At 44.0% G+C, this 143,445-nt stretch overlaps 8 protein-coding genes and 1 long non-coding RNA gene across 24 annotated transcripts; 2 read left to right on the forward strand and 7 right to left on the reverse strand.

Moving 5' to 3' along the window:
* Positions 1–4,431: 4,431 nt before the first annotated feature.
* LOC106604650 (myeloid zinc finger 1) lies at positions 4,432–10,475 on the reverse strand. Of its 2 annotated transcripts, none has more exons than XM_014199505.2 (2): positions 10,180–10,475; positions 4,432–6,108 (listed from the first exon to the last, which is right to left on the reverse strand). In XM_014199505.2, the coding sequence occupies exon 2, from the start codon at positions 6,101–6,103 to the stop codon at positions 4,931–4,933; it is 1,173 nt and encodes a 390-aa protein (XP_014054980.1). In that variant the 5' UTR covers positions 6,104–6,108; positions 10,180–10,475; the 3' UTR covers positions 4,432–4,930. The 2 variants fall into 2 exon arrangements, with proteins under 2 accessions (XP_014054980.1, XP_014054979.1); XM_014199504.2 differs by lacking the exon at positions 10,180–10,475 and adding an exon at positions 9,931–10,166.
* A 3,957-nt stretch (positions 10,476–14,432) lies between these two features.
* Positions 14,433–16,733, reverse strand: LOC106604651 (beta-crystallin B1). Its single transcript, XM_014199506.2, has 6 exons — positions 16,658–16,733; positions 16,213–16,307; positions 15,959–16,077; positions 15,645–15,777; positions 15,267–15,409; positions 14,433–15,121 (listed from the first exon to the last, which is right to left on the reverse strand). The coding sequence occupies exons 2-6, from the start codon at positions 16,300–16,302 to the stop codon at positions 14,950–14,952; spliced, it is 657 nt and encodes a 218-aa protein (XP_014054981.1). The 5' UTR covers positions 16,303–16,307; positions 16,658–16,733; the 3' UTR covers positions 14,433–14,949.
* A 1,363-nt stretch (positions 16,734–18,096) lies between these two features.
* LOC106604652 (beta-crystallin A1-2) lies at positions 18,097–20,871 on the forward strand. Of its 2 annotated transcripts, XR_006769856.1 has the most exons (7): positions 18,097–18,231; positions 18,889–18,971; positions 19,105–19,223; positions 19,386–19,527; positions 19,704–19,846; positions 19,982–20,669; positions 20,712–20,871. XR_006769856.1 is itself a non-coding variant. In XM_014199508.2 (6 exons), the coding sequence occupies exons 2-6, from the start codon at positions 18,897–18,899 to the stop codon at positions 20,127–20,129; spliced, it is 627 nt and encodes a 208-aa protein (XP_014054983.1). In that variant the 5' UTR covers positions 18,097–18,231; positions 18,889–18,896; the 3' UTR covers positions 20,130–20,871. The 2 variants fall into 2 exon arrangements, 1 of the variants encoding a protein (XP_014054983.1); XM_014199508.2 differs by having other exon boundaries at positions 19,982–20,871.
* Positions 20,872–21,147: 276 nt separating this feature from the next.
* Positions 21,148–22,735, reverse strand: LOC123743092 (uncharacterized). Its single transcript, XR_006769857.1, has 3 exons — positions 22,427–22,735; positions 22,024–22,254; positions 21,148–21,920 (listed from the first exon to the last, which is right to left on the reverse strand). It is a non-coding gene; the product is annotated as an uncharacterized lncRNA (long non-coding RNA).
* An 85-nt stretch (positions 22,736–22,820) lies between these two features.
* Positions 22,821–24,187, reverse strand: LOC106604653 (BTB/POZ domain-containing protein 18). The gene is made up of 2 exons (XM_014199509.2): positions 23,951–24,187; positions 22,821–23,874 (listed from the first exon to the last, which is right to left on the reverse strand). Exons 1-2 carry the CDS (start codon positions 24,051–24,053, stop codon positions 23,414–23,416), a joined length of 564 nt encoding a protein of 187 aa, XP_014054984.1. The 5' UTR covers positions 24,054–24,187; the 3' UTR covers positions 22,821–23,413.
* A 6,655-nt stretch (positions 24,188–30,842) lies between these two features.
* LOC106604654 (catenin delta-1) lies at positions 30,843–77,663 on the reverse strand. Of its 13 annotated transcripts, XM_014199518.2 has the most exons (23): positions 77,381–77,663; positions 76,345–76,411; positions 52,717–52,863; positions 49,049–49,200; positions 46,886–46,954; positions 43,800–43,922; positions 43,437–43,690; positions 43,013–43,309; positions 42,681–42,915; positions 42,336–42,558; positions 41,641–41,833; positions 41,420–41,537; positions 41,164–41,320; positions 39,980–39,997; positions 39,497–39,565; positions 39,300–39,427; positions 39,015–39,165; positions 38,698–38,890; positions 38,366–38,565; positions 38,199–38,240; positions 38,033–38,109; positions 37,747–37,838; positions 30,843–32,694 (listed from the first exon to the last, which is right to left on the reverse strand). In XM_014199518.2, the coding sequence occupies exons 4-22, from the start codon at positions 49,193–49,195 to the stop codon at positions 37,779–37,781; spliced, it is 2,754 nt and encodes a 917-aa protein (XP_014054993.1). In that variant the 5' UTR covers positions 49,196–49,200; positions 52,717–52,863; positions 76,345–76,411; positions 77,381–77,663; the 3' UTR covers positions 30,843–32,694; positions 37,747–37,778. The 13 variants fall into 13 exon arrangements, with proteins under 13 accessions (XP_014054993.1, XP_045574036.1, XP_045574033.1 ...); XM_045718080.1 differs by lacking the exon at positions 39,980–39,997; XM_045718077.1 differs by having other exon boundaries at positions 38,033–38,106; positions 39,300–39,565.
* A 3,454-nt stretch (positions 77,664–81,117) lies between these two features.
* On the reverse strand, positions 81,118–84,461 carry LOC106604656 (zinc finger protein 252). The gene is made up of 4 exons (XM_014199525.2): positions 84,106–84,461; positions 83,101–83,195; positions 82,913–82,997; positions 81,118–82,817 (listed from the first exon to the last, which is right to left on the reverse strand). The coding sequence occupies exons 1-4, from the start codon at positions 84,392–84,394 to the stop codon at positions 81,970–81,972; spliced, it is 1,317 nt and encodes a 438-aa protein (XP_014055000.1). The 5' UTR covers positions 84,395–84,461; the 3' UTR covers positions 81,118–81,969.
* A 23,452-nt stretch (positions 84,462–107,913) lies between these two features.
* On the reverse strand, positions 107,914–111,324 carry LOC106604657 (smoothelin-like protein 1). The gene is made up of 5 exons (XM_045718085.1): positions 110,953–111,324; positions 109,298–110,106; positions 109,069–109,183; positions 108,829–108,980; positions 107,914–108,590 (listed from the first exon to the last, which is right to left on the reverse strand). Exons 1-5 carry the CDS (start codon positions 111,079–111,081, stop codon positions 108,230–108,232), a joined length of 1,566 nt encoding a protein of 521 aa, XP_045574041.1. The 5' UTR covers positions 111,082–111,324; the 3' UTR covers positions 107,914–108,229.
* Positions 111,325–129,692: 18,368 nt separating this feature from the next.
* LOC106604658 (solute carrier family 43 member 3) lies at positions 129,693–139,311 on the forward strand. 2 transcript variants are annotated; one of them, XM_014199530.2, is made up of 13 exons: positions 129,693–129,776; positions 130,083–130,322; positions 130,637–130,766; positions 132,701–132,747; positions 132,907–132,983; positions 133,212–133,304; positions 133,449–133,588; positions 134,011–134,126; positions 134,296–134,439; positions 135,833–135,940; positions 138,074–138,260; positions 138,577–138,700; positions 138,875–139,311. In XM_014199530.2, the coding sequence occupies exons 2-13, from the start codon at positions 130,136–130,138 to the stop codon at positions 139,001–139,003; spliced, it is 1,482 nt and encodes a 493-aa protein (XP_014055005.1). In that variant the 5' UTR covers positions 129,693–129,776; positions 130,083–130,135; the 3' UTR covers positions 139,004–139,311. The 2 variants fall into 2 exon arrangements, with proteins under 2 accessions (XP_014055005.1, XP_014055006.1); XM_014199531.2 differs by having other exon boundaries at positions 129,724–129,780.
* The last annotated feature ends 4,134 nt before the right edge of the window (positions 139,312–143,445 follow it).

The raw sequence follows: 143,445 nt of genomic DNA on the forward strand, positions 1-143,445 counted from the left end.
TTGAGTCAAGATCTGTTTCTTGCTTTGCTCTTAGGAACAGGGCACCATTGAAATTAGTGATTTCTGGGGTAGCATTAAGTATGGAGATGGAGCAATTGAAGTTGAAGATTCCTGGTGTTTGTGATGCCCGCCGTTTGGTGCTAAGTAGACCTGGTGGTGAGCGTGATGAAACAGAGGAGTCACTGTCGGTCCTGTGTGTGTCAACTGTAGGGGTGCCCACGTTGCTGGAGATCAGATGTGTCCGGTGAGAGAGAGGCAGGTTGAGATGGCTAGAGTCAGAGTAGTGCAGAAGGTGACGAATGCTGAGGCAGTGAAGAAAGTAGAAGAGGATGGGTCAAGGGTGAGGGATCCTGAGAGGATCCCTGTGAGTAGTAGATCTGTGCCAGCACAGAGGGAAATGCCAACAAGCGATATATGCATCAGTATGGTTGGCTTCTTAGCGTTCATAGGTTATCAATTGTACTGCAGAAATGGAACGTAAATCACCGAAAATAGATGTTGCGGTGGCAGCTGCAGAGAGGTATTGGGTATGCAAAATTTGGCATCAGAAGAGTTACAGGGTGTGTTGACTGGTGGTGTCCCGTACTCCCAGGCCATTGGCATGGTGCAGGAGCAGATAGGGTCAAAGTAGTGGAATGGGGTAGTGGGTTTTAATGGTTAGTTGTTTTATATTTGCATATATTTTTTTGTGGGGGTTAGTTTATTTATTTTTCCACTTTCCCCTTTTTGTATCACAAAGTATAATGGATTTATATTATAGTCCAGTTGGAGGCGGTAATGCACCATGTTGGATGCCAACCTCCGTTTTAATCCAAAGAAGAAGAAGCATTTTCATTCAACACTTTACTGGTAATGTCGGTGCCGACGACCAAAGTGTTTTTTATCAAAGAAAGGCAGAGCAGAAACTGTGGTTTCACTCATTTATAGGGGTCTAAACGACTGACGGATGAGAACTTCATTGCTGACGCATACATTACCTAATTTAAATGGCAATGATGCCATCAAAGACACTGGAAGCACAACTGTCAAAGCTACCGTCATAACACAATCGGGCCTCGATAACATGCAAGATTTTGAAAGCCATATGAAAGATTGCATAGACATGTCACGGCGAAATCCTGTTGTGGTTGAATAACAGTGTGGCCCAATTTGTCAGAGAGAGTGCCGAGAAGGAGTCTGGGACGCGGCGACTGGAGGAGAGATGGGCAAACCGAGAGACCTACGGGGAGAATGAACCTGAGAGCCTTCTCGGCTCATTCACAGACCAGTTCAATAACCATAACACTGCAGCTGCGGTACCAAATACAAACCATGTTCCAGGTGATGCTGTGCATGGTACATTTGTAATTTAATTTCTCCACATTTTTCTGTTTGCTTTTACAGAATATAACTTGTGCTTGCTGAATGATACAACATAACATGTTACTGAACTACTTCGCTAACGTTAGCTACTGTAATTACATCTCTCCATTGTAGGGCTAATGCAGGCGGTCCAAGAGAAGAAGCAGAGCGATGAGGAGGACACTCTGGAGTTTGATGAAGAGGTGACAGCTGTATCTTGTTTCGTGAAAGCAGCTGTAAGACTTGGAGTATGAGCTCACTATGGTAAACGTCAAGCTTGACAATCATCTTCAGGGAGGCATGTAAAGGTGTGGCGGCCAGCCAGCGACACTCCAGCCGGGGCACCCTGGAGCTAGCTAATCCCAGAAAGGAGGACCTGGGGCTGGGTGATGATCAGGAGGAGCTGGGGGATGATCAGGAGGAGCAGGGAGAGGAGGTCCTGGAGACCCAGGCAGAAGGGACAACCTAACTGTTCACAGTGCTGCAAGAACTTCAGTAAGGAGTTGGTCCTGCGCCGCCATCTTAGAAGACACATCGTGAGGCCAGGTGTGGAAGGGTATGGCCTCCCACCTGCTGACTCGTAGTGGGGCCAAAGCCTACGCCTGCAATGTGTGTGACCAGCGCTTTACACGCCCTGATTCTCTCAGCAAGCACCGCCGCCAACACAGCATCGTCAAGCCCCACGGTGGCCTCAATGCCCCAACCACTTCTACCGCATCGAGGGGCTCAACAGCCACCTACGCATCCATAGAGAGAGGCAAGAACACGCCCCACCCAAGCCTAAACTGTTCATGTGTACTGACTGCGGTAAGGCTTTTTCCATTCCGGTGCAGCTGGCCGTCCATGAGAGCACACACACTGGGAAGCGAGCCTTCGAGCATCTTCCCCCCTCTATCTGCCACAAACGGCTTCTCCACGTGGAGGTACTGGGCGGTCACCAGATGACACACCAGGTGGACCGGACGTTTCTCTGCCCGCACTGCTCCAAGGGCTTCCGCTGCGCCAAGCACCCACCGCTGCAGCCTCTGTATCATGTATCATCACCTTCCACATGCCCAACGAGCTCCGTCACCGGCTGGAGCGCGCACACCCCTGCCCCTACGGCGGGAAGAGCTTCAAGACGGACTATGAGGTCATGCTGCACTGCCGAATGCACAACGGCGAGTGCCCGTACCCATGTGACATCTGCACTTTGAGTTTCAAGCGGACGCATCTCCTGGCATCCCACAAGCTCACTCACACTGGAGATCGCCATATAAATGTGTGAGCTGTGCCAGCGTAAGTTCTCTCGGCCCACTGGTCTGCAGATCTCTGGAAGTTACACCAGAGTGAGAAGCCATACAGACTACCCTAACCTGGCCCTCCTGGAGGCACACAACCGCACCTCTCACCCTGACCCCCTACAGACCAAGCGGGCTGAGGAACTGATTAAGGGCCGCAGGTGCCCCAAGATTCTACCACGACCAGAGGGGAGAGAGAGAGACCCGTCCACTTCACCTGCCCTACCCAAACAAGGGAAACCCCCAACACAGCAGGCAGAACCTGGTCAGATTTTGTATCGGGGTTCCAATTAAACTGATGGGGGGGGGGTTATCATGATTGTGCTCACCCAACAACCTGACACACTTCCTATCCAGTCACCTGCCACTGCCGTATCCTCCGCCCCCATGACGAGCCAGACCACAGCCACACCAGCAGGACCCCTCAAACTACTGATGCCACTTACACCAAACACACCTACCACCACGTTGCAACACAAGCCACCAAACCTAGACAGAAAGCTACACCACCCAGACCCAGGAGGCTTCGCAAATCTGAGAACAAGAACAAGCCGTCAGTCAAAACCCCAGAGCCACCTCCACAACATGACCTTACTGCTAGGGTCAGCACTAAAGGTCAAGGGTCATCTCAGTCCTAGACAGCAGGGCAGCCAGTGACTGAAACTACTCCTAATTCTGCCACCAAATCCAACCACAAGTCCTTTACCAAAGTTCCGGTCCTGACCTGAGCACAGCCCAATCAGAGAATGAGCCTACGGCTCCAGGAAAGACCACAGCCAACAGCAGAGCCTCTAGTAGACTTGAGGCAAGATCAGGGAGAGGGGTAGAGGAAGAGGGGCAGGTGGGAAGAGAGGGAGAGATTATGTAGCTGTAGTGAGTCTCCTGACTATAGCTCCAAAACCAGTTGTAAAGATGTAGGATCTTAATTTGATCACTTTTGTTGGCAAACTTGTAGTGTATTTAAGGAAATAAAAAGGCAAATGTTTGTAATTTCCACTTTAAAATGTCAGACTTGATTTGCCTTAACGAAAAATGTCAGACCCTACAAAAACTGTCCATTAATTATAATCCACATAATAATTCACATTTCCTGTTGCTGCAGAATTATTTTCCTGCTGTAGCAAACTGGCTCAAATGAAGAAATCCTACATCTGTTATTGTACAGGCTCCCTGAGTGAGGACTGACTGCTTATTTAGGGCGGATCCTCTGCATGTTTTCGTGTTTGGATGGGTATGATCGGTTGGATACGTTTGACAACTCGGGGTTGAAGAAAGGGCAAATATGACAAAACGGGGAGACCAATATTGAACTCTTTTTGTTTTCCGTTGCAAAATGTTTTGCTACGGTATGCACAAATTAATATACGACCCAGCTCCCTACTGATCTACTTTTAGACAATGTAAGACCCTTTACGTGACTGTATCAACGAAAGCATCTCATGTTTGGCTGAAGCTAATGCACTGGTTAGTAATTCATTCAACTTTTCTCTGGTATCTCGATCCTCACTTGGGGTAGTGTAGATCCATAACTCATAAAACCTTTATTCTCTTTCAGTGTATACCTTGTACCAGGAGTGTATAGGCAAGTTACCTTTATCTTGTGGACATGGGAAACAACATTTAGGCCAGGATTCAATGCAAGGGGTGTTATAGCGCAGCCCGCTAGACAGAAGCCGACAATGTGCCTTTTAAAAGGCACTTATGAAAAACACTGCATCTCAGCTCAAGTGTAAACTGCACTTTAAAGTCACTTATAGTGCACTGTGCAGTGAATCCAGGCCTTAGACTTAAGAAACACACAAATACACAGTTCTTGATCCATGATTGTTTACTTTAACAGTGAAGTACAGATCATCACATTCACAAAGCACTTCTCTCCGTCTCCACTCATAAAGGCACTCACGGAGAAAGCTCTCTTCGGGAGGACAAACTTTAAATGAAATTCAGTTATCCATTTCCATTTGTCATTTTACTGAGTCTTGCGAAAATAAAATGGCTGAAAATATATATATTTTTAGGTATTGATAGGAAGTAGAATACAAATATAGACTAGATCATCTCTTCATCTATTATATCAATTTTTCTACAGTTTCTCAGTTCATACGCACTGTTTTTCATAATGTCAATATTTTCTCTCGATTCATGAAACTTCCCACCCCCTAATGCTGCGAAAAATACCTTCAGTAAGGAATCACCGAACTCTCCCAGCGAGCTCTCTTGTCACCGGCTGTTAAGTCGCTATCCATATTTGATAGTTTGATCGCTGGAAACTGGGCTGTAATTGTAGGCCCCTTTTTCATTTATAAATGTCATGTTTTTCTTGTTGCAGAGCAGGCTCCAGATCTGATGTGGCGGTCCAGACCTCCTTTCTCTATGTACGTCTTCCCACAGTCTTCACATTCGGACTTGGGCATACTGCCGTGGATGTGGGCCCTGTGCCTGCTGAGATTCCCCCTCTCTGAGAACCCCCTGCCGCAGTCTGGACAGAGGTGGGGCCTTTCCCCCGAGTGGATCAGCATGTGTTTACGCATGTTCCCACTGTCGTTGAAGCGTTTGTCGCATCTGGGGCAGGGAAATGGCTTCTCACCGCTATGAGTGCGAACGTGCCTCTCCCGGTCACGGCGGGACATGAAGGCCTTCCCGCACTCCTGGCAGGAAAAATTTTTGGGCTTCTTTTTGGGTTCTGGAAACGAGGAAACACCACCTCTACCTCCCTCTCTACCTCTTTTGCCTCGACCTCGTGACGATGATGTTATTTTCCTGTGCCACAGTGGGGACGCCTCTCGAAGAGCGGGTATGTCAGCGTCTGGGTCGTCCTGGAGGGTCTGGGGGTCGGCAGGGGCCCAGGTGGGGTCCTCTTCCCCCTCCTTGTCGTCTGACTCCAAGTCGGAGCCCAGGATGGAAGAAAGAGAGCGGCTGGCGGACTCAAAGCCCCGTCGACGCTGGGACTCACCTAGGGCCTCGTCGTCCTCTACGGGGGCTAGCCAGTCTCCAGGGCCCTGGTCCTCCTGTACCTCTGGTTCCGTCTCACCTTCCTCCTTACTCACAGGACTGGAGCCTGCAGCTGCCGAGGGCTGAGAGGGGGCCTGAAGCTTAGGGAGACCGGAATTCTTTGGATGGAACACTCCTCCAGACTTCTTCAGCTCTGCTTTCTCCTCCTCTTGGGCTGTACATGATTGGCTGGTTGGATCGTGAAGCTCAAGTTTCATTGGTTTAGAGTCAGGAATCTCCTTGTCTTCGCTCTCCTGTTTGGTAAGTAATAAAAGGGGTGTGACTGTGGTCTCATACTCCTCCTCTTTGATGTGCGTTGGCCTCTGAGGCTCAGGGTTCGTAACAAATAATTCTGTCCGCTCCTGTTTGACACATGAGGTAGGGATGGATTCCTGACCTCTGGAGACCAGTTTGACCTCGGAATGTTCAGTTTTGGGCAGAACTCTTTGGGGTGACCCTGGTCCGTGTGAGCTGTCCATCTCCCAGGCCATCACCACTAGGACAAAACAAATGGTATTAGAACACATGACATAAGCATCTTGTTTACATTTCATAACCACAATCAGCTGTAAAAATGTTTTATTTATTTAACCTTTATTCAATGGTGGAGTTCAGTTTGTTTCGCATGGCCAGATTACCAGGCTGGGTGGAGATTTCACTTAAAGGCCAATGGAATGGTCTAAAATGTGCAACTCCGCCCACACGGGACAGGGCCTGCAAAACAAACTCTACCTTTGTAGAAAACCCGTGGTAGCACCAAGTATGTATATAAACCAGTGGAGGCTGCCCATATTAATAGCCGGAACAGAGCAAATGGAATGGCATCAAACACCTGGAAACCATGTGTTTTATATATTTGATACTATTCCACTAATTCCGCTCCAGTCATTATCACAAGCCAGTTCTCCCCAATTAAAGTGCCACCAACCTCCTGTGATATAAACCAGTGTTGGGTTCAAGACCACCTAAAACCAAGACCGGAGCGAATCAAGACCGAGTCAAGACCGAGACTTGGAGGGGGACGAGAGGTCCGAGACAGAGTCAAGACCAGAAAAATGTGAGTTCAATTCAAGACCATGACAGTAATTTTGTCAAAGGCATCTGCCATTCAACATTTTGGAGTGACAGTTGAATCAACCAATTACATTGTATTGTAATGGGTGGGATGATTTAACAAAACATATGGAAACTTCTGCCTTTCGGAAGGCCAACAGGTCACTGTGCAATAGCGAGCAGTAGTTTTACCACGGTCTAGCTAGCTAGCTTTTGTTGTAGGATAGTTTGCAGCGGCTGCAGCAGGTGTTATCGAAGAGAATGTTGTTGCTAATTTGTTAGCTTCCCCCTTTAAAATAATAACTTTCAACATGAAGTTAAGTTTGAAATGATCATCTGGTGAGTGGAACTGTTTTTTATTGCAGCGCGCTTGCTGTTGTTAGCCATCTCTTTGAAAATAACTTGTGTGTGAAACATTGTTGCATTTAAACTTTAGATCACAGGTTACTTTGTGTGCTGAACATGAAAAGTTTTTTGCAATGATAAGTAATAGTTGTACATTTCTATTGGGAAATGCTGAGCCTAAAGGTTTTGTTTTTGTATTCTTATGATTGGGACCTACTGGCTTAATATGTCAGAGTGAATGGACTGGTGTCTTTCCATCGGCCCTATGCAGTGGTGCCTAAAGAAGTGGGTCCTGTGTGACGGAATTGCGCCACTTTGTTAAAAATCTAAAATCACACTTTAAATAAATGAAAAACGACACAAATGTGATGTTCTAAGTCCACAACAATGCTGAAACCACATCAGGAGACAATTTTATTTTTTAGGTCTGGGGGAAGAAAAAAAAATACATTGTTGGAGGGTGTAGTTGCACTTTAATTCAATTGAGCAAAACAAATGCTTTCCCCATTGATACAAATCAGCATTAAATCATTCTGTCAGGTAGACAAGTCAACATTTAATTGGGAAGGTTTTTTGGAGCCTTTATAAATGTTCATGCAAACAGGCATGATGACTGAATTGCACATCGTAAATAGCCTACTAACGAAGACTAAGGACCAAACCTTTTCAATACCTGGTTTGCATACCCATTGTTGCCTTAGTTAGCATTTACTGCTAAATATCATGAATTGAAATGTCTTTCCTACCCTACCGGCTACCAATGTAATTCTTCTGTGAGCTGCTCCATGCAACAACCAGTTGAGGGCTGCGCGCTCTTGCTGCCTGCAGATTATATTCTGCTGAAACTAGGATATGTGTAATGCGCGCATGTGCATATATTTCACGTGCTTTGCAATTGTGTAGGCAACTTTGTGCATGATTTCCTTATTGTACTACATAATTAATACTCTGTACACCTCCACTACACTACTTTGATATGCAACCGAAGGGATTAAGAAGTGAGTTTAGGCAATGCCCACTGAAAACCCCTTACAAAATAAGATTGCCGTTTTGAAACTGCAGTCAACTGTGGTATTTTGGACGCAGTAATTGCAGAATAACCGCAGTTATACTGCACTCCGACTGCAATATTTTTTCATAAGTGACAAAGTTGGTATAGGTCATATACCTGCATATAGCCTCCACGACATCATTGGCCCTTTGTGTTTTACAAAAGTGCACTCTCCTACATGAGTGTGCTGGTATTATGGTTGCTGTCCTTTCAGTATCAACAGCCTGTCACACTGAAGGCCTAGGGGTCCAATAGGTTCATCACTGAGCAAACATGTCTACTATAGATTGTCTCCCTGTCTCCCCTTACTAATAGTAAGCATGCAACTTAGTCAACAATTTACCCCACTCTTCCCTACCAGAGAGTCAAGGAAATTCAAACAAACTTTGAGGATATTTTTCAATGAAAGTACAGTAATGTTACAAGTAAAGTAGGAATCCCAGGTTTCAATAGGCAACAAGATATTGTTTCAAGAAAGGAGTATATATATTTGGCCTGGCAAAGCGTTTTTATGCGCTGACTGAATGGAAGCTGTTAATGATGGGCTTTTTACTCCGCTGGTCTGAAATTACAGGTCCTCACTGTCCGAGACCGGGTAAAAATGTATCTGACAACTAAACAAGACCAAGACACTCAATGTGTACTACTACAACACTGATTTAAACCCTGGACTGCTGATTAAATGTATTGTCCAATGAGAGGCTTTGAAGACACTGGTCGGCCATATTGTCACTCCCAGAAGGAGCAGCCCTCCATCGGAATGAATGGAACTCTACAGTATTTCAATTCAAATGTTTCAAGGACAAAATTACATGTATACTGAACAAAAAATATAAACACAACATGCAACAATTTCAAAGATTTTACAGAGTTACAGTTCATATGAGGAAATCAGTCAATTGATTAGGCTCTAATCTATGGATTTCGCATGACTAGGAATACAGATATCCATCTGTTGGTCACAGATACCTTGCAATTGTGTTTGTTGTCCGTAGCCTATACCTACCCATACCACAACCCCACCACCACCATGGGGAAGCAAACCGGTCGCCCACAGGACTCCATAAACATGGTCTGTGGTTGTAAGGCCAGTTGGAGGTACTGCCAAATTCTCTAAAATTATGTTAGAGGTGGCTTATGGTAGAGAAATGAACATTAAATTATTTGGCAACAGCTCTGGTGGACATTCCTGTAGTCAGCATGACAATTGCACACTCCCTCAAAACTTGAGACATCTGTAACAAAACTGCAGATTTTAGAATGGCCTTTTATTGTCCCCAGCACAAGGTGCACCTGTGTAATGATCATGCTGTTTAATCAGCTTCTTGATATGCCACACCTGTCAGGTGGATGGATTATCTTGGCAAAGGATAAATGCTCACCAACAGGGATGTAAACAAATTTGTGCATAACATTTGAGAGAAATAAGCTTTTTGTGCATGTAGAACATTTCTGGGATCTTTTATTTCAGCTCATGCAACCAACACTTTACATGTTGCGTTTTATATTTTTGTTCAGTGTATTTAAGTATTTTGTGTTGTTGTAGTGGGGACATTAACATTAGTAATCAATAAAAAATGTGCTCATATAAAATAATTTACAATTCTGCATTAAGGTGTCTGTAATATAATAAACGTGGCGAAAACGAATGTAGACGTTAATAAATGTATTTATATAGCTTCCAAAATATATGTTTAACAATTGTGAGGATGTGCGAAGATGGAGGCACGCACGTCGGCTTCAACACAGCGCCCCCAATCAGTCTTTTATATAAATATTTTTGCGAAGATGGAGGCACGCACATTGGCTTGAACACAGCGCCCCCAATCAATATTCTAGTGTATATATAAATATTTGGGTAAGACTCACATGGTTCTGGCTTCAGGTGGACTAGTTGTGAATTATGGAAAACGCACTTTCTCCAAGAGGGCGGGTCTTTTAACAACATCCACATTGCGTGGAACTGTGCGGAAAAGTGCTAAAGTTGTAAACTACTATTATCGCGCATGTACTTAATTTACTAATATGACCGAAAGCCATAACCGTTGTATATTTGTCATAATGTCGCTAAGCTAAATGTTTAGAAACTGCTAGTAAAATAGTTTATTCTCGACTCACCGCATCGTCAATTGACCTTGTTTTGATCAGCTGGAAGATAGTCTGTTGACTTGTTAGTTGTTGGCTAGCAAGATTGCAAAACAAGTCCACACGAGAGGCATCAAGCGTAAACAAAACTGACCAGATCCTCATGACGAAACCACCTGTCAAAGTTAATTGTTATTGTTTTCAGTGAATGGTTAGCTATCAAATTCCAGGATTTCTGAACCTTCCGAAGGCATGAACATTCCGGAAACGATACTGTTTGGTGGGTGGACACGAACCAGAGAGGAAGAAGCCCAACTCCGCAAAAAAACAGTCTCCCTCCAGCAGGTAGCGTTGTTTCGCCCACCAAGCAAGGAGTTTTTGTGTGGAGTGTCGAATTCGGCAACAACAACAAAATAATGGCTTATTTTCTACTTGAGGTTTATTTGATCGGAATAGAAGATAGTAGTGCTTAAGTTGCTACGAGTGTACTGATATAAATAGGACAAGTGCATCCCGGCAACTGAGAAAAAAAACTATTTCGGAGTTGTCTCGAGATGGTTATGCATATTCATGTGATGAGGCTAGTAGCGTAGCATCGCTCTCTATTGAATTCAAACGTTCGACATGGAACAACCCTCATCGAATATTAAAAAATGTTTACAATAATGAGATGTATCCACCAATCCTAAGAAAGGATAGGTGGGAGCTAGACAACCCGCTGTGCCCCTTTGTTGACAACATCTCCCATTGTTAGGGCAGAGAGACATGTATCTTATCAGTATATCCAGAATATTTGCTGGGCCTTCTTCATCTTTGGTATCATGGCGTTCGCTCACTTTGTTTGTGCATGCCGCCACCTACTGTACGGTAGTGTGTGTGGTCGATCATGTTACATTTTGTGATACAACAATTTAAAAGGAAGGGGGAAAGGAAGAAATTGCACCACCAACTAACCCTATGCCTATATATCACTATTTTAATAAATAATACGAAGAGCCCCACCTATTTTGAGCATGTTATTTTGGCATTAATACGTGTCACATATCAGTTTGCCAACAATGTAAATGTAAAAATGTAAAAAAACATTTGAGTTAATAAAGACCATACAAACAGCCAAGTGTTGGCTGGAGTGGTGTAAAGCTCTCTGCCATTGGACTCTGGAGCAGTGGAAACGCATTATCTGGAGTGATGCTTCACCATCTGGCAGTCCAACGGACAAATCTGGGTTTGGCAGATGCCAGGAGAATGCTACCTGCCCCAATGCATAGTGCCAACTGTAAAGTTTGTTGGAGGAATAATGGTCTGGGGATGTTTTTCATGGTTCAGGCTAGGCCCCTTAGTTCCAGTGATGATAAATCTTATCGCTACAGCATACAGTGACATTCAAAACATTCTGTGCTTCCAACTTTGTGGCAATAGTTTGGGTAAGGCCCTTTCCTGTTTCAGCATGACAATGTCCCTGTGCACAAAGCGAGGTCCATAGGGAAATGGTTTGTCGAGATCTGTGGGGAAGAACTTGCCTGGCCTGCAAAGAGCCCTGATCTCAACCCCATCGAAAACCTTTGGGTTGAATTGGAATGTTGACTGCGAGCCAGCCCTAATCGCCCAACATCAGTGCCCGACCTCACTAATGCTCCTTTGGCTGAATGGAAGCCAGTCCCCGCAGCAATGTTCCAACATCTAGTGCAGGGGTAGGCTAACTTTTTGGCTCGAGGGCCACATCGGGATTTTGAAGTTCAACAGAGGGCCACATTTTTGGGGGACCAATTGTTTGTTAAAATCAATTTGCGGAGGGCCTCCCAAGTCTAAGGCACTGCATCACTGTGCCACTACAGATTCTGGGTTCGAGTCCAGGCTCTGTCGCAGCCGGCCGTGACCAGGAGTCCCATGGGGCGGCGCACAATTGGCCCAGCACCGTCCGGGTTAGGGGAGGGTTTAGCCGGCAGGGATGTCCCTGTCCCATCGCGCACTAGCGACCCCTGTGGTGGGCCGGGCACATGCATGCTGACACGGTCGCCAGGTGTACGGCGTTTCCTCCGACACATTGGTGCGGCTTACTTCCGGGTTAAGTGGGCATTGTGTCAAGAAGCAGTGCGGCTTGGTTGGGTTGTGTTTTGGAGGACGCACGGCTCTCAACCTTCGCCTCTAGAGATCCCGCGTGGCTCAGTTGGTAGAGCATGGTGTTTGCAACGCCAGCGTTGTGGGTTCGATTCCCACGGGGGACCAGTATGGGGGCAAAAAATGTATGAAATGTATGCATTCACTACTGTAAGTCGCTCTGGATAAGAGCGTCTGCTAAATGACTAAAATTTAAAAAATGTCCTTGGAGGCACACTGGAGGTCTAGCGCTTAGGGCTGGCACAACCCGTCCTGGCTCGATGTTGACTATAGCCCGGCAAGGGCAGAGCGCTGGTACAGGGACGAACTGGGCTGTGCTGGTGAATGAGGGGTACCGTGCGTAGAGCAGGTGCGGATAACCTGGGTCGAAGAGATGCACTGGAGACCAGATACGTTGAGCCGGTGCACTTCTCCCTGGCTGCCGGCCAACTCTAGCACGGCAAAGGTGAGGAGCTTGCACCGAGCGCACCGGGCTGTGAGTACGCACTGGCGACACAGTGCGTATCACCGCATAACACGGTGCTTGCTCGGTCACTCGCTCCCCACGGGGAGTTGGCTCAGGTCTTAACATATTGTTAAGATGTATTGTAACAATAAAGGACTTAATATACATTACCGTTCAAAAGTTTGGGGTCACTTAGAAATGTTCTTGTTTTTTAAAGAAAAGCAACTTTTTTTGCTCATTAAAATAACAACAAATTGATCAAAAATACAGTGTAGACATTGTTAATGTTGTAAATGACTATTGTAGCTGGAAACGGCAGATTTTTTTAATGGAATATCTACATAGGCGTACAGAGGCCCATTATCAGCAACCATCACTCCTGTGTTCCAATGGCACGTTGTGTTAGCGATCATTTTAAAAGGCTAATTGATCATTAGAAAACCTTTTTGCAATTATGTAGCACCGCTCAAAACTGTTGTTCTGATTAAAGAAGAAATAAAACTGGCCATCTTTATACTAGTTGAGTATCTGGAGCATCAGCATTTGTGGGTTCGATTACAGGTCCAAAATGGCCAGAAACAAATAACTTTTTTCTGAAACTCGTCAGTCTATTCTTGTTCTGAGTAATAAAGGCTATGCCATGCCAGAAATTGCTAAGAAACTGAAGATCTCGTACAACGCTGTGTACTACTCCTTCACAGAACAGCGCAAACTAGCTCTAACCAGAATAGAAAGAGGAGTGGGAGGCCCTGGTGCACAACTGAGCAAGAGGACAAGTAAATTAGAGTGTCTAGAAACAGACACCTCCCAAACAGTGGTGGTTCTAGCTTGTATGGTTCCCTGGGTGAACATCCCTTCATCGCCCCCAGTGTACCCTGTGCCTGCTCCGCTCACTCTCCCTCCAGTGCGCCACCATAGCCAAGTACGTCCTGTGCTTGCTCCGCGCACCCTCCCTCCAGTGCGCCACCATAGCCCAGTACGTCCTGTGCCTGCTCCTCGCACTCCTTTGGTCCGATGAGTACACATTTTTGGTTCCAACCGTTGTGCCTTAGTGAGATGCAGAGTAGGTGAACGAATGATCTCCGCATGTGTTGTTCCCACCGTGAAGCATGGAGGAGATGGTGTGGGGGTGCTTTGCTGGTGACACGGTCAGTGATTTATTTAGAATTCAAGGCTCACTTAACCAGCATTGCTAGCAAAGCATTCTGCAGCGATATGCCATCCCACCTGGTTTGCGCTTAGTGGGACTATCATGTTTTTCAACAGGACAATGACCCAAAACACATCTCCAGGCTGTGTAAGGGCTATTTGACCAAGAAGGAAAGTAATGGCGTGCTGCATTAGATGACCTGGCCTTCACAACCCAATTGAGATGGTTTGGGATGAGTTGGACAACAGAGTGAAAGAAAAGCAGCCAACAAGTGCTCAGCATATGTGAGAACTCCTTCAAGATGGTTGGAAAAGCATTCCTCATGGAGCTGGTTGAGAGAATGCCAAGAGTGTCCAAAGCTGTCATCAAGGCAAAGGGTGGCTTTGGAAATGATCTGCAGTGCTCAGCTCTTACTTCATATTCTCCTATTGGTATGTGCATTTTAATTACTTTTTCATCAACATTGACTAATCTGTACTGATATGATTTTCATGTTATGACCTGTTATAGCACTTTTATTCATACAGTGTCATCTTGGTCATGAGAGTTATCGGTCACAATGCAAAGACAACGTTTTGAAATCAAGATTTTCATTTTTATTGAAAAGTTGGCCAGGATTCTGTACAGCAGAGAGGGTGTGCGATACACAGGGTTAGGAAGTGGGGGGTGGATATTGAAACTTCTTTTCCCATGGTGCATCATACCCTGAGCCGAGAATCATGTGTAAAACAGCAAGATATTTCTCGTTCCCTCTTTGGTGCTGCAATGGACTGCAGGGGAAAGGAATGGGGGACGAAAAAGGAAGGGGGGGCGAAGGAGGGAAAAGCTAAGGTCGGACCACAGGAGAGAAAGAGAAGAGTAGAGAGAGAGTGATGGAGGGGTTGTCTGTCAGGTGTTCTGTAGCCAGGTGGTCCTTCAATTGAGGTTTCAAAGAGTGGGGGATATTTAACGTCACCCCTCTCCCTTGCTGTTTCAGATGGTAAGCTTCAGCCAGGGGTGCGGCAAGGCCTCAGACATCTCTCCCCCTCTCTCTCTTCCTCCGCCCCTCTCCCTCTCTTCCACTCTTTCTCTTTCTCTCCTTCCCTGAGCCTCACTTGCTGGCCATGGTGTAGCATCCCTGCTGGTGCCACTGCATGTCGCGGATACGCCTCACCGACTGGAACTGGGGGTGACGGGCGCCAAACTCGTTGAAGTGTTTGAAGTCGCCCTTCTCCAGAAGGTACTGGGAGCCACGGTATCCGGGGAACTGGTAGCCCACCCAGCTGAGGGGAAAAAGGAGAAAGTCACTACGTATGTCACTAAAATATCAGCCGTTCTCCTACAATCTTTTCATTCTAGATCTATGTATTCTTAGTTGTGAGTTTAAACTCTGTCGATTCCTTTTTCCATTTCCATAGCAACACTTACGTTCCGCAGCTGACCATTATGCTGCCGACCCTGTCGGTGAAGCCGTAGGAGAACAGAGACGGAACGTCATCGTCCATGATCTCCATCTTACGGCCCTTGAATTCCCCAACCTCGTACAGGCAGATCTTGTGCTTCTCGGGGTCCTGAGAGAGAGAGAGAGAGAGAGAGAGGAGGGGAAAAGAGAGAGGTGTGTGAGAATGAGGGAGGTGTTCAGAAGGAGAGAAATGTACAGGAGAGAGACACAAATGGAGAGAGAGTAAAGAAAGAGTGAGAGGTCAGGGGGTAGGAAGTCACAAAGAGAGAGGATGTGTATAAGTGAGAAAAATGAGAGAACAGATGACAGAGAGAGATGGTGAAAGGCGAGAGGAGTGTCCCCACCATGCGGACGGGCCTGAAGGACAGCAGGTAGTCGTTTTTCTGGCAGTTGCTCCAAGAGTCCCAACGGGGGAACTCTCCCTTCTCCAGAATGTAGTGTTCGCCACAGAAGTTCATCTGCTCGAAGCCCACAAAGCTATACAGGATAGAAAGACAGTGTTACTTTATTATACAGCTGTGTTGACGTATCTAATTAGGATTTTTTTTTAACTGTAAATGATACTGCTACGTCTACCATTATCCCACAAAGCTACAGGGATAGCAGGACATTAATAGAAACTAATATATAGTTTAAAAAACTGGAGAGGTTGACTTACGGTCCACACTCAACGCGGAGGGAGCGGACGCGGTCCATGCCCATCTCACACACGTTCATGCACTCGTTGCTGATCTCGACCATGCGACCCTGGAAGTTCTCCTGGTCGAACACAAACATCTGAGGGGCAAACAGAGAAAGTGAAACAGACATAAGTACATCCTCAACACAGATGGTGTCTGGCTGTATCAGTGATCCAATGATATTCCATTAGATTGGAGCCAGGAGAAGTCCTGTTAGTTGGGGACTACTTGCCTTGTAGGCCATCATGCCCATCTCAGACTTCTTGCTCTGAGCAGCCTTCCCGTCGGTCTGGGAAGCAGCCTTGGACTTATCACTGGACATGATGACTGGAAGAGAGAGAGGGATGAGAATGAAACAGTCTCAAAACAGTCAAGAAGACACATCCAATGTGTTGGGAATACAACAAAATTTATGGAATAGGCAATAAGGGATGAAGATGAAGTGAATGTATGCTATCAGGGGAAGAGGGATATTTGTGGCTGTGGATGCAGTCTACATGTTTAATATAGTGATGTATAATATGAATGTGACATGTATTATTATAGCGACTTCTAATTGGTGATTTCATAGTCAAACTGCTGCTGAACAGCTGCTACTCCTCTTTCTTCCCCTGCTCCTCTTTACCTGTGTATGCAGGTGCCAGCATGTGTATCGTGTGTGTGTCTGCTGCTCTTACCTGTGTGTGTGATCTGCCTCACTCAGAGAGTGTTTGTGGCTCAGAGCGCGCCCCGCCCTTTTATACGCTGGCGCCCAGAGGAGGAGGATTAGAGACAGAGAAACAAACCTGCTGAGGTCAGAACCACGAGACAATAGAACCACCGCATCATCAGAGAGGGACAGTCAGAGAGGGGGGCCGGCCACAGGGACCAATGAGATCCATAGTTCATTGAGAAGGATTGGAGGGGGGTTGATAGTGGAATACTGTACATGATGATAGGGTCTAACCACAAACAGATACAGTATCTGAGAGATAGAGACATAACACTGTACCAGTATCTGTGATAAGCAACTGATTATGTTTTTCGCACTCTGGTATAACCTGTGACAAAGACCTGTACATATATTGTGTTCATGATCATAATAATATTGATTCTATGTAATTTTGAGGAGCACATTTCCCACGCTCAATGTGCATAAGGTAGAAAACTAAAGAAAAACAGCAACGATACATCAAAAGTAGAAAAAATGATCACAATACATAAAACCATTACCTACTAATGTAAAATATATTGTTTTTAAGTGATCAAACATTAAAAGGTAGCTTGAATAGGTAGGAGGATATTTACTGAATAGGCTCACTATTTACATGAGAGGACATGTGAATTGTGCTAATCATCTGCTCATAACCAGTAGCAACTTCTATTACAAACAGAACATTTCTGGTCATGTCTTCTCTCTGAGTCTCATCTCATCACCATTGGTTTTGAAACAGTTGAATGGGAGCTCAAGCCTGAAGCAAGTCATTTATCATACTTTTTAATTGATGCATTATTGGATCTCACATTATCCAACGACAGTGTTTTGATTAAGAGAGTGTTAAGTCTATAAGGTGTCACTATGATTTCGATGAGGTGTGAGGAGTGAAGTTGTGTGGTGCAATTTTTTGGGGGGGACTCAAGGATGGATGTGTGGCATGATTCAGGTGTGTGTGCGACCCATGGAATCTGTGAAAGGGGGCAAAACATCTCTGTGTTGTCCTATGTGTTTAGTGACTAATGAGATACTATTACATATAGATGTGAAACACTTTCTCATTCTCAAACGTTTCTATCCTGTCCATATTCAATTATAAACATATTTGTATATTGACTTTTTCTCTCTACCCAAACGGTGCCTGTGCCCCTTTAATCTCCACATTCTCCACCTCTATCCCGGGCTTTGTGACTGCCACACACCGGACTGCTGACCAGCACGAACTGACCGGGCCGCTATTGTTCATCTCCCATTCAGGGCAAACCCCGATCGATGTGCACAGAGAGGACTGACGTTCCATAGTATATGCTGAGCTGGCGTGTCGCGCAGTTTCGATGGAATGACCGGAAAGAACAGGAGCGCGCAGTTGGCCAGTGTTCTAGGTGGGAAAAAGTAATTGTGCGCGTACCAAAGCCCTGCGCCATGGACGCGCTCCAAGGGGCGCGCTTCTCGTTAGTCCATATAAAACTGAAGCGCCAGGTTCTCTCAAAGCTCTACGCGAGATAGCGTTAGGCGCGTGTCACTACCCGAGCTCATCACGAATAAGTGCCAAACTAGGTAAGGTGCCAACTCCGTAACGCATTTAATGCAAATTATAGGGACAGTCAGTCAGATAGGTCATAACAGGCATATTCAAGACGCGTTTACACATTCATTTAAAACTCACCAAAAAGCACTAACCCTGAAACAACACGTTAACCTGCAGTGCACATTGCATATATTGGCTACATAATGTATAGACTCGTTTAACTGATCCGTGTCTCCATATTGCCTATTCTGGTGTAGCCTACAAACTTGGATGGACAATAAACGATGTGATGTTTTACCGTTAGTTCACAATAATCTCGATTTGTTGCGTATTATTTGTTTTATATGATTGGCTATGACAGGGAGCGAGCTTGTTAGATAACATATCGTGTAGCTTTATCATAGATTAATTGATCGGCATTAGTATGAATTCAGCTCATTAGAGACTGTTCCAAATAGTGTATAGTGGATAGAAGTGTTAAAGGGGAAACATTTTAGAGAGGTTGTTTCTCGAGGCATGTTCACTTGAAAACCAGTGTGAAGCCTTGATTATAGAATAACATAGAATGTAATATAATATAATAGAATGTTACTCTGTCTGTGTGGATTGTTGGCGTTGAGGTGACTTATAGAATGTAGGAGAGTTGAGGAGATTGTGTAATGGAACGTTTGACCCCTGCCTCTTAGGTGTAAAGATGTACAGAACCACTAGATCACCAATGATGCAATCCCTTGTCAACTCGGGAATGGGCGTGGCTCCTTTCTTCAAGGTAACACACCTTAGATGAGCCTCATACAGGAGCACAGACCTTTGCATAAGTGGGATGGGCTCTGTCACTTTAAATGTCCCTCTGATCATCTTCCATTTCTTCTCCCTCTCCCCACTCATCTCTCTCTCTGTAGGTGACTGTGTTCGAGCAGGAGCACTTCCAGGGCAAGTGCCAGGAGTTCACCTCGGAGTGCTGCAACATCCACGAGTGTGGCCTTGACATCATCCGCTCCATCAGAGTGGAGAGTGGAGCGTGAGTTTCACACTGTGTGTTTACGCCATCCGTTTAGTGTGAATGTGTATTCATGGCTAGAGGAATCCAGGTGTGTAATCTGTCGGTCTGTGTGGATGAGTGAGTTATTTTGTTTATAGTGGCTGGTTCAATGTGTAAAATGTCTCTCTCATCCCCCTGTAGCTGGGTGGGCTTTGAGCACCATGACTTCCAGGGCCAGCAGTTTATCCTGGAGAGAGGAGAGTACCCCCACTGGGACGCCTACAGCGGCTCCCTGTCCTACCACGTGGAGCGCCTCATGTCCCTGCGTCCCATCTACTGTGCTGTGAGTACTACAGTGTGGGAGATAGAGAAAGAGGAGATGTGAAAGAGAATCAATGCATTTTTTTTTTTTATGTCTGCCAAACAGATACATTCTATTAAAGCCTTCCTTGAGAAACTCCCAAATTCTTGGAATATGGTCATATTTATGTGTGTGTGTATGTGTAACCTTTCTCTCAGTCCCACATGAGCAGTCGTATGATGATCTTTGAGAGAGAGAACTTCATGGGCCAAAGTGTGGAGCTGTGTGATGACTACCCCTCCCTGCAGGCTATGGGCTGGTCCATGCCCGAGGTCGGCTCCATGCACGTGCAGTGTGGCGCGTAAGTTAACGTCTATTATTCACTACACACACACACGCTACGTGTTAGCAAACAGCTGTGTTTTAATACTTTGCGCACACGCTTGATATACTAAACCTCAGTGTTAAATGAATATCCCCTATCGCTATCCCCCAGCTTTGTGTGCTACCAGTACCCCGGCTACAGGGGCCAGCAGTACATCATGGAGTGTGAGAGACACAGTGGAGACTACCAGCACTGGAAGAACTGGGGCTCCCACTCCCAGACCCCCCAGATCCAGTCTATCCGCCGTATCCAGCATTAAGAGGGGCTAGAGGCTGAGAGGCCCACGGACAGCAATCCCCAGCCCAGACGCTGCTCTACCCCTTCCCCCCCCCCCCCACCGGGAAGACCCCTAACTACCGACTCACCACATAACACTGACACACACAGCCGCTCCAAGGTACGATGAGACTATATCGCACCGGTAAAGCACAGGAACACACACACTGACATGACTGACATAACACACTGTTTATTTTTATCAGGGTAGAGCACCCGCACATAGACACACACCTGGGCTGTACTACCTGAACCCTGAACCCCTGTCCAGGTCACCTGGGCTGTACTACCTGAACCCTGAACCCCTGTCCAGGTCACCTGGGCTGTACTACCTGAACCCTGAACCCCTGTCCAGGTCACCTGGGCTGTACTATCTGAACCCCGAACCCCTGTCCAGGTCACCTGGGCTGTACTACCTGAACCCTGAACCCCTGTCCAGGTCACCTGGGCTGTACTACCTGAACCCTGAACCCCTGTCCAGGTCACCTGGGCTGTACTACCTGAACCCCGAACCCCTGTCCAGGTCACCTGGGCTGTACTATCTGAACCCCGAACCCCTGTCCAGGTCACCTGGGCTGAGCAGGGAGCCACACATCCTGCTCGAATCAGAGGTCAACGCATCAGCAGACACCAGTTTCAAGATGGCCACCACCGTAGTGCAGCTCTAATGTGATGTGTGCAGGAGGTTGAACCAAAGGTTAACTAATAAACTCATGTTCACTTCAGTCGCTCGGGCCTGTCATATCATTATACGGTGTGTGTGTAGGATAATCTATAATAAATACCACATGGGATTCAACATAGCAGCGTCTCAAGATGTGCTATTTGGGTCTAATGTAATAGGGCTTGTACACTGCATGTCAAACCCTCTGATAAACATAGATATAACTGAAAAACGACTTCAAATAAACCTGTTGCTTTTTTACAAAAAATGAATAGCCTTGCTGTATCCACTCAGATTACTGTCACCACTTAAAGACACTACAACACCATGATAAACATCTCGGCTATTTAGGCTGCACTTAAAATAGATTCACACAAGGACACGTGTTAAGAACATCTTTAATCTGGTTTTTAAACAGAAAACAGTCAAACACCTGGGGAGAACAGTAATAATGACAAACGTGATGACAACCACCATGACGTGATTCCATTCTAGAACAATCTGAAGCAGAATCGGAAGATGTAGGCCTGTGATGATTGACACGCAACCAATGAAAGTCGTCAATTCTTGTGAAACTGAACTAACAGCAGTGTAAAACCTGATTTGTTGGCAACTCGCAATGAAACATTTGCTATATGAATGAACCCAAACTCCTCTGCACAAGAGGCAAATATAGCTGCTGTTTTTTCTACATGGGTCATTGAAAACTTTAACACAATGATGTTGTAAAGGTCTGGGCAGTGAGATGTAGACTTAAACAGAGCACAACTGACCCACAGCGTAAAACACATTCATAATTGACGATCTAAGTGCTGAAAACTAGAACTCAAGCACAGAGCTCTAAAGACAAGGTGAGGTAGAAAAAAGGTACAACAAAAACCTCCACATTTTTTTAAACATCCATTTGTCCTCTTGTTTAACAATTGGTAACTTGGAGGAACTCAACCACACAATCATGCTTCTCCATCAAGCAGAAATCTGTACGTTCCTTGTCGTTATGCCACGGCTGTCTATGTGGCAGCCCCCAATTGATTCTGTACTGTGAGATGGTCCACACACAGCAGTTTGTCCATACCCCAGTCTCCTAGCAGGGGGAAGATGTTGGTCACACTAGGGAAACAGGGATAGGAGGGACATGGTTATAGTTAGCGTAAAAGCAAAGAAAACTCAGATTAGAGTTGAGTGTGATAATCTGACCGATAATGAAGGATACCGTGTGTATTCACTCAGTCAGAGCAGAGATGACATTTTTCCAATAAAAGGGGCGTGGTCCAATACTCCTCCAATGACATCAAGACGGAGTTGGGGGGTTGGATGGTGATGTTGTTTCGTAGGTCAGAGCCTGGTAGAGTTGCATGAGTAGGGCAGGGAAGGGGAAGGGTAGGGCAGGGAAGGGGAGGGGTTTGACCTAACTTCTCTGCTTCTTAATCACTGGGAAGCCATCCTGAAGGAGAGGACTTTACTGTGACTAAATGTAACTTAGCACACAATACACTATTATTACAATTTACAGCATGGGCAAGTGAAGAATGCACAAACACAGTTATAAAATCTAATAGATATGTCATGACAGAGGTGTGTGTGACTGTATGTGAAGGCAGACAGATGTCACTCACTGGGACAAGCTGCTGCCCTGCATTCTGTTGGCCCCTCCCTCACTTTCTGCCTCGCCGCGAGGCTCCACCCCTCTCCTCCTCCACACCGGTGATCACCCACTCCTCACTCCGCCCTCGCCTCTTCAGACAGATCTTGATTGGCTGCATCAGCTCCCTGGGCTTCAGGTAGAGTTTACTGCTGATCATGCCCCGCTCCTCCCCACCCCCCACTTCCACAGTCTTGCTCTCTGGGACACCTCCATCACCGCCTGCTCAACCTCAGACCTTCTTCACGGCTCCTCTCACTCTACCACCTCCTCCTCTCTGCCTCCTGGCTCTCCTCTTAGTTCCCCCCCCTTGAATCCTCCCACCCGCCTCCTCCGGCCCCGCCTCCCTCTCAGGTTCTCTTCCTGTGGTTGGGAGGGATCGAGGAAGTAACTGATGAATCCAGCGATGTTTCCCTCGAAGCGCTCAAACCCTTCTGCCTCTCCCTCCCCCCCGGTAGCCCCATCCCCCATGTCTGGGGGTCAGAGGTGAAGGGGTGGCGCCCCTCGGTCACATGCTCTGGGCCAGACACAGACAGGGTCACGGATGAAATGGATAGAGGGATGAGAGGGGTGGGGGGAGGAAATAAATGGGTGCAGATTCCCCAGAAGGCATGAAGATGGTAGGATGGGGATTGTTAGGGGTGTGATTATCAGCTGGGGGACAGTGAGGGATGTAGGGGATATTAAGGGGGAACGGTACAGGGAGGGGAACAGGGACAACAGAACCAGAGGCCTCCGTTCCCTGGAAAGGGATGACATCATCAACATGGGACGCACTGAGGAAAACTGGCCCAGCTGAACCAGTGAGTGAGGTCACGAGATCAAAGTCCACAGTGGAACAGATGGGCCCAGTGGAAAAGCCACTGTTAGAATCACCAGTGTCTGTCTCATTCCCCTTCAACTCACAAGCCTGAGTCCCGGAGTCTTTTTCACACAGTCGGTTTCATCCTCTCTCTGAGACTCATGGTGAGTGCTTCTCCTCCTCTCTTTGCTCTCCTCCCATCTTTCTCTCTGTCCGAGCTTCACTGCTCTGCAGGGCGTCCGTTTGCACCCCCACGTCCCTTTGTGATACCCACTCCATCAGTCTCTTCTCCTCCGCCGAGCTTGGACCCGTTCTTCTCGTTGACTGCTGGACCACATCTTCTACCTCCCTTTCTTTCTTGTCATCCCTCTTTCCAACCTCCACCAGTCCTTGGATGCCCAGCCTAGTAGCAGCAGAAATCACCTTCTGCCTCTCCCCCTCTCCCACCATCTCCCCAGAATACAGCAGACCCACCAGCCTCATCAGGGTGCATGCCCCAAAAGCCTGGAAATCCAGTAGGTGGCTCTGCCCAGAGGGAGGTGCCGGTGAGGTGGACAGGGCACATGACAGCTGGGGGCTTAGGGCGGACAGGATGCAACTGTGGGCCGGTACTGACACCCCTGATAGAGGGAGAGAGAGAGATGGATGATCCGGATGGTGTGCATGTTTACATTATAAGTGTGTGTGTCTCCATACCCTCTGCTCGGAGCACCGTGTCACAGAACTGTCTGCACCTCTGCTGCCTTTGAAGCTCTGCCAGGACTAAGGCCTCGAACCCTGGCCTCTGATACCGCCACATTCCCACATCCACTAAAAGAGAGAGAGAGGAGAGTCGATGGAAGGATGAATGGAAGAAGGGTGGGATATAGGTTGTGAGATGAAAGGATGATGTACTACAATAGGCCTATTCAACTGAATTTGTTAATTAGGCTACATCAGATGACGCATTTGGCAATCAGCTGTTAAAAAAAAAAAAAAAAAGCATTTCTCTGAGTTCAAATTAAAGGCATAATAACTTAATAAAAGTTTAAAACCTAGGCCACAATCACATTTTCTGTTATGGGAAAATATTAAGGCATTGGTCAGATGGCTAACTAGTTACAATCCCAGCCAAATTAGAACGTTAACTGGCTAGCTGTGCACCATCTACCAAGACTCGGGCTCAAGCAATGAGTATATAGATATTATTTGAAGTGGTGAAAATAGTTTGTTGAAGTGCACCCTCCATTAGCATGATATAAATAACGGATGCTTAGCCGTGTGATTAGCTAACTAGTAAACGTAAATTAAAAGACAACATGTTGCAACAAGCGGCTAACGTTAGCCAGGTTAGCTAAAGTTAGTTTACAGAAATAAAATAATGCATCACTTTACTCACCTTTATCCAGTCATTCGATATGTCCTTTTTCTCAAATAAAATTAAACCTCAAAGCATCGACAATGCTAAGTGCATAAAAGTTTTAAAACAATCTGTTTAAAAAAATAAATAAAAAAATCTTCTGTATTTAACTCTTAATTGACCGAAGGCTCCTTGTCACCGACAATTTGCAGAGGTCACTGATTTGACGCTAAATAGCAGGGTTGCCATGTTATGAGTTCATATACACCGGAGGGGTGTGTGTAGTACTGTTTTGTTGTTGTTATAATGTAGAATATAGTCTGTATACATACAAGAAGTACACTAATAGACAATGATAACATATGCTAGGGGGTACAACAAATTACAGATTATACAAAGACCTTAAAAGAAACACACATATTGATTGTTTTAACAGCTTTTTTATTCGAAGAATGTTGAATGGTCTTAATGTACTGCTCGAATTCCTTATAGAAAACATGGAAGAGGGTTTTTTTATTAGTGAATTTACATTTATGAATATGACATTTTGCCATTAGCACAATTAGATTTGTGGTAAAATTGTTTTTCTTCATCTTTATTATGGTTACGGAAACCGGAGCAGCACATTCTCCCATAAAAAAAACAACAACAAAAGTCATCAAGAATATTAATAACGATTATAAAACTGTGAATATCTTTCCATAATGGTTTTACATGTAGACAATGCCAAAATAAAATCGAAACTGTTTCTGGATGCTCAACACAAAAAGTACAGTTAATGTCTTTTTTGAGTTTCTACAGGTAATGACTCGCAGGGTTATACTTATGGATCATTCTGAAAGAGACCTCTTTGACCTTGTTAACAAGCAAGTATTTGTGTGGTAACAACCAGACTTTTTTCCAACAGATATTAGTGACCAATGTATTCCAATAACTTGTGACATAAGGAATGGATACAATATCCCTTTGAAATAAAGCAGGTATAGATCTGCTGTTCTGAGGGAGCAAGGAGAAACATAATTTCCCCATTGGAGAATCAACTGGATTAAGCGAGGGTAGGTCAAGAAGGTGAGGTCTGGCTACACCTCTAAATAACATGAGAGTTCCAGATGGAATAGCATCAAAGACTATGGCGAACTCTTGGTGTTACAGGGATATTGTTACGGAGATAAAAATTCCTCATAATTGAGTAACAATCCTTCTGCATTAAAATGTTGACTCACCAGCAGGATATGATTATTAAACCAGTTCTTAAAAATAAAGACTTGTTTCTGAACAAAATGTCCTTATTGTTCCAAATGAAATACCTATGCGGGGGAAATTTATGTTTATATATTAACGACCACGCTAAGAATACTTGTCGATGAAAAGCAGATAATGTTGCAGGAATCTTATCAATGTTATAGTTACAAAGTAACATAAAATTGAGGCCACCAAAACGGGAGAAGATATGAGGGATGAAATTCCAAATTGAAGTTGGATTCTTTAAAACATGTTTAGCCCAATTTATCTTAAGTATTATTCAAAGTAGGAAAATCAAAAAAATTGACACCACCATATATGAGTTCATAACGACAGATTTCCTAATATAATGTGTACGATTTTTCCAGATGAAGTTGAAAAGCACCTGGTCAACCGCTTTACCTATTTTGTTGTCAAGATGTAGGGACTGGGCTGCATAAGTAAGTCTGGAGATACCTTCAGTTTTAGAAAGCAATACTCAACCTTTCAAGGATAAATCCCTCTGCACCCAATGGTTCAGCTTCTTTTAGTTTTTTTTCAATAATAGGTATGAAATGTAATGAGCATCTTTCCTGTTGATCCTTAGATATGGTAATCCCAAGGTATGTTACTTTTTCCTTGACTGGAATATTGCATATAGAGGCTATCAAACAGCCTTTAACAGCAAACAATTCACACTTATTAGGGTTTAGGCAAAGACCAGATGCTTTGGAAAATATATTTATCACATGGAGTGTGTAGTACTGTTGAGTATGCTGCAGCTCAGCGGAGTCACGGCAGTCAGGATTAACAGCACGCGCACATCATGACAAGTGATGTGAGCTAGCTAGCTTCATAATTCTCACTCAAAAGTATTATTTGAGTGGTTCTTTGTATCCTGATTGCCCCCAGTCCTACCAATCATTACAGCAAGGGAGAGACATCCATTACATCCAACAGTTTGAGAGGATCCATCAATGTGCTTTCTCTGAGTATGTAGCTAGCTAGCTATAACAATGGCCTGAAAGTTGAAGTCAGACAAGGGAGGAAGCAACGTGGTGAGTGAGGACAGAGGAACGAACAGATTTAACAGATTTAAATTGTAGGTATTGCAGATGAAAAATGCGAGCCCACCACGCCGACCTTATTTCTCATTCACAAACGGAGAAACAAGAGAAATGCTGCCCCATTTTCTAATGCAAGAACATTGTTTGAGAGAATAACAGTTAAACAATCATCGTTACAGATCGCTGCACATTTTGCATGCAGCTCCAGCATTGCACCTGGAGATCACCTGGGATGCGTTGAAGACATCGCAAAGAAAGGAATCAATTTCCACAGAACAAAATGCACAGCGATCATGAATGAAGTTATAGGGCCAGCAGTGCACGAGGAACTAATAAATACAATTGTGAATGAGTCTTACTCGTTGATTATTGATGAAAGTACTGACGTCACAACCAAGAAGCAACTGCAACTTCTATGGGGATCACCAACATGTACCTCCTTTGGCCCCTCACTGGCTGGAACCCTGTTTCTGAGTGTCCCCTAAAGTCCAAGAAATGGCTTCAACCTGGTAGTGGGGCTCCTGGTTGGCCTAACCCAGCACTTTGGGGGTGAGCAGAACACCTCATATCTGTCTGTTCCTCTACTCTCTGTAGAGCAACATATGGGTAATGGCAGCAGCAGCACCAACTTGTGTGGGGATCACTTCATACTAGATGGATGGCTACTACCAAATTAGCACTACTGTTTTGGTGTACTTATCTCTACACATTAATTTACATTTATTATGAAATAAAATCAAAAAAGCAAACTGTTGGGGATTTTTGTTTTTCATAAAGGAATACAATTATTTTAGAGCAATGTATTAACACTATTTCACAATAGTGGGGTGGCAGCGTAGCCTAGTGGTTAGAGCGTTGGACTAGTAACCGAAAGGTTGCAAGTTCAAATCCCCGAGCTGACAAGGTACAAATCTGTCATTCTGCCTCTGAACAAGGCAGTTAACCCACTGTTCCTAGGCTGCCATTGAAAATAAAAATGTGTTCTTAGCTGACTTTCCTAGTTAAATAAAGGTACAAATAAAACGATTAACATTGTGCTAACACCATATCACATGAATATTTTCTGAAAAAAACATACCTCTTAACCATTTATCAATAGTTCAGATTAAATCATTTAATGTGAGGAACGAATAAAAAGGGAAAAATGCAGAGAAAGAATTTCACCATAAGTATTGAGATTGCACATTTATCCAATAGTTGTCTCCATAATGACAAACTCCTCTATAGCTGCTGAAAAAAAAAGTTGGGCAAGTTTTCAGGCCTTTTGGGTGGGGATTTGAGTGGTCATTGGGCAACAAATTTTAGCTTGACCTGGCAACACTGCTAAATGGGTTGCCACAAATGCACCTGTAGAGAAAATCCATACGTTCTGAATATTCTCTATTTGTGTAGTGGACTGTAAACTGTACAGACGAGTACATTTTTTTTAAACCAAAACTTTATTCCCCCTCAATTTGCATTTTTCTCCCAAATGACGAGTATTGTATTAATCTTAAACAATTAACTGTGTAGATCTAGGCCAGGCCTACTGGAATTGAAATCATTAAATACATTCACCGTCACTGACAGACGCTAATATACACGGCTAATAAATCTAGATTAAGACATTAGAGCATTGTAGTCTAATTATAGCCTAGTAATGGTCCAGACTCCAGGTTCTCATAATCTGCACATTATATATACATAGCCCAAGGGGCTGTTGAATAGAACAGACATAGGGACACAATTGAGTCAAAGACAGAAGCCTCTGGGAGTCACGTGCAGATCTAATCATGATCTGATTATGAACTTCACCACAAATTCCACAGGGAGATTGTAAAAACCTTTGATCCTCCTTCAAATAGAATCCTATGGCACAGGCAGAATCCATCCGAATTCCACGACTCAAGTTCAAAGGGTTCCATTCCCAGTGTATTCCAAAGCGTTAGTGAAAAGGACTGGGTTTGAGGGTGAGGTATCCTTGTGCGGTTTGGGCCTAGGCCAACGTTCCTCGAATTTCTCAAAGAAGAGTGGATCGGTGAATGGCCCAGAGTAGATAATGTGCTGGATTAGGTAGATGATTGCCACGACCATTGCACTGATCAGAAAGAACGGTATGAGCGGCCGCAGGTGATCCCACACAACCCCCACCTCATATACCAACGATCCCAACCCACCTTGGTTACCAGTGTGAGTGGTGCGGCGAGACGAGTCTGGGAACGTGGTGGGTGAACCATCCTGCATGTTGGAAGACGGGGGAGAGAGGTGATCCATAGTGGAGTAGCAGAATGAAGAGTGATGTAAAACTTGTTCAATATTGAAGTTATTTTTAGCCTGTGTTGTCTCCAGTTAGGCTAATCATCCATGGAAAAAATAAATGCAAAGAACATTCTGTAGTTCCAGTCTCTAATCTCTTGCACCACACACTTCCTGTGCTCAGTAGCTGTTGCTCTCTCACACAGACAGTAGGTACCCCCAGTGCTTGTCAATAGTCCATGGCTGGTAAGGTTTTGCCCTTTGCTCCAAGTTTGACTTGAAGACTTGAATCTTCATGGGTCTGAAGTCAACATGTTTAAATCCTCACTAACATTCCATCTGGAACAGTTGGTGTTCACTCTTTCTCAATCTGTTCTTTAGTTTTCCTTCTCCTGCCCTGCTGTGTGGATTCTGGAGAAACATGACACTGCGCATGATTGAGAGAGCAAATGAAGGAGAGTGGCATCTTTAAATAGCTCTAGTACCAAGTGACAGGAGAGTGTGTGCAACAGGGGAGCAAGGAGAGAGATAATCTGCTGTATTAAGTGCCCTCAAATTTAGGGAGAGACATCGGCTGCATGCATACCGTACACACACTAATAACACTTACTTGTTCGCTCTCGTACGCTCATACAGGGGCAGACTTAGTGATTTGGAGGCCCTAGGGTGAAGAATAATTTTAGGACCCTTGTAGGTAATATCTAAAAAATATTTGATAAAAACATAGATTTTGGCCTAACTGCTAGTCAAAAGGAAGTGTTTAGAAGTGTCCTATACCCGAGAGATATAAGCTCAGAAAAATATTTAACCATGGAATCAGCTGTATACCTTTGACGGGGAAATGCCCTATTCACTTCCATTCATTTTTCGGCCCTGTACCGGGTTACCTTCAGACGAGCCCCGTGACACTTGTTGGGGTCATACGGCAAAACGTGTGTTTCAATTTCTAGGCCAAACCATTCGGACGCTAGACGTTTTCGTGATGTCTCCTGGTCTGACAAACATTGCTGTAGCGCTGACATCGGCAGATGCAATGGATTGAGACGCAGCCCATGTTAAAAAAAAAACATCTCTATTTTAAACAGATTAAGGGACTCGAGCTGAGAAATGTTCTATGCCCAGCTCATGAGGCCCCTGCCTCCTCCGCCTAATGGTAAGTCTGCCAGTGCACTCACACACACACACTTGAGGCTTCATGATCCATCCTACAGCTGTAGTTTAATTGCATAAGCTGCAAGGCAAAGCGATGTCTGGAATACTGACAAGGGTTTACAAGGGGACATTGAGACACTTTAAAGTGCTCATGTTCATTGGTCACACCCAGCCTGGTATCGTCTCACAGCGTGAGACATGAGTCAAAGAAGGCTGAGCACATTGAACACTCACATTTCATCTGTGGTCAAAATGTTCCCCAGGGTCACGTTAGCCTGTTGGAACACATACAGCAATGTCTAGGACTTACTGGCCAAGGTGTAGACTCAAAAACAAATTCAGAGGGCTAGAAACACCCTTCAGGCATCTCAAATGTAGTAGATGCATACTAACTGCGAGTGGGGCACAAGACTGACCCCTAGCTCAAGCCTTCATGGTTATAAAGGCGTGAATGTGTGCGTTTGAGTTAGGGAGTCTGGTTACCCAGACTAACTAAGCTGTACCCCTTTAATTAGACGTGTTTATCCCAAGTACACATCTCTAGCTGTCACACATGCACACAAATCTTATCAAATCTGGTCTGAGAAAAGATCTTTATTTTATAAAACAGTATTGCCAGTTACATATTCTTAGTGAAAAAGAAACTTTTCAGAGCCAAGGCAGGTATGTTCATCATCATTGTACATGAATAGGCAATAATAACGAGAAATTATCCATGTGGAATTGGTCTCTTGCCATTCAAAGAAAGTGGTAAAAGCAGAATAAAAAGAATAACAGGTTGCATATGCTTCACCCACCACTCCCAACAACCATTCCCAAATCAGAAAACAAAATATTAAAAAGCGGGCACAAAATGAAGTCAAAGCAGGAAGAACAGATCTTATACCAAAATGTGCTTTTAGTGTTTTCCCCTTAGCCTGGTCCCGCTGTGTCTACACTCGAGTCACCTCTGAGGAAACCAATTCTCTCAATACATAACTACAAGTGTCATTTATAGAGAAGACCAACCTCATTCTCCTTTTCAACCACTGCTCGTGGTCCATATCAGCGGCACATTGCTCTGTCCGGTGTAACAGTAAGTACCGACTGAACTGCAGTGCGATTAGCGTTATAGGTGGTTCAGAGCATTGCAGAGAACTGTCTTTTATTAAAACAGACACTAATAATGTCTAACATGCAGAATAAAGAATCTTGTGAGTTCTATGCAATACATTTCTAACAACCCATCCTATTGAATAGGCCCCAGGTCTGTAGTGGGGTTCTGTATAGTAGTGTGGGGAATGAGTTCCTAGTGTTGTAGTTTAGTGTTGGGACGTTATCTAGTGTATGGGCAATGTAGGACTAAGAGCTGTGGTGCTTTTTAACAGTGTGAGAACTGTAGTATTCCAGCTACCTGCACAGCAGAAGCTAAATCCACAGCCATAGTTAACATATCAGGAGGGTAAGACAGCAGTCTAACGGTCATATCTTTACATTAGGGGAAACAGACACGTTAAAAAAAAAGGTTATCACTCGACAAAAGATGCAGTTGGTAAATCTGGAAAAAGCCACAATTGAAAAGAACAGACAAATAAAATAAATATTTGCCACAGGAGTAGAAAAACGCATGAGAGCACAAAGTGAAATCCTTTAAAATAAACGGTCATATGGGTTTTGTTCGTTAACGAAGCTCTCACACACACATCCATCTCACACAGATCTCCTGTATGGCACTCACACACACACACAGGCCTTAAACTCTCCCAACTAACCCAAAACCAACCAGACGAAGATAACTAGAAGAGATTAAAATAACTCCTATACAAACATTCTGAATCTATGAGGGCCAAGCCCCATTGGTCCACCAGTCACCTTCCAATCCCAATCTGGGCACAATTTAAATTAAAATCAACCTTGAAAGCAGACACCTCCTCTTACCAATCAAACATGTCCTCTTTTTATATACACATACCCTACAGATATTCAAAAATAAATTCATCTTAGGATGCAGGTGATGGCAGCAATCTGATTCACGACAACGACAAAACGCATGGATGAGTATGAGGACGATAAATCTAACAAACGACAGGGAACGCTCACTGAGCCAAATGTTGGATGCAAGTAACCACAGAAACAGAAATAAACAATGATTGTCAAACAAAGATGATTGCCTTGAAAAAGGGAATATCAATAAAGGGAATATCAATAAAACTTAAGAGATAATATATTTCTGATGCTACTATGATCTGTGTGTGTGTGTGTGTGTGTTGTCAGATTTCTGATTGCAACACAACTGCTTTCTTTGGATGCCAACCCTCATCTTCAGAACCACAGACTTGTGATGAAGGAGCGAAAGAGGGGGATGAGAGCAAGTCTGTGGGTCTCTCCTCAGTAGCAGTGGTAGGGCAGGGGCAGCTCACTCTGGGTGATGCACACGATCAGTTTTTCTGGAGGGAGAAGAGAATGATAAGCAATACATTTGATTAGTGCATGTGTTTATACTTCAAAGAGTAAAACGCAAACGGTACACTCAAGTGGATTCTGTGGTGCAAGTATGTGAGTCTATACACAATATGCCAAAATGAAATTGCCTACGGTATATTGTTAAGGTATATGATACAGCGTAATACACAAGTTCACATAGCATACTATACCAGTGTGAAAGCCTCTTGGGTATTCAATGTTTCCCCTGTATTCATCATTGCGCCAAATAGTATACACTGAGACAAAGTAGCAAAAGTTCCCCCTCCCCCTTTTGCCCTCAGAAAAGCCTCAATTCGTCGGGGCATGGACTCTACAAGGTGTCAAAAGCAGTCCACAGGGATAGTTGCCCATGTTGACTCCAATGCTTCCCATAGTTGTCAAGTTGGCTGGCTGTCCTTTGGGTGGTGGACCATTCTTGATACACACAGGAAACAGTAGAGCGTGAAAAACCCAGCAGTGTTGCAGTTCTTGACACTCAAACCAGTGTGCCTGGAACCTACTACCATACCCTGTTCAAAGGCACTTAAATATTTTGTCTTGCCCATTCACCCATACACAATCCATGTCTCAAGGCTTAAAATCCTTCTTTAACTGGTCTCCTCTCCTTAAACTACACTGGTCGAAGAGGATTTAACAGGTGACATCAATAAGGGATCACAACTCACCCGGTCAGTCTCATGAAAGAGCAGGTGTTCCTAATGTCTTGTACATCAAGTGACACATACATATACACATATCACACACACATCACACACACTCACCAAAAATAAACACATGCTACAATTTCAAAGAATCTGAGTTAGTTCATTAGAAAATCAGTCAATTTAAATAAATTCATTATGTCCTAACCTATGGATTTCACATGACTAAGCAGGGGTGCAGCCAACCAATCAGAATGAGTTTCTCCCCACAAAAGAGCTTTATTACAGACAGAAATACTCAGTTTCATCAGCTGCGGTTGTAAGACTGGTTGGACTTACTGCGAAACTCTAAAATGATTTAGGCAGCTTATGGTAGAGAAATTAACATTAAATTGTGTGAATTGTACGCTCCCTCAACTGGAGACATTTGTGGCATTGTGTTGTGTGACAACACTGCACATTTTAGAGAGGCCTTATTGTCCCCAGCACAAGGTGCACCTGTGTATGGTTTAATCAGCTCTTGATATGCCACACCTGTCAGGTGGATGGATTATCATGGCGAAGGAGAAATGCTCACTAATAGGGACGTAAACATTTGTGCACCAAATTTGAGAGAAATTAATATTTGTGTGTATATGGAAAAATGTTGTGATCTTGTATTTCAGCTTATGAAACCAACACTTTTAATCTTACGTTATATTTTTGTTTGATGTCACTGTAGATATTACACACAAAGAAAAAGTATGTGAACCCTTTGGAATTACCTGGATTTCTGCATAAATTGGTCATCAAATTTGATCAAAGTCACAACAATAGACAGTGTGCTTAAACTAATAACACAAATTATTCTATTTGTCTTGTCTATTGAATACATAATTTAAACATTCACAGTGTAGGTTGGAAAACGTAAACCCCTAGGCTAAAGACTTCTCCAAAAGCTAATTGGAGACGTTGTTTAGAGCTGCCCTGCCCTATAAAAAAAACCTCACAATTGGAGTTTGCTATTCACAAGAAGCATTGGCTGATGTGAACCATGCCTTGATCAAAAGAGATCTCAGAAGACCTAAGATTAAGAATTGTTGACTTGCATAAAGCTGGAAAGGGTTACAAAAGTATCTCTAAAAGCCTTCACGTTCATCAGTCCACGGTAAGACAAATTGTCTGTAAATGGAGAAAGTTCAGCACTGTTGCTACTCTCCATAGGAGTGGCAGTCTTGCAAAGATGACTGCAAGAGCACAGCGCAGAATGCTCAATGAGGTTAATTAACAAAAATCCTAGAGTGTCAGCTAAAGACTTAGAAAAATCTCTGGAACAAGCTAACACCTCTGTTGACGAGTCTACGATACGTAAAACACTAAGCAAGAATAGTGTTCATGGGAGGACACCACGGAAGAAGCCACTGCTGTCCAAAAAAAACATTGCTACATGTCTGAAGTTAACAAAAAAGGGCACCTTGATGTTCCGCAGCGCTACTGGCAAAATATTCTTTGGACAGATGAAACTATAAAGAGCTGTTTGGAAGGAATGCATAACACTAAGTGTGGAGCAGAAAAACAAAAAGCACAGCACACCAACATCAAAACCTCATCCCAACTGTAAATTATGGTGGAGGGAGCATCATGGTTGGGAATGCTTTGCTACTGCAGGGCCTGGACAGCTTGCTATCGTTGACGGAAAAATGAATTCCCAAGTTCATCAAGACATTTTGCAGGAGAACGTTAGGCCATCTGTCCGCCAATTGAAGCTCAACAGAAGTTGGGTGATGCAACAGGACAACGCCCCAAAACACAGAAGTAAATCAACAGAATGGCTTCAACAGAAGAAAATACGCCTTCTAGAGTGGCCCAGTCAGAGTTCTGACCTCAACCCAATTGAGATAGTGTGGCATGACCTCAAGAGAACAGTTCACAGACATACCAAGAATATTGCTGAACTGAAACGGTTTTGTAAAGAGGAATGGTTCAAAAATCATCCTGACCGTTGTTGCAGGTCTGATCTGCAACGACAGAAAACGTCAGGTTGACGTTATTGCTGCCAAAGGAGGGTCAACCAGTTAAATCCAAGGGTTCATACTTTTCCCACCCTGCACTGTGAATGTTTACACGGTGTGTTCAATAAAGACATGAAAACATAAAATTGTTTGTGTGTTAGTTTAAGCAGACTGTCTATTGTTGTGACCTAGATGAAGATCAGATGACCAATTTATGCAGAAATTCAGGTATTTCCAAAGGGTTCACAAACTTTGCCACTGTATGCATGTACAGTTGAAGTCAGAAGTTTACATACACCTTAGCCAAATACATTTAAACTCAGTTTCACAATTCCTGACATTTAATCCTAGTAAAATTGCACCGTCTTAGGCCAGTTAGGATCACCACTTTATTTGAAGAATGTGAAATGTCAGAATAATAGGAGAGAATGATTCATTTCCGCTTTTATTTCTTTCATCACATTCCCAGTGGGTCAGAAGTTTACATCCACTCAATTAGTATTTGGTAGCATTGCCTTTAAATTGTTTAACTTGGGTCAAACGTTTTTGGTAGCCTTCCACAAGCTTCCCAAAATAAGTTGGGTGAATTTTGGCCCATTCCTCCTGACAGAGCTGGTGTAACTGAGTCAGGTCTGTAGCCCTCCTTGCTCGCACACGCTTTTTCAGTTCTGCCCACAAATATTCTATAGGATTGAGGTCAGGGCTTTGTGATGGCCACTCCAAAACCTTGACTTTGTTGTCCTTAAGCCATTTTGCAACAACTTTGGAAGTATGCTTGGGGGTCATTGTCCATTTGGAAGACCCATTTGCGACCAAGCTTGTACTTCCTGACTGATGTCTTGATGTTGCTTCAATATATCCACATAATTTTCCTGCCTCATGATGCCATCTATTTTGTGAACTACACCAGTCCCTCCTGTAGCAAAGCACCCCCACAACATGATGCTGCCACCCCCGTGCTTCACAGTTGGGATGGTGTTCTTCGGCTTGCAAGCCCCCCCCCCTTTTTCCTCCAAACATAACGATGGTCATTATGGCCAAACAGTTCCATTTTTGTTTCATCAGACCAGTGGACATTTATCCAAAAAGTACGATCTTAGTCCCCACATGCAGTTGCAAACCGTAGTCTGTTTTTTTTGTGGCTTCTTCCTTGCTGAGTGGCCTTTCAGGTTATGTCGATATTGGACTTGTTTTACTGTGGATACAGATACTTTTGTACCGTTTCCTCAAGCATCTTCACAAGGTCCTTGGCTGTTGTTCTGTGATTAATTTGCACATTCATCTCTGGGAGACAGAAAGCAGCTGATTTCTTTTGATTTTCCCATAATGTCAAGCAAAGAGGCACTGAGTTTGAAGGTAGGCCTTGAAATACGTCCACAGGTACACCTCCAATTGACTCAAATGATGTCAATTAGCCTATCAGAAGCTTCTAAAGAAATGACATTTTCTGGAATTTTCCAAGCTGTTTCAAGGCACAGTCAACTTAGTGTATGTACACTTCTGACCCACTGGAATTGTGATACAGTGAATTATAAGTGAAATAATCTGTCAGCTAGCAATTGTTGGAAAAATGACTTGTGTCATGCACGAAGTGCATGCCCTAACCTACTTGCCGAAACTATAGTTTGTTAACAAGAAATTTGTGGAGTGGTTGAAAAACGAGTTAATGACTCCAACCTAAGTGTATGTAAACTTCCGACTTCAACTGTGTGTGTGTAATATATATATATATATATATATGGAAACCTGCTCGTCGAATATTTCATTCCAAAATTATGGGCATTAATATGGAGTTGGTCCCCCTTGATGCTGTAACAGCCTGCACCCTTCTGGGAAAGCTTTCCACTAAATGTTGGAACATTGCTGCAGGGACTTGCTTCCATTCAGCCACAAGAGCATTAGGGGAAATCGGGCACTGATGGACGATTAGGCCTGGCTCGCAGTCGGCGTTCCAATTCATCCAAAAGGTGCTCGATGGGGTAGAGGTCAGGGATATTGTTTTGGCATTGCTGGATTACTGACAGGGCACATGCCCATTGGTTTTGTTATGCTTGAGCATAAGAACACAAATGGCCATGGCAAAATTGGAAATAGGAAATTAACTTTCACACAGCAATATTCTCTCTCAGCGCCATGGAACAATGTATACAATTACAGAGAATTACATTTTTCTTGAACTAGGGGAAACACTGATGGTATTGTATACTACTAGAGTATTCATACCGCTGAACTTCAATCAGTTTTCACTGCGCACTATACTGTCTACAAAACCAAGGTACTGAAATAACACAATACTGACACAGTGTTACAGCAGAGATAGGTAATAGGTATCAGAGACAAAGGATGGCGATAGAGTCCATGCAGGACAAGAGGTGAAACGTACCATGCTGTTACATGCAGAGAGGGAGAGGGGGGCTAACCATCGTAGGAGTCCAACAGAGGCAGTGAACCCTTTCTGCCTCCATACACCCCACGCTGAGACAGAACGAGAAAGACAGAAAGAGCGGGAGATTGTGAAAGTGAGAAAGATACCGTGAGTAGAGACGGTGATCGTCAACCAAAAGAAAATAGAGACGTTTTTTAAAAGGTGTGAAGGAGAGAGAACAGGTTAAAAGGCAAGTGTGTTTAAGTTAAAGAAACAATGTGTACAGGGCAGGGGTGTGTCTTACCTGTAAAGTGTCTGTGGCGTTGAGGGAGTTGTCCAGAGTGTGTCTCCTCTCCCTCTGGTCCAGTGTAGAGTAGGCTTCTAAGACATAGGGAGGAAGAGCATAAATCACTGATAAAAATAAAGTATTAGCTGGGCTTAGCTTTGTCAGGGTTTTTATGGATACTCACCAGGCCCTAGGTCATCCAGTGGAATCATGTCCCTCTTCTCCCCTGTCGAAAAAAAAAAAGCCATTACATTCTGTTCGCTTCCCTAAAATTCCTACATTTTATGTCTAGCTTTAACTTCCTGTTAAGGTGCAAGTCTGATGCAAATACAACTCTCTTCCAAGTGTCACCTCTTTCTAGCAGTGGCATAGTAGTGTCCTCGTAGGTCCCATTGGTGCGTGTAGAGGGGCCGTTGGCGGGGGGGTTGAGGTTCACCATGAAGTCGGTCTTCTTCCAGCCGTCCTTCTCCAGGGGGCGCCGCAGATCCTTGTGCCCCCAGACCAGCTGTAACACCTGGCCTGCCCCGCGCACCTCCCGCTCAGACCGCTTACTGCAGGACCAATAGACATACACACCGTTAGACATGTACTGTATGAACACTGACCCATCAGTCACAAACAAACGGCAACAATATAACTTGTTAACGAGCTGTCCAGTTCCACACGCATACACACGCTCTCACCCATCCTTGTTGATGAGTACCAGTCTCTCGATGCCTTGGGAGGCCCTGAGGGTCTTGGCGGCCTCCAGGCTGTTGCCCAGCACCTCAGTGAGCGTGCTCAGTACAGACACCACTGTCTCCTCAGACAGAGGTCGTGCCGACTGGCTCTGGCCACCCGGCAGGTCTGCCACCAGGTGGGGCACAGCGTGCTTACCTATGGGAGGACAATACATCCACTCTTTAGAGCATCTGGGGTAAAAAAATGATCTATCTGCTGATGGAAAAGGTATTTCCTCATGAAGTTGTGATAACACACGATATCTGATACACCAACTTACCGAGCAGCTCGCGGTTGCGGTTGTCGATGGCCAGGTTCCTCAGGGCTCCCGACATGGCTCTGACCACGCGGTCGTTCCCATGAGCCAGCAGCTCTGCCATCATGGGCAGGCCCTTCTCCAGACGCACCGTGGCCCGGATATAGCGACCATACTGAGGGACAGAGAGGGAGGGAGAGGGAGTCATCTGCGACCAACGTCATTGGGGTAATGCTATGGATCAGAACATGATAGGCAAGACGAGGAGATTCAGGGAAAGGGGTGAGAGGTCAGAGGCTGTCCACTCACAGTCCAGCGTCCGGCACACAGGTTCTGTACAGCCCCGGCTGCGGCTTCCAGCACTGAGGGGTTCTGGCTCTCTCTCAGCAGCGACGTGTACACACGCACCACCTCTGGCTGGAACAGCAGCTCATAGCCTGGTAGGAAGAGGGATTTCAGTAACTGGTTCTGTGTCCACTGCGTTTTCGTATGGCGTTTTGACTTACCTTTGGCAGGCATCGTCCTCTTTGGAATATCAACCTGGTCCACACTCCCGTCATCCGCATCCTTCTTACCTGGAGAGAGAGGATGATGAGGAGCGGTCAAAACGATCTAGAGCTCATTCTGATTGAGGTAGATGTAAAAATACATTTTAATGCGCATTTGAATCTGTTCCACCACAGCCCTTTCTAATAGAGGCAGTCTCCTCAGAATGACATGTTATCATGCACTAGTTGAACAGCATGCACTCTGTCACGTCCCATTTACAGTAAAGGCAATGTTAAGACCAGCCAGCGTTAGGAAAAGCCCTTATTTCGCCACAGTACAATAGAACACCAAGAAGGCTGCGTTTACGGCAGCCCAATTCTGATATTTTTGACCAATCACAGCAGATATTTTTCAGCACTGTGATTGGTCAAAAGACCAATTAGTGAAAAACAAGATCAGAATCGGGCAACCTGCATAAACGCAGCTGAAGAGAATCTTACCTTTGGAAAACCACTCATCTAAACAGGACAGGAACACAAGAAGAGGATGGGCGGAGGACAGAGGGAGGGAAGGAGAGAGTGAAAAACTGAAATAGTAACCCAGCCACCAACAAGCACATCAGATTCACAAGAGCAAAACCCAGCCCATGGCACCCAATCATCACATACACAAAGTAGGATTATGTTTCCACTAACCACAGATCTAAGGTCAGTCTAAATCTCGCACCCCTTTTAATGAGTGAGGACTGGGGAGAGGGTGATCTGATCCTAGATCTGGAGTTAAGGGAAACCTTCTACCTCTAGACACAGAGAACTATGACCTTTAACCCATAAGCCCTGCTCTTCGAACATCTCATTCCAAAATCATGGGCATTAATATGGAGTTGGTCCCCCCTTTACTCTTTTGGGAAGGCTTTGCACTAGATGTTGGAACATTACTGCGGGGTCTTGCTTCCGTTCAGCCACAAGATCATTAGTGAGGTCGGGCACTGATGTTGGGCATTCCAATTAATCTCAAAGGTGTTTGATGGAGTTGAGGTCAGGGCTCTGTGTAGACCAGTCAAGTTGTTCCACACAAATCGACAAACCATTTCAGTACGGACCTCGCTTTGTGCACAGGGGCATTGTCATGCTGAAACAGGAAAGGGCCTTCCCCAAACTGTAGCCACAAAGTTGGAAGCACAGAACCATCTAGAATATCGTATGCTGTATCGTTAAGATTTCCCTTCACTGGAACGAAGGGGCCTAGCCCGAACCATGAAAAATAGTGTATTTAAACCCCCATTTTCTTTCATTAAACAGTCTCCATATATACTGCCGTCCATTTTTGAGTGGTACTGGGGGTCTCGAGGCCTGTGGGCGTCCTAGAGCAAAAAACATTTTCATGAGAGTCTCACCTTTAAACTGTTGGACGCTACAGACAGAATTTGACAGATCTTCTGTACCGACTGACTTCAGACGAGTCCCAAGACGCTTGTGGGGGTTTGGATGCTACAGACGATTTTGTGATAAGACCGATTTTCGGGATGTCTCATGGTCTGACAAGCTCTAGCTCTGAGACGCATCCAATGCAACAAAAAAAAACCAGATCTCTCTAGCTTAAACAGATGTGTTTATTATGCTAATAAGATTTCCGGGGGGGGGAGCGGACATCGACCTTTTGGGGTTACAGGCCGGTTACCGACCTTTGCCCTTCCGTGAGCCGAAGCAGCCGGCCTTGTTGGAGCCGGGGGCGGGGCCCTGGTTTAGGGGTGCGGCCTCCTGGTAGCGCTCGCAGCCGGGAACCTCTCGGTGAACCTGATAGGACAGATTCCTCAGCAGACAAACACTGTTCTCCACCAACTGCACAGAGACAGGGAGATGGGAGGTTTTAAAGTGTCATTACTCAAGTATGTAAAATTCATCAGCAATCGATTAGAAGCTACGAGTTGGGTTAAACACCTTGTTGTCCACATCTTTACGGTTGATCTGTGATTGGACAATGTACATCAGCGAGTCCACCAATCCCGCACACTCTCTCAGCTTCCGCCTGGCCTCACTACGTTCTGAGCTCACGTTTCTAGACAAAACAAAAATATATAGATACAATGTTTAGGGTTCAACATCCCCAATACATAGTCCCTTTGTCCATTCATCTCCTGCGGTCCTCTCCCTCCACGTACCTCAGACAGCCAGCTGTGTTGGTGAGGGCCGTCTCCCACTCCAGGTGGCGTGGTTTGAGGCTCTCCTCCCCTCCGTCAATCCCCCTCTCCCAGCCAGAGTGCGGCACCATCACCTCGTCTGAGAGGGCGTGTAACGCGTGGTCCACGATCTCCATCTTCACCGAGTCGTGAGACGATAGGTTCCACAAAGTGCCTGAGGAAGAAGAGGGAGATGCGTCCATCATCTTCATGAATCAGTTCTCTGATTGGGACCAATAATAAGGAATTATAGTAGGAATACTACACGGTAATGTTTTACTGTCCCATAACCAGTACTGTAATAGTTATAACGGTCAGCCCCTCCAGAATTCCATGATTACAATTTTGGGGCAAAATCTAATTCCTGCCTATTATGAGGGCTAATTCCACATAAAAGAAGTCAAATCTCAATTTCAACACAAAACGGAGCCATCACCGTAGTACACAAAGAGTGCTCGTAATTTCAACTCTTCACCGCAAAAATCGCCGTGTATGGTTCAATCAAGCCGCACGTCAAACTTTCCCGTCGGTGCATTTTCACGACAAATTGGTAAAAATTATTACATATTGCCATGCAAAATTACAGAATTGCCGCAGCAAAAGCAAGCATTTTTGCCAGCATAACAGCACACAAAAAATCCCTTTGAAATCTTGGAGGGACTGAACAGTAGTATTACCTGTAATGGTGTCGGTGAGGTCTTGGTCTCTGGCCTTCCTCAGTAGCCGGACTAAGGCTGGGATGCCGTCACAGTTCTTGATGGCGATCTTGTTGTCGTGGTCTGGTCCGTACGAGATGTTCTTGAGCGCCCCGCAGGCCGAGTGGTGTACATCCCTCTTGGGGTTGTCCAGCAACGAGACCAGAGAAGGGATCCCCTTTAAACGACGCACCTCCGATTTCACCTACACAACCAACATGGTCACACACCAAACCCATCCTTAAACACTGACAGCAGTACTTTAACACTTGTAATATCCATCATTTCAATACAAGGTTTGTGTGTGTGTGTGTGTGTGTGTGTTACCTTGTCGTTCTTGAAGGTGAGGTGCTGGAGGAAGGCAGCAGCGTTGGTTTTGACCGGGTCCAGCCTGTAGTTCAACATGGCGATGACCTCAGGAAGCTCCGGCTGTCTCCAGGAAGTGGGCGGACCCTTCCTCAGGGTGCTGTCCAATGACGCCATACTTCCTCTCTCCATGTTGACGCCCCAGGTGTAGGTGTCGACTCCTCCCATGTCCCCTTCCAAAGTGTCCTCACAACTCCTAAGGGACAATTGGACAAATCAGATGCAAATTAATTGGTGTGTGTGTGTTGTATCGGAGTATGGTGTACATACATATCCGAGTGGTGTGTGTCTACCTGAGCCTGCGTCTGTCCAGTCCTCCTGGGCCTGGGCCTAGTCGCGGCATCGTCCCATATCCTGGATGCATGGTGGGAGGAGCCATACTGTACTCCACATCATCATATCCCAGACTCCTCTGGTCATCCTCCATGCCATAGTGGCCCTGGTGGGCGTAGCGCATGCCCGCCAGCTCCAGGGCACTTCCCATGCCCATCACCCCTCGCCCCACCTGGGGCTGGGCTGCGTAGGGGTCCAGCTGCTGTCTACTGGGGGCACGGTACCCAGAGTCAAGGGTCCTGTACCCATCCGCAGGTCTGGAGAGAGACAGAAGATCAATTATACCAAAGATGGGAAATCTTCAAAGGAATACTAGCATTTTTCTTTCTTTACAGTGCTCTTCGGCGTTTTCACAAACTTTAACGACAGTGGCAGTGGTCTGACCTGTAGCGGTCGTCCATGCATGTGCCTCTGCTCAGGCTAGCGTAGGCCTCAGAAGGCGGGGCGCTCCTGTAGTCGTCGTAACCCCCCGCGGGACCGTAGTGGTAGTTCCTGGGGACTGTGGGGTAGTCTCCCCCTCCACCCTGCCTGTAGGAACGGTCCAGAGTGGCACTGTAACCGCCCATGCCCGAGACAGACACTCCCCCGTCAATGGACATCGAATCAGAGGGCAGGACAGTACGTGAGGTGATCACCATCTGCAGAAGAGGAAGTACATCACCATGAGACAGGAAGTTGTAGATAATCGTTTGTCATCCATGGAGGAAATTCTTGTACTGTAACTTATATGTAACTGTGTGTTTATACCGCGTTCCCTGCCCGCCGTCCATTGGTTCCATCGTCTGAGAAGGCGGAATGTACCTCCTGGGAATCACATTCTGGTGTGTAGCTCTCGTCTAGAGCGCCATGCGCTGGGTCCACCATCCTGTACTGTTAACACAGAGCGTCACACACACACACACACACAGAGCGTCACACACACACACAGAGCGTGTCACACACACACACACACACAGAGCGTGTACACACACACACACACAGAGCGTGTCACACACACACACACACACAGAGCGTGTCACACACACACACACACACACACAGAGCGTCACACACACACACACACACACACACACAGCGTCACACACACACACACAGCGTCACACACACACACACAGCGTCACACACACACACACGTCACACACACACACACACAGAGCGTCACACACACACACACACACAGAGCGTCACACACACACACACACACACAGAGCGTCACACACACACACACACACACAGAGCGTCACACACACACACACACACACAGAGCGTCACACACACACACACACACAGAGCGTGTCACACACACACACACACACAGAGCGTCACACACACACACAGAGCGTCACACACACACACACACAGAGCGTCACACACACACACACAGAGCGTGTCACACACACACAGAGCGTCACACACACACACACACAGAGCGTGTCACACACACACAGAGCGTGTCACACACACACACACACAGAGCGTGTCACACACACACAGAGCGTGTCACACACACACAGAGCGTGTCACACACACACAGAGCGTGTCACACACACACAGAGCGTGTCACACACACACAGAGCGTGTCACACACACACAGAGCGTGTCACACACACACAGAGCGTGTCACACACACACAGAGCGTGTCACACACACACAGAGCGTGTCACACACACACAGAGCGTGTCACACACACACAGAGCGTGTCACACACACACAGAGCGTGTCACACACACACAGAGCGTGTCACACACACACAGAGCGTGTCACACACACACAGAGCGTGTCACACACACACAGAGCGTGTCACACACACACAGAGCGTGTCACACACACAGAGCGTGTCACACACACAGAGCGTGTCACACACACAGAGCGTGTCACACACACAGAGCGTGTCACACACACACACACAGAGCGTGTCACACACACACAGAGCGTGTCACACACACACACACACACACAGAGCGTGTCACACACACACACACACACAGAGCGTGTCACACACACACACACACAGAGCGTCACACACAGAGCGTCACACACACAGCGTCACACACACAGCGTCACACACACACAGAGCGTCACACACACACAGAGCGTCACACACACACACACAGAGCGTCACACACACACACACAGAGCGTCACACACACACAGAGCGTCACACACACACACACAGAGCGTCACACACACACACACAGAGCGTCACACACACACACACAGAGCGTCAACACACACAGAGCGTCACACACACACACACACAGAGCGTCACACACACACACACAGAGCGTCACACACACACACACACACACAGAGCGTCACACACACACACACACACACAGAGCGTCACACACACACAGAGCGTCCACACACACACACACACACAGAGCGTCACACACACACACACAGAGCGTCACACACACACACACACACACACACACACAGAGCGTCACACACACACACACACACACAGAGCGTCAACACACACACACACACACACACAGAGCGTCACACACACACACACACAGAGCGTCACACACACACACACACACACAGAGCGTCACACACACACACACACAGAGCGTCACACACACACACACACACACAGAGCGTCACACACACACACACACACACAGAGCGTCACACACACACACACACACAGAGCGTACACACACACACACACACAGAGCGTCACACACACACACACACACAGAGCGTCACACACACACACACACACACACACACACACAGAGCGTCACACACACACAGAGCGTCACACACACACAGAGCGTCACACACACACACAGAGCGTCACACACACACACAGAGCGTCACACACACACACAGAGCGTCACACACACACAGAGCGTCACACACACACACAGAGCGTCACACACACACACAGAGCGTCACACACGCACACAGAGCGTCACACACGCACACAGAGCGTCACACACGCACACAGAGCGTCACACACGCACACAGAGCGTCACACACGCACACAGAGCGTCACACACGCACACAGAGCGTCACACACGCACACAGAGCGTCACACACGCACACAGAGCGTCACACACACACACAGAGCGTCACACACACACACAGAGCGTCACACACACACAGAGCGTCACACACACACACAGAGCGTCACACACACACACAGAGCGTCACACACACACAGAGCGTCACACACACACAGAGCGTCACACACACACAGAGCGTCACACACACACAGAGCGTCACACACACACAGAGCGTCACACACACACAGAGCGTCACACACACACAGAGCGTCACACACACACAGAGCGTCACACACACACAGAGCGTCACACACACACAGAGCGTCACACAAACACACACAGAGCCACACACACACACACACACAGAGCGACACACACACACACACACACAGAGCGCCACACACACACACACAGAGCGACACACACACACACACAGAGCGCACACACACACACACAGAGCGTCACACACACACACACAGAGCGTCACACACACACACACAGAGCGTCACACACACACACAGAGCGTCACACACACACACAGAGCGTCACACACACACACAGAGCGTCACACACACACACAGAGCGTCACACACACACACAGAGCGTCACACACACACACAGAGCGTCACACACACACACACACAGAGCGTCACACACACACACACACACACAGAGCGTCACACACACACACACACAGAGCGTCACACACACACACACACAGAGCGTCACACACACACACACAGAGCGTCACACACACACACAGAGCGTCACACACACACACAGAGCGTCACACACACACAGAGCGTCACACACCTGTGTCCCGTTAATGTATCCCTCGCTCAGTTTCAGTCGTTCTATGTCTGCATCCCCCAGACGCCCGTTCTGAGGAGGAGGAGAGAGAAACCGTCAACCAAGTGAACACTCATATCCACAGGCGTCTTCAGAGACATTATAGAGGATCCAACTGGGTTGTACCAAGAGAACACTCATATCCACAGGCGTCTTCAGAGACATTATAGAGGATCCAACTGGGTTGTACCAAGAGAACACTCATATCCACAGGCGTCTTCAGAGACATTATAGAGGATCCAACTGGGTTGTACCAAGAGAACACTCATATCCACAGGCGTCTTCAGAGACATTATAGAGGATCCAACTGGGTTGTAGTCTAGGCTACAACACCTCGAACACTGCTGGCGTCATGACAACCAAAGAGACCCTGTTCTCTCAATAACCTCAGTCATCGGCCACATTTGAATACTTTGAAAATGTCTCCCCTTCCTTTGAGGTAATCAATGACCCAACCATTGATTCTTTCACCACCATTTCATGTTAGATCACTTCAATGAAGGATGGATGGATGAATGACACAAAAAGAGGTGGGTCCATGGCTGTAGTGCAGACTCACTCCTTTGTTTATAACTAACCCAAGAAAGAGCCCAGTGTTGTTTCCAATGGGAGCAAATTAATCAGTGGGTAAGGAGTTGGGCAGAGCCAAGCACAAGCTAGTGAGATCCTATTGGCTCGTTCTAGCATGCGTTTGCATATTTCTGTTGGACAACAGCTACTCTGAAGTGTGCTTGTGCAGTAACTCAATTCTCCCTCGCACTCAAACTTAGTCAACGGTTTGTAACAGATGCTAGTTGTGGAAACAGAAAACTATAAGTTTCAAAAGAGAAAATTAGCAAAATGCCGGCCAGAATCCATCTTGCTCCATCCCACTGCCGGCCACTGGGCTTTTCCTCACCACCTTATTTGGTAGTGAGTGGAAACTCCAAGAGGATGCTTCATATTTATACATCCGATGAAATATCTGCCTCATTGTTCCATCTGTGCTATAGCTGTGTGTAGTTCCTACTCTGTCCTCAAGGGGTCAGGCCTGTTCATCCACTGTTACAGGAGGAAATGCACATTTCCCTTCACATTCTAAAGCTGTTATCTTAACTAGTTAACAGTAAGTGTGTTAAGCACCAAGTTTTTGTCCAAACGTGGAATTATACTTAAAACTTGGAAGTCAAAGTAGATAAACAAAAGACACCTGAACCGGAAGAGGCAAAACCCACCCAGTGACAGTCATGAAACATTGCATAACACACTGAGACTAAGCATGGTAGAGGAGAATGACCGGAAAACCTTAAACCAATTAGCCCTGCTAGGATGATAAAACTGTTTTTTTTTTAAAGGCAACCCCTTCATCTTCCCAATCAGTCTGCGTTTACTCAGGAAAAAAAGGGGACTTCTCTACATCCCATCACGCCTCTAAATTCATGATAAAGCGTAGCGACTTCACTGCTGTGGACAAACACATGATTACATAACATAGGACATAATTATATTAGGAGTTCTTGAAGCAGATCCTCTTTCAGTTGATACGGTGTCTCGTTTAGAGTGATCTTAGTGGTAGGATGAGGCTGCATGCATGAGAACTGACTGCTGCATTTCTGGTGCAGTTTTGACCACGACATGCTGGGGCAAAGATGAGAATAGCTGTAATTACATGACAGAGGCCTGCAAAGGTATGTAAGGGTGGTATGAAGGTTTTCTGTGAATGTGTGGGGGTGCAGTAAGTGTGGTGGTGAGTGACGGCGTTATGCAGAGGGACGTGATGGAAAACGCATGGCCTGTTAAAGCTGTAGAGATGTAAAACACACACACACACACACACACACACACACACACACACACACACACACACACACACACACACACACACACACACACACACACACACACACACACACACTAGTGTGTTAAAGGATAAGGGCTGAAATGCAACGCACAGGTACCACACAACTCACGGCGCCAGTGGGGGAACGGAGGGATGGATTATGGGATTGGATGCGATGGATGGAGGGTGATAACAGCAATCACTGGATGATGGAGGGATGGATTGAAGGAAAGATGGGGGATGACTGGTCTTTTCGCCTGCATCTAGAAACGGCCCTGGGGAGACGTGGATGGGGGCTGGGCTGTTACCTGTGTGTGGGGGAGGGGGCCGGACGGGGGGCTGAGCAGGCCCACTCTCCTCCTCTCCTCCTCCAGCGCTCTGGTCAGCTGTTCAAACTGCACCTCCTGCTCCCTCACCGACTCCAGGAGAGCAGCAGCGCTCTCACACTGTTCCATACACTCTACAGAGAGAGCACACACACTGTTCCATACACTCTACAGAGAGAGCACACACACACTGTTCCATACACTCTAGAGAGAGCACACACACACTGTTCCATACACTCTAGAGAGAGCACACACACACACACACACACTGTTCCATACACTCTACAGAGAGAGCACACACACACACACACACTGTTCCATACACTCTACAGAGAGAGCACACACACACACACACACACTGTTCCATACACTCTACAGAGAGAGCACACACACACACACACACTGTTCCATACACTCTACAGAGAGAGCACACACACACACACAGTGTTCCATACACTCTACAGAGAGAGCACACACACACACACTGTTCCATACACTCTACAGAGAGAGAGAGCACACACACACTGCTCCATACACACTAGTAGGCTTGGGCAGTATACCGGGGTATTTCTCAATATCGTCAAAACTATTTCTTTAAAGTTTCTCAATACATTTTTATATTTGTAACTACTTTTTAAGTAAATACCTGCAGTCAACTTGTGCAATTCGTTAGGAGATAAAGCAGATTGAGTTCTTCATGTCACCTGTCACATTATGAAGCTCACCGTAGTTCCCCAGAACAGCGGTTGTTTGTAAATAGCACAACGGGGAAAAGCGGAAGGAGTTGAGTCGAGCTGTGTATTGACACGGGGGTCGCATTTTAGATTTGAAAGTCGGCGTTATGCTTCAATAGAGTGATCAGGGACGCGCAACACATTCGGCAGAAAATAGCTTCATTTTCAGAGGACAACAGAAGTGCAACTATTTGGCTGGCAGCCACACAAGTAAATGAGCTGACAATGAAAAAGCAAAGGTCTTTTTAGCAAAAAACTATGCATGGCCATATTTCTAATGTTTATCATAGGAAATATAGCTGGCTAAATTCTAATGGCATACTTAAAATGAAGCTTGTATTTTACTGGTGAAAAGTAGGCTGGCTACACCGAAAAAAGAAGCTACACAGAGAATGATAGAATGGCGGTTGGTGAATTCATCCGAGTAGAGAAGTGCAACTGGAGCGCAAAATGAGTGATACGGAACAGAAATGATAAGATATTTCTTATGCATTCCTTTTTCCTGTGTGAAAAACAGAGTTCGGCGTTAACGCGACCCCTAAGTTTAACTTGCTGTTATCTAATTAAGTGGATTCATTAATAAGGTGACGGGTCATCATAGTGTGCTAGCTTTCTGCCGTGTTTGAGAAGTTAAAGCCCTCTGGATGAGTTATTTGTACATCTGCCACTGATATCTTCATTTTCTTTCATCTCCATTCTCCGCCCGTCTGCTCCTCCCTCCTCTCTGAGCAGAGCAGGCAGGTCCGATGCCCTAGCGACTCCAGGCAGACACGTATGCTCCTCCCTCCTCTCTGAGCAGAGCAGGCAGGTCCGATGCCCTAGCGACTCCAGGCAGACACGTCTGCTCCTCCCTCCTCTCTGAGCAGAGCAGGCAGGTCCGATGCCCTAGCGACTCCAGGCAGACACGTATGCTCCTCCCTCCTCTCTGAGCAGAGCAGGCAGGTCCGATGCCCTAGCGACTCCAGGCAGACACGTATGCTCCTCCCTCCTCTCTGAGCAGAGCAGGCAGGTCCGATGCCCTAGCGACTCCAGGCAGACACGTCTGCTCCTCCCTCCTCTCTGAGCAGAGCAGGCAGGTCCGATGCCCTAGCGACTCCAGGCAGACACGTCTGCTCCTCCCTGAGCAGAGCAGGCAGGTCCGATGCCCTAGCGACTCCAGGCAGACACGTCTGCTCCTCCCTCCTCTCTGAGCAGAGCAGGCAGGTCCGATGCCCTAGCGACTCCAGGCAGACACGTCTGCTCCTCCCTCCTCTCTGAGCAGAGCAGGCAGGTCCGATGCCCTAGCGACTCCAGGCAGACACGTCTGCTCCTCCCTCCTCTCTGAGCAGAGCAGGCAGGTCCGATGCCCTAGCGACTCCAGGCAGACACGTATGCGTCAATTTAAAAAGAAAAATATTTTACCTTCGCTAATAAAAGTCCTTGTAAACTCACCAAAAATAACATTCGGTAGGTCCTACCTACATATGTATCACTTTAGTTTATTTTCATTTGCACTCATTGCCATATTTAGCTAGTAGCCTCCATGGAAATTCACTACTACTTGGTCATTTTGTTAGCATTCTGCAATACACACCGTGTTTTTTGGCACCCCCTTGAGTACTAAGCCAGTAATACCGTAACTTCCGGGATGAGAGAAGGACGGTATGAAGATATGTTTAGGCAGTCTCCAGATTTTCCTACACTCTACAGAGAGCCACGTTACTTACACACACACACACAATAAAGAGAACCCCACACACACACACACCTTCCATAGTAGTATGAACAGCACTAAAGCAAAGAGCAGGAAGCCTCAAATCTCATCATGAAATCCCTAAGGTTTGACCAGCTGTCAAAGATATGTAGTCATGATAAACAGAACTTTAACTTCAATACCAGGTTTATTATCACTACACCCAATACCATCACTATGCTTGATTCCAAAACAATGTATGAGCCAGTCACAGAACGGCACTTGAGCCAGAGAGAAACTCAGCTACTGCTCTGTTCAATCACTGGGCATCTTTTGAGTTCAATATCATCACAATTGAAAAATGTTAAGTCAATAGTTTAAAGACAGCCATGTATGCATTAATGAATCAATTATAATCAATTTGACTTTGGTAAAAAAAAAAAAACGAACTACTAAACAATGGTAATAATTTGAATGGTAAATCTCTATTGATAAACTGGGTAAATCAAGATGTTGCCTCGATCTATTCACAATACAGTTGATTGCATATTATTCAACAGGAGTGTGTGCATGCACAGAGTTGAGCTTATTTTAGCTGATTTCATGGGGCTACAGAGGAATTTTTATTGGCAACTGATCAACAACATTTGTATAGAAGAAACAATTTTATAATAAAGTAATGATGTAATTTGTGAGGGAGAATATGACTCTGAATCTAGTGGAACCCAGATGGGTGGGAGAATAAGTGAATTAATTACATTTTTGGTGACAAATCAGCTTTGCATATTATCACAAAGTAATACGTCAGTGAATTGATGTTTGCGTCAGCTGTAAGCTAGCAGAGAAAGTTAGCCTAGTAGAATTAAAGCTGGAAGCTACTGGTATCATCTTGCATTGTAAAGTATTCTCGCCTGAATGGACGTGGTATTGCGACCAGTAATGAACATTTTCAACATTTCGTGTTGCATTATTCAAGTGTGTTAACTTCTGTGCAGCATGCGTGGGGTGCTAACAAAGCAGGCCAGACAGCTCTAGCAATGAATGAGTAAGTGGAGCAGGTACATTGCTCTGTGCGCTATAAAGGGGCTGCACTGAAACAGACTCACATGAATCACCTTTGACAGAAGTACTGAACGTAACAAATTCCAGTAACCAACAGGTTTTTTTTTTTAATGGAAAACGTAGAGAGGTTTCAGTATACTGTGCAACACTAAAAAGAAGAGCAAAAAAGCAGAGATACACACCTTCACCAAGGGGCGTGGCTTTGGAGAAGAGGTGAGAGGTCAGGCCAAGGTCAAAGGCTGAGCCCTAGTTGCAGGGGCTCATGGGTGGAGCAGATTAAGTTTGCCAAACCACAAGGCCAAGAAAGAGGATGGACAAGGCAAAAGGTACTGCAGAGGGGGACAGAGAGAAACAAAGAATGCAAGAGTGAAAATGCATATTTAAAAGTTTACGAATGCAGGACGATGATCGCTAAACACTTGAGTATGTAGAGTTGAACACAAGTGCTGCTGAGAAAATAATACAAATAAACTCCTGTTCACTCCGCCATCATCCAGAAGGCGAGGTCAGTACAGGTGCATCAAAGCTGCACCGAGAGACTGAAAAACAGCTTTATCAAGGCCATCAGACTTAAATAACCATCACTAGCCGGCTTCCACCCGGTTATGCAACCCTGCACCTTAGAGGCTGCTGCCCTATATACATAGACTTGGAATCACTGGCCACTGTAATATTGGAACACTAGTCACTTTAATAATAATTTACATATTGCTTTAGTCATCTCATATTTATATACTGTATTCTACTGTATTTTTAGCCAATGCCACTGTGATCTAATATTTATATTAAAAATGCATGCTATATTGGTAAACATATCGGCCGATATGTCTAGTTTAACAGCGATGTGAAAAACCTTTGTCAAAGTTGGCGTGCATACCTATAGAACGTAATGACGCCACGTAAAATTGTGCTATACGTGCAACACAGCATTCCTAACCTAGCCCACAATGTCTGCTGTGTGGATCAAGCAGTCAACAAGTCAAGCAGTTATTTGAAAGAGTAACAACATTTCAGCGAGACGACTCAAAAAGGTGAAATCCATCAACGCCAAGATAATGGAATTCATTGCACTTGACAATCAACTGTTCTCTGTCGTGGGTGATGTTGGCTTTCGCGACTGGTCAAGCATCGGTACACACTAACGTTACCAAGTGCGCTATTGTTCAGATGTTGCCCTACCGGAGTCACACAGTAATAGCGTCACTGCTATTAGCTTTCACGACATACTATGGAACGCCGTTTGGGTCTTTGTGTGTCAAAAGATATGTCAAATAACACTTTGACGCGTTAAATAAGCTTTAAATTTGAAACGTTGAATAAACAGTTCTATTATAGAATGTTGTGTGTTCTGAATTTGCACATGCAAGCCAAGCTCCACACTACTATCAGTAGCACTGTCAAAGCTGTACAAAAAAGTCAGCAAACACCGGCCACAAACTGTGTTTATAATACCACATCATTTGTTCGACCGCAACTTCTGGGGTAGCTAGCTGAGGTACCTAGCGCCAATACAACCAGCCTGAAAACAATGGCCAGTAGAAACTGCAGTCATTTTCACTATTCTTAGCAATGATTTAGGAATCCTTGTGAGCAAGTATTAGCTAGGTAACCACTTGTTCGCCTATCGAAATTGAACTTCAGTTCATGAAAATAAATAGCTCGCCAGCTACTTAACCCTGTTGCCCAAAGCTAACGTTATAAGCAGCCAGCTAGCGTCATCTGGCTAGTGAGGCTCGACCTGTTCGGGTTGTGTAGCTAGCCACAATAAGGATAAGGCACAATAGTGGACTTTGCGGTTAGCCTTCAAAATAAAAGTAGATCTTTGAAAGTGATGTAGAAGGTTACCATTGGTGGAATCATGCCATATTTAGACTAGATAATGTTAAACAAGGTTGGAATGTGAAGCAATGACATGGGGTATCAGTCTGTGACACCCACAGAACACAACTGTGAAGAGTTTACGCAAATATTAGCGTTGTAGCTCTTATCACAGGACTGCGACTGTGAAATCGCCTCCCCAGTCAGCCTATTGTGTGTATTGACATTCATATTGCACTGTACAGTTTTAACTAAGGATTGGAGATCAATAAAATGGGCTAACAGTCTACTCAATACCCAATATATTTTCCCCCAATGTCCTCAGAGTTATCAGACTCAAACATCCACGCAGTATCGTTTTTCTTCGGGAATAGTGTTCAATACACGTAGGTTGACAATAAACGTGACTCAATTCACAGTTGTTTCATAAGAGCTACCATGCGAATTTTCTTTGGGTGTCACTGAGTAGACATACCCCATGTCAATGACCAACAATCCATAGGTAAGGCTGTACAGTGAAATAAGTATGCTCCAATGCAATTTCAAAGTATCATACATCAAGTGCGATTTCAACAGATTTGTCAAATTAACAAATAATCTTTTGTTGATTTTTTGTTTTCCCCCTTTTTCCCCCCAATTTCGTGGTATCCAATTGGTAGTTACAGTCTTGTCTCATCGCTGCAACTCCCATACGGACTCGGGAGAGGTGACGGTTGAGAGCCATGCATCCTCCGAAACACAACCCAACCAAGCCGCACTGCTTCTTGACACAATGCACATCCAACCCAGAAGCCAGCCGCACCAATGTGGCGACCTGGTCAGCGTGCACTGTGCCCGGCGCGCCACAGGAGTCGCTAGTGAGCGATGAGACAAAGATATCCCTGCCGGCCAAACCCTCCCTTACCCGGACGACGCTGGGCAAATTGTGCGTCGCCCCATGGACGTCCCGGTCGCGGCGACAGAGCCTGGGCTCGAACCCAGAGTCTCTGGTGGCACAGCTAGCACTGCGATGCAGTACCTTAGACCGCTGTGCCACCCGGGAGCCCCTTTTGTTGATTTTTATATAACATCCCAACCTCGTTTAGCATGATCTATTCAATTACAGCATAAATCTACTATTTGTATTCATTTGCATCACTGCCAATGACATACTTTTATTTTGTAGGCTAACTGCAAAGTCCACTTAATTACAATGACGCCTACCCTGTCCAAACCCGGACGATGATGGGCCAATTGTGCGCCTCCCTATGGGACTCCCAATCACGGCCGGCTGTGATAGCCTGGATTTGAACCAGGGACTGTAGTGACGCCTCTTGCACTGAGATGCAGTGCCTTAACACACACACAGACGCAGCGGTCTAACTATTTAACTGTAATAGAATGCGTAAAAAGGCCGCAAAACTTTTAAATATCAGTATCAGGTTTTTTGGCAAGGAAACTATTGGATATCGTACCGGCCAAAAATGTCATATCGGTGCATCACTAATTTATTTCTTAATTCCATTCATTTACTTTTATATTTGTGTGTATTGTTGTGAATTGTTTTTAGATACTAATGCACTGTTGGAGCTAGGAACACAAACATTTCGCTACACCCGCAGTAACATCTGCACGTGACCTCTGTTCATTTGGTGAAACAGCCCAATGGCTATCCAGCCAGACAATACACACACCTATATTACACTAGCTTTAACAGTACAGTAGCTGTGGATCAGTTGAGACTGCAGCTCTTGTCTGGGCCAGACGAAACACACCGTCAGCAGAGAGACAAGAACACCAACTCCCAGGATCCATCTCGCCTCTCCTTTGTTTAATACCCTCCAGTACTGGCCGTCCCTCCCCCAGCCCATTTCTCGCTCACTCTCCCAACCTCGCCTTAAGCCCCTTCGCTCCTTTTTCTCTACCAATCTCTGTCCATCCTTCTATCCCCCTCTTTCATCCCTCTCCCTCACTGTTCTTCGTTCCAGCCTCTTCAGAGCACACAATAGAACGGAATAGATAACATGCAGTATTATCAGAGCCAGACAAACAGGCTCAGACAGTAGTAATTACTCTTATCTGCTGATAAAACATCTCATGCACCCATTGGTTCCTGGCTTAAAAAGAGGTCACTATACCAAGGCTCCACACACAAACAAGCACAGACATACACCTGTCAAACCGGTTTGGCTAGGGAGGGGCATGGGGAGAGACGGAGGTGACCACATTTGTCTCTTTCGGTCTGACACATACAGACAGAGGACTCATGGTATACTACTGCCTCTCTCAACAGCTACTGAAAATCAGGAGTAAGAGCTGTGGTTTAAGGGTCAGCCACATCGGGAAATGGGTACTTAGCACCTGTACCCAGAGAGTCGTCAGTTAACAGTTTTACCTCAGATTTGCTTCTTTTAAATACTCAAGGCGGCAGTAGCTTGTTTGCCTTGTGCCTGCTGTAGCTAATGTACGCTAACTGGCAAGCTACACTAACGTTGCTAGCTAGCTATAATTTGTAATAAGCCGCTGACACTAACCAGATTGCCACAACTAGATAACTAGCAACATCATTAAATCACAATGGATTTGTAAAAAAAAGAAAAAGCAGCTACCTGTTAGCTGTCGAGAGTCAATGGAGTAGCTAGCTAGCTAGCTAGCTATGTTGTGCTAAATGGCTATACTAACCATTTAGCTAACGTTAGATGGCAAGAGAAATGGCCGTATGGGATAATGGAGAGTGAATGAAATGATTTCGTCATCTTGATAGATAGCTAGCTTGGTAGAGCATTTAGTGTTGTGTGCACTGTGCTTCCTGGCTCAGTAAGAAAGCGAACATTAGGTAGCTAACTTATGAAAAGGTGCACATTAACACCTTAACAAAATTCCTTCTTCTAGGACAAAACTGCTTAGCTAGATGTAAAGATCTGCTTTAGGAAAAATATGCAACTTTGTTGTAGTTCGAACAATTGATGAAAAGGGAGTGGATTACACTGAGAAAAGTGCCCTCTTTCTTGTCACTTCTGTCAGCGCATACACTGATTGGCTCAAAGTCAAGTTCTCGGCCACTGACGAGCATTGCGATTCTACAAGTAGAAACGGCAGGGGTGTAATCAATACGCAGATTCTGCTGCAAAACATTTTACAACAGACACCATTTAACCCAAAAGGAAAACGCAACCAAGAGTTTTAACAAATTACCGTACGACAGACCACGTATTCACCCTGCACACCCTAACTGACAAAACAAAACAGCAAAATCTTCAACATTTCATAAAAAAAAAAAGGCTGATTCAATTTGGCATGAGGGCCTGCTATGGAAAGTAGTGTTGGGAGAAAAACATGACATAAAATGTCTTTCCATAGGACCAGGTGGTGAGACAGGGATGCAGCTTAAGCCCCACCCTCAACATATATCAACGCGTTGGGGACGGCACAAGAACAGTCTGCAGCACCCGGCCTCACCCTACTAGAATCTGAAGTCAAACGTCTACTGTTTGCTGATGATCTGGTGCTTCTGTCCCCAACAAAGGAGGGCCTACGCAGCCCCTAGATCTTCTGCACAGATTCTGTCAGACCTGGGCCCTGACCGTAGATCTCAGTAAGACAAAAATGGTGTTCCAAAAAAGGTCCAGTCGCCAGGACCATAAATTCCATGTAGACACCGTTGCCCTAGAGCACACAACAAAAAAACGACAAACCTCGGCCTAAACATCAGCGCCACAGGTAACTTCCAAAGCTGTGAACGATCTGTGAGAAGGCAAAAACTCACGACGCCAGGACAGCGGAGTCAATCACCACCTTCCGGAGACACCTGAAACCCCACCTCTTTAAGGAATACCTAGGATAGGATAAAGTAATCCTTCTAACCCCCCCTTAAAAGATTTAGATGCACTATTGTAAAGTGGTTGTTCCACTGGATATCATAAGGTGAATGCACCATTTTGTAAGTCGCTCTGGATAAGAGCGTCTGCTAAATGACTTAAATGTAAATGTTAAAAGGGCCTGCTGTGCCATCAAAAGGAACATACCAATTAGGATCCATCTAAAAATACTTGAATCAGTTATAGAATCCATTGCACTGTGGTTGTGAGGTCCGCTCACCAACCAAGAATTCGCAAGATGGGGCAAACACCAAATTGAGACTGCATGCAGAATTCTGCAAAAACATCCTCCATGTCCAACATAAAACAAATAATGCATGCAGAGCAGAATTAGGCCAACACCCGCTAATGATCAAAATCCAGAAAAGAGCCATTAAATTCTACAAATGTCTAAAAGGAAGCGATTCCCAAACCTTCCATAACAAAGCCATCACCTACAGAGAAATCAACCTGGAGAAGAGCCCCCTAAGCAAGCTGGTCCCAGGGCTCTGTTCACAAACAAACAGACCCAACAGAGATCCAGGACAGCAACAATTAGACCCAACCAAAATCAGGAGAAACAAAAAGATAATTACTTGACACATTGGAAAGCATTTACAAAAAAACAGCGCAAACTAGAATGCTATTTGGCCCTAAACAGAGAGTACACCGGGGTAGAATACCTGACCACTGTGACTGACCCAAAATGAAGGAAAGCTTTGACTATGTACAGACTCAGTGAGCATAGCCTAGCAATTGAGAAAGACTGCTGAAGGCAGACCTGGCTCTCAAGAGAAGACAGGCTATGTGCACACTGCCCACAAAATGAGGTAGAAACTGAGCTGCACTTCCTAACCCTCTGCCAAATGTATGACCATATTAGAGACACATATTTCCCTCAGATTACACAGACCCACAAAGAAATTGAAAACAAATCCAATTTTGATAAACTCATATGTATTGGGTGAAATACCACAGTGTGCCATCACAGCAGCAAGATTTGTGACCTGTTGCCACAAGAAAAGGGCAACCAGTGAAGAACAAACCAATTGTAAATAACCTATATTTATTTTCCCTTTTTGTACATCATTACAACACTGTATATAGACATGACATTTGAAATGTCTTTATTCTTTTAGAACTCGTGTAATGTTTACTGTTAACTTGTAGCTTATTTCACTTGTGTGTTATTCATTTCACTTGCTTGGCAATGTAAACATTGTTTCCCATGCCAATAAAGCCCCTTAAAGTGAAATTGAATTGAAAGAGCGAGAGGTGCTGACAAAGGGGTAAAAAGGTGAAAGGAGGAACAGAGGTGTATTGTGAAATGGGAAGGGAGGGAGGGGGGGGGGGGGGCTGACTCACAGTTTCACCTGTGGGGGACTGAGTGTGTGAGAACGAGAAAGAAGCAGAATGAGAAAAAGAATAGTGTGAGAGAAAGTGTCCGAGCCACAGAGAGCAAGGGTAGAGACCAGGCCAGCATGGAATGTGATGACATCACTGCGTAGAACTGCCCTTTAAACAATAGAAATAGCACCTCTATGACATCACTGAGTAGAACTGCCCTTTAAACAATAGAAAAAACACCTCTAGCTGCCTCGTCGGCTCCTGTCTGATGACTCACCACACACACAAATCCCGTTCCACTTCTGTTGCTTTTTGCTCTGCTTAGGATGGATGACAGACAGAGGCAGAAGAGGCAGCTAGAGACAACTTCTATTGTTTAAAAAAGGGATGAATACTTCTCAAGCGGGTTGCTTTATTTTGGAATAGAGGTGTTCAGGAATCAGAGATGAATGGGGGGTGAAGAAGTGATGAGGATGGATGACATTTTAACAAACACACAGCCAAAGGCCACTGCCCACCTGCACAAACTCTTGTCCAGTAACACATGCCCTTATATGGGAAGACGCAGCACAGCAGCACAGAACTGTTGTTATCTACCCCACAGTCAGGAGAGAAAGAGGGGAGGAGTAGGGAGAAGATAAGGAGTGCTGAATAAAATAAAGTGAAGCTTACATTCCTCAGACTGTGTCGGCTCAAATCGCTACAAAAGTCCCTAGTTAAGACACAACAAACCGTAGTAGGAGAACTGTGGGTTCAGTATGGAGACAGTAACATCTCAAGGCAAGCCTCGGTCACAGTGACCCATTCACAAAGCGAGCAAAACCCAGTCTGGCATTCCACACAGTCTCATTCATTTAGTGAAACCCATCATTACCACTCAAATCCAAATGTTTGTTATCATTTACAAATAAGGAATGTGTGTGTGTGAGATTGAGCATATTTTTTTGGTCGTTGGTGTGTGGGTCTGCGTGTCTGAGTGTAAACCACAGACGGTGGGGAATTCGCAGCTGTTCGTTTGGGCGGCCACTGGAACAATGAGAAGTTTGTGTGAGTGAGCACAAGCGTGAAAGTGTTAAGAGTGCGGCTTAGGCCGTGTGTGTTTAAGGGGGGCTGAATTTACTGATTTTGCCTCTGCTTCAATCATCCATCACGTTGAACACCTTTTAGTTCTCCTTAAATGCTTTCAATATTTGTATTGAATTTATAAAATATTGTGCTATTGTAGAGGCCAGATTTAGACATCGCTACATAAACTTGGTGTTGAAGACAGGGATGCAAACTGGTGAGGGCTCAAAAAGGCAACACTGTTGCACTGAAACAAGCAAAAAAATAAATAAATCCCTGTTAGGGGGAAATGCAGGTTAACGAATTAAACAAAGAAAATGATCTACATGCTCAGTCTGTGTAAAATAAAGTGGTTCATGTGAACCTAACTCACAGCTAAAAAAATGTAAAGAAAGCAATCCAATGTTAGTTGCCTAGACTTTACTGCAAATGACGCTTAAGTCTTAAGAGAAAAAAAACCCCACTTATATTGCAATTAGCCATGACAGCCTTTATAATAGAACGCTTGTAACCACACACACACACACACACACACACCTACCTAAATATTGCACTTGGGAAAAAACATGTTAAAGTAGAAATATAACTAAACTAAAAGGCATTCTATTTTTGCTCTATTAGAGTGGCCACTATAGTAGACATCGATCAAGTGCACAAGGCTACGTGTGCAAAAATAACGTTGACTGAGTAAAACATTTAATAGTCCCCCCTCACTCACACACGTGTTTCTGTAAAGTGCAACACGACAAGCCATATCTTTGGGCTATACGGCACATTATTACATTGTACACTTTCTGCCTGTGGACATCTGTTCTACAATGTGCCAGCAGAGCATGACACCCTTTGTTGGCATAACTGATCTCTTTCAGGCAGAGAGTACACCTGGCATACACACTTTTTTCCCACTGTATTGAAAAAGTGAGAAATCGGGAAAGTGTGTGGTGTTCCATTCACCTCTATAGAGGGATCCAGATTAAGCCAGGCCCAGCTGTACTTGTTCAACAAGCAACGCCTCATTTTCACCTAATTCTCTCATTCTGAAAATTAACCACATACTGTCGAGGTTAAACATTAGTTCGTTAGCTAGTTAACATTTCACAGACTGCCAGGGCCCAGTAAGCAACTAACGCGTTATAACATGAGGAACGGCAAGGAGACGTATACCAGTTAATACTATAGCGAATTGGTTAGGTTATGAATGTTAGCTCATCTGATGTTGTAACGTTAGCTGTCTGACTATTAGTCAGCTAATTTTCACACCATAAACTTAAATGATTTGATAAGTTAAGTTGGCTAATGTTACGCAACATTTCTCTGGCTAGCTAACAGAGAATTCGATCCAGCTAGCAAGATACTGTTGTTAAGTAACGTTAACAATACTTGTTCCACCACACCTTCTCCCTCACCTCAAACTATCCAAATGCCAGTTTTTCGGTTACAGCTCATGAGGCGCTGATGCTGTAACTCGCAAAGTGGTTGTCTCTTCGCTCATCAATAGCGTGCTGCATTCAGTTATATGAACGATTGGCTGAGCCTTTGATACAGACAGTATTTTTCCAAACGCACATCACTCGTTTGCTTACAGCCAGTAGTCTGATCCAAAGCCAAGCCCCCGCCCAAACTTCTCATCAGAACCACACGAATCACGTAGGTTAGTGATGCACTGATATTACATTTTTGGCAGATGCCCATATTTTCCTTGCTCCCCCCAAAAAACTATACGGATAACAGATATTTAAAATTTTAGCAGCCTTTTAAGCATTCTAGTTCAGTTAAATAGTTAAACACACACGGACGCAGCCGTCTAAGGCACTGCATCTCAGTGCAAGAGGCGTAACTGCAGTCCCTGGTTCGAATCCAGGCTGTATCATATCCGGCCTTGATTGGGAGTCCCATAGGGCAGCGCACAATTGGCCCAGCGTCTTCCGGGTTTGGCCGTCATTGTATTTCAGAATTTGTTTTTAACTGACTTGCCTAGTTAAATCAAGGTTTAACACACACACACACACCAACAAGTTATGTCCCCATTACCAGTAAAACAATCAAAACCTATTTCTTTCACTTACTTGCTGTGCTGTTTCATTGTTCATTTGTTCAGTCTCATCAAATAAGTGTCAAATAAGGTGGTTGACCAATCAGGACCTGAATATGACTGCACGTCACAATTTAACACGTTCATACATTTTTTTACATCGTTATTACACATTGATTACACTATCACTTGTATCTCATGTGTCAACGATTCATCGATACGTATGCTATGATGCTGGTAAAGTTGTCCCGCGCACCTACAGTGCTGGTCATTTAAAAAAGCTAGCTAGCTCATGGACGCAAACAATGTTGTTTTGCTATGTTTTTGGGGAAGAACAATCTGTTTCAGTAGCTAGCAAGCTAACTATATAGCTAGGTGTCATCTAAAATAACAGTCCTTATTTGATTCATGGTGGCCGGACCCATCTATGTGAAGCTAGCCACAATAGTGGACTTCGCGGTTAGCCTTTAAAATAAAAGTATGGCATAATTTTACTATTTGTATTAATTTGCATCACTGTCAATTACATAGTTTTATTTTGAAGGTTAACTGCAAAGTCCACCATTGTGGCTAATCCTTATTGTGGCTAGCTTCACAACACATAACCCGGTCAGGTTGAGCCTCACTAGCCAAATGAGGCAAGCTGGCTGCTTATAACGTTAGCTTTGGGCAACAGGGTTTATTTTCAACAGGGTTTATTTTTTTTAAGTATTTATTTTCATGAACTGAAGTTAAATTTCAATAGGCGAACAACAAGTGGCTACCTAGCTAATACTTACAAGGATTCCTAAATCATTGCTAAGAACAGGGAATATGACTGCAGTTTCTACTGGTCATTGTTTTCAGGATGGTTGTATTGGTGCTAGCTAGGTACCAAGCTAAAGTTAGCTACCCCAGAAGTTGCGGTCGAACAAATGATGCTTTATTACCAACGTGGTATTGTAAACAACTTAGAGCCAATTTTGTTACCGTAAGCCTACTACCTGCATTTCAAGGTAGCGTGTACAGTTTCAGCATAGACAATACGTAGCTATTACAAAAGTGCACATACTCAGACACACTGAGCGTTGATTGATCATAGCAGAGAAAGCCATAAGACAGATTTAGACATTGCATATAACAGTTCCTTTCATGTCCTGCTGTTCATAGAAATAATTCAATATACCAGTTATCGCAGGAAATGAAGAGTGAGTTTGGGCGGGAAATCACAACATTTCATCAACCTATAACCAATATTAAACCCTAGTGTGTTGGGCATTACAATCGGATGGCTTGCAGCTTCCCTCTGAATTGATGATTGCCTGGGTGCTGCCAGCTATGGACAGGCTTGAAATAAACCAACTTAAGGAAAACTTACATACCCTTCATTTAGTGACAAATAGTATAGTCAAAAGTTGACACCTACTCATTCAAGGTTTTTTCTTTATTTTTTACTATTTTCTACATTGTAGAATAATAGTGAAAACAACAAAACTATGAAATAATACATATGGAATCATATAGTAACCAAAAAAAAGTGGCGAACAAATCAAAATATATATTTGAGATTCTTCAAAGTATCCAACCTTTGCCTTGATGGCAGCGTTGCATACTCTTGGCATTTTCTCAACCAGCTTCATGAGGTAGTCACCTGGAATGCATTTCAACAGATGTGCATTGTTCAAAGTTAATTTGTAGAATTTCTTTCCTTCTTAATGTGTTTGAGCCAATCACTTGTGTTGTGACAACCCTGGAATGAGTAGGGGTCCAAACTTTTGACTGGTACTGTACCTTTTTTTGGACGAGACCGACTGACAAATTATCCTATTTACACTTTGTAGTCATTTCAACCAGATACAGTTGAAGTCGGAAGTTTACATACACTTAGGTTGGAGTCATTAAAACTCGTTTTTATACCACTCCACAAATTTCTTGTTAACAAACTATGGTTTTGGCAAGTCGGTTAGGACATCTACTTTGTGCATGACAAGTCAATTTTCCAACAATTGTTTAAAGATTATTTCACTTATAATTCACTGTATCACAATTCCAGTGGGTCAGAAGATTACATACAGTAAGTTGACTGTAGCCTTTAAACAGCTTGGAAAATTCCAGAAAATTATGTCATGCCTTTAGATGCTTCTGATAGGCTAATTGACATCAATTGAGTCAATTGGAGGTGTACCTGTGGATGTATTTCAAGACCTACCTTCAAACTCAGTGCCTCTTTGCTTGACATGGGAAAATCTAAATAAATCAGGCAAGACCTCAGAAAATAATTGTAGACCTCCACAAGTCTGGTTCATCCTTGGGAGCAATTTCCAAATGCCTGAAGGTACCACATTCATCTGTACAAACAAAAGTACGCAGGTATAAACACCATTGGACTACGCAGCCATCATATCGCTCAGAAAGGAGACGCGTTCTGTCTCCCAGAGATGAACGTACTTTGGTGTGAAAAGTGCAAATCAATCCCAGAACAGCAAAGGACCTTGTGAAGATGCTGGAGGAAATGGGTACAAAAGTATCTATATCCACAGTAAAACGAGTCCTATATCAACATAACCTGAAAGGCAGCTCTGCAAGGAAGAAGCCACTGCTCCAAAACCGTAATAAAAAAGCCAGACTACGGTTTGCAACTGCACATGGGGACAAAGATCGTACTCTGGTCTGATAAAACAAAAATAGAACTGCTTGGCCAGAATGACCATCATTATGTTTGGATGAAAAAGGGGGAGGCTTGCAAGCCAAAGAACACCATCTCAACCGTGAAGCACGGGGGTGGCAGCATCATGTTGTGGGGATGCTTTGCTGCAGGAGGGACTAGTGCACTTCACAAAATAGAAGGCATCATGAGGCAGGAAAATTATGTGGATATATTGAAGTAACATGTCAAGATATCAGTCAGGAAGTTCAAGCTTGGTCGCAAATGAGTCTTCCAAATATACATTGACCCCAAGCATACTTCCAAAGTTGTGGCAAAATGGCTTAAGGACAACAAAGTCAAGGTATTGGAGTGGCCATCACAAAGCCCTGACCTCAATCCCATCGAAAATGTGTGGGAAGAACTGAAAAAGCATGTGCGAGCAAGGAGGCCTACAAACCTGACACGATTACACCAGCTCTGTCAGGAGGAATGGGCCAAAATTCACCCAACTTATTGTGGGAAGCTTGTGGAAGGCTACCCAAAACATTTGACCCAAGTTAAACAATTCAAAGGCAATGCTATCAAATACTAATTGAGTATATGTAAACTTCTGACCCACTGGGAATGTGATGAAAGAAATAAAAGCTGAAATAAATCACTCTACACCATTATTCTGACATTTCACATTCTTAAAATAAAAGTAGTGATCCTAACTGACCTTAGACAGGGATTTTTTTACCAGGAATAAATGTCAGGAATTATGAAAAACTGAGTTTAAATGTATTTGGCTAAGGTGTATGTATACTTCCGACTTCAACTGTAGATAAAAAAAAAGCATCTCTATGTCGCTTTAAGAAGATTCCTAGTCGACTTATTGCGGCATCATACCCTTTCCAAGTAAGTAGTAAGATATTTTAGCCTTAAAGCCTATCGGAAGTCAGCTGTGAGTATCGCTGAACAATAACATTGCTGCCTCCCTCACCCCCACCTTTCCCTTCCCAGGCCCTTCCTAAGAAACAGGATGTTTTGGATTCTCCTTCAGGGATGAGTGAAGACATGAGTGGTCTTCACTTTAGATAAGCAGTAGGGTGCGCACAAGCCTTTGTTCCACACCCAATTCGGCTCTCCAAGCTCGGTTCTCTTAATTCACTGACCTTGGCTGGACTATGGGGTATAGCAACAGTACAAAGTTGCCACTAATCTCGCTGCCACTACCTGCGGTCACTGTTCTTTCACTTCCATCTATCATTTTGAGGCTTCTACCTTCACTCCTAACCGCCCTCCCACTCGTGTTGAGGAAGTAAACTAATCAATTAAACCTGTAAGAGGAAGAAAAAGCGGATGCTACTGCAACAACCAACCATTATCTCAACTGCACTGACGTCAATATCTCTAGGTCACCATGTCAGCAGATAAAAGCAGAGTGCCTTAGGCGCAATGATACAGAATACATGTGCACTCAGATGCACGCAGGCCTGATACAACACTGACACACCACGAGTCATATCATCCTGTCTGATTCTGCAGCAGTCGGTGTGACTCAGCCTAGCCAGGGGACATCTGAATACAGCGTAGCTTTCACGCATTAGTTATTAACCCGAAATCTTGGTTACTTTTTGGGTTAAACAACTAATTGACCGACGTCCGTTTAATTATTTGAATTCCATTTTGCTCAGGTTTTTTCTGTGTGCTCAATGCACAGTTTCTGTAGAGATCTCACATTTCAGGCTTGATCTGACTGATGTAGTTTCCAACAGGCAAATATTCCACAGTTAATTACCATGTTTTCTGCACTAAACTACAATGACCATAATCCATTGGGTGCCCGCCTACTTGTCCAGTCTGTGCTGAGCACTAAGCTATAATAATAGGTGTGGAATAGAGACGAGAGAACGTGTGATCGAGAGGGCTGGAAAGCAGTTGCTTTGCGAGCTCTCTCTACCTGAAAACATGGCCTTCAGAAAGTACTCATACCACATTTTTTGGGTGTTACAGCCTGAACTCAAAATTGATTAAATATATTTTTTCCTCACCCATCTACACACAATACCAAATAATGACAAAGTGAAAACATTTTTGGACATTTTAGCGAATTTACGGAAAACGAAATACAGAAATCTAAATTACATAAGTATTCAAACCCCTGAGTCAATACTTTGTAGAAGCACCTTTGGAAGCAATTACAGCTGTGAGTCTTTCTGGGTAAGTGTCTAAGAGCTTTCCACAACTGGACCGTTTCAACATTACCCCATTATTATTTTCTAAATTTCGGTTTTAGAGTATTGCTAAACCATCATTTTCAGGTCTTTCCATAGATTTAAGTCAAAACTAACTTGGCCACTCAGGAACATTCCCCGTCTTGCTAAGCAACTACAGTGTAGATTTGACATTGTGTTTTAGGTTATTGTCCTGCTGAAAAAGGTGAACACATCTCCCAGTCTCTGGTGGAAAGCAGACAACCAGGTTTTCCTCTAGGGTTTTGCCAGTGCTTAGCGCCATTCCGTTTCTTTTTTTTATCCTAACAAACTCGCAAGTCCTTAACAATTACAAGCATACACGTAGCATGAAGCCGCTACTACAGTGCCTTCGTTCGAAAAAGTATTCAGACACCTTCCCATTTCCCACATTTGTTACATTACAGCGTTATTCTAAAAATGATTTTAATTCTCAATCTACACACAAATTTCTGCTAATGTATTAAAAAAGTAACACCTTATTTACATAAGTACTCATACCCTTTGCTATGAGTGCTCAATTTCGAGTAAGGTGCATCCGGTTTCCATTGATCATCCTTGAGATGATTCTACAACTTGATTGGAGTCCACCTGTGGTATATTAAATCGATTGGACATGATTTGGAAAGGCACACACCTGTCTAGATAAGGTCCCACAGTTGATAGTGCATGTCAGAGCAAAAACCAAGCCATGAGGTCGAAGGAATTGTCCGTAGAGGTCCGAGACAGGATTGTGTCGAGGCACAGATCTGGGGAAGGGCACAAAAACATTTCTGCAGCATCGAAGGTCCCAAAGAACAGTGGCTTCCATCATTCTTAAATGCAAGTTTAGAAACTGGCACCATCCCTACGATGAAGCATGGTGGTGGCAGCATCATGCTGTGGGGAAGTTTTTCAGGGACTGGGAGACAAGTCAGGATCGAGGGAAAGAGATCCTTGATGAAAACCTGCTCTAGAGCACTCAGGATGACATTTTTTTTAAAAGTTTTATATACATTTTAGAAGGCTGTACTGTAACAAAATGTGGAAAAAGTCAAGGGGTCTGAATACTTTCCGAATGCACTGTATGCTTGGAAATATGGAGTGGTAATCAGTAATGTGTTGTATTGGATTTGCCACAAACATAACACTTTGTATTCAGGAAAAAAGTCAATTGCTTGACAACATTTTTTGCAGTATTACTTTGCTTAGTTGCAAACAGGGAATTGTGGAATATTTTTTTAAATTCTGTACAGGCTTCCTTTTCGCTGTCAATTAGGTAGTATTGTGGAGTAACTACAATGTTGTTAATGTATGCTCAGTTTTCTATCATAGCCATTAAACTAACTGTTTTATAGTAACCATTGGCCTCATGGTGAAATCCCTGAGCTGTATCCTTCCTGTCCGGCTACGGAGTTAGGAAGGACGTCTATCTTTACAGTGACAGTGTGTATTGATAATCCATCCAAAGTGTAATTAACTTCGCCATGCTCAAAGGGATATTCAATGACTGATTTTCTTTTTTATAATTTAACCAATCGATGCTCTTTTCAAATAACATATTCACCTTGACATTATGGGGAATTGTGCGTAAGCCAGTGAAAAAAACTCAACTTAATGCATTTTAAATTCAGGATGGAACACAAAATGTGGAAAAATGGGTGAATACTCTCTGAAGGCACTGTAAGTGATTGATTGTTGGTATTCAGCAGACATAAAAGTATGCCTTATATACTTTGAATAACTAAACAAAAAATGTCTCTTTTTCAGGACCCTGTCTTTCAAAGATATTTAGTCAAAATCCAAATAATTTCACAGATCTTCATTGTAAAGGGTTTAAACACTGTTTCCCATGCTTGTTCAATGAACCATAAACAATTAATGAACATTCACCTGTGGAACGGTCATTAAGACACTAACAGCTTACAGACGGTAGGCAATTAAGGTCATAGTTATGAAAACTTAGGACACTAAAGAGGCCTTTCTACGGACTCTGAAAAACACCAAAAAAGACACCCAGGGTCCCTGCTCATCTGCGTTAACGTGCCTTAGGCATGCTTCAAGAAGGCATGAGGACTGCAGATGTGGCCAGGGCAATAAATTGCAATATCCGTACTGTGAGACGCCTAAGACAGCGCTACAGGGAGACAGGACGGACAGCTGATCGTTCTCACAGTGGCAGACCACGTGTAACACCTGCCCAGGATCGGTACATCCGAACAGCACACCTGCGGGACAGGTACAGGATGGCAACAACAACTGCCTGAGTTACACCAGGAATGCACAAACCCTCCATCAGTGCTCAGACAGTCCACAATAGGCTGAGAGAGGCTGGACTTAGGGCTTGTAGGTCTGTTGTAAGGCAGGTCCTCACCAGACATCGCCTATGGGCACAAACCCACCGTCGCTGGACCAGACAGGACTGGCAAAAGGTGCTTTTCACTGACGAGTCGCGGTTTTGTCTAACCAAGGGGAGATGGTCGAATTCGCGTTTATCGTCGAAAGAATGAGCGTTACACCGAGGCCTGTACTCTGGAGCGGGATCGATTTGGAGGTGGAGGGTCCGTCATGGTCTGGGGCGGTGTTTCGCAGCATCATCGCACTGAGCTTGTCGTCATTGCAGGTAATCTCAACGCTGTGCGTTACAGGGAACACATCCTCCTCCCTCATGTGGTACCCGTCTTACAGGCTCATCCTGACATGACCCTCCAGCATGACAATGCCACCAGCCATACTGTTCGTTCTGTGCATGATTTCCTGCAAGACAGGAATGTCAGTGTTCTGCAATGGCCATCGAAGAGCCCGGGTGTCAATCCCATTGAACACGTCTGGGACCTGTTGGATCGGAGGGTGAGGGCTAGGGCCATTCCCGATCAGAAATGTCCGGGAACTTGCAGGTGCCTTGGTGGAAGAGTGAGGTAACAGCTCACAGCAAGAACTGGCAAATCTGGTGCAGTCCATGAGGATATGCACTGCAGTACTTAATGCAGCTGGTTACTTTGATTTTGACCCCCCTTTGTTCAGGGACACATTATTCAATTTCTGTTAGTCACATGTTTGTGGAACTTGTTCAGTTTATGTCTCAGTTGTTGAATTTTATGTTCATACAAATATTGTGGCAACAGTTTTGGAAAGGCCCTTTCTTGTTTCAACGTGACAATGATCCCGTGCACAAAGCGAGTTCCATACAGAAATGCTGACAAGATCGGTGTGGAAGAACTTGATATGCATGAGTCCTGACCTCAACCCCATCGAATACCTTTGGGATGAACTGGAACGCCGACTGCAAGCCAGGCCTAATCGCCCAACAGTGCCTGACCTCACTAATGCTTTTGTGGCTGAATGGATACAAGTCCCCGCAGCAATGTTCCAACATGTAGTGGAAAGCCTTCCCAGAAGAGTAGAGGGAGTTATAGCAGCAAAGGGGGGACCAACTATAATAATGCCCTTGATTTTGGAATGAGAGCAGTTGTCCACAATTTTGGCCATGTAGTGCATCTCCGCTGCACCTGCAACAACACGTCTGAATGTCATTTGCGCCAGTGTTTGACGATAAATTAGATTACAGTCCTTCATGTCGATTTAATTGTGTGTGGCTGGTAATAAGATTGAGGAATTAGACTATTAATCCACTTACCTCCGCGCGCACACACACACACTGAACCTCCCAAACACTGTAGTGTACACACACACAAACTTAGCCTTTGACTCATGAGGCGAATAGTGATGGCACTGCAGTGGATAGTTGCCGTCTTACAGGCTCCTGACCAATTCTGCCATTTTGTGTTTTTACGCTGATCTTCATTTTTGGGCTGCATAATGTTTCTGCCACATCCTATGATTGAAAACAGCTTCTGGACATCCGAACAGAGATCACAAACCTCGATTTTGATGGAGATTACTAAAACGAGTCAGCAACATAAGTTATGCTTACCCCGGACCAGGCCTGATCCCCGGGACTTGAAGGAGAAGGGGGTTAAGAGAGGCAAGCAAGGTGGTGTCATTATTAGACTAAGTCGGCGAGTACCTAGACCGCCATTGCCCTCTTTTGTTGGCGAACGTAACCGAAATGTAATATCCTGTTTCTCGTAGTCGTGGCTGAACATGGACATTATATACCTCACTGGCTTTTCCATGCATCGTTAAGATCGGACGGCAGCCTCGGGTAAGATGAGGGGTGTGTCACTTTTACCAACAGCTGGTGCAAAATCTCTAAATGTTAAAGAAGTCCCAAGTTCTTGCTCACCTCAGAATACCGCATAAGCTGCAGATCAGACTATGTAACAAAAGCGTTCTATACGTTTCTGTATAGGGCCATAAGCAAACAAGAAAATGCACATCCAGAGGCGGGGTTTCTCATGGCCAGTGAATTTAATGTAGGGAAACAAATCAGTTTGACCTCATTTTTACCAGCATGTCACCTGTGCAACTAGAAGCAAAAAAATATATTAAAGAAAATAAGTGACTCTACATCACCTTTACTCCACACACAGAAAGTCATACAAATCTGACCATAACTCTATCCTCATGATTCCTGTTTACAAGCAAAATAACTCAAAACAGGAAGTACCAGTGACATGCTCAATTACAGAAGTGGTCCAATGAAGCAGATGCTAAGATACAGGACTGTTTTGCTAGCACAGACCGGAATATGTTTACATGATTCATCTGATAATACTGAGGAGTTTACCACATCAGTCACCGACTTCATTAACCTCACTAAGGCAGGGAGCAGCATTCAGAATTTTGGATGAAAAGCGTGCCCAAAGTAAGCTGCCTGCTACTCAGGCCCAGAAGCTAGGATATGCATATAATTAGTAGATTTGGATAGAAAACACTCAAGTTTCCAAAACTGTTAAAATAATATCGGAGTATAACAGAACTGATATGGTAGGTGAAAACCTGAGGAAAATCCATCCAGGAAGTGCTATTATTTTTAAATGGCTGTTTTTCCATTGAACGCCTATGCACCATACAAAGACTTATGACCCAGTTCACGATCCCTATGGCTTCCACTACGTGGCCAGTCTTTAGGCATTGTTTCAGGCTTACCTCTGAAAAATGAGGGAGAAACACCACTTTCAATGAGAAGACACTGGACATTTCCAGACATGAGTCCTGCGCGTGACCGGGAGCGTGCCTTTCTTGTTTTTCCTTTTTTATTGACAAAGCTATTGTCCGGTTGAAATATGATCGATAATTTATGACAAAAACAACCTAAGGATTTGATTATAAACAGCGTTTGACATGTTTCTACGAACTTTTATGGTAGTTTTTTTATTTTTCGTCTGCCTGCTGTGACCGCGCTTTGTTCCAATGGATTACTGAACAAAATGCACCAACAAAACGGAGGTTTTTGGATATAAAGAGGGACTTTATCTAACAAAACGAACATTTGTGTAACATGGAGTGCAACCATATGAAGATCAAAGGTAAGTTGATAAGCTAATTAATATAATGGTTTCTGTCAGCCAAGAGTAAACTAAATATGACCGCTTGTGTTAGGTCACGCTTTCCTCAGTTAGTGCTACATTTTGCAATGTAGCCTACATTTTTCCGGTTTGGATGAAAATTGTGTTATGCCGTCGCTACTTCTGTGAATGTCTGAACATTGCATACCAAAAAAAAGCTGCTCACATTTGAGGACATTACATTTTAACCTGTTTAGGATAGGGGGCAGTTTCACGGCCGGATAAAAAACATACCCGATTTAATCTGGTTATTACTCCTGCCCAGAAACTAGAATATGCATATAATTGTTTGATTTGGATAGAAAACACCCTAAAGTTACTAAAACTGTTTGAATGGTGTCTGAGTATAACAGAACTCAAATGGCAGGACAAAACCTGAGAAGATTGCATACAGGAAGTGCCCTCTCTGACCATTTCTTGGCCTTCTAGGGCATCTTTATCGAAAACAGAGGATCTCTGCTGTAACGTGACATTTTCTAAGGCTCCCATAGGCTCTCAGAAGGCGCCAGAACATTGAATGATGACTCTGCAGTCCCTGGCTGAAAAACAGTAGCGCATTTGGATAGTGGTCAATCTGAGAACAATGAAACGGGCGCACGCGTGCACGTGAAGAGTCCATTTTACATTTTCAGTCTTTGAACGAAAACAACGTCGCCCAGTCGGAATATTGTCTCTATTTTACGAGAAGAAAAAAAAAAACGCATAAAAATTGATTTTAAACAGCGTTTGACATGCTTCGAAGTACGGTAATGGAATATTTTGAATTTTTTTGTCACAATACGCGCCGGCGCGTCACCCTTCGGATAGTGTCTTGAACGCAAGAACAAATGCAGCTATTTGGATATAACTATGGATCATTTGGAACCAAACCAACATTTGTTGTTGAAGTAGAAGTCCTGGGAGTGCATTCTGACGAAGAACAGCAAAGGTAATCCAATTTTTCTTATAGTAAATCTGAGTTTGGTGAGTACCAACCTTGGTGGGTGTCAAAATAGCTAGCCATGATGGCCGGGCTATCTACTCAGAATATTGCAAAATGTGCTTTCACCGAAAAGCTATTTTAAAATCGGACATAGCGATTGCATAAAGGAGTTCTGTATCTATAATTCTTAAAATAATGTATGTTTTTTGTGAACGTTTATCGTGAGTAATTTAGTAAATTCACCGGAAGTGTTCGGTGGGTATGCTAGTTCTGAACGTCACATGCTAATGTAAAAAGCTGCTTTTTGATATAAATATGAACTTGATTGAACAAAACATGCACGTATTGTATAACAATGTCCTAGGAGTGTCATCTGATGAAGATCATCAAAGGTTAGTGCTGCATTTAGCTGTGGTTTTGGTTTTTGTGACATTATATGCTAGCTTGAAAAATAGGTGTGTGATTATTTCTGGCTTGGTACTCTCCTGACATAATCTAATGTTTCGCTTTCGTTGTAAAGCCTTTTTGAAATCGGACAATGTGGTTAGATAAAGGAGAGTCTTGTCTTTAAAATGGTGTAAAATAGTCATATGTTTGAAAAATTGAAGTTTTGGGATTTTGAGGAATTTGTAATTCGCGCCACGCCCTATCATTGGATATTGGAGCGGTGTTCCGCTAGCGGAACATCTAGATGTAAGAGGTTAAAAACTGTTTGTGCAAAATGCTTGTGAAAAAAAAAACAGTGTGGCCAGCTCAAACACTGACTGTTGCGTCAATCATAACTGGACATTCTAAATAAGTGTTCTAATCATCACCGATTTGAGCGTACAATGCCAGGACCACTGCAAAATGATCAGACCTGTGTGTTCATACGTGTCAAAGGGTTAAAACAAGTAAACATTCCACAAGGCTGCAGTGCCAGACGTATTACCAGGACACGTACTCAGAGCATGCAATGACCAACTGGTGGGTGTCTTCACTCTTCCGCAACATCAGCAAGACAAAGGAGCTGATTGTCGACACCCCATCCACATCGATGGCGCTGTAGTAGAGCAGGTCGAGAGCTTTAAAACCTCTGTTTCCACATCACTAAGGAATAAAAATGGTGCACACACCTTTCGAGAAGGCACGGCAACACTCTTCACCCTCAGGAGGTTGAAAAGATTTGGCATTGGCCCTCAGATCCTCAACAAGTTCTCCAGCTGCACCATTGAGTGCATGTTGACTGGCTGTGTCATCGCTTGGTATGGCAACTGCTTGACATCCGACCGCAGGGCGCTACAGAGGGTAGGGCATACGGTCCAGTACATCATTGGGGCCAATCTCCATGCAACCCAGGACCACTATACCAGGAGGTGTCAGAGGATGGCCCTAAAAATGGTCAGACTCCAGCCATAGTCAGACTGCTCTCTCTGCTACTGCACGGCACCGATGCACCAATTCTGGAACCAACAGGACCCTTTACAGCTTCTTCCCCCAAGCGATAAGACTACTACCTGCATTGACCCTCTTTGCACTAACACTTGACTCATCACATTCGCTGCTGCTACTGTTTATTATCTATCCTGTTGCCTGGTCATTTTACCCCTACCCTATCTATATGTACATATCTACCTCGTACCCCTGCACAACGACTCAGTACTGGTACCCCATGTATAAAGCCAAGTTATCATTATTCATTGTGTATTTATTCTTTGTGTTATTATTTTTTACATATTTCTCTTTGTGTTGGGCTCGTAAGTAACCATTAAACTGTTAGTCTACACCTGTTGTTTACAAAGCATGTGACAAATAAAATTTGATTGCTTTAAAGACTATAACCTCTGGACAAGTCATCTGGTCACACAAACATCGCCTGTAGAATATCAACAATCTCAGCTACTTCACAACAACTAAAACTTGGTCTGTTAGTGTACAGACACTCGGGTGCTGTCCTGTTCCACCTGCATCACAGTGAAGGTCTCAGGGAGATCCCTTGTTGACTGTTATCAGACTGAGGAACACCTGCACAGGGACCAGACACGACTGATATACCCAAATTAATTCCAACATCACCTCAGGTGAACAAGCAACAAACAGTGACTTAACTGGCTTCCTCGGCTAGACATGAAATACAAATGCCAATAACTACGACCCAATATACGGGGTTGGATCCTTCTTAGTCAAAGCACATGTCGACAGTTCATCCCACCCAACCTTTTCCCTAACAAAACAAGTTCACTCAGGAACCACCGGAACAGGTTAGCTGACAGGGGAAAAACACCTGTGGGGGGAATTCAACTTGAAGACCACCCCAACCACTACCACAGTTATATGCAGTCATACACTCATTGTATAACTGGTAATGATAAAAACAACCAAAAGCAATAGCAAACACCTCTAAATATGGTCGAGGGAGAACTTGTTCTTAGTTCAGGCGTTGGTTTATCTTATAATCCTTCACATGGGGAGAAAACACGGGACAATTCAACCACCCTTACCTGTGTCGGGTGTAGTCAATACTGTATGCTTGTTTGAAGTGGGGCTGTTGTCACCACACTTCAGATACTATAACGACAAGAACATAGAAGTTAAACACTCCAGTCTTGCATAGTGACTAGTCAAATGAATGAGTTGCCCGGGAAGCACAAACCAAAAAGTAAGGTTAATTTGATCAACCAGCCATACTAACACGAAAAACGCTTAGCTAGCTATTATTGTTAGTCAGCAAGGACATTCATATGGCAATCCTGCCAAAATAAGTGTTTCGATTTCTTTGTATCTACAAAATGTTATTTCGCTTAAATTGATAGATTTAACAGCAAACTGAATGAGGTCGATTGAGGCCAGGATTATGTCAAATTCAAACAAAAGATAAGTCGGTACATGGGTATTCAGGGAACGATGCCTATCTGGGTTTTCAGATGGGTTTTCATCCATATCTAACTAACAGTAACTAGCTACGTTTAGCTAATAAAAACAATGGAATACCGTCAACTAGCTAGTTAGTTATGAATTAACGTTACAAGGACGCAGCAAGTTTATTTCTAAATCTCGCGGGCTAATGTTAGTTCGTTTGGTTGACCAGTTAGCCACTGTTAGCTAACAAGAGGATTAGCTAACCAAGTTATCGTTAGCTGGCTAGCTTGTTTGACTAACTAACCAGTTTACTAACCATCCGTGGTGTGCCTAGATTTGCACAAACTAGCTGGCAAGGTACCGTTAGTTGCTAACACACCAAGCAGTCTTGAGTTTGACTTTAAACGAACCTTGCACGCTGGTTAAAATGTTTGGTAGCTAGCTAGATAATAGGTCCTCCGCCACCACTTGTGGTAGACACTGGCCTACTAGACAGACTTCAAGTTGGCTATCCGTGTAGAGCGGAATTTGGGCGTTTTAACCCCAATCACGGGCATTGGAAAAGTCGTGCTGATCTGTGCCCCAGTGACCACTCCTTGACGACACTGCGGTTTGCGAACTAAGTGAAACACTGCCAAACGATCCATTCAATAGGTTTGTATCTTTTATTTTACTTACATATCCGTCTCGTATTCTCGGTCTCTTCCCAACGTATTTATTTTATCCCAGTCTCCTCTTCTTCTTCTTCTTCTTCTTCTGGTTCTTCTTCTGGTTTCTCGGTCAAACTCGGTCGGCGCAAAGCAACGGGACGAATACATAGGGGCTAGAGGGCGGGCATAACAGATACATTTTACCGTAAATACGGAAAACTGTTGGCCGAACAAGATTCCGCCCAAGTAATGGTGTCACAAGTTGCAGAATGAACAGTCATGAGCACACAGCACACTAGAAAATTAACTTCTCCACAAATATCCAACTGAATGGACATGAAAAAATAAAAAAATATATATATATTCAATTGGGATGGGTTCAATACTTGATGTTGAAGTTGTGAAATGTCCCAGACTCTCCCCCAATTTATCTTCTGCTTGGATAGTTCCATCTGAGCCACTGGCTTAATCTCATTCTTTAACTTTTATTTGTGGTTGAGTTGGATAAGTGGATCCAACATACTGTATTATTTTCTAACTTGTCAACAAGTTAATAGGCTATTTATTGCGTTTCAAAAGTGATATGGAATTGTGTTTGGTTGTCAAATATCATGTTTAGAATATTTATCTTCTTCTTGGATAGTTCCATCTGTGCCACTGATTTTGTCTGGCTTTAAACTCTGATACAAACAGAAAGAAGAGTTAAATCATGTGCTGACAATACAGTATTTGTCACCCTGTAGAAGTGCATGACTGCATCAGTAGGATGTGTGTGTCGCTGAAACTGGCTGCCCATGTGGTCAAAATTGTCCTTTATATCCTTCTGACGTTTTATGATGAGCATTTACATCAAACAGTTTCCTAAGTTTACCTCATGCTCTGCTAGCTATTTGCCTTAAAAGCACTGTAGAAGCTTTAGTAAAGTCAACTGGCCAGATAAACAATAGAAAATTGTGGGATGTGTGTGTCTGTGTGTGTGTGGGGGGGTGGAACAATGTAAGGAATGTCCCAATTTCTTGAAGATTCCTGAAGAGACCCCCATGACGGTGAAGAATCTCTAGGCTAAAAACCAGTACAAGATTGCTAAAAGGAGGCAATGCTGCACTCTAGAGGTAAAACTACAAACAACTGTTTACTGTTATATACAGTGCCTACGGAAAGCATTCAGCAGAACGCTTGACTTCCACATTTTGTTACGTACAGCCTTATTCTAAAATTAAATGTAAAAAAATCCTCAGCAATCTACACACAAAACCCCATAATGACAAAGCGAAAAACAAGTTTTTGCAAATGTTTTAAAAATAAAACATTAAAACATACTTTATTTACATAAGTATTCATACCCTTTGCTATGATACTCGAAATTGAGCTCAGGTGCATCCTGTTTCCATTGATCATCCTTGAGCTGTGTCTACAACTTGATTGGGGTCCACCTGTGGTAAATTCAATTGATTGGACATGATTTGGAAAGGCACACACCTGTCTAGATAAGGTCCCACAGTTGACAGTGCATATCAGAGCAAAAACCAAGACATGTGATCAAAGGAATTGTCCATAGAGCTCTGGAACAGGACTGTGGCAAGGGTACCAAAACATTTCTGCAGCATTGAAGATCTAAGAACACAGTGGCCTCCATCTTTCTGAAATGGAAGAAGTTTGGAACCACCAAGACTCTTCCTAAAGGTGGCCGCTCGGCCAAACTGAGCAATCGGGGGAGATGGCCTTGGTCAGAGAGGTGACCAAGAACCTGATGGTCACTCTGACAGAGCTCTAAAGTTCCTCTCTGGAGATGGGAGAACCTTCCAGAAGGACAAACATCTCTGCAACAATCCACCAATCAGGGTTGTATGATAAAGTGGCCAGACGGAAGCCAATCCTCAGTAAAAGGCACATGACAGCCCGCTTGGAGTTTGCCAAACGGTACCTAACGAACTCTCAGACCATGAGAAACAAGATTCTCTGGTCTGATAAAACCAAAATTGGCCTGAATGCCAAGCGTCACGACAGGACGAAAGCTGGCACTATCCCTACGGTAAAGCATGGTGGTGGCAGCATCATGCTGTGGGGATGTTTTTCCGCGGCAGGGACTGGGAGACTCGTCAGGATCGAGGGGAAAGATGAACGGCGCAAAGTACAGAGAGATCCTTGATGAAAGCCTACTCCAGAGCGCTCAGGACCTCAGACTGGGGTGAAGGTTCACCTTCCAACAGGACAACGAGGCTAAGCACACAGCCAAGACAGGGCAGGAGCGGCTTCGGGACAAGTCTCAATGATCTTGAGTGGCCAAGCCAGAGCCCGGACTTGAACCTGATCGAACATCTCTGAAGAGACCTGAAAATAGCTGTGCAGCGATGCTCCCCATCCAACCTGACAGAGCTTAAGAGGATCTGCAGAGAAAAATGGGAGAAACTCCCAAAATACAGGTGTCCCAAGCTTGTAGCATCATACCCAAGAAGACTCAATGCTGTAATCGCTGCTAAAGTTGCTTTAACGAAATACTGAGTATAGGGTCTGAATACTTAAATAACTGATCGTTTTTAATAAATTAGCACAATTTTCTAAACCTGTTTTTGCTTTATCATTATGGGGTATTGTGTGCAGATGGGGAAAAATCGAATCAATTTTAGAATAAGGCTGTAACATAACAATGTGGAAAAAGTCAAGGGGTCTGAATACTTTCCGAATATGAGTATTGGCTTAGTGGTGCAGCCACTGAGTCAGAAAAAAAAGCATTTGCTCATTCATTCCTTCATATCAAAACACACTGTTTATTCATTTCGGCCAGAGTAGGTTACTTAGTCAAATCTACTCGTACAGTAACTTTATGTAGTATGTGCATTTAGATCAGAGACAGACAACAGAGTTTAAATCAGGGAGATGGGGAGAGTAAGAGCGACGGGACAGGTTTGGGTTCCAGTCTGGGGTGGGAAGTGTGAGAGAATGTATAATTGTTTTTGTTGATATACACTGAACAAAAATATAAACTCAACATGTAAAGTGTTGGTCCCATGTTTCAAGAACTGAAATAAAAGATCCCAGAAATGTTCCATATGCAAAAAATGCTTATTCTCAATGTTGTGCACAAATTTGTCTACATCCCTGTTAGTGAGCATTTATCCTTTGCCAAGATAATCCATCCATCTGACAGGTGTGGCATATCAAGAAGCTGATTAAACAACATGATCTGGGGACAATAAAAGGCCAATCTAAAATGTGCAGTTTTGTCACACAACACAATGTCACAGATGTCGCCAGTTGAGGGAGCAATGGAATGCTGACTACAGGAATGTCCACCAGAGCAGTTCCCAGAGAATGTAATGTTCATTTCAGAGAATGTAAGGTAAATGTCTACCATAAGCTGCCTCCAACGGCGTTTTAGAGAATTTGGCAGTACGTCCAACCGGCCTCGCAACCGCAGACCACATTGTGAAACACGCCAGCCCAGGACCTCGGGCTTCTTCACCTGCGGCATGGTCTGAGACCAGCCACCCGGACAGCTGATGAAACTGTGGGTTTGCACAACTGATTCTGAAAACGGTCAGAAACAGTCTCAGTGAAACTTGTTGTCCTCACCAGGGTCTCGACCTGACTGCAGTTCGGCGTCGTAACCGACTTCATTGGGAAAATGCTCACCTTCGATGGCCACTGGCACACTGGAGATGTGTGCTACTCATGGATGAATCCTGGTTTCAACTGTAGCGGGAAGATGGCAGACAGCATGTACGGCTCGTGTGGGTGAGCGGTTTGCTGACGTCAACATTGTGAACAGAGTGCCCCATGGTGACAGTGGGGTTATGGTATGGGCAGGCATACGCTACGGACAACAAACACAATTGCATTTTATCGATGGCAATTTGAATGCACAGAGATACTGTGAAGAGATCCTGGAGGCCCATTGTCGTGCCATTCATCCACCACCATCAATTAATGTTTCAGCATGATAATGCACGGCCCCATGTTGCAAAGATCTGAACACAATTCCTGAAGCTAAAAAAGTTATTCCATGGCCTGCATAATCACCAGACATGTCACCCATTGAGCATGTTTGGGATGCTCTGGATCAACATTGTCAACAGCGTGTTCCAGTTCCCAGCCAATATGCAGCAACTTCGCCCAGCCATTGAAGAGGAGTGGGACAACATTCCACAGGCCACAATCAACAGCCTGATAAACTCTAAGAGGAGGTGTCGCGCTGGTTGAGGCAAATGGTGGTCACACCAGATACTGACTGGTTTTCTGATCCACGCCAAACTCTACTTTTTTTTTTAAGGTATCGGTGACCAACAGATGTATATCTGTATTCCCAGTCATGTGAAATCCATAGATTAGGGCCTAATGGATTTATTTCAATTGACTGATTTCCTTATATGAACTATAAATCTTTGAAATTGCATGTTGCGTTTATATTTTTGTTCAGTGTATATGATTATTGTTTCTCAAAAATATTGTTCATTTATGTAATACTTCATATACTTTGGCCACAGTGGCAACAACCCATTTATGCCAATAAAGCATATATTGAATCGAATTGAATTGAGAGAGCGAGAACAAGAATGAGAGAATGCTGATGAAAAATAAAGAACCTAAAGCTCCACTGGTCACCGGTGAGTTTGGGTGTCAGAGTGTCAGCGTCCCTGCCTGCTCTGGGTGTGTGACCATGTGTCTGCGCAGGTTGCTGGGGTTGTTGAAAGAGGCTCCACAGTGGGAGCAGCTGTAGGGTTTCTCCCCAGAGTGGGTCCTCAGGTGGATAGTCAGGCTGCCATTCTGGGTGAAACCCTTCCCACACAGGGAGCACATGTAAGGTTTCTCCCCTGTATGAATACGCATGTGGACCCTCAGTGTCGTCTTGTTGACAAACGAGTTCCCGCACAGGTTGCATATGACAGGCTTCTCTCCTGTGTGGACCGCCCGGTGGCGGATCAAGTCAAGCCGGCGAGAGAAGCGCTTCCCACAGTCGCTACAGAACAACGGCTTGGTACCATGGGGGACGTGGTGGCGCTGGAACTGGTTTACAAGACTAGGGCGCCTCACAGTCACACCCCCTGCTACCAAGGTTGTTGTTGGGGTCGTTGGGGTGGTTTCTAGGGAAGCTACCTGTACGATTTTCAGACCCCGTCCTCCTGAATCCCCTCTCGACAGACCCCCTCTGTCACTTTGCAAGCCCCTCATTTGGGGGTTGACTTGTAGTGGTTCCCCAATAGAATGAGTATTCAGCTGCATCTGACGGCTGACTGTGTGGTCCGGCAGCAGACCAGAGTGTGAGGGCAAACTCTGAGGTAGTTCTGGGGCTCTGAAGAAAGGGTAGTTCTCAGTACTGGTCACGCTGCACAGCGCTCCTTCACCTCGGCCATGACCGTGAGGGTCGTTCATGCTGTATTGTCCCTCATCGTGACCTAGTCTCTGGGTGGCATGTTCCGGCTGTGGTGTCACCATGGTAACATTCTCACCACAAATAGCGTCATGACCTACGGGAAACAAAACGATAATATCATCTGGTAGTTATCTGGCTGTCAATTGTCTATATACCATCCCATCATCTTCTTCCTTCTCTTCTACACACCTGCATCTGGCCCACATCCTCCAAAGTCCTCCTCAGGCCCCTCATCTTTTATCAAGATGACATCTGGACTCTCCACATCTGCACACTGCACCATAAAACACACACATTTACACAGACATGTAAACATTTCTAGAGTGGTAGTAGCCTATGTCAGCAATTTGTGATGAGTTGTTAATACTGCCACTCACCTCTTTTTTGACTGTGGATGGTATCTCCTCTTCCCCTATTGTAATGGGGGCATCATCCCTGCTGTAAATGGATGTCTGGTGCTCAGGTGTCTTATCTATGAGGGAGAGCAAAGGTCAAAAACCATTCCACTTCCAACATATTATGTTCAATTGACTGGGGTGTATTCATTAGTCAGATTCAGTAGCAAAACCTATTGTCCTAGAGATAACCGTCTACTTTAGGAAGATAATGGAAGCAAACAGAGCAAACTGAACAAAACGAGGAGGGTCCAAACTAAATTTGGCCAATATAAACTGTTGTTTATGTTGCTAAATGTTTTTCGTTTGGAGTAAACGGAATCCAACGGAATACACCCAGAGATGATGAGGCGAAGCAAGAGGGATAACTGGGCCCAAAATCTGTATTTTTAAGCAGGTGGCGATTTTTTTCTCACCACGCGAAGTCTTTGTATGGAGGTGAATGAAAGTGTAGAATTTGTTTAACAAAAAATGTCATTTCTTATTTGCTATGTGTGGCTTATTTTATCGAATATACGTGTTGTAATGGTTCGGTTGTTAGGAGTGTACTAATATAAGTAGGACACGTGACACCCCGGCAACTTTGAGAAAAAACACTTTATATCAGAGTTGTGCCTGGTCGTCACTAGTTACCTCAGACACAAAGTCCTAAACCCCGCCCATTTCTACTACCTATCTTAAAATGTGATTTTAAACCAAACCCTAAAAACATGTCTAACCTTAAATTAAGACCAAATAGCAAATGTTTGTTTTCATGAATTTTTATGATATAGCCTATTTTTATTTTGTGACTTTGTGCCCGTTGTTCACATGGGTATCTGCCCTCTCGTTGGCTAAAACGGTCCCACCTGACAGAGTCTCCTCCCGACTGCCTTCCATTTTTTAAGACATTTTGTTAGAGCGGCCACAAGAGTATCTGGTCAATATAACGGATCATCTGTGATACACCTATGTCTCCCAGATAGCAGTTTGAGAGCCTCAACCAACCTGCGAGTTTCCCCCGAGGCCTGCATAAAGTTCTGCTGAAAGAAAAGCGACTGCCCCGCGGTGTACTCGCCCTTTGTAGTCGCAGGGTGAAAAGCTCGTTCTTCATCACCTTCATCCTCATTTTCAGAGCTTCGTTTTCTTTGTAGCTGCGAGAAATCTCCAACTGCAAATCAGTCGAGCTCTCGGAAAAGAGTTGACTGATCTCGTCAACGGCCGCTCTAGCAAGCACGTCCATTATCGAGGCAAGTTGTGTCTGTAAAGACAGATGAGCCTGCATGTTTGTTGACATCGATAGCTGGCGAGATTAACGACAGAGGGAGAAATTGGAAAAGATCAGACAAACTGTGACGCGTCTGTCTGTGTACACAAAACGACTTCCGGTGAATAACGCAGCTCACCGTAATTATACGAAGACGTCCGCTGACTTTTTTGGGAGTAGCAAATATAGTGTACTAAGTCAGCACAGAATCGTGGGAATGAACGATCATTGATTGGTGACATTGGTGGAAAAAGTACTCAATTGTCATATTTGAGTAACAGATAACTTAATAGAAAATGACTCAAGTGATAGTCATCCAGTAAAAATCTAAAAGTATCTGGTTTTAAATGTACTGTGGTGGAAAAGGTACTCGATTGTCATACTTGAGTAAAAGTAAAAAGTAAATGCTATACAACAAATTCCCAAATTCTAGACGGCACGATGTTTTTGTTTTTTAAAATTACGGACAGCCAGGGGCACACTCCAACATCCCAATACATAATTTACAAACACAGCATTTGTGTTTAGTGAGTCCACCAGACCAGAGGCATTAGGGAGGAAAACATATTATATAGACAGGTGTGATTTTAAACCAAACCCTAATCACACTGCTAACCTTAAATTAAGACCAAAAAGCACATATTTGTTTTCAGGAATTTTTAGGATATAGCCATTTTGACTTTCTACCGTGACAACTGTACAGTCGTGGCCAAAAGTTTTGAGAATGACACAAATATTAATTTTCACAAAGTCTGCTGCCTCGGTGTATTTAGATATTTTTGTCAGATGTTACTATGGAATACTGAAGTATAATTACAAGCATTTCATAAGTGTCAAAGGCTTTTATTGACAATTACATGAAGTTGGGAGAAGTTGCTCTCGGAGGATGTGTTGGTACCATTCTTTATTCATGGCTGTGTTCTTAGGCAAAATTGTGAGTGAGCCCACTCCCTTAGCTGAGAAGCAACCCCACACATGAATGGTCTCAGGATGCTTTACCGTTGGCATGACACAGGACTGATGGTAGCGCTCACCTTGTCTTCTCCGGACAAGCTTTTTTCTGGATGCCACAAACAATCGGAAAGGGGATTCATCAGAGAAAATGACTTTACCCCAGTCCTCAGCAGTCCAATCCCTGTACCTTTTGCAGAATATCAGTCTGTCCCTGATGTTTTTCCTGGAGAGAAGTGGCTTTTTTCTGCCCTTCTTGACACCAGGCCATCCTCCAAAAGTCTTCGCCTCACTGTGTGAGCAGATGCACTCACACCTGCCTGCTGCCATTCCTGAGTAAGCCCTGTACTGGTGGAGCCCCGATCCCGCAGCTGAATCAACTTTAGGAGACGGTCCTGGCGCTTGCTGGACATTCTTGGGCGCCCTGAAGCCTTCTTCACAACAATTGAACCGCTCTCCTTGAAGTTCTTGATGATCCAATAAATGGTTGATTTAGGTGCAATCTTACTGGCAGCAATATCCTTGCCTGTGAAGCCCTTTTGTGCAAAGCAATGATGACGGCACGTGTTTCCTTGTAGGTAACCATGGTAGACAGAGGAAGAACAATGATTCCAAGCACCACCCTCCTTTTGAAGCTTCCAGTCTGTTATTCGAATTCAATCAGCATGACAGAGTGATCTCCAGCCTTGTCCTCGTCAACACTCACACATGTGTTAACGAGAGAATCACTAACATGATGTCAGCTGGTCTTTTTGTGGCAGGGATGAAATGCCATGGAAATGTTTTTTGGAGATTCAGTTCATTTGCATGGCAAAGAGGGACTTTGCAATTAATTGCAATTCATCTGATCACTCTTCATAACATTCTGGAGTATATGCAAATTGCCATCATAAAAACTGAGGCAGCAGACTTTGTGAAAATTAATATTTGTGTCATTCTCAAAACTTTTGGCCACGGCTGTACATGCGTGGTCTGGATAACAGAACACCTAGTCGATTAGATATTAATAAGACTTCTTCTTCTTTGGGTTTTATGGTGAACTACACGCAAACTGTGTAAGGTCGCCACCAACTGGACGGGGGTGAAAAAATAAATAAAAGAAAATTCCATACGGGAAGGGGAAATTAACATTCATCCTCACGAACTACAATTTTTTAAAATAATAATTAACAAAAAAGATATACATTCCCACTCCTTCAGTCATTCGAAAACTCAAATGAGACAACACGAGACAGTATTCCATGTAGTTCCTCGGGTGTGAAATCTTTTAGACTCAGAAATAGTTCAGCTGCATAAACGTGTTTTATTTATTTATTTAACCTTTGATTAACTAGGCAAGTCTGTTAAGAACATATTCTTATTTACAATGATGGCCTACCAAAAGGCAAACGGCCTCCTGCAGGGACGGGGGCTGGGATTAGAAATAAAAAATATATAAATATAGGACAAAACACACATCACGACAAGAGAGACAACACTACATAAAGAGAGACCTAAGAAAACAACATAGCAAGGTCAGATGATGTCAATCTGTCTTGACTTCTTTTCAACTTGTTAAGTGCCGTTTACGCTATAGAAGATGCAAAGTGTCCTGCTGGTGATTCGCAGGCTGAAGTATGTTGCAGTGTAGATCTAATGGCATTCACTACCATCGGACCTTCTGGACCTCCTACCCTTTTTACCGTCTCCGCATAGGAAATAGACGGAACTTCCCTGATTTTGGCAACCTCACCGTATTTGGGCATCCAAGGATGTCGCCTCATGTTCTTCGCCACAGTTACAACACTTTCCTACTTGGCCACTCTCTTCAGCTAAACAGTCTCAATCATTGCGATTTTCCCCACACATCCCACATCCCGGCTCCTTCTGTCTGCAGACACTTCCTATATGTCCAAATTCTTTACATCGCTTACACTGCAAAGGTCTGGATAAGAAGGCTCTGACTGGATAGAACACATGTCTCAGCTGCACTCGGGTCGGGAGGGACTCCATATAAAAAAACACAAGGACCTGTGGCGACCATCATACAGGGGCCCTGTTTTGAGCCCCACCTTTTTAGCAAAGAAGCAAAGAAGGGTTTCATCGGATGGGGCCACAGTGTCTCCTGACCCCTCCTGTCTCAGCCTCCAGTATTTATGCTGCAGTAGTTTATGTGTCGGGGGGCTAGGGTCAGTCTGTCACATCTGGAGTATTTCTCTTGTCTTTTCCGGTGTCCTGTGTGAATTTAAATATGCTCTCTCTAATTCTCTCTTTCTCTTTCTTTCTCTCTCTCGGAGGACATGAGCCCTAGGACCATGCCTCAGGACTACCTGGCTTGATGACTCCTTGCTGTCCCCAGTTCACCTGGCCGTGCTGCTGCTCCAGTTCCAACTGTTCTGCCTGCAGCTATGGAACCCTGACCTGCTACCTGTCCCAGACCTGCTGTCCCAGACCTGCTGGAACCCTGACCTATTCACCGGACGTGCTACCTGTCCCAGACCTGCTGTTTTCAACTCTCTAGAGACAGCAGGAGCGGTAGAGATACTCTCAATGTTCGGCTATGAAAAAGCCAACTGACACTTACTCTTGTGTTACTGACTTGTTGCACCCTAGACAACTACTATGATTGTTATTATTTGACATGCTGGTCATTTATGAACATTTGAACATCTAGGCCATGTGCTGTTATAATCTCCACCCGGCACAGCCAGAAGAGGACTGGCCACCCCTCATAGCCTGGTTCCTCTCTAGGTTTCTTCCTATGTTTTGGCCTTTCTAGGGAGTTTTTCCTAGCCACCGTGCTTCTACACCTACATTGCTTGCTGTTTGGGGTTTTAGGCTGGGTTTTTGTTTCTGTACAGCACTTTGAGATATCAGCTGATGTAAGAAGGGCTATATAAATACATTTGATTTGATTTGATATATATTTTTTGTGCCGGTTTTGCATGTTATTTTGGCATTAATTCGTGTCACATATCAATTTGCAAACAATGTAAAAAAAAAAAATCCTTGAGTTGCTATGTTGTTGTCTTATGTCTCTCTTTATGTACTGTTGTGTTTTCTCTCTTTATGTACTGCAGTCATTATCATGAATCACGTCAACATCTCCTGGCAAATCCTTTTCATATGAAGATAAATTATAGATAAAACGTATCGGCACTCATCGGCCATTGGACATAAACATTACACAACAAGCCGAAAGTTGCAAATGTAACAATGAGTGTTTTGGAAGGAATCAATGGCTAACTGCAAGTGTCACAAAGCAATCACTATTTTGCTTCCATTGCCTGCTATTAGGTGGAGAGGGTGTGTGGTCCAAGTCTGGGTTTAAGGATTTAAAACATCTGTCTGAAAGGGTCTCTTTTCCAAGTTTAAAAGGATAAGCATTCACATGCAACACCATGGTCCAGAAAAGGTTGAATACAATGGCCATGCTGTCAATCTGGCATGATTTCTGCTGCGTTCAAGACAACTGGGAACTCAGGAAAAAAAACTAGCTCCATCTGGGAAAATACGTTTTGAACGGTCATCCAACTCGGAATCCAACTCAGGAACTCGGGCCTCTTTCTAGAGCTCCGACCTGAAGATCACTGATGTCATGATTCAACCTTGTTTTTTTCAGAGTTCCCAGTTGTCTTGAAAGCACCATAAATCCAGAGAATGTCAAAATTTGATGACAAAGTTTGCACACAAGGACCACGGCTCAACGTTCAAGTTAGCACAGCATAACTTTTTTTATTTAACTTGGCAAGTCAGTTATAAACAACTTCTTATTTACAATGACAACCTAGTGGGTTAATTGCCTTGTCTGTTTACAATTATTTTCTCAGTGGTTTAACTGCCTTGTCTGGCCCCGCAGGTAGAACAACAGTTTTTTACCTTGTCAGCTCGGGGATTCAAACCAGCAACCTATCTGTTACTGGCCTAATGCTCTAACCACTTGGCTACCTGCCACCATAACAACGGTGATTCCAAAAATGTACTGTATACTGCTGCATAAATTATGTAATATGCCAGGAGGATATGTATCCTGTAACTAAGAAAGTAATACTACGTGTATGTTGTGTAGTAAGCTGTTAGTAGCCCATGTGCATCACCTTAAGAATTTGGTACCTGTCTCCCTCAGAATTTAGCCTACTCTTCTGACTTGGTGGTGCACAGAAATGTAATCATCGAATATTGTAAGCTCCTTCATTGTCTGCTTATATGCCCACGTTATTTATCCTACGATTCTGACTTGATGTACAAAATACTGTAAGAACAGCCCATGTTCTGAATTCTGTCGCTGTACATTTCAAAAGTGCTGAAAAAATTGTTATATCAACTACTCGCTCATTAATGTCTTAATCGAAATTACGGCTTGCCTCGTATCCGCGCATCGTTCCCTTAAGCCATAGTTTGTAAAAATTTTATATTGCTTATATAGGTATATCTCATTAGTATCTTATAATTTTAGTCAAAGTTGGAATTATTTCATTGTTTTGCTTACTTTGTGTATTGTAATTAGCTCATGTTCTTTTCTTCACAAGGAGGGGATACTTGTCACGACTTCCGCCGGAGTCGGTCCCTCTCCTTGTTCGAGCGGAGTTCGGCGGTCGACATCACCGGCCTTCTAGCCATTACCGATCCACTTTTCATTTTCCATTTGTTTTGTCTTTGGTTTTTACACACCTGGTTTCAATTCCCCCATTTACATGTTCATTATTTAACCCTCTGGTTTCCCCCATGTTTGTGTGCGTGTTTGTTTTATTGTAAGGCTGTATCTGACGGCTGGTATATTGTTACCGGGTTTTGTATTTACGCCCGTTTATTTCGTGGTACCGGTATTTTTCCAGCACCATAGGATTGTGTTTTTACTGGTGTTTTCTTGAATTAAATACCTTGACCACGCATCTCAGCTCTCCTGCGCCTGACTCCTTTCACCAGTTACCCATAGCCTTGACAATACTATACAGTCGCGGCAAAGAGTTTTGAGAATGACACAAATATTAATTTCCACAAAGTTTGCTGCTTCAGTATCTCTAGATATTTTTGTCAGATGTTACTATGGAATATTGAAGTATAATTACAAGCATTTCATAAGTGTCAAAGGCTTTTATTGACAATTACATGAAGTTGATGCAAAGAGTCAATATTTACAGTGTTGACCTTTCTTTTTCAAGAACTCTGCAATCCGCCCTGGCATGCAGTCAATTAACTTCTGGGCCACATCCTGACTGATGGCAGCCCATTCTTGCATAATCAATGCTTGGAGTTTGTCAGAATTTGTGGGTTTTTGTTTGTCCACTCGCTTCTTGAGGATTGACCACAAGTTCTCAATGGGATTAAGGTCTGGGGAGTTTCCTGGCCTTGGACCCAAAATATCGATGTTTTGTTCCCCGAGCCACTTAGTTATTACTTTTGCCTTATGGCAAGGTGCTCCATCATGCTGGAAAAGGCATTGTTCATCACCAAACTGTTCCTGGATGGTTGGGAGAATTTGCTCTCGGAGGATGTGTTGGTACCATTCTTTATTCATGGCTGTGTTCTTAGGCAAAATTGTGAGTGAGCCCACTCCCTTGGCTGAGAAGCAACCCCACACATGAATGGTCTCAGGATGCTTTACTGTTGGCATGACACAGGACTGATGGTAGCGTTCACCTTGTCTTCTCCGGACAAGCTTTTTTCTGGATGCCACAAACAATCGGAAAGGGGATTCATCAGAGAAAATGACTTTACCCCAGTCCTCAGCAGTCCACTCCCTGTACCTTTTGCAGAATATCAGTCTGTCCCTGATGTTTTTCCTGGAGAGAAGTGGCTTTTTTTCTGCCCTTCTTGACACCAGGCCATCCTCCAAAAGTCTTCGCCTCACTGTGCGTGCAGATGCATTCACACCTGCCTGCTGCCATTCCTGAGCAAGCTCTGTACTGGTGGTGCCCCGATCCCGCAGCTGAATCAACTTTAGGAGACGGTTCTGGCGCTTGCTGGACTTTCTTGGGCGCCCTGAAGCCTTCTTCACAACAATTGAACCGCTCTCCTTGAAGTTCTTGATGATCCGATAAATGGTTGATTTAGGTGCAATCTTACTGGCAGCAATATCCTTGCCTGTGAAGCCCTTTTTGTGCAAAGCAATGATGATGGCACGTGTTTCCTTGCAGTTAACCATGATTGACAGAGGAAGAACAATGATTCCAAGCACCACCCTCCTTTTGAAGCTTCCAGTCTGTTATTCAAACTCAATCAGCATGACAGAGGGATCTCCAGCCTTGTCCTCGTCAGCACTCACACCTGTGTTAATGAGAGAATCACTGACATGACGTCAGCTGGTCCTTTTGTGGCAGGGCTGAAATGCAGTGGAAATGTTTTTGGGGGATTTAGTTCATTTGCATGGCAAAGAGGGACTTTGCAATTAATTGCAATTCATCTGATCACTCTTCATAACATTCTGGAGTATATGCAAATTGCCATCATACAAACTGAGGCAGCAGACTTTGTGAAAATTAATATTTGTGTCATTCTCAAAACTTTTGGCCACGACTGTATAATGTTGTTTTATCTGTAACCATATTTGCCAGTGACAATCTCTTTCCATTCATATATATTTTTGTTCAACAAAAAGTTAAGTAATAGACCCTGTTATTCCAGTTGATATTTCAAGGGTTGTAATGTTAGCGCAATGCGCTGTCTGTGTGTCGGTATATTGTCTATAAAAGTGGATCCTCGTCATTGTATTTTCCTTACTTTTTAGACCACATAGGCCTAATAAAATAATAAAATGTTGTGTCGTGGCTTTGCTGGCATGCATCTAAAAAAATTGGTTGAGTTGGCACATCAAGATTTACATGCTAAAATCGCCACTGACAAGGACAGACAAATCTTCACCTTCCTGCCATTAACCACATGATTCATCAAGCGTACATTGACCACTCCAGGAATTTCATTTAATATTTCAATGTCAACTTCTTCCAACACTCCAGAAATTACTAATTTAATAGGTGCCCTGCTCCGTAGCTCAAAGCACAACACATGATAATCTCCAAATTGAGAGAGATCCATGTAATTCCACTTGATACTTCTCGTGATCTTCATCGATTTTACTTTGCTTTCTCCACTACTTTGGATATTTTCATTGGATTCACCAAGTCGGGTGTACATAATCCCAGAAAACTTCTTTTTAATATGATTTTAGCTTATTTTCCCATTTCTTTGGACAAAAGTCTATTCAACATTTCCAATGCCATCCAATTCAAGCTCCTACATCCAGCATCTCCTATTAACTAGACCATCATCCCTTTTAGTAGAAAGTGTAAACATAACAACACAACATTAAATTCTTAAAGGGCAGGTTGTATGATATATTGCCACAAATCTAATGCAGATTGATGGTATTCCATCTTTATACAAAAGTTTCAGAAAAAAATTATACACTTCTATTTTTGCAATTTGAATTAGATTTATCAAAAACTCATATGCCAACAAGGGGAAACTTAGTCAGTTTCCCAAACGAATGAATCAGAGAGGTGGGCTGCCTTAATCGACATCCATGTCATCGGCGCCTGTTGTTGGCAGATTTTTTCACCTTACCGGCTCGGGGATTCAAACCAGCAACCTTTCGGTTACTGGCCCAATGCTCTTGGCCTAGCGGTTAGCGAACAAGCTAATTGGTGGTGAGTATACCGGTAGCTTGACCATAGATTGCTGTTTATGTATCTAGTTATGTATATTTTGATAATCATTATCACTAGTATTGCTAGCATAGCTGACGTTAGCTAGCTAGTACCAACTAATGTTAGCCTACCTCAATACAACTCGGTTTTGGCTTGACAACACAATAACATTAATAAAAGAAGGCAAATAATTAGCAGGAAAACAATTTGTCATGATTATGATGTTGCCAGATTGACTTCAGATGCAGTATAACTTTAGACAGCTAACTAAGATTGAGGAGAACACCATATTTTAGCAAGCTAACATTAGCATTGCTAGCTATTTTTGATGAACTTTACTAGTGTGATGGAACATTTTATGTTGGTGCTTTTCTATTTATACATTTCTGTGTTCTGTTTGTGCTTTTCTAATAACTGTTTTCTGTGTTCATGCAAGTGACTGATTGAAAGAACCCTCACTATCAGTATCTGCAATTTGGCAGTACACCCAGACCCTTGTTTTGAGAACAAAAGATCTCAGTTTCAAGGTCTCAGCTTAGAGAGAAGAAGCCTTGTGAGGTATTGGTCTGTCACATGCATGACCCAGTATTGGTTGGTCACATGAATGAAGCAAACGTTCATGATTAATTCATTTTGATTAAGCTAAATCATGCAAATATGACTTGTGTGCAGTATATAAGAGAACTAACGGGACTGCCCCGTGAGAGACTTCAGACCGGTACTTTATGTGTCACGGCTGTCGTAAGGAGGAGCGGACCAAAGTGCAGCGTGATTCTCGTTCCACATAATTCTTTATTAAACTGTGAAACTCTGCAATACATACAAAATAAACCTGAATAAACAAAACAACAAACCGTGACGCAGAGGTGAAAACATACACTACTCAAAATAAATCTCCCACAAACCCAGGTGGGACAAACACCAACTTAAATATGACCTCCAATTAGAGACAACGATGACCAGCTGCCTCTAATTGGAGATCATCTCAAACAAAGCCCAACATAGAAATACAAAACTAGAACAACCCAACATAGAAATACAAAACTAAACTAGAAAACTCCCCTGTCACACCCTGACCTACTCTACCATAGAAAATAACAGCTTTCTATGGTCAGGATGTGACAGTACCCCCCCTCTCCCCCAAAGGTGCAGACTCCGAATGCAACTAAACAAAAAAAACAATATATAAGGGAGGGTAGGGAGGTTGACAAGTGTCTATGGCGGCTCTGGTGCAGTGCACAGAACCTTATCATCCAGCGGATCCTCCAGCAGAGGAGGCGGCTCTGGTTCGGGGCGTAACCCCCGCTCTGCCCGCTGATCCCTCCGCTTTTGTATCACCGGACCGTGGATCATCACCGGAGGTTCTGGGCTGGAGGTTCCGGGCTGCAGGCCGCCGCTGGAGGTTCCGGGCTGCAGGCCACCGCTGGAGGTTCCGGGCTGCAGGCCGCCACTGGAGGTTCCGGGCTGCAGGCGGCCGCTGGAGGTTCCGGGCTGCAGGCCGCGGCTGGAGACTCTGGGCTGCAGGCTGTCACTGGAGGTTCCGGGCTGCAGGCCATCGCTGTAGGTTCCGGGCTGCAGGCCATCGCTGTAGGTTCCGGGCTGCAGGCCATCTCAGGAGGTTCCGGGCTGCAGGCCGCCACTGGAGGTTCCGGGCTGCAGGCGGCCGCTGGAGGTTCCGGGCTGCAGGCCGCGGCTGGAGACTCCGGGCTGCAGGCTGTCACTGGAGGTTCCGGGCTGCAGGCCATCGCTGTAGGTTCCGGGCTGCAGGCCATCGCTGTAGGTTCCGGGCTGCAGGCCATCTCAGGAGGTTCCGGGCTGCAGGCCGTCTCAGGAGGTTCCGGACTGTCAAACGTCGCCGGAAGCTCCGGACTGGGAACTGCCACCAGAAGCTCCGGACTGGGAACTGCCGCCGAAAGCTCTGGACTGGGAACTGCCGCCGGAAGCTCTGGACTGGGAAGGCGTACTGGAGGCCTGATGCGTGGGGCTGGCACAGGTGGCGCCAGACTGGTAACACGCACCTCAGGGCGAGTGCGAGGAGTAGGAACAGGACACCCCGGACTGGGCAGGCGCACTGGAAGCCTGATGCGTGGGGCTGGCACAGGTGGCACCAGACTGGTAACACGCACCTCAGGGCAAGTGCGAGGAGCAGGCACAGGGCGTACAAGGCTGAATAGATTCACTGGAGACCGGGTACGTGGGGCAGGCACAGGATATACTGGGCCATGGAGGCGCACTGGAGATCTCGAGCGTAGAGCTGGCACAACCCGTTCTGGTTGGATGCTCAACCTAGCTCGACAAATGCGGAGCGCGGGCACAGATCGTACCGGCCTGTGAATGCGCACTGGCGACACAGTGCGCATCACCGCATAACACGGTGCTTGCGTCGTCACTCGCTCCCCACGGTAAGCACGGGGAGTTGGCTCAGGTCTCCAACCTGACTCTGACCCTCCCCGTTTGCTGGGGCTGCCTCTCGCACTTGCATCGTTGCTGTGACTGTTCCTCGTAACGTTTCCGTTCCTCCCTCGCTGTCTCCACCTGCTTCCATGGCAGGGTCTTATCCCCTGCCATTACCTCCTCCTATGTCCAGGACGTCCTCCACTCTCTACTTTCCCTGGCCCAGGATCCCTGCTCCTCCTGGACACGCTGCTTGGTTCTTTTGTGGTGGGAGATTCTGTCACGGCTGTCATAAGGAGGAGCGAACCAAAGTGCAGCGTAATTCTCGTTCCACATAATTCTTTATTAAACTGTGAAACTCTGCAATACATACAAAATAAACCTGAATAAACAAAACAACAAACCGTGACGCAGAGGTGAAAACATACACTACTCAAAATAAAAAACTAGAACAACCCAACATAGAAAAAACTAAACTAGAAAACCCCCCTGTCACGCCCTGACCTACTCTACCATAGAAAATAACAGCTTACTATGGTCAGGACGTGACATTATGCATCTAAGTTTGACTGTGACCTCTCCAGCTTGCTGACAATAAAGAGTGATTCATTCAATATTGACTTTGAGTATCCTGTGTAAGAATTTCCACAACAATTTGTCGTCATGAACTAGATCAGTGATTCCACCTGTGGAGCATCCCAGGGAAGGTCTGCAAGGGAGACACCGGTGCCGCATTCCCTAGTAGGAAAGCATAAGGGAATTTCCCGTCTGACCAAAGACGACGTGGACCAGCCCAGACCAGACTTTTACTGAGAGCTGCCCGGGGGAAGATACCAGATCTGCGAACTTCTGAGGGACAATTATTCTGTCAATTAATAAATTATGAAAAATAAAATTCAGGTGAGTAACGCATTAAAAGGTACCCATAGTCTTATAGAGAGAAGGATATTCACTAGTTTTATGAGAGGACGTAACGGTACCATGGAAAGCCCCGCTGACAGCTGTCTGTATATAAGGGCACAGGGCGAGACCCAGATGCAGACAAAGGAGGCAGATGGTTAGAGTCTCTGATATTTATTAGTATCCAAGGGGCAGGCAATAGAATGGTCGTGGACAGGCAAGAAGATCATAACAAGGTCAGAGTCCAGGAGGTACAGAGTGGCAGGCAGGCTCGAGGTCAGGCAGTATGGTCAGGCAGGCGGATTCAGAGTCAGGGCAGGCAAGGGTCAAAACCCAGGAGGACTAGTAAAAGAGAGATAAGAAAAAGCAGGAGCACGGGAAAAACACGCTGGTTGACTTGACAAGACGAACTGGCACAAAGAGACAGGAAACACAGAGATAAATCACCGGGGAAAATAAGCAACACCTGGAGGGGGTGGAGACAATCACAAGGACAGGTGAAACAGATCAGGGCGTGACACTGTAGGCATTTATAAGAAACGTCTATGTGGTCTGCAGCCACTACAAATAACACAAGGTATTTTTGAATACGTGGTGTTATTAAATATGTACAGGAGATACATATGGTGCATAGAAAGTAACAGCAAGAGAATCGTTGAAGATGTACATGGGTAATAAGGGAGATTATCGAGTGTGTTTGGGAATAGTACTAAGTGAATGTGGATGTGAAAGTTGTGTGATTGTGAGATATGACATATTAAGCTGATTGAAATATGGCTGATTGACATTTTTGGATGGATTGAAATTATTGATTGAAATTATTACTATTAAGATTGGAATTTGGATAATAAGATTCAAATTTGTATATTTTTGGAGCAAAACTCATAACTATGATTACATTTCCATTATTAGCAGTATCTAGGCTGTCCAGTTTGAAGAGCTAAGACAGAATGGCTATATAAGGAATGGAACATATATGACCAGGGCCTGCTACCTTTATAACCTATACAGCTGTCAGATGTGGGCGTTAACAAGCAAGAACTGAGATAGAAAGATAATAATGGAGAAAGGTCAAGGAAAGCTATTTTCATATAGAGGGAGGGGACTCTATACGTTATGCAAAGACAGAATCCTATAAAGGCAGGACTCTGTAATATGAGAATTTAGTCTTTTCATGGAGGGGTTCGGCTCTGTTACGTTTGTAATTGAGTCCTTCCATGGAAGGGCTTGGCTTTCCTACTTTGTATTAAAGTCTATATTGAATTCACAGGTTCTAGTAAAAGTGTTATATTTCTGAGTCAATATTCCACCACAATATTAAGCTGATTGAAATTTGCATAATAAGATTGATTGAAATGTGTATATTAAGCTGATAGGAATTTGGATAACAAGATTGAAATATGCATAATAATCTGATTGAAAATTGCATAATAAGAGATTGAAATTTAGCTAAAAATGTATGAGTGAATGAGTTAGAGGATAACGTCTCAGAAATCTCATACGTAACATGTCTCAGAGGATTACATGTCTCGATTAGTAACGAGGATAACATGATAACATGTCTCATTGGAGATAACATGATTACACGTCTCATTAGTAATGAGGGTAACATGACCTTAGATTACATGGGGATTACATGACTCATCAGTAGAGTTTGATGGTATAACGTTGTTATTGCAGACTTGTTACATGCTGCTGTGCGTTTAATTGCTAACCTTACTTTGCTACCTGACAACTTTACGTTTTTTTACTTTTTTATTACCGTTCAGTTTTTCCCTCACTCAATTTTTTTTTTTTTTCATTCAACTTTTTCACTCGCTTTATCTGGACGTGGTTCGTCAGGACCTCCACCAGCCGAAGCTAAGTAGTAACAATAACATGATGCCTTCTAATTGCAGCCGCTGTACTCATAATATACAGGAGAACGATCGCCTCACGGCGAGGATAGCTGTGCTGCAAGCCCAGCTTCAGACGCAATTGTTAGGCAAGGGTAATTTCAGTGTAGGAAAGGAAGAAACAGCGTCTGTGCCACCAGTAAGTACAGATAGTAGTATAAATCCCCTCGCACAGTCCCCGTAGCCGGACAACTTTCTCATGGCTTCTGGAGGGAAACGCTGTAGGAATGCTCAACCGGTGTCACTCATTCAGCCGACAGAAACTTTCAACCAGTACTCCCCATTAAGCAGCAAGTCAGAGGCCGAACCTTCTCTGGTCTCTTCTCCTCCCGTTACAGGGTCTGAGACGCCGAAGCCTCACACCATTAGCTCTGACAAATTGAAAACCCTAGTCATTGGCAACTCCATTACCCATAGTATTAGACTTAAAACGAATCATCCAGCGATCATACACTGTTTACTAGGGGGCAGGGCTACCGATGTTAAGGCTAATCTGAAGATGGTGCTGTCGAGTGTAGAGAGTATAGGGATATTGTTATCCACGTCGGCACCAACGCTGTTAGGATGAAACAGTCAGAGGTCACCAAGCGCAACATAGCTTCAGCGTGTAAATCAGCTAGAAAGATGTGTCGGCACCGAGTAATTGTCTCTGGCCCCCTCCCAGTTAGGGGGAGTGATGAGCTCTACAGCAGAGTCTCACAACTCAATCGCTGGTTGAAAACTGTTTTCTGCCCCTCCCAAAAGATAGAATTTGTAGATAATTGGCCCTCTTTCTGGGACTCACCAACAAACAGGACCAAGCCTGGCCTGTTGAGGAGTGACGGACTCCATCCTAGCTGGAGGGGTGCTCTCATCTTATCTACGAACATAGACAGGGCTCTAACTCCCCTAGCTCCACAATGAAATAGGGTGCAGGCCAGGCAGCAGGCTGTTTGCCAGCCTGCCAGCTTAGTGGAGTCTGCCACTAGCACAATCAGTGTAGTCAGGTCAGCTATCCCCATTGAGACCGTGTCTGTGCCTCGACCTAGGTTGGGCAAAACTAAACAGGGCGGTGTTCGCCTTAGTAATCTCACTGGAATAAAGACCTCCTCCATTCCTGCCATTATTGAAAGAGATTGTGATACCTTACATCTCAAAATAGTGCTACTTAATGTTAGATCCCTCACTTCCAAGGCAGTTATAGTCAATGAACTAATCACTGATCATAATCTTGATGTGATTGACCTGACTGAAACATGGCTTAAGCCTGATGAATTTACTGTGTTAAATGAGGCCTCACCTCCTGGTTACATTAGTGACCATATCCCCCGCGCATCCCGCAAAAGCGGAGGTGTTGCTAACATTTACGATAGCAAATTTCAATTTACAAAAACCCCCGCAGTTTTCGTCTTTTGAGCTTCTAGTCATGAAATCTATGCAGCCTACTCAATCACTTTTTATAGCTACTGTTTACAGGCCTCCTGGGCCATATACAGCATTCCTCACTGAGTTCCCTGAATTCCTATCGGACCTTGTAGTCATGGCAGATAATATTCACATTTTTGGTGACTTTAATATTCACATGGAAAAGACCACAGACCCACTCCAAAAGGCTTTCGGAGCCATCATCGACTGATTGGGTTTTGTCCAACATGCCTCCGGACCTACTCACTGCCACAGTAATACTCTGGACCTAGTTTTGTCCCATGGAATAAATGTTGTGGGTCTTAATGTTTTTCCTCATAATCCTGGACTATCAGACCACCATTTTATTACATTTGCAATCGCAACAAATTATCTGCTCAGACCCCAACCAAGGATCACCAAAAGTCGTGCTATAAATTCTCAGAAAACCCAAAGATTCCTTGATGCCCTTCCAGACTCCCTCTGCCTACCCACGGACGTCAGAGGACAAAAATCAGTTAACCACCTAACTGAGGAACTCAATTTAACCTTGTGCAATACCCTAGATGCAGTCGCACCACTAAAAACTAAAAACATTTGTCGTAAGAAACTAGCTCCCTGGTATACAGAAAATACCTGAGCTCTGAAGCAACCTTCCAGAAAATTGGAACGGAAATGGCGTCACACCAAACTGGAAGTCTTCCGACTAGCTTGGAAAGACAGTACCGTGCAGTATCGAAGAGCCCTCACTGCTGCTCGATCATCCTATTTTTCCAACTTAATTGAGGAAAATAAGAACAATCCAAAATGTATTTTTGATACTGTCGCAAAGCTAACTAAAAAGCAGCATTCCCCAAGAGAGGATGGCTTTCACTTCAGCAGTGATAAATTCATGAACTTTTTTGAGGAAAAAATCATGATCATTAGAAAGCAAATTACGGACTCCTCTTTAAATCTGCGTATTCCTCCAAAGCTCAGTTGTCCTGAGTCTGCATAACTCTGCCAGGTCCTAGGATCAAGGGAGACACTCAAGTGTTTTAGTACTATATCTCTTGACACAATGATGAAAATAATCATGGCCTCTAAAACTTCAAGCTGCTTACTGGACCCTATTCCAACTGCGTCTCTCACATGCCTACCCATGTGAGAGACGCAGACTCGGTCTCAACCTTTAAGTCTTTATTGAAGACTCATCTCTTCAGTAGGTCCTATGATTAAGTGTAGTCTGGCCCAGGAGTGTGAAGGTGAACGGAAACGTACTGGAGCAAAGAACCGCCCTTGCTGTCTCTGCCTGGCCGGTTCCCCTCTCTCCACTGGGATTCTCTGCCTCTAACCCTATTACAGGGGCTGAGTCACTGGCTTACTGGTGCTCTTCCATGCTGTCCCTGGGAGGGGTGCGTCACTTGAGTGGGTTGAGTCACTGACGTGGTCTTCCTGTCTGGGTTGGCGCCCCCCCTTGGGTTGTGCCGTGGCGGAGATCTTTGTGGGCTATACTCGGCCTTGTCTCAGGATGGTAAGTTGGTGGTTGAAGATATCCCTCTAGTGGTGTGGGGGCTGTGCTTTGGCAAAGTGGGTGGGGTTATATCCTGCTTGTTTGGCCCTGTCCGAGGGTATCATCGGATGGGGCCACAGTGTCTACTGACCCCTCCTGTCTCAGCCTCCAGTATTTATGCTGCAGTAGTTTATGTGTCGGGGGGCTAGGGTCAGTCTGTTATATCTGGAGTATTTCTCCTGTCTTATCCGGTGTCCTGTGTGAATTTAAGTATGCTCTCTCTAATTCTCTCTTTCTTTCTTTCTCTCTCTCGGAGGACCTAAGCCCTAGGACCAGGCCTCAGGACTACCTGGCATGATGACTCCTTGCTGTCCCCAGTCCACCTGGCCGTGCTGCTGCTCCAGTTTCAACTGTTCTGCCTGCGGCTATGGAACCCTGACCTGTTCACCAGACGTGCTACCTGTCCCAGACCTGCTGTTTTCAACTCTCTAGAGACAGCAGGAGCGGTAGAGATACTCTCAATGATCGGCTATGAAAAGCCAACTGACATTTACTCCTGAGGTGCTGACCTGTTGCACCCTCGACAACTACTGTGATTATTATTATTTGACCATGCTGGTTATTTATGAACATTTGAACATCTTGGCCGTGTTCTGTTATAATCTCCACCCAGCACAGCCAGAAGAGGACTGGCCACCCCTCATAGCCTGGTTCCTCTCTAGGTTTCTTCCTAGGTTTTGGCCTTTCTAGAGAGTTTTTCCTAGCCACCGTGCTTCTATGCCTGCATTGCTTGCTGTTTGGGGTTTTAGGCTGGGTTTCTGTTTCTGTACAGCACTTTGAGATATCAACTGATGTAAGAAGGGCTATATAAATACATTTGATTTGATTTGATTTGATATGTGGAGATATGAAAGGAGAAATTACTATTCCTGAATATGCTTTTAAATAGAACACTAGAGTGAATCTTCAAACCCCAGTATGAATAGAACACTGGTGTAGAGGAGGAATTGATGATGTAACACAAATGTATAATGGGCTACTAGAGATAAAGTAACATAATATTGAGTATAATGTGTTACTAGAGATGTGAGGAAGTAACAATAGCATTGATAGCTATTTTTGACTAACTTTGCTAGTAACAGTCATGGCAACATTGCCATCTCTCTAAAGTAAATTGTTTCCTACAAATTATTGGCCTACTTTAGCATTGTCATCGTATTTCCATGCCACTAAATTTGTGTAATTTAGACGAAACAGTCACATTAGCCTCCAAGGTGCCACCCATGTCTAGGGCACAAATAAATATTGGATGCAGCTATGGTGGTACAAGCTAACTCATGTCTGACTACAACAGTGTACTAACTAGCAGCAACACACTCAAACCAACCCAGGGCCATATCAAAACACGTCACCGTTAGTTGCATAGTGTAACTACGTCACTGAATCTAATAAAATCTGGAGGCAGTCAGTCTGTAAAGCATAGAATTAGTTTACAAATGAGATTATGTTATTTCTCGAGTTACATTATGTTTATAATTGAGGGATGATGACAATCATTGATCCTGTTTTTCTGTTAATCAAACTGCACAGTTGGGTGCCAGACTGATGCTCTGGTCATGAACGGATGCTGGGACCTACCAGAAGGAGCAAAAGTGGGTATCATAACATGTCCAGCAATGTGATTGTAATGGTTTAGCAACCTCCCAAAATAATTTAATTCACTGTTCACTTGCTATTTTCACAGCTTGTGACTCCCTTGTGACACCTCTAGTCAAGCTCGATTCTAATGAAAACAACATGAGGTCTCTGATAGTGGCCGTAGTTACTGCCCTGATGACACAGATGGCTTCATCAACAACAACAGGCACATTGTGTTATGTGAAAAGTTTTATAAAAAAAAATACCCGGCTTGATAAAATAGAAGGCTAATTCCCCAGCCAACCAGATACAGCTAGTAGATGTATTTTGGTTGTGAAGTGCGTTAGCAAAAGGCTTGGTCTTTTCTATAGAACAAAATACAATTTACCACTTGGCTGTCTATTATATCACCCTGTCACAGGCCCTCCCAGTCAACACCACCTCATAAGATTGCCGCTGCAGTTGTTCAAGAGATGTCCAGTTTTCAGCCGAACATGCAGCATAGAGAAGACCAGGAAGGGGGCCGTCATCAGATTCGTGCAGACATGCCCTCGCTGTGAGCTTTCCTATGAATGGATCAGTCAGCCACATGTTGGCGAGTATCCGGCCAGCAACCTTCACCTGTCAGCGACAACAGCTTTCACAGGCTCATCATTGGTCCAAATACAGAAGGTAACCCACTTCATTACTTTGATACATTTGAAAACCCAATTGTGAAACATAACATATGTAAACTTACATTATTTGTTGCTTATTTTCTGCTTCTTAGATGCATTTAATGTCCATGGGCTCTGGCAAAGACCTCACCTCCAGCCTCACCTCGTCTGCTCACCGACAGTCGTCGATGGTAGCGTAGGTAATATCTGACGCACAAACATATACCACAGTGCCTTCGGAAAATATTCAGACCCCTTGACTTTTTCCACTCTTTGTTACGTTCTAGCCTTATTCTTAAATGGGTTAAATCAAAAATAATCCCCAGCAATCTACACACAATACCCCATAATCACAAAGCGAAAACAGGTTTTTAGAAATGTTTGCACATTTATTTAAAAAAAATGTAAAATACCTTATTTACATAAGTATCCATTTAATGTTGGCTTCCGCTTGGCTTTCCATACAAATCCTTCCATTAAAAAAGGAACCTGGTTTTTAGTCACTTTCTCATTGTAAAAACAATGATGGTGAGATTAATGCTACCGCTATTCATGGTTGATTTATCTGTGCCTGCGTCTGCCACAAAGGCTACAGAAACATTGCCATGCATCCAATGTATTTAGTCAGGCAATGTCCACATTATTCTCACATATTTCAGAATGTAATAATCATTTTTATATCAAGGCCTAACAAATGCATTATTCTTAAAATGATAATGGCCTACTTTTTCTTTTACACTTTTTTGGGGGAGAGGGGTTCTATAGTAGGTCCTATATGTACAATTATAGAAACTATACAATTGTATTATATTGTGTTCCTTCAAAATTACAATTGAGTGCTTGAAATAGTCCCTGAAAGTCCTTGAATTTGACTTGTCAATGTCTTTATGAACCCTGCTTAAAGGATGTATAGTCCTAAGCCTATGTTGTTGTATAGGTGGAGTTATGGGCCAATTTGCATATATTCCCTTTTATTCCTCTAGTTTAGTACACATGTGGAACTGCATAAAAATCTTTTCTATTTTTCTTTCAAACCATTTTGGAATTTTGATCCCAATGTCAATCATTGGCCCAATTATTTATAGAAAGACCCTTATAGATGTTCAATATCTACTATGATGATAAAGGTTTATCTTGATTTTGTGTAACAGTACGAGAAATTCTGATGTGCTGAACTGCTAATAAGTTATGTATTTCAAGGCTGCTAGTGGTTAGCTAGTAGGGGTAAGACAGGGGTGTAAAAGGGGCTATGCTAATAACCTCAACGTTTTTATATTTTTTACATTTTTGCTGTGCCAAAATATGATTTAATAAACAATAGGACTCTGTATGATGTGGGTCTTCAATCTTACAGACAGTGACTTCACTCCTGCTCAAGTCACATTTTCAGTATTTGCGCCCCTTCCCCTTAGGCCTGGACTGTGATCCGGCGCTTCCGAGTGAGTGTATGGCGTGTTGTTCTGGTTTGGTGTCTGCTCTGCTACTTACAGATCCACCCGGTTGCAGCGATAGAGAGAACCACTGACATCAACCAGGTAAGAACATTATGTCTTTCTGTAGATTTCTCCAAAATCCAGTGTGGTCGCCCGGCAGTGGGTTTCATCCTTGTCTCACCCACCTCCAGCTCTGGTAGGTCTCAAGCAGCCCGGTCGTAGAAGATGTCTCAACAGAAGGCGTTGCGCTGCTGTCCAAGTTTTCGGGGTGTGTTCCTCCACTGTAAGATGGCTTTCCAGGGGTCGTGTCCGTTATGCAAGGCCTTGCGTAACAGTTTTTTTACAACCTTGACAGCTGACTCTGCCTTGACATTTGCCAATGGGAGCTTTGGAAAGGAGGTCAAACTCCCATTCAGAGGTGAAACGCTTGAACTGTGCAATGAGTTGTCTGCCATTGTCCGTGATGACCTTGCCAGGCTGACCTTGCCTTGCGAACTGTGCCTTGCAGCGCTTTATGACTGTCTCTGCAGACAAGTCAGGGAGCAGTTCAATCTCCCAAAAGTCAGAGTAGTGATCAACGATGAGAAGATCGTACTTTTGTCTGTGACTGAATAACCATGCTGACGATCTGCAAGGGCCTTGTGGGTAATTCTTGCAACATCATGGTTTCATTTTTGTAACGGCCGTCGTAGTGAATGGACCAAGGCGCAGCGGGTTGAGTGCTCATTTTTTACTTTTATTGAACACTTGAACAAAAACAAGAAAATGAACGACAGCTAGACAGTTTTGCAGGCTAACACACAGCAATGCAAAAACAACTTCCCACAAAAGACAGGTGGAAAAAGGGCTACCTAAGTATGGCTCCCAATCAGCGGCAACGATGTACAGCTGTCCCTGATTGAGAGCCATACCAGGCCAACACAAAGAAATACACAACATAGATAGGAATATAGAAATAGAAAATATAGAACATACATAAAACCCCGAAACACACAAAACAAACACACCCCTGCCACGTCCTGACCTAACAACAATAACAAAATGACAGCTTTACTGGTCAGGATGTGACAATTTTGCTGTTCATGCGCCTGCTCATCGCATGTGGTACAGCTGCTGACAAAGTCTTTCATTTCTGCCTGCATGTTTGGCCAGTATAATGTTTTGCGTGCTTGGCGGGAGCATGCATCACCTCCAATGTGACTGGAGTGCCAGAAGCTTCACATCGTGGTCGTGTTCTGGTTCTTCGTCAGTGTCACCGCAGCCTACCATCAGGATGTCATCAACGATGGGTTCAATCCCCTTGAGCAAGACAGTAATTCGTGCTGCTTCCGTTGGTCAACCCTGGGCACCACGGAGACACCAAACGGGAGCTTGAGCCAACGTTTTTCGACCCCAGCATATTGGATGACTGTCATTCATATTCCATTCACCCTTCTCAATGTAACATCGATAGGTTTAGGCAATTACATGATAATCGAAGTTGCTCTATATGCATCATGAGGTTGCTACAACCTAGCCTACAAAGCCTACAGGTCGAGAGACAAATTGGAGTCTTGCAGACTCTTGCCTGCATCTAGCTTATCTGGGTGTGATCATTAGTCCACACAGTTGAAAAAAGGAACGAGAGTTTCTATTGGACAAATTGAGGTAGGTCCATCCCCATTTCGTTACATTTGCTTCTGTTTAAGAAATGTTTGCAACAGAATCGATTCCTTCTCGCGTCCTTCTCGCATCTACGTGCTCTCCTCCTCTCACCTTTTCCTTTTGCTTGTGGACTTCAGTGCACAACACAACAGCTGTCTGTGACCCTTTCTAAAAAAAACTATCCAAGCCAAACCTTCATACCATAACTGCTAAGCTCAACACAATCTACATTGTTGTCACCATATTAGGGAAGGATCGAACTTTAAAGGATGGCTACCTGGAGGAAAATGGGGGAAGGTCATGCTTGTTCAATTTCAATCAAGGGGAGTTTTTTTTTTTATCTAGAGGGTCATTCAGATTCAGATCAACATTATTATCCCACCAGAGGGAAATTCATTTGGTCATGTGCTTAAAAAGACGGCACATAAAACATAAAGACACAGAAACTACATAATAGAATTAATGTAATTCATAATTGATTGAATTTATATATTTCTCAGTGTTTTATGTAAGTTACTTATTAGGCTATATATCGATGTGCGCCCGATGCCACCCCTCATCTCTGATTCTCCTCTGGGCGCGCAATATCAAGTGTGCCTATTGGCTATTTACAGTAGTGTGGTCTCAATGAAAAGATCCATAGCTTGCAAAGAGTTGCAAAGAAAAAGCCATATCTCAAACTGGCCAATAAAAATAAAAGATTAAGATGGGCAAAAGAACACAGACACTGGACAGAGGAACTCTGCCTAGAAGGCCAGCATCCCAGAGTCGCCTCTTCACTGTTGACGTTGAGACTGGTGTTTTGCGAGTACTATTTAATGAAGCTGCCAGTTGAGGACTTGTGAGGCATCTGTTTCTCAAACTAGACACTCTAATGTACTTGTCCTCATGCTAAGTTGTGCACCAGGGCCTCCCACTCCTCTTTCTATTCTGGTTAGAGACAGTTTGCGCTGTTCTGTGAAGGGAGTAGTACACAGCGTTGTACGAGATCTTCAGTTTCTTGGCAATTTCTCGCATGGAATAGCCTTCATTTCTCAGAACAAGAATAGACTGAGTTTCAGAAGAAAGGACTTTGTTTCTGGCCATTCTGAGCCTGTAATCAAACCCACAAATGCTAATACTCCAGATACTCAACTAGTCTAAAGAAGGCCAGTTGTATTGCTTATTTAATCAGAACAACAGTTTTCAGCTGTGCTAACATAATTGCAAAAGGGTTTTCTAATGATCAATTAGCCTTTTAAAATGATAAACTTGGATTAGCTAACACAACGTGCCATTTGAACACAGGAATGATGGTTGCTGATAATGGGCCTCTGTACGCCTGTGTAGATATTCAATACAAATAAGGCGTTTCCAGCTACGATAGTCATTTACAACATTAACAATGTCTACACTGTATTACTGATCAATTTGATGTTATTTTAATGTACAAAAAATTTGCTTTTCTTTCAAAAACAAGGACATTTCTAAGTGACCCCAAACTTTTGAACGGTAGTATACATGGGTGGTCTGTCTGAAGAATAAATCAAAAGAATACATTATAATACATGTTGACATTTAATGTTCCTCTGCACAAAGTTCCAAAACACAGCATGTTAAATAATGTTTAAAATATCACAACAGGTTACAATTGACACACGTTGTTGGAATCTGAGCATAATTCCAAACCTTCACAAAGCCAGCTTTTGAATACACAGTAGTAATGTGTCACTCTTTAAGAAATGATGCTCATATACGCTACACACACACTCGCGTTGAACACTGTAAGACTCTTCTTCATGATGTAGCTTAAGTCTTTCTTAATCTCTCTGAATGTCTCTCCTTTGGTCTTTTCAATGTATCTTTAGCATTAGCTTAAGCCTGCGCTTCAACTAACACTGCAACTTCTCTTTCCTCTCTCTCTTTCTCTTTCTCTCCCTCCACCGCTGAGCTCGCCTCGCTTTCTTTCTCTTTCCCATCTTTTCCTTTGTTCTCCCCTCCCACGCTCTCCTCCTCTTTCTTCTCTGTAGTGGTTTCTACCTCTCCGTCGGTCATCTTTTCACTCTTCTTTTCCTCTGCTGTGTCCTTCTTCTCCTTGTCCTTCTTCTCCATCTCTATTTTGGAGAGGTGATGACAGAGGGCCTGGACGTAGGTGAACACACACATAGGATCTGGTCTGTTCCCCATCAGAAGCATATCACCAACCTCCAACAGGGGGTAGCAGTCAGCCATGGTCCTGAGAGAGAGAGAGAGAGAGAGAGAGAGAGAGAGAGAGAGAGAGAGAGAGAGAGAGAGAGAGAGAGAGAGAGAGAGAGAGAGAGAGAGAGAGAGAGAGAGAGAGAGAGAGAGAGAGAGAGAGAGAGAGAGAGAGAGAGAGAGAGAGAGAGAGAGAGAGAGAGAGAGAGAGAGAGAGAGAATGATGACTTTACAACACACACACTCAGACACAAACACACACACACACAGCTTCGTACTCTGCTGTGTTGAAGGCCAGGGTGAAGTTCTTCTCTCTCTCAGATGCGTTCAGGGCTGAGAAGTCAAAAGCATCTGGGAAGAAGCGATGGATGAGTGCACAGAACGCCAGCCCATCACACCATGAAGATGAGAAGTTCTCTATGGAAACGCCCTGGGAAAGAGAGGGTGGCAAGCAGGGTTATGGTTCCCCAGATGTCACTTCTTATGTCTCTTGTGCATGACCATGACCATCCCCTCACCTCATAGTTGCGTGTTTTGTTGGCACACCATGAAAGCACTTTCTGTTTGATTGATGCCCCACTTGCCACAGCCATAGATGATCTCTGAAGTTTGAAGTTGCAGACAACGGGTGTCCTTAAAATAAGTCAAAAGACAAATACAACTCTCCCCATTAAAATGTTGTTATATTAATACAGATTCTATATTTAATTATACACATTGGAACACATAATACATGTCATAACTTACTCAGGTGCATTTTGCTGGAACTTTGCTATGATGTCATTTTTTCTGGACATCCGGGCAGAGCGGGCAGAGTTCCGGGGTCGGGCCACAGAGGGCGCTGCAGAGGATGGAGTAGAGGCGGTGGGATTCAAGCCACTCTTTCTTTTGGTCTTCCCTTGCTTCTCCACCTCCTTGCTTTTCTCTTTAACCTTTCCTCCTCCTGCCCCTTCCTTTTCTTTTACTGGTTTGCTCTTGTTCTCTGGTGCCTTCCCTCCCTCTGCCTCTCCCTTACCTGCCTCTCCCTTCCCTCCCTCTGCCTCTCCTTTCCCTGACACTCCCTTCCCTGCCTCTCCCTTCCCTGCCTTTATTTTTCTGTCTTTCCTCTTCTCTTCATCTCCTTTTCTCTTTTCTATTTTTCCCCCCTTCCCCTCTTTCCTGGCATTGTTTTCTCCCCCCTTCTCTTTGTCCTCTTTCAGCTCCTCTTTCTTTTTCTCAATCTCTCCATTCTTGACCACCTCTTGTCCCTTCCTATTCTTGTGCTCCTCCATCTCTATCTCCCCCTCTCCGTTCACCAATTTGGGGTCTTCTGTTTCTCCGGTGTCTGCACCATGACACGGCCCTTCCTCACCCTTACAAGTCTCTTCACCATTAACCTCATTGGTGTTGGTTACTGGCTGAGACTCCTCTATGTTTCCAATGCTAGCCCCTGTTGCCTGTTCTGGAGTTTTCGCCCTATTAGCTCCTGACTTGACCCCATGACCTCCCACTGTGTCCTCCGCCAGGTGCTCTCTCTTCGGGGGGTCACACTCCTGGACTGGAGCTTCTCTCTCTGTCTGAGAGACAAACCAGATAAGATTACAATTGGCGATTCTGAGCACTTGAGGTAGTTTTGGTTAGGGTTATTGGACGTAACTGTTGTCAGAGAACAGTTTTTAAATCAGTTGTTGAGGGGAGAGACTATGTAAAGTGACATTATGCATAGTTAAGTACCAAAATAGGAAATTAGTCTGCTTCACTCCAGGGAATCCCCATAGTTACTTTGGTGCCCACAACACATGCCCCCGGCAGTGCAGAGTTGTTTATGGCTGCAATATTACACACATGTTTATCATAATGTTTCATGACTTTAACAAGTTACAACTGAAACCTATTACATGTTTATGTTGTTTTTATGTTGTGCAAATATTCAACCTACTTTTAAGATGTATAACGTCGCAGATTATACAGTATGTTGGATTTATGTTAGGTAAGTGCACTTGAGGAACTGTCCCAGGTGTCACTCCTGGTCATGTTTCAGGGTAGTGACTCATCAGTGGAAATAGGATGGACACACATGTACGTGTGTGTGTGTGTGTGTGTGTGTGTTGAGAGCGAGAGAAAGGCAGCAACATTCCTGTGCCAGAATTTGGCACAGGAACAGGTGTTGCCCAGCCATGACCACCACCAACCCCTCCCACTATCTTCGCTCCAAATATGACATTGGACCACATCGTAAATACATCTAACTACTCAGCCACCTCATGGTGAAGCTACATGGCTCATGTTGTATGTGTTTTTGTTTCTTGAAAAAAGTGTGTATTTGTTTGTCTGTAGGTGGTCGAGGTTTGTCTCTGTATGCATATTGTCTTGGGGTTGTCTATATCTGTTTTTGGGTATGTTTCCTTCATCAACACACACACCTGATTATTGTTGTTGTCCTCCATCTGGTTGGCTCTTGCATCGTTCCCAGAATCCTCCTGGTGGAGTGATACATCGTCCATGGTTTGGTGGACTTCCTTTGTCTGTTTGTCCAACTTCTTCTGAAACATAAAGTCAAATCAGACTCTTCCTTTCCAAGGTTATTGAATTGCTCCTGATCATTCAATATCTATGTTCATTCAACGTCCGTTCCATCAATCAGTGTAGCCTCAAAGTTCTAGGCAGAAATCTCTCTTGCTCTCTCTTTTGCTCTCTTTCTCTTTACGTCTGTGTCTCTGTCTGTCTATATCTCTCTGTCAGTGCTCTCTGGTATGTGGTTAGTGAGTGCCCCCTGCACCCCTCCAGCCTTCACTAGGATTCCAAGTCACTTTATCTGACCTTTAGAACAACACAGGTTCCAGAAATAGAGCTAGTGACATCGGTACAGTCCAACAGCCAGGACAGCTGCATCTGCTCTGGAAACCATGGGTACACAGATACATACACACACAAACATGCATAAGTACACACATGTATACGTGTGTGCAAATACACATATACATAGACAGACAGACACACACACACACAAACACTCACACACACACACACATACACAGAGACACACTCATATTATACTCTCAAGTCAAGCCCTAGCAAACAGATTTGCATACTTGGGAATCTACTCAAATTAAATTGAATTCTTACCCTGATCCCAATGACCCTAATGGCCTATTTAATCTCAAAGTAAATGCAGTCATTCAGATATTAGAGTTAACAGAAATAGTAACAATCAATACAGTTCAAAGTTCCACACACATACATGGAGTCCAAGACATACAGAGACCAACACTTCCACATACACGTGCAGTGAATCTTTGATGTTGATAAAAGCTATTAAGTCAGTGTCTACTTCTGTCTGTTCTGTTTGTCTTAACACCTCTCTCTCTTTCTGTTTTTCTGGCTCTCAATACAGTGTTAATAAACTGCAGCGACCAGTGAATCAGTAGGTGTGAATATACTCTCTCTCTCTCTCTCTCTCTCTCTCTCTCTTCTTCATAGCAGAATGCTAATGTCCTGTAATGTCCAACCAGATTCGTACCGATATACAGTGGGGTTCATAATCAAATAGAAAATTATATTATTTTATACTAATACAATTGCTCAGAGAAAAATCTAAAAAAGATAAGGGTCAAAAGTATTACTTCAGCACTCTGTCCTTGCGAGGGTAACAACACACCCCAACAAATTATGAGATTGGAGAACACGTTGGGAGGGATCTTAGACCATTCCTCCATGCAGAATCTTTCCAGATCTTTGATATCCTTCGTCTGCGCTCATGGACTGCCCTCTTCAATTCAAACCACAGGTTTTCAATGGGGTTCAAGTCCGGAGACTAAGATGGCCATTGGAAAATGTTGATTTTATGGTTAACCATTTCTTTGTGGATTTTGATTAGTGATTGTGGTTATTGCCTTGCTCGAAGATCCACTTCCTGATGATTTTTTGTTTTGTTGTTTTTCATCAGAAATGATTGCTTATAGGTCGCAGTTGTAAATGAGAACTTGTTCTCAACTGGCCTACCTGGTTAAATAAAGGTGAAAAAAAAATATATATATAGGTACCTTCATGTATGTGTAAAATATTCCTTTTCTCAGATGTTTTAATTTATAGATTTTAGGTACATTTTAGTGAAGTAAAATAGTTTTCAGGCAAAATGATATATATTCATTGTTTGGCCTAAATGGAATGTTCGTTTCCTGTATATTTAATATGTGGTTGTCTCACCTAGCTATCATAAGATGTTTTTATTTATTTAACCTTTATTTAACTAGGCAAGTCAGTTAAGAACAAATTCTTATTTACAATGACGGCCTACCAGGGAACAGTGAGTTATCTGCCTTGTTCAGGGGCAGAAAGACAGATTTTTACCTTGTCAGCTCAGGGATTCGATCCAGCAACCTTTCGGTAACTGGCCCAATGCTCTAACCACTAGGCACTAACTGTAAGTTGCTCTGGATAAGAGCACCTGCTAAAGGACTAAAGTGTCAAACGTAAACGCAGTGTTGGAAAAAGTAGAGTAAAAGTAAAGATACCTTAATAGAAAATGACTCAAGTAAAAGTGAAAGTCACCCAGTAAAATACTATTTGAGTAAAAGTCTAAAAGTATCTGGTTTTAAATTTACTTAAGTACAGTGGAGGAAAAAGTTCTCAATTATACTTGAGTAAAAGTAGGAAGTAAAAGTAAATGCTATACATCAAATTCCTTATATCAAGCAAACCAGATGGCACAATTGTCTTGTTTTTTTAATTTACGGACAGCCAGGGGCACACTCCAACACTCAGGCATTATTTATAAACGCAGCATGTGTGTTTAGTAAGTCCGCCAGATCAGAGGCAGTAGGGATGACAATGTGTTATATTGACAGGTCTGTGAATTGTACCATATTGCTGTCCTGCCTGAGCCTTCGAAATGTAACTAGTACTTTTGGGTGTCAGGGAAAATGTATGGGAGTGTCACGTCCTGACCAGCAGATGGAGCTGTTGTAGTAGTTTTGGGGTCAGGACGTGGCAGTCTTGTGTGTGTGATTGTTCTGTGTTGGTCTTGTGACTCCTGATCAGGAACAGCTGGGGATCGTTGTTCCTGATTGGGAGTCATATATGTAGGAGTATGTTTGTCACTTGGTTTTGTGGGTAGTTGTTTTTGCACTGCGTTGGTGAGCCTGCAAAACATGTTTAGGGTCGTGGTTATCATTTATTGTTTTGTCAAGTGGATGCTTTACTCTTTTTTTGTTAATTAAAATATGAGTATCCACAACTCCGCTGCATTTTGGTCTTCCCTGCAACACAACGAAGGATTTTGTGACAGGGAGTACATATTTTCTTTAGGAATGTAGTGGAGTAAAAGTTGACAAAAATATATAAATTAAAGTAGGCTACAGATACCCGACAAAATGATTTACTTATTAAGTAATACTTTAAAATATTTATTCTTTGTGACTTTACACCACTGAGTAAATGTTTTAAATACAGATCTCATCAAGATTGGAATGCTGTGAACCAAGAGGTTGTGAGTTTAAATCCCAAGTGAGGACATGTTGACTACTAATTACTGTATAAATGAACATGCACAATGTAATCATGTCAACGTGTGTGAAATATGTACTTTGAAAACATTGTAGGTTAAAAGCACTGTGTGTGTGTGTGTGTAACTAGTTCCACAGCCTTTTTTGGCGGTAAATTGCCAAAATTGTAATTTGTAGTTGAATAAACATATGAGACAATTTGAGCAAACACATAATTTCAAGTTGACAGCCTTTTTGCCTCCATTTTCTCATGTTGGAGGTAAGTTGGCCAAACTAAAATTGTGAAATTCAGGTAACACTTTGTCCGAAAAGTTGAGTAAACAAATAAAAGCCTGTGGAAGCAGTTACTTAATTTTACAGTGTATTATCTCTGTCACTGTTGTGGAATCATCACACACTCTGGATCTGATTTGTGCAGATAGAAATGATCTACCGCTCTTAGACTTGCTTTAAATGAGAATGACAGATCTATAACACACATTTCTATGTGAATTTGGTCAGGTTGCCCAAAAGGTTACATATAGCAGCTTTAACTTAGCTAACGTTAGCTAGATAGCTAAAAGACATTAACCAGCTAAAAGTCCATAAGCTAGCAAGCTAAATATCCATAGTTATCTAACTAGTTAGCTAATGTTACGTCATGGGCTTAAAAAAGATTGCCAAAACAAAGGGGGATGAGCAAGCAACATGCAAATCCTGTTGCATTAATATGAACTTCATAATTAAAGTTATTCAAGTTTTATTGAGGTATGCTTCCACTCGCTAGTCAGTATTATCATCTAGTCTTATTCAGTGGCAATTTTAGCATGTAAATCATGGTGGGGCAAACAAGTTCTCATTTACAACTGCGACCTGGCAAAGATAATGCAAAGCAGTGTGACAAAAACAACAACACAGAGTTACACATGGGATAAACAAACGTGCAGTCAATAACACAATAGACAAATCTGTATACAGTGTGTGCAAATGAAGTAAGGAGGTAAGGCAATAAATAGGCCATAGTCGTGAAGTAATTACAATTGAGCAAATTAACACTGGAGTGATAGATGTGCAGAAATACTGGTAGAAATACTGGTGTGCAAAAGAGCAGAAAAACAAAAATAAATGTGGGGATGAGGTAGATAGTTGGATGGGCTATTTACAGATGGGCTGTGTACAGCTGCAGCGATCGGTAAGCTGCTCTGACAGCTGATGCTTAAAGTTAGTGAGGGAGATATAAGTCTCCAACTTCAGTGATTTTTGCAATTCGTTCCAGTCATTGGCGGAAGAGAACTGGAAAGAAAGGCGGCCAAAGGGGTGTTGGCTTTGGGGATGACTAGTGAAATATACCTGCTGGAGCGTGTGCTACGGGTGGGTGTTGCTATGGTGACCAGTGAGCTGAGATAAGGCGGAGCTTTACCTAGCAGAAACTTATAGATGACCTGAAGGACTCAGACTCTGGTCTGACGAAACCAAGATTGAACACTTTGGCCTGAATGTCAAGTGTCACGTCTGGAGGAAACCTGGTGAATATGTAGCGAGGACCAGCCAATGAGAGCATACAGTGGTGGGTAGTGTATGGGGCTTTGGTGACAAAACGGATGGCATCCAATTTGCTGAGTAGAGTGTTGGAGGCTATTTTGTAAATGACATCGCCGAAGTCAAGGATCGGTAGGATAGTCAGTTTTACGAGTGTATGCTTGGCAGCATGAGTGAAGGAGGCTTTCTTACAAAATAGGAAGCCGATTCTAGATTTAATTTTGGATTGGAGATGATTAATATGAGTCTGGAAGGAGAGTTTACAGTCTAACCAGACACCTGGGTATTTATAGTTGTCCACATATTCTAAGTCAGAACTGTCCAGAGTAGTGATGTTAGTCGGACGGGCGGGTACAGGCAGCGATCGGTTGAAGAGCATGCATTTCTATTTACTAGCATTTAAGAGCAGTTAAGAGTCCACGGAAGGAGTGTTGTATGGCATTGAAGCTCGTTTGTTAACACGGTGTCCAAAGAAGGGCCAGATGTATACAGAATGGTGTCGTCTTCGTAGAGGAAGAATCACCCACAGCAAGAGCGACATCATTGATATATACAGAGAAAAGATTCGGCCTGAGAATTGAACCCTGTGGCACCCCCATAGAGACTGCCAGAGGTCGGGACAACAGGCCCTCCGATTTGACACACTGAACTCTATCTGAGAAGTAGTTTGTGAACCAGGCGAGGCAGTCATTTGAGAAACCAAGGCTGTTTAGTCTGCCGATAAGAATACTGTGATTGACAGAGTCGAAAGCCTTGGCCAAGTCGATGAAGACTGCTGCACAGTACTGTCTTTTATCGATGGCGGTTATGATATCGTTTAGGACCTTGAGCGTGGCTGAGGTGCACCCGTGACCAGCTCGGAAACCAGATTGCATAGCGGAGAAGGTATGTTGGGATTCGAAATGGTCGTGATCTGTTTGTTCACTTGGCTTTCGAAGACTTTAGAAAGACAGGGCAGGATGGATATAGGTCTGTAACAGTTTGGGTCTAGAGTGTCTCCCCCTTTGAAGAGGGGGATGACCGTGGCTGCTTTCCAATCTTTAGGAATCTCAGACGAGTCAAAAGAAAGTTTGAACAGACTAGTAATAGGGGTTTCAACAATGGTGGCAGATAATTTTAGGAAGAGAGGGCCCAGATTGTCTAGCCCAGCTGATTTGGAGGGATCCAGATTTTGCAGCTCTATCAGAACATCAGCTGTCTGGATTTGGGTGATGTGGTATGCATGCCAGCAAAGCCACTACACAACACAACACTAAATAACACATTAATTGCACTGTAACATTGACAAACGGTGCCCACAAACTGTTAGGGCCTACATAAAGCTGTCCCAACAACAGAGCTTTTTTTTCAGCACCATGGAGTCAAATCCTTACCACCGCTACACCTGGCAATCAGCTGAACCTTGTCTGGCAGCGAAACAGTTAATTCAGCCTCATTAACTGCCTTTTTAAAAAACATACAGTGCATTCGGAAAGTATTCAGAGCCCCTGACTTTTTCCATATTTTGTTATGTCACAGCCTTATTCTAAAATGCATTAAATCATTTTTTCCCCCTCATCAATCTGCACACTTTACCCCATAATGACAAAGCAAACACAGATTTTTTTTTAAATGTTTGCACATTTATTTATTTTTTTAAAAGACTGAAATTTGACATTTTCGTAAGTATTCAGACCCTTTACTCACTACTTTGTTGAAGCACCATTGGCAGCGATTAAAGCCTTGAGTCTTCTTGTGTATGACGCTACAAGACTGGTGCACCTGTATATATGGAGTTTCTCTCATTCTTCTCTGCAGATCCTCTCAAGCTCTGTCAGGTTGGATGGGGAGCTTCGCTGCAAATCTATTTTCAGGTCTCTCCAGAGATGTTTGATCGGGTTCAAGTTTGGGCTCTGGCTGGGCAACTCAAGGACATTCAGAGACTTGTCCCGAAGCCAATTCTGCATTGTCTGGCTGTGTGCTTAGGGTCGTTGTCCTGTTGGAAGGTAAACCATCGCCCCAGTCTGAGGTACTGAGCGCTCTGGAACAGGTTTTCATCAAGGATCTCTCTGTACTTTGCTCTGTTTATCTTTCCCTCAATCCTGACTAGTCTCCCAGTCCCTATCGCTGAAAAACATTTTACATTTACATTTTAATCATTTAGCAGACACTCTTATCCAGAATGACTTACAGTAGTGAATGCATACATTTCATAAATTTTATCTCCGTACTGGTCCCCCGTGGGAATCAAACCCACAACCCTGGCGTTGCAAACACCATGCTCTTCCAACTGAGCCACACGGGACATCCAAGCAGCATAATGCTGCCACCACCATGCTTCACCGTAGGGATGGTGCCAGGTTTCCTCCATACGTGACGTATGGCATTCAGGCCAAAGAGTACAATCTTGGTTTCGTCAGACCAGAGTCTGAGTCCTTCAGGTGCCTTTTGGCAAACTCAAAGCGGGCTGTCATTTGCCTATTACTGAGGAGTGTCTTCCATCTGTCCACTCTACCATAACGGCCTGATTGGTGGAGTGCTGCAGAGATGGTTGTCCTTCTGGAAGGTTCTCCCATCTCCACAGAAGAACTCTGTGTCACGTCCTGACCAGTATAAAGGTTATTTGTTATTGTAGTTTGGTCAGGACGTGGCAGAGGGTATTTGTTTTATGTGGTTCGGGGTGGTGTTTTATGTAGTAGGGCGTTTTATTTATTATTTCCGGGGTTTTGGTCTATGTTCTATGTTTTGGTATTTCTATGTTCTTTCGGGTTTGTTGTATTTCTATGTTTAGGTTAATGGGGGGTTGGACTCTCAATTGGAGGCAGGTGCTTTCTAGTTGCCTCTGATTGAGAGTCCTATATATGGGTAATTGTTTGGTTTAGTGTTCGTGGGAGATTGTGTCTTGTTTTGCCTGTGTGAGCCTTACAAGACTGTTTTGTTGTTCGTGAGTTCTTCGTTGTTTGTTATTTTGGTGTTCACTTTATTTTAAAATAAACATCAAGATGAGCATCCACATTCCTGCTGCGTTTTGGTCCTCCATTCCAGATGACAACCGTGACAGAATCTCCCACCACAAACGGACCAAGCAGCGGAGGAATGAGCAACAGGTGGACTTTGAGGAGCAAGGGGAAATTAAGTTGGACCAACGGGAGAAATGGACATGGGAACAGATTATGGCCGGGGAGGGCCCATGGAGAAAATGGAGCGAAGACCGGGAACGCTAGCGAGGAACACGACTGGCGTTGAAGCACGAGAGGCACCCCCAATAATTTTTTTGGGGGGGCACACGGGTAGTTTGGCTGGGCCAAGGGTGAGCCCTAAGCCAGCTCCCCGTGTTTATATGGAGGACCGTATGGAGTGGAGGGCGCCTTGTTTTGCTGAAGTGCGCAGAATCTCGCCCATACGCACGCACAGTCCAGTGCGAGTTATTCCAGCCCCTCGCAGATGCCGTGCTAGAGTGGGCATCCAGCCTGGTAGGAGGATGCCTGCGCAGCGCGTCTGGTCACCGGTGCGCCTCCTAGGACCAGGCTACCCTACGCCCGCTCTACGCACGGCAACCATCAGGCCCCTGCACAGCCCAGTTCGCCCTGTACTAGCACCCCGCTCGTACAGGGCTACTAGTTCCATCCAGCCAGGACGGGTTGTGCAGGAGGTGAGATCAAGACCGCCTGTGCGCCTCCATGGCCCGGTGTTTCCAGTTCCTGTCTTTCGTGCGGACCAGGAAGTGCGAAACCCCAGTCTGGCACGTCCAGTACCAGCACCACGCACCAGGCTTCCAGTGCGTCAGCCCAGTCCGACTCGTCCTGTTCTCGCTCCCCGCACTGGCCATGAGGTGCGTGTCCCCAGTCTGGCACGTCCAGTACCAGCACCACGCACCAGGCTTCCAGTGCGTCAGCCCAGTCCGACTCGTCCTGTTCCCGCTCCCCGCACTAGCCCTGAGGTGCGTGTCCCCAGTCTGGCACGTCCAGTACCAGCACCACGCACCAGGCTTCCAGTGCGTCAACCCAGTCCAACTTGGCCTGTTCCCGCTCCCCGCACTAGCCCCGAGGTGCGTGTCCCCAGGCTGATACCTCCAGTACCAGCACCACGCATCAGGCTTCCAGTGCGTCAGCCCAGCCTCGAGAGTTCGGCAGTAATGTGCAGTCCAGAGTATCCGGCAACAGTGTCCAGTCAGGAGTTGCCAGAGTGGCCCGCCGCGCCGGATCAGCCAGAGTGACCCGCCGCGCCGGATCTGCCAGAGTGGCCCGCCGCGCCGGATCTGCCAGAGTGGCCCGCCGCGCCGGATCTGCCAGAGTGGCCCGCCGCGCCGGATCTGCCAGAGTGGCCCGCCTGCCCGAAGCTGCCAGAGTGGCCCGTCGACCCGGAACCGAGGGGGTCTGCCTGTGACCCGGAACCGAGGGGGTCTGCCTGTGACCCGGAACCTAGAGGGTCTGCCTGTGACCCGGAACCGAAGGAGTCTGCCTGTGACCCAGAACCGGGTGAGTCTGCCTATGACCCGGAACCAAAGGAGTCTAGCAGCAACCCGGAACTGAGTAAGTCTATTAATGATCCAGAACTAAATATAAGTAACTGTGTTTCTAATGAGTCTGCCGACAGTGTGGAATGGAAGAGGTCTGCCTATGATCCGGAACGAGGGGAGTCTGCCTACGGCCCGAAACGGATTAAGTCTGTCTGCATTCTGGAGGACAGTAGGCCGGAGCCTGAACCACCACCTGTATAGGTGGGTTGGGGAGGGGGGGTGTAGCACAAGTGCTGTCGGTGACGGCAGCCACCCTCCCTTCCTCCCTTTAGTTTAGGGGGATTTTTGTTGTTGTTGTTGTTTTGTTTTTTTGTGAGGTGCATCCGGGGTCTGCACCTTTAGGGGGGGGGGTACTGTCACGTCCTGACCAGTATAAAGGTTATTTGTTATTGTAGTTTGGTCAGGACGTGGCAGAGGGTATTTGTTTTATGTGGTTCGGGGTGGTGTTTTATGTAGTAGGGCGTTTGATGTATTATTTCCGGGGTTTTGGTCTATGTTCTGTTTTGGTATTTCTATGTTCTTTCGGGTTTGTTGTATTTCTATGTTTAGGTTAATGGGGGGTTGGACTCTCAATTGGAGGCAGGTGCTTTCTAGTTGCCTCTGATTGAGAGTCCTATATATGGGTAATTGTTTGGGTTAGTGTTCGTGGGAGATTGTTTCTTGTTTTGCGTGTGTGAGCCTTACAAGACTGTTTTGTTGTTCGTGCGTTCTTCGTTGTTTGTTATTTTGGTGTTCACTTTATTTTAAAATAAACATCAAGATGAGCATCCACATTCCTGCTGCGTTTTGGTCCTCCATTCCAGACGACAACCGTGCCACTCTGGAGCTCTGTCTCCCCTGATTGCTCAGTTTGGCTGGGGCAGCCAGCTCTAGGAAGAGTTTTGGTGGTTCCAAACTTCTTCCATTTAAGAATGATGCACATACAACAGATGTGTGCCTTTCCAAATCATGTCCAATCAATTGAATTTAACATAGGTGTACTCCAATCAAGTTTTAGAAACATCTCAAGGATGATCAATGGAGACAGGATGCACCTGAGCTCAATTTCAACTCTTATAGCAAAGGGTCTGAATATTATGTAAATACAGTATTTATGTTTTTTCTTTTGAATACATTGGCAAGAATTTCTAAAAAAGTGTTTTCACATTGTCATTATGGGGTATTGTGCGTAGATAGTTTTATTTAATACATTTTAGAATAAGGCTGTAACGTAACAACGTGTGGAAAAAGTCAAGGGGTCTGAATAATTTCCGAATGCACTGTAGCTGATATGGCTGACTTCCTTAAACAAATGAAGTTTCTACTGACAATTGAGATGTACAAACTATGGCATAAAGGAACGATGAGTGGATAAAAGACAATTCGGAACTTTGATTAAGACATTAATGAGCGAGCTAAGACGGATGTAGTCAATATGACTATTTGTTCAGCACTTTTGAAATGAATTCAGAACATGGGCCGTTCTTACAGTATTCTCCGTGTACACCAAGTCAGGATAAATAAAGGGGGAATATAAGCAGACAATGAAAGTTCTTACAATATTCGGTGATGGCATTTATCTAAAACAGGCTATAGGCTATATGTGCACCACCAAGTCAAACCAGTAGGCTAAGTTATGAGGGGGAAAGGGACCAAATTACTAGGGTGAGGCACATGGGCTACTAACAGCTTACTACACAACATACAGTTAGTATTACTTTCTTAGCTACAGTATACATATCTCCCTGGTATATTACATAATTTATGCAGCAGCATACAAGACATTTTTTAACTCACCTTGTTGTTTCTGTGATCACTTGAACAGGAAGGTGGTGCAGCGGTCTTTCTTGTGGACATATTTTGTCATGAAACTTTGTCATCAAAGTCTGGCATTCTCTGAATTTATGGTGCTTTCAAGACAACTTGGAACTCGGGAAAAAAACAAGGTTAAATCATGACGTCAGTGATCTTCAGGTCGGAGCTCTAGAAAGAGGCCCGAGTTCCTGACTTGGAATTCCGAGTTGGATGACCATTCAAAATGTATTTTCCCAGTCGGAGCTCATTTTTTTCCAAGTTCCCAGTTGTCTTGAACTCACTGAAGTCTGAGATTTCCCAGTCTTGAGTTTCTATCTGTTTTGAACACGGTAGAAGTCATGCTGGATTGACAGCATGGCCAATGTATTCAACCTTTTCCTGGCCCATGGTGTTGCGTGTGAATGTTTATCTTTTTAAGCTTGGAAAAGAGACCCTTAAACTGAGACTTGGGCCACACACATTCACCACTGAATAGCAGGCAGGGGAAGCAAAATAGTGATTGCTTTGCAACTTTTGCAGTTAGCCACTGATTCCTTCCAAACCACTAATTGTTAAATTGTGTAATGTTTAAGTCCAAAGGCCGATGAGCACCGATACATTTGATCTATAATTTCTCTTCATATGACAAGGATTGAAAAGGTTTTGCCAGTAGATTGTCGACGTGAATTATGACGATGACTGCTTGTCTAGCTTGCTAGCTAATATTTTGAAAGTACGATGTTGACATGATCAGTCCAATCAAACTACAGTAGATATAACATGATTTGACATCATTTTATCTGTGGCCAATGATCTTGAGCCTTCTTGGATGGGCACTTCTAATGTAAGTCTATTGCAGCTGCCTAGCACTCCCTGTAGATTCTGTGGTGATGTATTGTCCCCATGAGTGACAGAACACTGAGCCAATCACTGTGCAACTAGAGTAGATTACCAACGCCTATGCTCTGTATTTTCCGCTGACTGCCCCTCCATTACAGAAAGCACTCAGCTAGGCGGAAACACCTGCATTTGGGAGCTGCCTTAGTCAAGAAAGCAAAAAAGAGACCATGTTTGTATTCAGCTTTATTAACTCAATAAAAATATTTTTACATTATTTGCAATCTGATATGTGACTTGTATTTATGCCAAAAGAACAGAGAAAAAACAGGCACCAATTGTAGTTTTATATTTTAGTATTTTTTTGTATTTAGTATTTTTTTGTTGCTAAAGCCCCACCTGCCCTAAATGATGGGTCATCACTGGTCTTAATAGCTATCATATGTCTGTCATGCCTTTCAAGTTACATATTTATTGTGCAAGACAGACATTTGTAATGCACCTCAGGCTGAAAAGCAATGCTAGAGGCTTGACAGTGAAGCCAGTGGCTGACTGCCTGCATGCATGCCTGACTTCTTTATGTATGTAATATATATATATTGTTGCGTTTGCAAGACCACTGTGTTCTGGCTATATGTGGTGTCAGCTGGATGCGGGGGTTTACGAATTCAGGGCAAATCAAAGAGGATTGCGTTCTGGTGGGTCCTTTTTTTCTTCACTTTTCCAATAACAGACCCATGCATATAATAATAGCAACAGACAACGTACTACCTATTTGCTAGTAACAACGCATTTTAAAACCCATTTACAATAAAAACGGTAGGACACAGAGGGATTACTTCTGTTAGACTGGTCCAAGATCTGTTTTCGATATAATTTAAACTCCTTCATTGATGACATTGACAAGGAGTGGCATGATGATGGCACAAACAGACTGGTACCCTACCATCACAGGCTACCTATGTTACGTTAGCTGGTGTGAAATAACACATAGATAATGTTGCTACTGGTTCAGTGGTTGGTATATCTGTTGCGGGTTTGCCTTCATGTCGAGCTATAGCTAGGCTATTCCCCGGCATTGTAACACGTTTCCCATATGACAATATGCTTTAGTTGAGGGAAAGTGTAGTATTCTGTTGAACACATTTGAGAAATAAGCTCATTACCCGATTGATTTGGCTCAAGTTGAGATGGACTTATACAAAAGCAAAGGCTTACCTAACGGTTCTGTTAATCATTGTTCCAATTTGTTATTGCTGCTGTAGCCTGGCGCTAGCCACATCTCCAACCGTGACGTGACATAGGCTATGTAGGCTACTGTATGTACACGGAGCTACACTAACAGCGCAACATACACTGAGTATACAAAACATTAAGGACACCTTTCCATGATGTAGACCAGGGTTCCCCAAGTTTTCTGAGCAAAACAATATTTTAATTGTGGAATTTTCAATGTTGTACATAAATGACTAAAAACACCAGGAAATCAGTGATTTGAATTTAAGAAATCTGTTCCCAAGTATTCCCGCGCATAATAGAGAGGCACGTGATCGTATACAAACGTAAGCCAGGTTTGACATTTTTATGTTTAAGTCAAACATATCTGTTTGGGCTTCTTGCGGTCAATTTGCAGTCTGCAAATTATTTGTAGGCAAATTATGTTCTGGCCCCCGACCATAAACACCAGAAAAGAATTGTCTGAGCTGAATCAATTTGATGATCATAGACATAGCCTGACCAGGTGAATTCAGGTGAAAGCTACGATCCCTTATTGATGTCACTTGATAAATCCACTTCAACCAAAGGAGACAGGTTAAATAATATTTTTTAAGCCTTGAGACAATTGAGACATGAATTGTGTATGTGTGCCATTCAGAGGGTGAATAGGCAAGAAAGACAAAATATTTAAGTGCCTTTGAACAGGGTATAGTAGTAGATGCCAGGTGCACTGGTTTGTGTTAAGAACTGCAATGCTGCTGTTTTTTTTCTTCGTGTGTATCAAGAATGGTCCATCACCTAAAGCACATCCAGCCAACTTGACACAACTGTGGGAAGCATTGGAGTCAACATGGGCCAGCATCCCTGTGGAACGCTTTGGACACCTTGTAGTCCATGCCACGACAAATTGAGTCTGTTCTGAGAGCAACTCAATATTAGGAAGGTGTTCTTAATGTTTTGGACACTCAGTGTAAAATAGCTGATGATCTCTGTTCATGCTTGCTCACATGTCAATGTCATGATGACTCTTATTCTATTCAGTCTGAACTAGCTGCAGCCAAGGATTCAGAATCTGCTCCTATTCCCTGTTTCATGGCAGTCACTCCAATGATAGCTTTTGTTCAGTCTCGTCTGTACAAAATAAGCTGTGTATTATTACTCGGTTACATCAATATTGTTTTGGTTGTTAGCGTGTTGACATTAATCAGTTCTAAAACTGCTGCCACTACGGTTAATTCTATTATAGTGGCTGTTTGAGTGACAGCTGTTGTTTGCAGGGTTGTGAGTTGAACTGATGTGTTGGGGTGACAAACACGGTGTTATAATACAGTTGAAGTTGGAAGTTTACATACACCTTAGCCAAATGCATTTAAACTCAGTTTTTCACCATTTCTGACAGTTAATCCTAGTAAAAATTCCCTGTCTTAGGTCAGTTAGGATCACCACTTTATTTTAAGAATGTGAAATGTCAGAATAATAGTAGAGAGAAGATTTATTTCAGCTTTTATTTCTTTCATCATATTCGCAGTGGGTCAGGAGTTTACATACACTCAATTAGTATTTGGTAGCAATAACTTTAAATTGTTTAACTTGGGTCAAACGTTTTGGGTAGCCTTCCACAAGCTTCCCACAATAAGTTGGGTGAATTTTGGCCCATTCCTCCTGACAGAGCTGGTGTAACTGAGTCAGGTTTGTAGGCCTCCTTGCTCGCACACGCTTTTTCAGTTCTGCCTACAAATTGTCTATAGGATTGAGGTCAGGGCTTTGTGATTGCCACTCCAATATCTTGACTTTGCTGTCCTTAAGCCATTTTGCCACAACTTTGGAAGTATGCTTGGGGTCATTGTCCATTTGGAAGACCCATTTGCAACCAAGCTTTAACTTCCTGACTGATGTCTTGAGATGTTGCTTCAATATATCCACATAATTTTCCCGCCTCGTGATGCCATCTATTTTGTGAAGTGCACCAGTCCCTGCTGCAACAAAGCACCCCACAACATGATGCTACCACCCCCGTGCTTCACGGTTGGGATGGTGTTCTTCGGCTTGTAAGCCTCCCCCTTTTTCCTCCAAATATAACGATGTGGCTTCTTCCTTGCTGAGCGGCCTTTCAGGTTATGTCGAAATAGGACTCGTTTTACTGTGGATATATATATTCCTCCAGCATCTTCACAAGGTCTTTTACTGTTGTTCTGGGATTGATTTGCACATTTCGCACTAAAGTACGTTCATCTCTAGGAGACAGAACGCATCTCCTTCCTGAGATGTATGCGTGGTCCCATGGTGTTTATACTTGTGTACTATTGTTTGTACAGATGAACGTGGTACCTTCAGGCGTTTGGAAATTGCTCCCAAGGATGAACCAGACTTGTAGAGGTCTACAAAACATTTTCTGGGGTCTTGGCTGATTTCTTTTGATTTTCCCATGATGTCAAGCAAAGAGGCACTGAGTTTGAAGGTAGGCCTTGAAATACATCCACAGTTACACCTCCAATTGACTCAAATGATGTCAATTAGCCTATCAGAAGCTTCTAAAGCCATGACATTTTCTGCAATTTTCCAACCTGTTTAAAGGCACAGTCAACTTAGTGTATGTAAACTTCTAACCCACTGGAATTGTGATACAGTGAATTATATGTGAAATAATCTGTCTGTAAACAATTGTTGGAAAAATGACTTGTGTCATGCACAAAGTAGATGTCCTAACCGACTTGCCAAAACTATAGTTTGTTAACAAGAAATTTGTGGAGTGGTTGAAAAACGAGTTTTAATAACTCCAACCTAAGTGTATGTAAACTTCCGACTTCAACTGTAGATGCGTGCTAGGACGTAGAGGGATGGTATCCATAGAAATAGATAAGGACATATAGGGTTATCTTCTCTTCCCAATAGCCCATGAACCTTCCTCCATCTACAATGTTGAGTTGATGAACATTGCACGCATCCATTATATTTCCAGGGGATTCCCTTGCTCTAAGATGATCCCTTCAGACATGTGGTTGATACCTTGATGCTCTCTCTCTCCCTGGCCCCCTGAAAGAGGAAGTGGACAGTGCTTCCTGGCAGTGGCAGGAGAAGTGTGATGGTCATGGAGAAAGAGAGTCTCGTGGTTGCTGGTTATTATAAAGATGCTTGTGACAAATATTGCCCGAAAATCTGCTGATCAGTGCAGTTTGGGGCCAGTAACTTGAATCCAGAGTCTATTTACATCTGGCACGTTGACTGCTAGTTCCCCCAGACTAAAGTGCGGGAGAGGAAGAGTTCCAATACATAACTCTATCTGGCATATGAACTCTGTCTTTCAAAGATAATTAGTAAAAATCCAAATATCTTCACAGATCTTCATTGTAAAGGGTTTAAACACTGTTTCCCATGCTTGTTCAATGAACCATAAACAATTAATAAACATGCATCTGTGGAACGGTCGTAAAGACACTAACAGATTACAGATGGTAGGCAATTAAGGTCATAGTTATGAAAACTTAGGACACTAAAGAGACCTTCCTACTGACTCTGAAAAACACCAAAATAAAGATGCCCTGCTCATCTGCGTGAACGTGCCTTAGGCATGCTGCAAGGAGGCATGAAGACTGCAGATGTGGCCAGGGCAATAAATTGCAATGTCCATACTGTGAGACACCTAAGACAGCGCTACAGGGAGACAGGATGGACAGCTGATTGTCCTTGCAGTGGCAGACCACGTGTAACAACACCTGCACAGGATCGGTACATCCGAACATCACACCTGCGGGACAGGTACAGGATGGCAACAACAACTGCCCGAGTTACACCAGGAACGCACAATCCCTCCATCAGTGCTCAGACTGTCCGCAATAGGCTGAGAGAGGCTGGACTGAGGGCTTGTTGGCCTGTTGTAAGGCAGGTCCTCACCAGACATTACCGGCAACAACGTCGCCTATGGGCACAAACCCACCGTCGCTGGACCAGACAGGACTGGCAAAAAGTGCTCTTCACTGACGAGTCGCGGTTTTGTCTCACCAGGGGTGATGGTCGGATTTGCGTTTATCGTTGAAGGAATGAGCGTTACACCGAGGCCTGTACTCTGGAGCAGAATCGATTTGGAGGTGGAGGGTCCGTCATGGTCTGGGGCGGTGTGTCACAGCATCATCGGACTGAGCTTGTTGTCATTGCAGGCAATCTCAACACTGTGCGTTACAGGGAATGGTACCCTTCCTGCAGGCTGATCCTGACATGACCCTCCAGCATGACAATGCTACCAGCCATACTGCTCGTTCTGTGCGGGATTTCCTGCAAGACAGGTATGTCAGTGTTCTGCCATGGTCAGCGAAGAGCCCGGATCTCAATCCCATTGAGCACGTCTGGGACCTGTTAGATCGGAGGGTGAGGGCTAGGGCCATTCCCCACCAGAAATGTCTGGGAACTTGCAGGTGCCTTGGTGGAAGAGTGGGGTAACAGCTCACAGCAAGAACGGGCAAATCTGGTGCAGCCCATGAGGAGGAGATGCACTGCAGTACTTAATGCAGCTGGTGGCCACACCAGATACTGACTGTTACTTTTGATTTTGACCCCCCCCCTTTGTTCAGGGACACATTATTCAATTTCTGTTAGTCACATGTCTATGTTCAATCAAATATTTACACGTTAAGTTTGCTGAAAATAAACGCAGTTGACAGTGAGAGGACGTTTCTTTTTTTGCTGAGTTTATTATGCAGAAGTTAAATCCTATCACACATGACAAGTCATGGATCTGAATAGGATGGGAATGTAGGATCTCTCTGACTCTGTATGTTTGAAAACTGTTTCTTTATGTGTGATAGACTGTATGTTTGTTTTATCTCAACTCTCTCTTTCTCTGTCTCTATTTCTCTCTTTCTCTGTGTCTATTTCGCTATCTCGCTCTCTCTTTGTCTCTATATCTCTTTCTCTCTCTATTTCTCTCTCCCTCTTTCATTCTCTCTCTCTGTCGCAATTTCTCTTTGCCCGCCACCTACTCTTTCCCAGGGCATTTCCATAGAGAACTTCTCATCTTCATGGTGTGATGGGCTGGCGTTCTGTGCACTCATCCATCGCTTCTTCCCAGATGCTTTTGACTTCTCAGCCCTGAACGCATCTGAGAGAGAGAAGAACTTCACCCTGGCCTTCAACACAGCAGAGTACCAAGCTCTGTGTGTCTGAATGTGTTGTAAAGTAATCATCCTCTCTCTCTCTCTCTCTCTCTCTCTCTCTCTCGCTCTGTCTATATTTCTATCTCTCTCTCTGTCTCTATTTCTCTCTTTCTCTCTCTCTCTGTCTCTTTTGACGTATGCGGTCATGGATTTGAGGAAGTTAAGCTGTGTTCTGGCAAAGAGGGTCTTGTGATCCGAGGTGTAAAAACTGAATTATGACACTATCAGATCTTGTGGTCGTTATTCATAGTTTACTTACATCACCCATCACCCACCCTTCCAGCCCTTTTGACTTTACTAGTAGGGAGTGAATGAGTGAGAGAGGGAGCACATGAATGTCAAAGGCTAAGTGCTAATGCCCTTGATACACATTGAAAGACACTGGTCATTCACTAGCAATGTAAATAGCAACAGTTTAGACAAGCAAAACAGTACAGACAAATGAACAGTCCTTTTTACAGATGGGCAATATTGGAAGTATCTCTCCCATATGTCATTTAATTTGCTTTCATGGCGTGTATTAGCTTTCTTTCGTTGTATCTTTTCCTTCACATTCATGTGTTCGCCATCAGAGAAAACCCTGAAAATAGGACTTCCTTTGGCGAGAAAGAGAGAGATTTGTGGGGAGAGGAGGGGTCAAATGAAGGGGAGGGGACACTGGGTGGAAAGAACGCTATATAAACTATAAAAGAGAGTTGAGGGAAGAAAGGGGAGTAGTTTTCCAAGAGTAGCTGGAGATCTTCTTCTGAACTGTGAGTAAGTGGTTCATGTGTCCACAGAACTGAATGTTGCGACAGTTGTTTCTTTTTTATTACATCTACTTTCTTTGGCAATATGTTTGGAATGTTAGAAATGTATGTTTGCCTTCAATGCGACTGCAGCAAAATGCAATGGCCAGTCGATCAAAACGACACAGAAAAGCATTATTTTAGGGTATATGCTATTCAAGAGGGCATTCAAGAGAGTCATTGAGATTTGAAATCACTTTCAGAGAAGAGATGGGCTTTTAAAAATCTTTGTTGGGTTTTGTTTTCTGATTTTCTCTTTTTCTCTCTTAGGTGAAGTGACTCCACCAGGGAACCTAAAAAGAGTGAAAGTGCGGGACAAGACCATGCTGGGTTGTAAGGGTGAGGCGGTGGTGCGGCGGTGGCTGACCCTGGTCACGGGACTGCTGGAGTGCCTGTGTTTTGCGGGGGCCGTTTTTGGCTGGGCCTCCCTGGTGTTCGTCCTGAAGACGGAAGGGTACTTCAGCTACCTGTGTGTCAACACTACCAGGGTCAATGGAACACAATTCCTCGGTCAGTGACTGAGACACCTCACCATCCCGTTTCAAACACATTCTCACATAATGTATAATTTGTTTGGATTCACAGTATATCTTACAATACAAATTAATATGTTTAAGGTCATCAGAGGCCTGGGCACACTCATGCACACACACACACCTGCCCATACTGACAGAACTCTGTGTGTGTGTGTGTGTGTGTGTGTGTGTGTGTGTGTGTGTGTGTGTGTGTGTGTGTGTGTGTGTGTGTGTGTGTGTGTGTGTGTGTGTGTGTGTGTGTGTGTGTGTGTGTGTGTGTGTGTGTGTGTGTGTGTGTGTGTGTGTCAGACTGCAGTGCTCAGGATGAACAGTTCTCCCTCATCTTCACCATCGCTTCCTTCATGAACAACTTCTTGCTGCTGCCCAATGGCTTCCTGTTCGACCGTTTTGGCACCATGGTGGCCAGGCTGCTGGGAATGTGAGTCTTTTTGTAAACATGTTATAACGCATCATTAAGCTGCACAGGGTTGATAACCTATATTCAACCATATCCATAACGTAAACAACCTAATGCAGTAGTGTCACTAAAACAAGATCCTGAGCACAGCTATATGAGCCTTGTCTTATCTTATCTTGAGACTGTATCTTGACCTTTCACGCAAATCCCCCGTTGACATCAACCATTGATTTGCGCTTAGTCTTGAGTTACCCGCGATGGTTTGGCCTTACGTGAAGACAGTATATTATAGAGTCTTGTTAAATGTTTAAGAATCTGTTCAGAGTTAATGAGGCTTTAATACGTGCCTAATCTCATGGGAGTTGAGATTTCTTTGTCTCTGGTCGATGCTGCACTAACGGCTCATTTTATGGCTGTTGGACTGAGAGACCGTCGAAAAGCACAGTGCTATGAAGCAGCCAGACAGCTGGCAATAAGGCCCGAGGGGGTGTGTTTTATAACCAATATACCCCGGCTAAGGGTTGTTCTTATGCACAACGCAACGGGGAGTGCCTGGATACAGCCATTAGCCGTGGTATATTGATCATATACCACAAACCCCCCAGGTGCATTTTTGCTATTATAAACTGGTTAAGAACATAATTAGAGCAGTAATTTTCTGTCATACCTGTGGTATATTGTCTGATATACCACAGCTTTCAGCCAATCAGCATCCAGGACCCAAACTACCCAGTTTATAATACTAAACTAAACACAGTCTGCCATTACCTCAGCCATAACAGAGAACCTCTATTAGTCTCTCTTTTTACCACTCTCTCCAACAGTTTCACTCTGTCCCTGCCTATCTGTCTCTCTGTTTGTGGTATCTAAGTGACGGTGGAAAGCATGAGGACGTGTACCCTCCAGTGCTAAGTCACTCTTTTTCTGGCTGTTACACCCTGCTATTTCCTTTGGAGGGGTTCCCATGTCTGTTCACACTAACAGATGTGGAGTAAGCTCTGGGAGGTGCAAGGGAGAGGGGAATTGTGTGCGTGTGTGTGCATGTGTGTGTGTTTGTGTGAGTGAAAGAGAGAGAGAGAGAGAGAGAGAGAGAGAGAGAGAGAGAAAACAAAGCCAAGGATAGGCCAATTTAAAGTGCTGGGGAAGGTGTGAGTTGAGTTGTCTGGGCTTCTAGTTTCCTGTTTGAGTAGATTGGACTCAATGCCTAGTTATCCAAGAAACGGTGCAAGACAGCGCCAGAGGACAAGCACTGCCAGAGGTAAGGAATGGAGGGAATGGACATGCCAAGCAGAGAGGGAATGAGAAAGAGGAATGAAGTTGGACAGGGTGGGAGACATTTACAGATATAGTTAAGGGCTGGGGGTTATGTTGTTGACTGTGAGTGTTCAGGGTGTGGTTGAGCCTGGGGTGGGTGCGGTTAGACTGGGCCAACTAGGGTTAATGTGGCACAGACCCAGTTACTGAAAAAACCTTCCATAGCCCCAGATTCCAAATCTGCATCAACAAACTCCCCATACATCGCCTCCTAAGCCAATCAGAAGCAAGTTTTCACTCTAGGTGGAGGGGAAATGAAAAGAGAAGGAATGCAAATAGAGAGAGGATAGAGACTAGAGAGAGAGAGGTTTATGTGTAACTCTGTGTTGTTGTTTTTGTCGCACTGCTTTGCTTTCTCTTGGCCAGGTCACAGTTGTAAATGAGAACTTGTTCTCAACTGGCCTACCTGGTTAAATAAAGGTGATATAAATAAAAATAAAAGAGGTTGAGATGTGACCTAGACCTCGTAGCTAGGACCAGGAAAACACAGCTAATGTGGGCTAGGATAGTGGGAGGAACAACCAGAGGGCAAGAATATGTGAAGTTAAACTGATTATTTTTTAACATTACCCTCTGACTGGTCTCATTGTGACATTGTGTTTCTGATTGTCAGCAAGTGTGTATGTGTGTGTCTTCTCCAGATCAATGTACACCTCTGGTGCCTTGTTTGTGGCCTTCTCAAGTTCAGGTAAAATCATTGACTTTTCAAAAACAGGCTTTATGGCACAGCTTACCCAAACCCCATGGCGTTTGATACATTTTTAGCAACAGTTGGAACGTTTGTTACACTTATGTCAGCAATTCGCAAGATTTCAAGAGAACTAAGTCTGTTCTTTTTTTCTCTCAGCTCTGTCCGTCCTCCTCTTCCCGGCGCTGTCCTGCATCTCTGTGGGAGGCATCTTGTTTCTGGTCACCAACATGCAGGTCTGCTCTCTTATTCATTACCTCCCGAATAAACATCAGTCATGTACACAGCAGTCCTCAGGACAGAGGAGTTCTCTTAGTAATTAAAGAGGACCATGACTGAGAACACACTCATGATATAGCATAGCCTTGCCTTGGGCCATGATTTTGCTTCCGTTTGACTTGGGGTTTTGTCTGTCTGTGGTATGTACTCATGAAATATGCTTCACCTCTCTGTTACTCCTGTAGATAGGCAACCTGTTTGGTTCCGCTCGCTCCACCATCATCACCCTCTACAATGGTGCTTTCGACTCCTCCTCCGCACTCTTCCTCATCATCAAGGTAAGACACACACACACACAGAGATTATAAATTGATAGCTGTCAATGAGGTAATGATTATGATGATGGTGGTGATGATGATGGTGATGATGATGATGATGATGGTGATAATGATGCCATCCCTCCTGCCTCTCTTCTGCTCTAGCTGCTATTTGAGGCTGGGATCTCTCTGCGTGCCTCTTTCCTCTTCCTGGCTGCGTGTGGCATCATCCACCTGGTCAGGACCTTCCTCCTGCTACCCAGAACACACATCCCCTACCCCCTCCCTGAGGGCTACACCTACGGGTAAGAACACATCCCCTACCCCCTCCCTGAGGGCTACACCTACGGGTAAGAACACATCCCCTACCCCCTCCCTGAGGGCTACACCTACGGGTAAGAACACATCCCCTACCCCCTCCCTGAGGGCTACACCTACGGGTAAGAACACATCCCCTACCCCCTCCCTGAGGGCTACACCTACGGGTAAGAACACATCCCCTACCCCCTCCCTGAGGGCTACACCTACGGGTAAGAACACCTAGGTGAAAGAACAGGAGATGGACAGAAAATAGACTCAGGGAAAGAAGTGAATACATGTCTGCTGAGTGTTTGTTGCTCTTAGCAGAAGCGCTAACAAAATAGAGACCCCAGCACACCCCCTGTGGCTCCAGTCTGTCTGTTTTCTGTGTGACTCTAACCAGTGTTGCTATTACTTCCTGTGACAGAATAAACTGTGGCCAGACCAAGACCTTCAGCCCGGAGCAGACAGCAGCAATTGCCAGCGTGCAGAGTGATGATGTCATGGAGGAAATGCCTTTTAACAAGGAGAGCGTAGAGAAAGGTGTGTAGATTTCGGTTAACTTGATATCAGCCCTTCTCGTTCCCTTGCCCCATATATTCATGATTGGTTGACCATACAGACCTTGTTAACTGCAATTACATAATCTGTGTGTATTTGTGACTGATTTGACCTCTTCCTCGCCTTACCCCACACCCCCACCCCCTCTCAGTGGCTACTTTCTGGGAGTGTTTCCTGTCCAAGTTCTTCCTCTGGCACCTGGTGTGGCTATCTGTCATGCAGCTGAGGCACTACCTGTTCATCGGCACCCTCAACCCCATGCTGCAGAGACTGACCCAGGGAGAACCCTCTCTAGGTACACACTCACACACACACACACACTTACAAATGCCTATTATCAGACATTATACTTATGCATCAGACATTATACTTATGCCAAAACTATGTGGACACCCCTTCAAATTAGTGTCTGCCGGCTATTTCAGCCACACCCGTTGCTGACAGGTGTATAAAATCGAGCACACAGCCATGGAATATCCATAGACGAGCATTGGTAGTAGAATAGACCGCACTGAAGAGCTCAGTGACTTTCAATGTGGCACCGTCATATGATGCCACCTTTCCAACAAGTCAGTTCTTCAAATTCCTGCTAGAGCTGCGCCGGTCAACTGTAAGTGCTGTTATTGTGAAGTGGAAACATCTAGGAGTAACAACGGCTCAGCTGCGAAGTGGTAGGCCACACATCCTCACAGAATGTGATCGCCGAGTGCTGAAGCACGTAGCGCGTAAAAATGGTCTGTTCTCGGTTGCAACACTCGCTACCGAGTTCCAAGCTGCCTCTAGAAACAACGTCAGCACAAGAACTGTTCATCGCGTGCTTCATGAAATGAGATTCCACATACAAGCCTAAGATCACCATGCACAATGCCAAGCGTCGGCTTGAGTGGTATAAAGCTTGCTGTCATTGGACTCTGGAGCAGTGGATCACGTTCTCTGGAGTGATGAATCACGCTTCACCATCTGGCAGTCCAACGGACCAATCTGGGTTTGGCGTTTGCCAGGAGAATGCTACCTGCCCGACTGCATAGTGCCAACCGTAAAGTTTGGTGGAGGAGGAATAATGGTCCGGGGCTGTTTTTCATGTTTCTGGCTAGGCCCCTTAGATCTAGTGAAGCGAAATCTTAACGCTACAGCATACAATAACATTCTAGACGATTCTGTGCTTCCAACTTTGTTGCAACAGTTTGGGAAAGGCCCTTTCCTGTTTCAGCATGACAATGCCCCCGTACACAAAGTGAGGTCCATACAGAAATGGTTTGTCGAGATCGGTGTGGGAGAACTTGACTGGCCTGCACAGAGCCCTGACCTCAACCCCATCGAACACCTTTGGGATGAATTGGATCGCCGACTTCGAGCCTGGCCTAATCGTCCAACATCAGTGCCCAACCTCACTAATGCTCTTGTGACTGAATGGAAGCAACTCCCTGCAGCAACGCTCCAACATCTAGTGGAAAGCCTTCCCAAAAGAGTGGAGGTTGTTATAGCAGCAAAGGGGGGACCAACTCCATATTAATGCCCACGATTTTGGAATAAGATGTACTTTTGGCCATGTAGTGTATTACTGTCTTAACCGTTTATAAATATCTTACTTATGTTTAATAAAGTAGACTTACAAACAAAAGTTGTTTAAAGTGTAACTCTTCTCTCGTTCGAAGCACGTCCTTATTCCGCTCTGTTTTTCCCTGCAGTGAGCACATACACCAATGCTTTTGCTGTGACCCAGCTTTGTGGGGTGCTCTGCGCCCCCTGGAACGGTCTCATCATGGACCGACACAAGGGCAAGCCCAGGGCCACAGGTACAACCTTCACCTCCAGACACTAATACAACCCCTCTACACACACACGTGAAACCTCACACACTCACACTCCAAACCAAACACACAAAGAACGTTCTTTCACAGGTCATTTTGTTTTGCTATGCCAACAATTTCAGAATGTAACAGGCTATTACTGCAATTTCAGTTAAAACTCAATAAAACAAGTCTCAAATATAAGGATGTCTATACATTACAGCTGTTTTCAAATAAATTGCTCTGCTATTAAGAGTTTTACTGGAGGAACATTTGGGCTGCAGAGCCTCTGACCTTCAGTACATTACTGCTTGGAAGAGGGTGACTGAAGTGGTATAGAATGTCGTATGCAACCTAAGGAGTTGGCGTAGAAATGGAGAAGACAGAATTAAATCGAGATTAACATCTTCACACTACTGACATATGTGTTCAAGACGGTATTTTTGTGAAAACTCGTAAGTGAAATTATACTCTAAACTAACTTCAACACCAGATCCCTGAGAACTGTCATGAAGTTGGCCTGTGGGTAAGGTTTATGACCCCCCCATAAATACCTTACTCCCTTCCCTCTCTCTCTGACTATACTGAAGGACTCTTGAATAGCCTTTGTTAAACATAGAGAGTCTGGGAACATCAAACAAGTGGGGGGAAAGGAACCATATTTCAGTGATAGAACCAATTGGAAATATGCGTTGGTACTTAATGAATATGATGTCAGTTCGGGTGTCATCTGAGACATTATGACTGATGACAGGACGACATAAAGTGTATCTGGGAAAGTCTACACATTCTAGTTATCAGATTCACATGGAATTGTTGTGCAATTTAAATGCAATTTAAATGAAACTATTTGTGAAAAGATTAAATGTAATTTTAGCTTCCAAATGAGAGAATTGGGTTTTCATAAGGTTAGAGCGCTGTTCAATCAGTGGCCCGCCCCTGTGAAGAGACATTGGTTATAAACTATGAAACACACCCTTCTCTCCCTCCACTATATAAGCCCGTGACGAAAATGTAACTTTCTGTTCCGAGTACGCGAGGCCTGCAGCCTCTGCGTTTAAAAGGGAGAATAACTTTCTGTTCCGAGGTCGATAGGACGGCGGTCCATACGTTAAAAAGGACTACCATGTCAACTACAGAACTAAGCCAACCTCAGCGTGAGCTTTGGTTGTGAATGGTATGAACTTTGAACTCTTATTCACTAAAGAAGTGAGACCGCCTAGCCGTTGAGTTGGCAACAGCAGCTGTAAACTAGGAAAGGACGGACGACGTATCCAGTCTAACACACAACGAAGATACTACAACGTATCCAATTTACCACCAGAGGCATTCTTCCGAGGACAGGAAGATCTCTGTTGGCCAACACGGCCAGCATCTACGACCAACCTACCGAAGTGCAGCTCAGAGTAAATATTTATTGCATTTTTCTTTTCCAAATGGCCGGTAATTTAGAATGCATAAGATACTGTATTTACGAAAGCTTAGCTTCTCCCTTTGTTCCTCAGTCTTCCCGCTCTTTCATTCAAGCCCATTGTATGATGGCTTTGTGTAACCAGCCATCATACAAGTTCTGTCCCCCAGGGACGTTTTCTGTATGACATAATTTGCATTCTGTGTATATGTAATTCTGTGTGATTAGTTAGGTATTTAGTAAATAAATAATGAAACCCAATTTTGTATTGCTGATTCAACTTGTTAGCCAGGGTTCGTGAAGATAACCAAGACTTTACAACTTTCAGATGAGACTGAAATAAGGTGACGATTAATATTGACTGCTATTGATGTAAAATATTACTAGGTCTTTAAGAGTTTATTTGGAAGATAACAGCTCTATAAACACTCTTTCGTGGTGCCCCAACTTTCTAGTTAATTGCATTTACATTATTAGCTTAATCATGTAATATTAATTACAGAGAAAGGATTTTATAGAATAGCATGTCCGATCACTTAATCCGGCATAGCCAAAGACACGACAACTGCTTGATTCTCTGACCCTGATATCTAACTGTGAAGGGGGCGGGGAAGGGTGTAAAATATGCATGGGTTTGTAAACACAACACTAATCTTATCTGTGTGTTTGTGTGTGTATACGTGTGTGTATATACTGTATGTTTTGGTGTATGTGTGTTGTGTGTGCAGGAGTGAGTGAGAAGGAGGCAGACCTGCGTGCATCAGTGCTCTCCCTGACCCTGACGGCGCTGCAGTGTGTCCTGTTCTCCATCTGTGCCTCCACCCCCTTCCTCTCCCTCCAGTACCTCACCTTCATCATGCAGGTCCTCAACCGATCCTTCCTCTATGGAGGCAATGCAGCCTTCATCAGCATTGCGTGAGTCACACACACACACACACACACACACACACACACACACACACACACACACACACACACACACACACACACACACACACACACACACACACACACACACACACACACACACACACACACACACACACACACACACACAGAGAGAGAGAGAGAGAGAGAGAGAGACACCAGCTGTTTGCAATAACAAACATTATGCAACAGGATAAGGGGAGTACAGCTAGACGCTCACACCTTCTTAGTGTCATACTTTTGTACAGTAGTAACAAATTTATTAAATCTCCCTTGCCTTACCTCCTTCCCTCCCTCTGTGTAGTTTTCCTCCGTGTCACTTTGGGAAGCTGTACGGTATGATCATGGCTCTGTCTGCAGTGGTGGCTCTGCTGCAGTACCCCTGCTTTACCCTGGTCAAAGGAGTGCTGGGAGGAGACCCACTATACGTGAGTGGAGCTATTGTTATCAGAATGACCAGATAGACTACTTTTACCTTTGGGAGAGCTTTGCAGCAGGCTTTAACCTTTACCATTATGTTCTAATGTGGACTTATTGCAGAGTGGTGACCCCATCTCCCTTCCCCCTCATCAGTCTCTCTCTTTGTTCTCTTTCCTCTACAGGTGAACATAGCCCTGACATTGCTCAGCCTGCTGGCCTTCATCCATCCTGTCTGTGTCTATCTGCACTGTTGTGGCCTGGCAGCCCAGAGGGGTAAACCCAAGGACACCCTCCCCTCCCGCTCCTCCTAGACCAGCTCTAAAAAAGGGAAACAAACACACACTTTAAAAAGGCCATTTCAACCCTCGCTCCTCTGTTTCCTCTCCAGTTTGTATATTATATACAGTTGAAGTCGGAAGTTTACATACACCTTAGCCAAATACATTTAAACTCAGTCTTCCACAATTCCTGACATTTAATCCTAGTAAAATTCCCTGTCTTAGGTCAGTTAGGATCACCACTTTATTTTAAGAATGTGAAATGTCAGAATAATAGTAGAGAGAATTATTTATTTCAGCTTTTATTTCTTTCATCACATTCCCAGTGGGTCAGAAGTTTACATACACTCAATTAGTATTTGGTAGCATTGCCTTTAAATTGTTTAACTTGGGTCAAACGTTTCGGGTAGCCTTCCACAAGCTTCCCACAATAAGTTGGGTGAATTCTGGCCCATTCCTCCTGACAGAGCTGGTGTAACTGAGTCAGGTTTGTAGGCCTCCTTGCTCGCACACACTTTTTCAGTTCTGCCCACAACTTTTCTATAGGATTGAGGTCAGGGCTTTGTGATTGCCACTCCAATACCTTGACTTTGTTGTCCTTAAGCCATTTTGCCACAACTTTGGAAGTTTGCTTGGGGTCATTGTCCATTTGGAAGACCCATTTGCGACCAAGCTTTAACTTCCTGACTGATGTCTTGAGATGTTGCTTCAATATATCCACATAATTTTCCTTCCTCATGATGCCACCTATTTTGTGAAGTGCACCAGTCCCTGCTGCAGCAGAGCACCCCCACAACATGATGATGCCACCCCCGTGCTTCACGGTTGGGATGGTGTTCTTCGGCTTACAGGCATCCCTCATTTTCCTCCAAACATAACGATGGTCATTATGGCCAAACAGTTCTATTTTTGTTTCATCAGACCAGAGGACATTTCACCAAAAAGCAGTGCCTTCTTCCTTGCTGAGCGGCCTTTCAGGTTATGTCGATATAGGACTCGTTTTACTATGGATATAGATACTTTTGTACCTGTTTCCTCTAGCATCTTCACACGGTCCTTTGCTGTTGTTCTGGGATTGATTTGCACGTTTCGCACCGAAGTACGTTCATCTCTCGGAGACAGAACGTGTCTCCTTCCTGAGCAGTATGACGGCTGCGTGGTCCCATGGTGTTTATACTTGTGTACTATTGTTTGTACAGATGAACGTGGTACCTTCAGGCATTTGGAAATTGCTCCCAAGGATGAACCAGAATTGTGGAGGTCTCCAATTTCTTTCTGAGGTCTTGGCTGATTTCTTTTGATTTTCCCATGATGTCAAGCAAAGAGGCACTGAGTTTGAAGGTAGGCCTTGAAATACATCCACGGGTACACCTCCAATTGACTAAAATTATGTCAATTAGCCTATCAGAAGCTTCTAAAGCCATGACATCATTTTCCAGAATTTTCCAAGCTGTTTAAAGGCACAATCAATTTAGTGTATGTAAACCTTTGACCCACTAGAATTGTGATACAGTGAATTATAAGTGAAATAATCTGTCTGTAAACAATTGTTGGAAAAATGACTTGTGTCATGCACAAAGTAGATGTCCTAACCGACTTGCCAAAACTATAGTTTGTTACCAAGAAATTTGTGGAGTGGTTGAAAAACGAGTTTTAATGACTCCAACCGCAGTGTATGTAAACTTACGACTTCAACTGTATATGAGGTATCAGTTAGTTAGCGTTAGGGTTATACATGTCTTATATCAGGATTTTAGCCGATTCTGTCAGAGTGGGATCAAAAACTGTTTACAGACTCCTCCTAAGTGCTAATGTTATTGTTCAGCCCTGCATCGACCGCCCCATTGGGTGGTCTTGGCTACAGCTGAAGCCCATAGGCTACTATTGTATGTATTGTAGCTGAAAACGTATTTGATCTGGTGTATTCTAGCTAGCTAGTCTGCCTCCTTTTATTCCACTTTAAGCAGTATTAACTGTGCACTGTGACACTGCTGCCCAAACCCCTAAACTCAGACTTTCCATTGTAGGACCCACGCACTCAAGGACAACAACACATATAAACAAATCTAGTGTTTACTACTCCTGTTAGAATAAGGATTAATTAATGTGATAATCAGTTTGAGGTATAGGAATTGTTAGGGATTTACAGATCTAAGAAACTGCTCAGGAGAAAGTCAGGAGAAAGAAGATGATCAGATAATGTTGTTGTTCTTTTTTCATCCTGTCATACACAACTGTCTGGCTTACAACATAACAACACGACTGAACTGACCACAGGTTCCACCCTTGGTCCCCAGTGTCTCAAATTCCAAATTCCTTCAGGAGTCTGAGAGACCATATTGGCAGGAAAGGCAATGCAGGTCTGCCAGCTACTGACCTAAACTAGGGGAAACAGTCTTGTTTCCTGGTGGCATTTACCTCCCCCCTCTGAACAAACCGTGTCAGGATGATGATCGAGAACTTTTATAGGGTTTATTTATAGTAGAACAGGATGTGGTAATCACGGCTGATTTTCTATCAGCACACAGTATTGCACAGCACGATCAGCACCCCACTGAATAAACCCGAATGTCTGGTATAGATAGCAGAGATAGACCACTTATGCCTTATACATGGAAGTCAACAACATTGAAGAGACTATTACATTTGTATTGAGAATGTACTGTATTAATTGTGAAGGGATTATTTCAATGCAGGACATGCAGGGACTATAGCATTAGGTGTGTATATATATATATATTTTTTTTTTTTGTAAATTTTTTTACCTTAGCAACTATGTAAAACACTTTAAAATGACAAATAAGTACACATCATACATGTTTTTGTTTATAGTGAACTGTTTATCGATAATAAAACAATGCATGTTCTTTAAACTGCAAAACTTTATGTTTAGGCATTGTTTAAAGTACTTAGGTTAAGCAAAGTGGGAAACATCAGAGGAAACACAGTTCAACTGACAATCGGAGGTCAGCATGCAGGCGCCCGGCCCGCCACAATGAGTCGCTAGAGCGCGATGAGCTAATCCTCAATTACCTAAAATGTGTCATTGGTGTTACTACTCCTACTGGTGACAATGGGAAGACATTTTTTTTTTAAATCTATTAAAATGATGTAAATGATTTCCAAAATGCCATGCCCATATGCCACCGCAATTCAAGAACGACCGTGTGCTAAAGGCGAAGTGAAAATATCAGGTACACATACAGTAGTTTCAAACCCTCCATATCAAGCCTGAAGATGTATGAATGTCCTTCTTTCACATTTCCAGTGAAAAGGCCAAAACAAGCAACGCCACCAAGCAAACAATTCAAAATGATGAGTTGTATAAAAAAAGTATTGATTCAACATGGAGAACAATAAATCCACCGTACATCGTAAGTATGATTAATAAAATAAATTATGCAAAAGTGTTGGCATGAAGATTTAAGAAAAACTGTACAGAAATCTGTATGCCAATGAAAAATGTTAATGTAAATAAAGTGATGTTACATTCATTTATTCTCCAGTTTGACTCTTCATTTGCAGTGGTGTAAAGTACTTCAGTAAAAACACTTTAAAGTACTACATAAGTCATTTTGAGGTATCTGTACTTCACTTTACTATTTATATTTGACAACTTTTACTTTTACTCCACTAAATTCCTAAAGAAAATAAAGTACTTTCTACTCCATACATTTTCCTTGACAACCAAAAGTACTCATTACATTTTAAATGCATAGCAGGACAGGAAAATTGTTCACATAATTCACATACTTATCAAGAGAACATCCCTGGTCATCCGTACTGCCTCTGATCTGTAGGATTCACTAAACACAAATTCTTCGTTTGTAAATGATGTCTGAGTGCTGGAGTATGCCCCTGGCCATTCGTACATTTAAAAAAATGTAAACAATTGTGTCATCTGTTTTGTCTAATATAAAGAATGTGAAATGATTTATACATTTACTTTTGATACTTAAGTATATTTAAAACCAAATACTTTTAGACTTATAATCAAGTCGCATTTTACTGATTGACTTTCACTTTTACTTCAGTCATTTTTTAAGGTATCTTTACTTTTACTCAAGTATGACAATTGGGTACTTTTTCCACCACTGTCCATTTGTCAATCAACATATGACACAGATAAATCAGTGGCAACAGAAACTCACTCAAAACTCATCACTTCATCCACTCTCGTTCACTTACACACACATGCACACTATCCCCTACCCCAAGTAAAGTGGGTACTGGTAGTAAAATGCCATTACACTTTCTCAGCGTACCCAATCTGGTCTCAGAGCATTTCGTATCATTCTTTATGTAAATCCAAGGTACTCCATTTAGTATATGTTATGTTTCGTATGGTATGTATTAATGTGTGGGTGTCCATCATCGTAAAATGCAATGGCCAGTCATCAGTCAACACAGAAAAGCATTGTTTAGGCTATGTGCTATTCAAGAGAGTCTTTGAGATCTCAGAGGAGAAAACAGAC

The sequence above is a fragment of the Salmo salar genome, chromosome ssa05 (genome assembly GCF_905237065.1).
Source record: "Salmo salar chromosome ssa05, Ssal_v3.1, whole genome shotgun sequence".
Taxonomy (NCBI): Eukaryota; Metazoa; Chordata; class Actinopteri; order Salmoniformes; family Salmonidae; genus Salmo; species Salmo salar.

Bases quoted from the DNA above. Each gene is read 5' to 3' on its own strand.
- LOC106604650 (XM_014199504.2), bottom strand. From the start codon at position 10,015: ATGTGGATGTTGTTAAAAGACCCGCCCTCTTGGAGAAAGTGCGTTTTC. The intron at 6,109-9,930 runs GTGAGTCTTACC...GTTTTGTCCTAG, and splicing joins CCACCTGAAGCCAGAACCAT to TGGTGATGGCCTGGGAGATG.
- LOC106604651 (XM_014199506.2), bottom strand. From the start codon at position 16,302: ATGTCCAGTGATAAGTCCAAGGCTGCTTCCCAGACCGACGGGAAGGCT. The intron at 15,778-15,958 runs GTAAGTCAACCT...TATCCTGTATAG, and splicing joins CTCCGCGTTGAGTGTGGACC to CTTTGTGGGCTTCGAGCAGA. The intron at 15,410-15,644 runs GTGGGGACACTC...TCTCTCTCTCAG, and splicing joins CCTTCAGGCCCGTCCGCATG to GACCCCGAGAAGCACAAGAT.
- LOC106604652 (XM_014199508.2), top strand. From the start codon at position 18,897: ATGTACAGAACCACTAGATCACCAATGATGCAATCCCTTGTCAACTCG. The intron at 18,972-19,104 runs GTAACACACCTT...CTCTCTCTGTAG, and splicing joins GCGTGGCTCCTTTCTTCAAG to GTGACTGTGTTCGAGCAGGA. The intron at 19,847-19,981 runs GTAAGTTAACGT...GCTATCCCCCAG, and splicing joins ATGCACGTGCAGTGTGGCGC to CTTTGTGTGCTACCAGTACC.
- LOC106604653 (XM_014199509.2), bottom strand. From the start codon at position 24,053: ATGTGGCGGTATCAGAGGCCAGGGTTCGAGGCCTTAGTCCTGGCAGAG. The intron at 23,875-23,950 runs GTATGGAGACAC...TCCCTCTATCAG, and splicing joins CACGGTGCTCCGAGCAGAGG to GGGTGTCAGTACCGGCCCAC.
- LOC106604654 (XM_045718074.1), bottom strand. From the start codon at position 49,195: ATGGAACAGTGTGAGAGCGCTGCTGCTCTCCTGGAGTCGGTGAGGGAG. The intron at 41,834-42,335 runs GTAATACTACTG...CTTCTTCCTCAG, and splicing joins CCTCACCGACACCATTACAG to GCACTTTGTGGAACCTATCG. The intron at 38,110-38,198 runs GTGAGTATCCAT...CCTATGTCTTAG, and splicing joins ACTGGATGACCTAGGGCCTG to AAGCCTACTCTACACTGGAC.
- LOC106604656 (XM_014199525.2), bottom strand. From the start codon at position 84,394: ATGTCAACAAACATGCAGGCTCATCTGTCTTTACAGACACAACTTGCC. The intron at 83,196-84,105 runs GTTGGTTGAGGC...TCTCCCTCATAG, and splicing joins GCCTCGGGGGAAACTCGCAG to ATAAGACACCTGAGCACCAG. The intron at 82,998-83,100 runs GTGAGTGGCAGT...TTTATGGTGCAG, and splicing joins CATCCACAGTCAAAAAAGAG to TGTGCAGATGTGGAGAGTCC.
- LOC106604657 (XM_045718085.1), bottom strand. From the start codon at position 111,081: ATGTTTCAGAAGAAGTTGGACAAACAGACAAAGGAAGTCCACCAAACC. The intron at 109,184-109,297 runs GTAAGTTATGAC...ACTTATTTTAAG, and splicing joins TTCCAGCAAAATGCACCTGA to GACACCCGTTGTCTGCAACT. The intron at 108,981-109,068 runs GTGAGGGGATGG...TCTCTTTCCCAG, and splicing joins ACAAAACACGCAACTATGAG to GGCGTTTCCATAGAGAACTT.
- LOC106604658 (XM_014199530.2), top strand. From the start codon at position 130,136: ATGCTGGGTTGTAAGGGTGAGGCGGTGGTGCGGCGGTGGCTGACCCTG. The intron at 130,323-130,636 runs GTCAGTGACTGA...TGTGTGTGTCAG, and splicing joins CAATGGAACACAATTCCTCG to ACTGCAGTGCTCAGGATGAA. The intron at 133,305-133,448 runs GTAAGACACACA...CTTCTGCTCTAG, and splicing joins CACTCTTCCTCATCATCAAG to CTGCTATTTGAGGCTGGGAT.